This window comes from Entelurus aequoreus, linkage group LG17, assembly GCF_033978785.1.
Source record: "Entelurus aequoreus isolate RoL-2023_Sb linkage group LG17, RoL_Eaeq_v1.1, whole genome shotgun sequence".
NCBI lineage: Eukaryota > Metazoa > Chordata > Actinopteri > Syngnathiformes > Syngnathidae > Entelurus > Entelurus aequoreus.
The window spans coordinates 15,408,856-15,553,034 of NC_084747.1; the positions used below are offsets into that span (position 1 = coordinate 15,408,856).

The window sequence follows — 144,179 nt, forward strand, 5'->3', positions numbered from 1 at the left end:
AAAAATAGATAATTAATTACATAATAAAGACCTAATTGGACTAGTGCACTAGCTTGTTTCTCCAGGAAGTGAGCAGTGTCACCAGTCGGTGAGTTTTATCGAAATGCAATCATCAATCACAGTTTTGCGCGACATTTTCATTTGCATTATTTCGATCATCAATCACAGTTTTGCGCGACGTTTTCATTTGCAACGATTAATACTAACCACCCGGAGCGCCCTTCTTTAGGTAGTAAAGACGCTGGTGTGTTGTGTCTCCAGGTGAGGTCCCTGGCTAGATGAACACCAAGATACCTGAACCTGGAGAATAGAATAGAATAGAATAGAAAGTACTATATATATATATATATATATATATATATATATATATATATATATATATATATATATATATATATATATATATATATATATATATGTATGTATGTATGTATGTATGTATGTATGTATGTATGTATGTATGTATGTATGTATGTATGTATGTATGTATGTATGTATGTATGTATGTATATATATGTATATATGTATGTATATATATGTATATATGTATGTATATATATGTATATATATATGTATGTATATGTATATGTATATATATATATATGTATATGTATATATATATATATGTATATGTATATATATATATATGTATATATATATATATATATATATATATATATATGTATATATATATGTATATGTATATATATATGTATATGTATATATATATATATATGTATATATATATGTATATGTATATATATATGTATATGTATATATATATGTATATGTATATATATATATATATGTATATATATATGTATATATATATATATGTATATATATATATATATGTATATGTATATATATATATATATATATACATATATATATATATATATATATATATGTATATATATATATATATATATATATATGTATATATATATATATATATATGTATATATATATATGTATATATATATATATATATATATATATATATATATATATATATATATATATATATATATATATATATATATATATATATATATATATATATATATATATATATATATATGTATGTGTGGGATAAAAATCACAAGACTATTTCATCTCTACAGGCCTGTTTCAACAGAAACAGGCCTGTAGAGATGAAATAGTCTTGTGATTTTTATCCCACACATACATATTACGCTCTACCACGGTATCGAGCACTATTTTTTTGGATAATCTAATTAAAACATATATATATATATATATATATATATATATATATATATATATATATATATATATATATATATATATATATATAACAAAGTGCAAAGCCATAGGCTCACACAAGTTCAGTAAATAATTTACATTTTGAACACAGCATCATTGTTTTCACAGTTTTTTTTTGTTATTAGAGGTAGAGATCAATCATTCCAAGGTTTTACTATTTTTATTTTTATTTTATTTTTTTAAATTATTTATTTTATTTTTATTTTTACTTTATAGACCTTTATTTATAAACTGCAACATTTACAAACAACCGAGAAATAATAATATTCAAAATAAGTACAAAAACAGAACAAATCAGCGCCAGAAAAGTTAATCTGAGGTTGAGTTGACTTGAAACTGTTTAATGTTGCACTTTTTATATGTAGAAGAAAGGCAGTTTACTGTACTGTGCAATCTACTAATAAAAGTCTTAATCAATCAATCAATCAAAAAAAGCACTTTATATGCAGAAAAGTTTTGTTAAGAAACCATTCTGAGCCTTATCTTATTTAGTTTTTATTTGATCTATGTTGACCACATTAACCCTGGCAATGGACCCTGTGTGTATATGTATGTTATGCCATTGTTTACAAATTTGGTAAATAAATCACCAACAAATTTATATTTTGTTGTTTTCTTACTGTACCGAAAATGAACCGAACCGTGGCCTCTAAACCGAGGTACGTATCGAACCGAAATTTTTGTGTACCGTTACACCCCAATATATATATATATATATATATATATATATATATATATATATATATATATATATATATATATATATATATATATATATATATATATATATATATATATATGTATATATATATATATATATATATATATATATATATATATATATATATATATATATATATGTATATATATATATATATATATATATATATATATATATATATATATATATATGTATATATATATATATATATATATATATATATATATATATATGTATATATATATATATATATATATATATATATATATATATATATATGTATATATATATATATATGTATATATATATATATATATATATATATATATATATATATATATATATATATATATATATATATATATATATATATATATATATATATATAACAAAGTGCAAATTCATAGGTTCACACAAGTTCAGTAAATAATTTACATTTGGAACACAGCATCATCGTTTTCACAGCTTTTTGGTTATTAGAGGTAGAGATCAATCATTCAAATGTTTTATTATTATTATTTTTTCCCCCCGGTTTTTTAAAATGTATTATTTATTTATTCTGAATTTTATAAACCTTTATTTATAAACTGCAACATTTACAAACAATCGAGAAATAATAATAATCAAAATAAGTACAAAAACAGTACAAATCAGCGCCAGTGGGTTGTAAACTCAATAAAGTAACTAAAATAGAATGCAAAATATATGTATCTATTCAATCATTCAAATGTCTCAGGTCTTGGTTGAAAGAAATTACGTTGTCCACGCACATGCGCAGAGCCAATCGTGACGTGTTTCCGGTAACGAAGGCGGCAACCAAGATGGCGGACTGGGCAGCTGTGGCTTCCTGGACAAGATTCAAGCTTACGATTTAAAGGCAAATATAGCAACACATCCCTCGAAATAATCGTCCTTTTTTAAAGCCCACGAAACGGAAGTTGAGTTTGTAGCGATGGAGTTTTGTCTGACGTGAAGATTGAAGACGTGATAGAAGATGGACGACTACTGCTATGCTAAGATGGCGACGTCCGCTAAAAGAGAACATGAAAGAGAATCACCAACGGAGATAAACACGAAAGATGAAGGTGAGTGACTTGAAGTTGTGTTATTCGGAAGCTATTTAAAGCCCTGAATGGAGGGTTGATGAGAAATTAGCCGACTGTTGAAGAACGTAAAGAAAGAGCCGCCATGATTGTTAGCTTGAAGAAGGCAGTGGAGTTCACATCAGAGGAGATGAAAGAATGCAAAAGTCAAATGAAGAAACTGCCAGAACAAAACAAGCGCTTGTGTAAAGAAAATAGTGATTTGGGAAAGAGTAAGAGCTCTGCAGTGTGTAAAGAGCAGGAACATCCTGGAAATAACAGCAATAGAATACAAGAACAAAATATGGGTGAGGGCGGACCTACGTCACTTCCGCCTACCAATCCCCTAGCAACCGGGAATTCGTTGAAAACAAACCAGCTCACAGCGAACACAGCGTTGACAGAAAAAGCATTTAACGAGCGTTGTGGCTTGGAAGTCGGCGTTAAATTCTTCATTTACGCATTTTTACTTATTCGCATATCGTGTGAAAAAACGAAAATGTATTATTTGCGTCAGACTCGTCTCAGTGAACTTTAAAGCTTTTCAGGCTTAGCTTAGCTTGCTAGTTAGCTTAGCCTGCGCGCTACTAAGAAAGAGACGCGGAAGTTATCAACAACAAGATCAAGTGTTAGTGTATAAAATATTGAGAGATTTGAGGGCTACATGTATTGATTGGCAACATGAAAATTATAGGGTTTATTGGTTTTTAAAAACCCAACTGTTAAGTGCAAATTTAAACGAAACCGGTTTTCGAAAATAGCTAGCTAGGCTATAGACTATAGTATATTACTTACTTAACTTAATCCTCTTCTTCTCGGATGGGAAATAAGGCTTCGACGACTCGACGCCATTCATCTCGCTGCTGTGCTCGTCTCTGTGCCTCGCCCCATGTAAGCTTCATCTCTTTCAGCTCCCCTTCAACTGTTCTTCGCCAGGTGTTCTTTGGCCGCCCTGGCTTACGTTTTCCCGGTGGTGTCCATCTTAACGCTGCCTTTGGTATCCTCTCGTTGTCCGGTTTTCGAAAATAGCTAGCTAGGCTATAGACTATATAGTATATACCGCATGTTATTTTTGTACAACAACAACTTCAGCTGTCGAACGTTATAAGGTACAAATTCAACAAGTACAACATTAGCACGGACGTATAGCCAAGTTGTGGTTAAGAAGGTGGATTTTTGTTCCTTATATTTACCAGAAACGAAGTGATCCGAACACACGACCCGGACTCCAGTGAGAACCGTCCTCGTTTTCCTGGTGTAAAGCTGCGAGCCATTTGTCTGGTCTCTGTGGGCTTTTATCACGCTTTGGCAGAACAAAATACAACCTTTGTTTTCCCTGTTTCCAGTTGTGGTTAGCACAACCAAAAACAACACAGTTTTTCTGCATTTTGGAGGCAGAATGACGGGTTTAACCAGCGTAGGTCGACAGGTTAAAGAGTAATGGCAACGGTTTGTTTTCAACGCCAGTCTGGTTGCTATGGCTCAAAGAACCCGTATATAGCTCAGTTGCCCGGATGTCGGCCCTCACCCATTGACTATAAACCAAACATATTGATAATAAGGTAATTAATTAATGAGTATATTATTATTTGAATACGGGGCCGATACACCATGAATTGATTAACGTGGACCTCGACTTAACCCTTGTGTAACGTTCATATTGTTGTAATACTGAACAGATGTTTATTGGGATAAGGTAAACATCTGTTCAGTATTTTAACATAAAAGTGTTTGATTGTGAGGCATTAAAAGCCACAAAATGCAACGGGTCCATCAGACCCACAAACGCTGGCTGAGTAACAACAATATGAACGTAGCACGGAAAATTTCTCTGCCAGTTTCTGCATCTCACAGGGACTCTTCTTTTGTGTTTCTGCACCTGCGGTTCCCACACAAGGTTGCAACATTGTTTGTCAACACTGTCTGCTCTCATTTTCTCGCACATTTGACCCTCTGATGTTCTGTGTACCTACACTCTGTCCTCCTCCTGTCTAGGCCTGCTGTGTGTGTGTGTGTGTGTGTGTGTGTGTGTGTGTGTGTGTGTGTGTGTGTGTGTGTGTGTGTGTGTGTGTGTGTGTGTGTGTGTGTGTGTGTGTGTGTGTGTGTGTGTGTGTGTGTGGTACACAGAACATCAATTCCCACACTTCTATTAGCCCTGGGTCCAGTGGACCCGGACATATTATATGTAAAATAAATGTGTAGGGAGGGTGTATGGTGTGTGGTCATTAAATATGTATTCTGATATACTTTCTTCACAGAAAATGAGCCAAAGTCAGTGAGTCTCAGTTTGAAAAATTAATTAATTGTATCATATTTCTTTTAATAAAAAAATTAAATCAGGTCCCACAGACCCGAGCACCACACAAGGGTTAAACAAGTTGAAAAACTTATTTGGGTGTTACCATTTAGTGGTCAATTGTACGGAATATGTACTGTACTGTGCAATCTACTAATAAAAGTTTCAATCAATCAATCAAAAATCACTTGCTCGAACAATAAAAAAAACCCTCATCAGTCCACTTCCATAGCGAGATATAAGTTAGAACTTTACGCTACTTTATATTAGAAATGGCAACAGCAGAGGGTGAATGTCCCATAACAAGAAGATAGAGAAAAAGAAGAAGCTTATCGACTACAGCGTAGGCGCGCACATTTTCAGGACTTATGCAGATCTCAAATACACATCAGCAGGTACCAGAAGGTAAGAAAAGTTGGTTTTGCATAATATTGTGAAACAAAACATCAGATAATATATCTACTTATTGGTGTCCTTTTTTCCTTCTACACACACCATAGTAATACTTGTAATTTGTTTATGAACACAGGAGAACCGGAAGCAGCAAATAGAGATTTAATTTGCAGTCTTTGAAAAATAAAATGTGTCTGTGGACGGGGGCGGAACGGGGTGTGCCAGGACCGGCCTCGAAGACAGCGACAGGTGTAGATGGCCCAGGTGGGCCTTGTTATCTAATCACCTCTCGCCTTTATTGGCAGCAGCCGTGATGAGACGAGTAGTTGGAGTTGGAGGTGCTGCTGGGCAGACGCAGAAAAGACTTGTTGCTGGAAAGCAAAAGTCTCGCACCTTGGCGAGAACAAAATAAAACAGTGTTATACCCTGAAATCCTGGCTCTCCTGGCAGTGTGTGGTGGTCTGAAGAACCCACTACAGGGCAACATCTACATTTGGCGCCCGATGTGGGGCCACCACACACTGCCAGGAGAGCCAGGAATTCGGGGTATAACACTGTTTTATTCTGTTCTCACAAGGTGCGAGACTTTTGCTTTCCAGCGACAAGTCTTTTCTGCGTCTGCCCAGCAGCACCTCCAATTCCAACTACTCGTCTCATCACGGCTGCTGCTAATAAAGGCGACAGGTGATTAGATAACAAGGCCCACCTGGGCCATATAAACACCTGTCGCTGTCTTCGAGGCTGGTCCTGGCACACCCCGTTCCACTGCAGGCCCGCAGGCCACGCCCCCTCCACAGTGTCATCTTCACTGTCCCGGGTGCAAACGTATTACGATGTAGAACACGTTAAGTCCATACATTTTATGTTTCGCGGCGACAACGCCAGTGAGAAATTCGACTTCCTCATTTCACAAGGAAAAGCATCTGATTGGCTCTAGTTTGTAGCTAACTGCCGTCCCCACTCTCTTATGTACGCCATTAAAGAATTGTGATTGGATGTATTCTAGGGCTGCAACTAACGATTAATTTGATAATCGATTAATCTGTCGATTATTACTTCGATTAATCGATTAATAATCGGATAAAAGAGACATACTACATTTCTATCCTTTCCAGTATTTTATTGAAAAAAACCAGCATACTGGCACCATGTTGTGGACATTGGGGGTGCAGCATACACCAATAATAACACAGAAATGTAATTCATCAGAACTGAATCAGATATTGTACATGTTTCTGTTGTGAATAATAAAGGATTAATTTGAAGCTGCCTCTGAATAATAGCATGAAATATTCCAGCACCTTCATGACGTTTAGTTATACTAAAGCGTCACTCAAATCTAAATATATTTATATAGCTTTATCGGCCCGGCTACATTGATCCATTATGAAACCAACCTGAGATATTTCTGTCCGTTACGTTTATTTCCAAATTGGTAACCGTGCGTTTTCTCTCTCAAAACGGAGTCAAATGTGCCGGAGACACATTATCAGCCCCGCGTTGCAACAAAGGCATAACTTTAACGTTACTCACAAAAAAGCTGAACTCATAAATGCCTGTTGCCACAATGGACTTAAAAAGTTACGTACTGTGAGTTCCTCCCTTCATCCATGGCTCCAACATGTTTCCTTTTTCAGGTGCTCCTGAAGCAATGTTGTACTTCCGTGCCATTTTGCAGGAAACGGTCTTCTTTGAAGTCTTTAAAGTGAAGTGTTCCCACACTTTTGACGACTTAGGTCGTACACTTTTCTCCATTGAAGCAATAACCTCAAGATGTTTCTCCGCTAAACTATCGGTACTGTTTTCCTGCGCCATTTTTTGCACTGTTTTTGTACTTATTTTGATTATTGTTTCTCAGCTGTTTGTAAATGTTGCAGTTTATAAATAAAGGTTTATAAAACAAAAAAAACAACAACAGAAAAATAACCAAAAAAAAAAAAAAGCCTCCGCGCATGCGCATAGCATAGTTCCAACGAATCGATGACTAAATTAATCGCCAACTATTTTGGTAATCGATTTAATCGATTAGTTGTTGCAGCCCTAATGTATTCCTTTCCCACGCATCGACAAAATTAAATATGATTGGATTTCGTATCTGAAAACTTTTGTTGGGTTTTCATTTGTCGACACTGGTTTTACTGAGGGTGAGGGTGAGGATGACTGCCTGGTATTTACAGTCCGCAAAGTATTTGAAAATACCGTTTAAACATCACAAAATGCCACAATTTCAGTCAGCCATTTTGAATATTCCACTCCGAATTTCAGGGAGTGAAATCAGTGTAGTAACGGTTCTGCACTCTGACCATATTATCATATCAGTCAAATACGCAAAAAATGGAAAGAGATTTGCTGTTTATCATTCACTGTCCTTATGTCAGACAAGAACTATGCTTGGTTTTTGTATGCATTCGAAGTCATAAATAGCTAACAATTGAGTCAACAGATCGAGGGTCCTCTGTTGCACTCATTATACCCTCTCTGAAAACATCCAGAAACCTAAATTCCAAAATACCTGTGGCGGTAGGGGGCGTGGTTAGGGGGCGTGGTCAATATGCCGTCCTCACATGATTTGCTATGATGCATACACTACCGTTCAAAAGTTTGGGGTCACCCAAACAATTTTGTGGAATAGCCTTCATTTCTAAGAACAAGAATAGACTGTCGAGTTTCAGATGAAAGTTCTCTTTTTCTGGCCATTTTGAGCGTTTAAATGACCCCACAAATGTGATGCTCCAGAAACTCAATCTGCTCAAAGGAAGGTCACTTTTGTAGCCTCTGTAACGAGCTAAACTGTTTTCAGATTTGTGAACATGATTGCACAAGGGTTTTCTAATCATCAATTAGCCTTCTGAGCCAATGAGCAAACACATTGTACCATTAGAACACTGGAGTGATAGTTGCTGGAAATGGGCCCCTATACACCTATGTAGATATTGCACCAAAAACCAGACATTTGCAGCTAGAATAGTCATTTACCACATTAGCAATGTATTAAGTGTACTTCTTTAAAGTTAAGACTAGTTTAAAGTTATCTTCATTGAAAAATAAGGACATTTTAATGTGACCCCAAACTTTTGAATGGTAGTGTATATTCTTTAAAAAGGCACAAAAAGAGAGATATACATTCAAAACAAATCTGTTATTATTAAGTATAGTATTAACATATATATTTTCTTACATTATATCATGTTGTTCTATTCTTTATTGTACAAGGTACTTTGTTGAGAATTTTTATTTTTTTTTAGAGATTTTTCTCCAATCATTTTAGTCACTCTTTCTTTAATAAAAAGGACTGGCACCAAATCTATTTCTGGTGTTATGGCAGACTGTACTCGTGTTAGGAGACTCTGTTTGGATACTGTCGCTTCGTGGCGAAAAGTGAGCCGCAGAGAGCCTGACGTCACACTTGCTTCGCGTTGCTAGGAGCCTTCCTCTCATTAAAAGCCGCCAGTGTCATCTTAAATTGTGAATAACGCTGTCCACGGGTGTATCTCAAATTTATTAAAGAAAATCCACAGCGCAAACACGCTGCCTCCGCTCCAGACAACCTTGTGCGTATAGCTTACGTAATCACAACATCTGTTTCAAGAGCACTGTTCCGGTGATTAAAGTACGTCTTTTTCCAGCCAAATTTTCGGCGCATCATTAGTCACTAGTGCACAAATAATTAACTATATATAGCCATTCATCCTGTAACTACCTGCTGGTGTTAATGTGTATGTTACTGTGTTTCCCAAGGTCTGTGAACACACCGTGTCGGCGGAAAATGAAGCAGTGTTGTGTGTCTAGGGGTGAAGCACGAAGGAAGTGCTTGTTGGAATTGGGCCTGTTGTTATCGTAAAATTGGCAATAAAAGTTAAAAAAATACTTTGTTTTCTAATTTGTTTTGTTAGTTGTGGCGGCTAATATGAAGCGGTGGCGCACCGCCACAATCAAATACATTGAGGGAAAACCCAGAATGTAGTTAAACCGGATTTATAGCGTAGCGCTTTTATTTTGAAGCCGGAAAAGTGTGTGATTGGTTTGAGAAAGTGTCTTGACATGTTTTGATGTCGGATCGACTGTTTGCAATAAAAAAAAGTCTCCTTTCGACGTCCTTTCATTACTGTTGAGCTTTTGTCATCTGACTTACTAAATCAGTCACAGTAACAATCTAAATGTCACTGCACCTTAACCGTAATCTGAACACGGAAGTGCAGCGAGCGTTTTTTGCAGGGAAGTCGTGTCTTCTCAAGGCGAAAAATAGTATTTTCTTGTCGGGAGAACAACTTGCCATGGGTTTGAACCTGATATTTCCATAAGGTAGTTTTTAAGGCTGAAACGACGCGTCGACGTAGTGGACGTCATCGGTTACGTAAATACGTCGACGCCGTTTTTGTGCGTCGACGCGTCGCATATTTACGTCACACTACCGTCATGGCGAAGCGCAAAGCAGACGATCAAAGCAGGCGGTGCGAGCGAGGGAGACAAATCACGCCAAAAGTCGTCAAAAGTGTGGGAGTATTTCAATAAACGGCCTAATAATGTTGTTGTATGCACGCCGTGTCGAGCGGGAATGGCCTATCATAGCAGCACAACGGCTATGAACGAACATTTGAAAAGAAAACCATCAACTAGTCAATCGTCCGCGCGAGCATACGTTGTCATCATTACACAAAAACATGAATGTGTCATTTGTATCTGCTAGGGGTGTAACGGTACGTGTTTTGTATTGAACCGTTTCGGTACGGGGCTTCCGGTTCGGTACGGGGGTGTGCCGAACGAGTTTCTAAGCTAATGCTAAAGTCTTAACAAGCTGCTTTGCTCCTTCTGCTTCTGTCTCAGCATGCAGCATTGTCCCACCCACACAACCATCTGATTGGTACACACAAAGCATTATCAGCCAATCAGCAGTGCGTATTCAGAGCGCATGTAGTCAGCGCTTCAGCGTCGAGCAGATAGGTGTTTAGCGGGTGAGCATCAGGCAGTGGACTCTCCCCAAATGATAATAAACACCTCCCAGTCAACTACTAGTAACATCACTATGAGCCCGTTAACCTTATAGAAACTTAAACTGCAGCTCAGCTCACTCGCAGTCCTGGCTTGAGGTGAAGGCTAATTAGCTCTCAGTTCCAGCCACATCGACCCCTTCTGAGCGCCTATTTTCAGCTGCTGGGAATATTGTAAACATGAAAAGAACCAGAGCATGTAGACATGCTAACCTTTCTTCATTACAACTGTTAGACACTCACTGGAATGAGTAGAATTGGTTATTGTGTACTGTGTTGGACTGGATGTTTATTTTGCACATTTTAAAAGCAATACTTAATGTTTACAGTGCTCCAGAATATTTAGATTGGCACTTTTTTGTATTGGATGTTTATCTTTATTTTTGCACATTTTAGCAAATAAGCAATACTTTCACTTTTGTTGAAATGTTTACACTGTTGTTACAGAATATTTCGTTTTGCACTTTTTTGTAATGGATGTTTATCTTTATTTTTGCACATTTTAAAGCAAAATAAGCAATACTTTTACTTTTGAAATGCTTATACTATTGCAGAATATTAAGATTTGCACTGAATGTTGACTTTTATATTTGCACATTAAAAAGCAAATAAGCTACTTTTAATTTTGTTAAATGTTAAAAGTTTTAAATGTTTACATTGTTACAGAATATTTAGTCATGTTGTTGTCAATGTTGACTGAGTGGCCATACTTCTTTTTTTTTTGTAAATAAAAGCCATGCCTTTTGAAAAAACTGGCCTACATTTATTTTTTCATCTTCATTTTGAATAAAAAAATAATCGGTAAAAGGAAAAATAATATATAGATTAATCGGAAAAAAAAAAATCTATAGATTAACCGATTAATCGAAAAAAATAATCTATAGATTAATCGATATAAAAATAATCGTTAGCTGCAGCCTTAGTAGTTTTTCTTTTGTCCATTTCTGCTCGCTTGTGGCTCATTAGTAAAAAGTGAACTGAAGCCAAGTTCGACCTGCTATGGCACGGCCTCGAGGGTCAAAAAGGAGGAGTGTGCGTTTTATTTATATACATATATATATATATATATATGTATATATATATAATATATATATATATATATTATATATATATATATATATATATATATATATATATATATATATATATATATATATATATATATATATATATATATATATATATATATATATATAATCTCTGAACTAAAGTTTGTTTGTGTTGTTTGTGTCCTGCAGACGTCCAGCAGCTGATTGGTCTTCCAGAGGCACTTCCCCCTCAGAGACTCGGAAAAAGCTCCACTTTGAAGCAGGAGACTCCACAACCATCCCACATTAAAAAGGAAGAGGAGGAACTCTGGATCACTCACGAGGGAGAGTGTCTTCTAGGACCACAGGAAGATGATCTTACCAAGTTGCCAATGACTGTTGTCTCTGTGGACACTGAAGATGATGAAGAGAAACCACAAGTAGACAACCTCTTAGCTCCACTATCAGATAGTGAGGCTGAAGTCGAAGTTGAAGTAACATTGAGCAGCGATACAGACTGTGAAGGTGATATGAGGACTCACACTGACAAACAGTCTGGATGTTCTAAAAAGAAAAGCAGTAAAACCTGTTTAGGCAGCCCAGTTTGTGCTAAAAGCTTTACTAAAAAGAGCCATTTGACTCAACACATGAGAACACACACAAAAGAAAAAACATTTAATTGTTATGTTTGTGATAAAAGCTTTTCTCATAAGAGCATTTTGACTGAACACATTAGAACGCACACAGGAGAAAAACCATTTAATTGTTCATTTTGCGGTAAAAGCTTTTCCCAAAAGAGTAATTCAATTCGACACATGAGAACACACACAGGAGAAAAACCATTTAATTGTTCAATTTGTGGTAAAAGCTATTCCGATAAAAGCAATTTGAGTCAACACATAAGAACACACACAGCAGCTAAACCGTTTTATTGTTCAGCTTGTGGTAAAAGCTTTTCTCATGAGAGAAAATTGATTCAACACATGAGAACGCACACAAACGAGAAACCATTTAATTGTTCAGTTTGCTGTAAAGGCTTCCCTTATGAGAGAAATTTGATTCAACACATGAGAACACACACTGGGGAGAAGCCATTTAATTGTTCAGTTTGTGGCAAAAGGTATGTTTCAAGGCATGGGTTGAATGAACATATAATGAAACATACTACAGAAAACCCATTTAGTTGTTCAGGCTGGGTAAAATATTCCAGTCATGCAAATGCAGCAAGACACATAAGAACACACAATGGAAAATAACTGTTTGGTAGGTGGTATGTTGTTCATATGTGGCGACATCCATCCAAACCCAGGACCTCCTCACTGCTTCTCTCATTATTATCCTAGGTATTCGTATAAAATGGGACTATTTGGAGCATAATCTTATCTCCACATGACCTTATGTCTTCTGTTTATCTGAAACTTTCCTGAATAGTATGATAGATGATGCTTGTAGTGCTTGGTTACTCCTCCTTTAGGCGAGACAGACCTGATGAGTCTAGCTGGGGAGGAATTGTAGTCTTCTTCAGTGGTACTTTCACCGCCTCCAGAACGCCTGACTTTGAACGCCAACAACATGAATCGATTTGCCTGAAACTACACCTTCCAGGTCGCCTGGTGTTCATGTTTTGTGTCTACAGACCAACATCAGTTGGTGTACAAATAATCTCCCCATGTTGCAGCCCAAAACAAAACAACCATGGAATTCTGGCCCAGAAATGTTGTTATAAAATTGTGTTCTCTTAACACGTCAAAGACAAATGGCCCTGATGGGATCTCAGCAACTGTACTTAAAAACTGTGTGCTGGAGCTTGCCCCAGTACTTGCCAAGCACTTCCAGATTTCCCTGGACACAAAGACAGTTCCATCCTTCTGGAAATCTGCCCATATGATTGGTAGTGTACCTAAAAAGGGAAAAAAACTAACTTTATTGCACTACAAGCTAATATCCCTGCTACCTACTACATCCAAAGCATAATATGCGACCACATTCACAAACACCTCGACCAACATAAAATGTAATGTGATAACAAGTACGGACTCTGTGAGAATTGATCTACAATTGACATGTTTTCTTACATCACCCACTGGTGGAACAATGTTCTCAATTCGCAACAACACATTTGAGTTTATTGTCTTAGATATAAAGAGAAATTGTATAAACATATTTGTTTTCCCTTAATGGTGGACTATATTAGGATGTCCGAAGTAAATTTTACCAAAATCCCTATAGGAACCATTTCCACGGAGGAGAACACTGCATATTGGTGACATTTTTACTCTGTTTTAATTTGACTTCTTGCTAGGAATACGCTTGTCCGTCCACAATATGCTCGAGTCCTCAAGCAAGTGCACTAAAATCTTTAAACCCAGTTTAAAAAATATATAAAAACAAGACACACAATACACTTTCCTTGGCAGAATACAATGGGTTTGGAAAGTATTCAGCGCTCTTTAAATTGTTCACTCTTTGTTTTATTGCAGCCTTTTGCTAAAATCCAAAAAGTTAAGTTTATTTCTCATGAATGACAGAAAAATGTAGAATTCTTTGCAAATGTATTAAAATAGAAAATGGTCGTAAGTATTCAGACCCTTTGCCGTGACACTGATATTTAACTCACATGCTGTCCATTTCTTCTGATCCTCCTTGAGATGGTTCTGCTCCTTAATCGGAGTCCATTTGTGTTTAATTAAACTGATTGGACTTGATTAGGAAAGGCACACGCCTGTCTTTACAAGACCTTGAAGTCTCACTATGCATTTCAGAAACAAATGAGAATCATGAGGTCGAAGGAACTGCCCAAGGAGCTCAGAGACAGAATTGGGATATCATTTCTACAGCATTCAATGTTCCTAAGAGCACAGTGGCTCCCATGACCACAACTCTTCCTAGACCTGGCCGTCCAGTCAAAGTGAGCAATCGTGGGAGAATAGCCTAAAGGTAAAGAAGAACCCAAAGATCACAGCGAGATGGGAGAAAGTTCCACAAAGTCAACCATCACTGCAGCCTTCCACTAGTCTGGGCTTTATGGCAGAGTGGCCTGACGGAAGCCTCTTCTCAGTGCAAGACATATGAAAGCCTGCAAAAAAAAACACACGAATGACTCCCAGACTATGAGAAATAAGACTCTCTGGTCCAATGAGACCAAGATTGAACTTCTTTGGCGTTAATTGTAAGCAGGATGAAAAGAGCACAGCTCCTTTCCCCCATTCTCAGCACATTCTACAGAGGCACTATAGAGAGCCTACTGACCAACAGCATCTCTGTCTGGACTGGAGCCTGCAGTGCCTCAGACTGGAAGTCTCTGCAGAGAGTGGTGAGGACGGCGGAAAAGATCATCAGGACTCCTCTTCCTCCTATCCAGGAGATCGCAAAAAGCCGCTGCCTGACCAGGGCTCAGAAAATCTGCAGAGACTCCTCCCACCCCCACCAAGGACTGTTTTCACTGCTGGACTCTAGATAGAGGTTCCGCAGGCTCCGTAGCAGAACCTCCAGGTTCCGTAACGGCTTCTTCCCTCAGGCCATAAGACTCTTGAACACATTAAAATAATCGCCTCAATTCCCCCCAACAATGGATTAACTGGCTGGAATATAAAGACAATATAACATACATCCATAAACGTGGATGCATATGCAAAAGTGCAATATATTTATCTTGCAAATGCAACGAAATTTAGTTCTTATCTGTACTGTAAAGTTCAAATTTGAATGACAATAAAAGGAAGTCTAAGTCTAAGCAATATGTGTGAAGAAAATCAGGCACTGCTCATTACCTGTACAAGACAATCCCAACAGTGAAACATGGTGGTGGCAGCATCATGCTATGGGGGTGTTCTTCAGTTACAGGGACAGGACGCCGTGTTGCAATTGAAAGAAACCTCTTCCAGAGTGCTAAGGACCCGGGCCGAGGGTTCACCTTCCAACAAGGCGATGACCCTAAGCACACAGCTAAAATAACCAAGGAGTGGCTTCGAAACAACTCTGTGACCATTCTTGACTGGCACAGCCGGAGCTCCGAGCTGTCCCAGCTCAAAACGATGCTTCCACTCAAAGGGTCTGAATACTTATGACCATGTGATATTTCAGTTTGTTTGTTTTTTCAATAAATTTGCTAAAAATTCTGCATTTCTCTTTTTTTCTGTCAAAATGAGGTGCTGGGTGTACATTAATGAGAAATAAAATGAACTTTTTGGATTTTAGCAAATGGCTGCGATGAAACAAAGAGTGAACAATCTAGAGAGGTCTTAATACTTTTCATACCCACTCATTATTTATTGTTCTGGTTTCTTAAGAGCCATATTTGTGTTATTTGAATGTTTAAATATGTTTATTTTCTACCACTTTATGGAATTATTTTGGTTTATGTGACCTCACGTGGGTTCATTTCCTGTTGTATGTAAACACGTCCGTGTATGGATTTTCATATTTACCTTTACTGTATAGTAGTGATGTTTTAATATCTTGCTTTGTCTGAATATTAATATTATTTTTCTTATGACCATTTTTTTTAAAATATGATTTTTTATTTTTATGATCACGTTGTTGCCGTTTTGAAAGCTATTGTTGCTGTATGGTGTTTTGTGTCGCTTTGTTATTGAAATAAAGATAAATAATTAATGTATGCAGCAAGCTGTTGGAGATCTTTTTTCAGTCTGTCGTGGCCAGTGCCCTGTACTTTGCAGTGGATTTGTTGGGGGAGCAGAAGGGACTTAAACCGGATTGACAAACTGATCCGGAAAGCCGTCCAAACTATTGGCACGCATTTGGAGGTGTTTGTGTCAGTGAGGGATAGGAGGACACTGGAAAAACTGCTCGCCATCCTGGACAATCCTGCCCACCCACTCCACCAGACAATTGAGGGACAGTGAAGCTCATACTCCAACAGGCTCCTTCAGCTTCGTTCCCACAGTGTTCGATTTGAGGCTCATTTAATATAATAATATAATATATCAGTGTGGAGGTTGCCCTTTAGTGGGTTCTGCAGACCGCCACACACTGCCAGGAGAGCCCGGATCAGGGTTACAACACTGTTTTATTCTTATCCAAATGGTGCAAAGGTTCTGCTTTCCAGCAAACTGTCCTTTCTGCGTTCATGTCTCTCTCTGGCTCTCACTCCAGCTCCAACATCGTGTCTCATTCCGGCTGCTGCTAATAAAGGCGACAGGTAATTAGATAACAAGGCCCACCTGGGCCATTTACTCACCTGTCGCTGTCTTCGAGGCCGGTCCTGGCACACCCTGTTCTGCGGCAGGCCGGCACCCCACGCCCCCCTCCACAATCAGTATATATTATATACTGTATATATATTATGTAAATATTACATATATGTTATATTTTATATTGCTACTATGGTACATTTTTAGTCTACTTTACACATTTTGTTTTCGCCCTCTTTTTGTGCCCTTATGTGCATTATCCTTTCCATCCTTACCTTTTCCATCCTTTGTAACTGAGCTACTGTGTGGAACAATTTCCCTTGTGGATCATTAATGTTTGTTTAATGTCTTATTGGTTCGGAGAGAGCACTGCTTCTAGGCTCAATGTGCACAATTTAATATCTTAGTTGCTCAGACAGTAATGTGTGTATAAAAGTTTATAGAAAAAGATTGGGGTGGGTAGGATTTGTGTAAGACGTCACTGTGTCTTGTATTCATCTTCACATTTAAAATGGCTCGGATTAGCCCGGTAGTCGTTAGCTAGCGGTCAGTGCACTAGCTTTCTTCTCCAGGAAATTAGCAGTATCACCAATCCAGAGTGGTTATTGTTGCGTCTGACCAGTCTTCCTTTCAGGGAATTAAAGTCACTGGTCAATCCCAAGTTCTTTCAGATGACATATGTGTTGAGTAAGAAGGACCATCAAGACAGAATAGGAATATTATCAAGTTTTGTTAAAGCTTTAGGAGACCAGTCCTACAGTCCGTTAATAGCGGCATCTAGAAGCGGTCTGAAAGCCAAACGAAAAGAGACAACTTATTGAATACGAAAACAGCCCCCACCCTGCCCAGAAAGGAATACAGCCTCATTGTTCTAATACTGATAAGGTAAAAAAGGAAGTATGCTATACTCCCACATTCCAACCCCTTCAAGGTAAAGCACAGAGTTTACCTGCGGACATAAAATACAAGCGAAAAGAGTACACATGGGAAAATATTAGCTGATTTAAACATGACTATGAATATAGAAAGAACTCTTAAAAATATATGCATTCTCCGCATTATCCATCAGAGTTGTATGACAATTTTCATTTGAAAAGATAATACTCACCCCTGGGAGATCCCTAGTCCAGCACGCTGCATCTTAGACTTAGATCTAGACAAACTTTAATGATCCACAAGGGAAATTGTTCCACACAGTAGCTCAGTTACAAAGGATGGAAAGGGGAAATGTTGGAAAGGATCGTGCCAACAAGGGCACAAAAAGAGGGCGAAAACAAAAGGTATAAAGTAGACTAAAAATGTACCATAGTAGCAATATAAAACATTATGTGACCTATTTTTATGGGCTTGCCTCTTTGTGATGTTATACATATATGCCTTAAGCTCTTATTTTGAAGGCGCCAAGAACGGAAGTGGTGACATGTTATAATAGAGCGGAGGTTTTGAAAGGAAGGAAATAAAGTGGTCCTCGTGTAAAACTGGAGCCTCCGTGTTTGTTTTTTTTGTTTTAACTGCCTGTATTGTTTTTGCACTTATCCTGTTATTGTGTTGAAACGAGGACGTTTCTTTTTGTAGGAGGGGAGGTATGTAACCTATTTTTATGGGCTTGCCTCTTTGTGATGTTAAGTTCTTGTTATAAGCTGTTATACAGTATATGCCTTGAGCTCTTATTTTGAAGGTGGTAAGAGCGGAAGTGGAAACCGGAGCCTCCGTGTTTTTTTTAGTTTTTTTTTAGTTTTATACAGTATAGGCGACATATATAAACCCTCGGTTACAATAACATATATGCAATATTCACATATTGTATATACTGATATATTATATTATTATTATTTACTTCCTGAGGAAGTAAATACATACGCTGGTGTGCCTTTTTGAGCATCTCTGTTTTTTATTATAATTTTTTTTTAAACATACTCTATCAGTATATACGGATATTGTCTCTATTTTACGGTGTGTGTGTGTGTGTGGGTATTTATTTAAATAACAGTAAGGTATAAATAACCCGCGATACATACTCCGTTACTTTAGGTGGCCGTATGCATTTTCTAAGTTACGGCTGCTGTTTGCCAGAATAATAAAAGAAGAAGAATGTCGCTGCCCACGCACATGCGCAGAACACACCGTCTTTCCGGGTAGCGAAAAGCTAGGTGACGACGGAGGCTTCCCGGAGAAGTTTCATACTGACGATATGACAGCAAATATTGCGAGAAACACCTCAAATATACGCAATTTCCGAAGCCCACGAAACTGAAGTTGAGTTTGGAGCGATGAAGTGTTAGCTGAAGTGAAGATTGAAGACGTGATAGAAGATGGACGACTACTGCTATGCTAACATGGCGACGTCCGGTAAAAGAGAACATGAAAGAGAATCACCAAAGGAGAAAAAGACGAAAACCAAAGATGAAGGTGAGTGTGTTGATGTTTTGTCATTTGAAAGCTATTTCAAGCCCTGGAAAAGAGCGTCGATGAGAAATTAGCCGATTCTGTTGAAGAATGCAAACAAAGAGCCGCCATGATTGTTAGCTTGAAGAAGGCAGTGGAGTTCACATCAGAGGAGGTGAAAGAATGCAAAAGTCAAATGAAGAAAGTGGAAGAGCAAAACAAGCGCTTGTGTAAAGAAAATAATGATGTGAAAGAAGAGATTTTGGGGAAGAGTAAGAGATGTGCAGTGTGTGAAGAGAAGAACATCCCAGCAGGCACAAGACATTAAAACAACGTTGAGAACTTGTGGAATTAGGTCCTGACTAGAGATGTCCGATAATGGCTTTTTTTTGCCGATATCCGATATTGTCCAACTCTTAATTACAGATTCCGATATCAACCGATACCGATATATAGAGTCGTGGAATTAACACATTATTATGCCTGATTTTGTTGTGATGCCCCGCTGGATGCATTAAACAATGTAACAAGGTTTTCCAAAATAAGTCAACTCAAGTTATGGAAAAAAATGGCAACATGGCACTGCCATATTTATTATTGAAGTCACAAAGTGCATTACTTTTTTTTTAACATGCCTCAAAACAGCAGCTTGGAATTTGGGACATGCTCTCCCTGAGAGAGCATGAGGAGGATGAGGGGGGGCTGGTTTTAGGGGGTAGCGGGGGGTGTATATTGTAGCGTCCCGGAAGAGTTAGTGCTGCAAGGGGTTCTGGGTATTTGTTCTGTTGTGTTTATGTTGTGTTACGGTGCGGATGTTCTCCCGAAATGTGTTTGTCATTCTTGTTTGGTGTGGGTTCACAGTGTGGTGCATATTTGTAACAGTGTCAAAGTTGTTTATACGGTCACCCTCAGTGTGACCTGTATGGCTGTTGACCAAGTATGCATTGCATTCACTTGTGTGCGTGAAAAGCTGTAGATATTATGTGATTGGGCCGGCACGCAAAGGCAGTGCCTTTAAGGTTTATTGGCGCTCTGTACTTCTCCCTACGTCCGTGTACACAGCGGCGTTTTAAAAAGTCATACATTTTACTTTTTGAAACCGATACCGATAATTTCCGATATTACATTTTAAAGCATTTATCGGCCAATAATATAGGCAGTCCGATATTATCTCTCTAGTCCTGACGTTGAGCAACTAAAACTTAGCGTTGGAACAACATGCTTTTTGACAATGTTTAATCAATGTTGGGTTATGGCTAGGGATGATACTCGAAACCGGTTTTCCCGGTTGTTTGATAAGAAAAGAACCGAGTCCTCGGACTCGAATCCCTTTTTGAGAACCGGTACCCGTTATCGAGACCACTATAGTAAAGGAAAAGAGTTGATTTTTTATTCGAATCCCGTCCCGACCAGAAATGCTCCATGGGACATCACAAGAAATGGCGTCACGTAGCTCAGTCATTAGGCGCAGATAGCGAAAGCAGGAAAACAATGGACGGGTAAAAGCGCTCCAAGGTGTAATAAAGTTCAAAACAAAAGCTATAATCCATCGAATAACTTTGCTGAGAAATTTTAGCAGGGTAAAACACATGACGAACACTTTTACGACCAACCGGAAACATAGCAACCAGGCTAGCAACGCACCTCCTTTACGGCAGCTGTCGCAACGTTCTTAAAACAACCGCAGCACATACATATATATACAACATATTTCCCTTTTTTAACTTTTGTTTTTCTTTCCTTGTAAACAAAACAAAATCACACTGTAGATGTGTTGTCTGTCTAATTATAAATAATGCAGACAAGGCGTGTTGGCTGAGTTCTTGACGTTTACTTTCACAGCGTGGCAACATGCAACACTTTTCGGGGCTACCGCGCATGCTCGTAACTCCCGTTGCATGCTGGGTAGTGTAGTTGTTATATTCTCTAGCTCATAACATCTTTCCCCCTACAAAGAAATAATGTTAACTCAATAAAGTGTATTTCTTTTTTTAGCTTTAACTTTTCATTTTTTAGCATTGTAACCACATTCGCAAAGAACTTTTCTCTTCATAGAATTTTCTTTCAATAAAGAAATAAAGTGCAAAAATGTCAAAGCATCATAACAAACAGTTATGTCAAATAGCAGCAGAAGTGCACTTTTTGGAGAGCTGTATTATTTTCAGTTTAGTGCCCAAGGGACTGATTTTATTTAACACTATATTATTATTTATACACCTATAGTGATCACAGAGACAGGTTGTTTTTGTGTTACTGTATCTATTTGTTTCTCTGAAAAATCCCACTTAATATACTTTGGGTAACAACAGTCAATATTTATTTATTTTATTTTATTTTTTTAGGTGGGTAACAGTCAATATTTATTTATTTATTAGATTTTATTTTTTTTATTATATAATAAAAGTGAGCTTTTGTTAAACCAAATATTGTGTGTTTTTTTCCATATACAACAACCTATCTGGACTCGATAAGAGAATCGATAAGGAATCGGTTCGATAAGAGGATTCGACAATAGGCTCGAACTCGATAATTCCTTATCAAACATCATCCCTAGTTATGACGTTGCTTTGAAGATTGAATTTTGGTAATTTCCCCATCCAGTGGTGTGCCGTCAGGGCCAGGAAGGCCTTCTCTGCTGGCCTAACATAACCAGAAATCATGATCATAATTAAACATAAAATTACTTTTTTATTTACTTTCCCTAAATATCTAAAATAATTCATATTCTCTTAATGTCATATTATGCTCCTTCCAATGCTTTTGTTTTTGGGTTAGAGTTTGTATCCAATCAGAATTCAGCTAGCTTATGTTCAATCAATCAATGTTTACTTATATAGCCCTAAATCACGAGTGTCTCAAAGGGCTGCACAAGCCAAACGACATCCTCGGCTCAGATCCCACATCAGGGCAAGGAAAAACTCAACCCAATGGGACAATGAGAAACCTTGGAGGGGACCGCAGATGTGGGGACCCCCCCTGGGCGACCGGTGCAATGGACGTCGAGTGGATCTAGCATGATATTGTGAGAGTCCAGTCCATAGTGGATCTAACATAATAGTGAGAGTCCAGTCCATAGTGGATCTAACATAATAGTGAGAGTCCAGTCCATAGTGGATCTAACATAATAGTGAGAGTCCAGTCCATAGTGGATCTAACATAATAGTGAGAGTCCAGTCCATAGTGGGGCCAGCAGCAGACCATCCCGAGCGGAGACAGGTCAGCAGCGCAGAGACGTCCCCAACTGATGCACAGACGAGCGGTCCATCCCGGGTCCCGACTTTGGACTGCCAGCGCTTCATCCGAGGCTACCAAACCTGTGACCCCCCCCTCCACGAAGGAGAGGGGGGCAGAGCAGAAAATAAACGGCAGATCAACTGGTCTAAAAGGGGGTCAATTCAAAGGCTATAGTATACAAATTAGTTTTAAGATGGGACTTAAATGCTTCTACTGAGGTAGCATCTCTAACTGTTGTTGCCATACTATACGAAATCTGCCCGAGGCCTTCAGAATCAACAATGCGGGCGTCTGTGCACTGTAAGTGAACAGGCACATACAGTTGATAGACAATTGCGATAGCCAATCAGATCACAAGTTGTTGTCAGTAAGGCCTTTGAGCTGGACTAGCGCTGTGATTGGATACTCACTTGGGAGTCCCAAGTGAGTATCCAATCACAAGTTGTGAAAACAGGAAGTGCGGTGCGCGCTCCCGCGAAGGAAGTACATTTTTGGCAGGCAATCACATTTTGGCACAACACCGGCGGCGAAATGGTTTGCCCACCACTTTCACACGAATCAACCGACTACTACGACGGTACCACTGGCTTATACGGCGTCGGATGGGTTCTGCAAATTGTGAGTTCAAATATTTTATGTCTTTATTTTTTCATGTTTCATTTGTTTTATAAAATTATTTTCATTTTGACAGTACCACGTAAGATATGTTTGAATTGCTGAAGCGGGCTTATTGAATGTTAAATGAGCCGGGGATTCAACGTAGCGTGCAGGTGTGTTTCTGTATAGTATCTCCAGCCGTGTCCATGTGGTGACATAAATGACGGTATTTTGAGAGGTGAAGTCGGACTAAGTAGGACATCACTGAAGGCCTAGGTGAGAAACGCACGGCCCACCACCAATATTTTGCAACAAAAATACAACAAAGCATATTCAATGTCAGGTTGTGATGTTGATTTTGACCATTGAAATTTGGTAATTTCCCAGCCAACAACGTGGATCCATCGTTAGACATCAACGTTGTCTCAATTTACATATGCAACTATTTTGGACCGTTGTTTTTAAAGTCAGTTGTATGTATAATCAACGTTGTATCAATGTCTTGTGCCTGCTGGGATCCTGCTTGCTGGACCACATGTCTAAATCAACGTGCAGAGGATTGGAGGTCATAAAGAACAAGAATAATATGATTACTGTCAACTTTTGATTGGGAAGTTCTCCACAAGTGTCACAGCTCATAAAGTCAAATAAAGTACCTAAAGCTAATTTACAGCTATTAGTTTGCGTTTATTTTATATTATATCATATTTGGGAACTACTGGCTTTGAGATCGGAAATAACAGCCATCAAAATATTGTACTAACTATTACGTTTCTAGACTTAGACTTAGACAAACTTTAATGATCCACAAGGGAAATTGTTCCACACAGTAGCTCAGTCACAAAGGATGGAAAGGATAATGCACACAAGGGCACAAAAAGAGGGCAAAAACAAAAGGTATAAAGTAGACCAAAAATGTACCATTGTAGCAATATAAAATACAACATATATGTAATATTTACATATTATATACTATTACTAGTGGGCAGCACGGTGGCAGAGGGGTTAGTGCGTCTGCCTCACAATACGAAGGTCCTGAGTAGTCGTGAGTTCAATCCCGGCCTCGGGATCTTTCTGTGTGGAGTTTGCATGTTCTCCCCGTGACTGCGTGGGTTCCCTCCGGGTACTCCGGCTTCCTCCCACCTCCAAAGACATGCACCTGGGGATAGGTTGATTGGCAACACTAAATTGGCCCTGGTGTGTGAATGTGAGTGTGAATATTGTTTGTCTATGTGTGTTGGCCCTGTGATGAGGTGGCGACTTGTCCAGGGTGTACCCCGCCTCCCGCCCGATTGTAGCTGAGATAGGCTCCAGCGCCCCCCGCGACCCCGAAGGGAATAAGCGGTAGAAAATGGATGGATGGATACTATTAAAGTACTATTAAAACCAAAATTATTATTAATAAATATTATTGTCAGGTTGAAACACTGATGACATCTATTAAACAAGACAAGAAGCAAGGAATCACATTTGGCTCAATGAGGAGAAACGCGTTGACACTGTACCCTTGAACAGTGTCGTCCCATGCTCCTGCCGAAAGATTGTACGCCTCCTCTTTTATTTGGACTTTCCCTGATTACATGGCAACAGCTGTTTCTAAGAAACGAGGGTCGTAAACAGCCATCGCATTTGCTTACAAACAGTTCAAAGAAAAAGTCGTAAAACAGTTCAAAGAAAATGTCGCCTGGAGGGGAGTCTGGTCCTGCTTCCTCTCCGCTTTGTAGTTCTCGGGTCAAGACAAAATCTTTCTGTGGATTACAATACATCAAAGAAACAGAACACCTTCATGTTGCTTCCTATCCTACACAGTGGAGTTTTACAAGCCTTCTTCTTGGTAGGATCAAAGACAGCTTTTGTCTGCTCGCCGGGAACTCATGGCAACACAACATTTTGTGATAACTTAGATACAATTATTCTGACATTTATTAATGATTGTAATATTTATATTAGACAAAGATGAACTTTATTGATTCCCCCGGGGGGAAAATGTTACTCAAACTCAAAGTCATCCATGCATATTTATTCATTTTTATGCTGTGTTAATATCAATTGCAATGCACATAATTAGATCCCACAGAAATGTCCCAATCAACATTTTCGGCCCCTGATCCGATTTCGAGTCCCGATCCGATACTTTGACAATAGATCACAGAACTGAAAATGTTGTCATTACAATTGTAATTAGCTATTGTTGTTGTAATCGGATACTGAAGAGCAGGGGTGCCCACACTTTTTCTTTTCAATTGACCAAGTGGAGGGGATCTACCTCATTTATATAAATAATTTATATTTATTTATTTATGAAAGGGACGTTTTTGTTAACAAGTTAAAGGTGTTTAATGATAATACAAGCATGTTTAACACATATGGATTCCTTTCTTTCATGCAGACAAGAATATAAGTTGGTGTATTTCCTGATTCTGATGACTTGCATTGATTGGAATCAGACAGTAGTGATGATAACCCCCACATTTTCAAACGGAGGAGAACAAAAGTCCTCCTCATTATAGATGCATGGAAGCTGTTCTTGTCTGATATGATATAAGAGGTACTGACATGCACAAATACCTACTTGCATGTATAGCACTGTGAAAATGTGACCTCCTGGGTGGTGTGACTGCTGACAGTGGGACAGTATTGACAGTCAAAGCTACATCAGATGTGAGAGATGAAAGATGTGTAAGTGGGACAGTATTGACAGTCAAAGTTTCATCAGATGACAGATGTGTAAGTGAGACAGTATTGACAGTCAAAGTTGCATCATATGTGAGAGATGACAGATGTGTAAGTGGGACAGTATTGACAGTCGAAGTTGCATCAGATGCCAGATGTGTAAGTGGGACAGTATTGACAGTCAAAGCTGCATCAGATGTGAGAGATGAAAGATGTGTAAGTGGGACAGTATTGACAGTCAAAGTTTCATCAGATGACAGATGTGTAAGTGAGACAGTATTGACAGTCAAAGTTGCATCATATGTGAGAGATGACAGATGTGTAAGTGGGACAGTATTGACAGTCGAAGTTGCATCAGATGCCAGATGTGTAAGTGGGACAGTATTGACAGTCAAAGTTGCATCATATGTGAGAGATGACAGATGTGTAAGTGGGACAGTATTGACAGTCAAAGTTTCATCAGATGACAGATGTGTAAGTGAGACAGTATTGACAGTCAAAGTTGCATCATATGTGAGAGATGACAGATGTGTAAGTGGGACAGTATTGACAGTCAAAGTTGCATCAGATGCCAGATGTGTAAGTGGGACAGTATTGACAGTCAAAGTTGCATCATATGTGAGAGATGACAGATGTGTAAGTGGGACAGTATTGACAGTCAAAGCTGCATCAGATGTGAGAGATGACAGATGTGTAAGGGGGACAGTATTGACAGTCAAAGTTTCATCAGATGACAGATGTGTAAGTGAGACAGTATTGACAGTCAAAGTTGCATCAGATGTTAGAGATGACAGATGTGTAAGTGGGACAATATTGACCATCGAAGCTGCATCAGATGTCAGAGATGACACGTGTAAGTAGGACAATATTGACAGTCAAAGTTGCATCAGATGTGTAAGTGGGTCAGTATTGACAGTCAAAGTTACCCTGCGATGACATGGCGACTTCTCCAGAGTGTACAATGCCTTCCGCCCGAAAAGAACAAGCGGTAGAAAATGGATGGAGGGATGAATAATTTGGATTTTGAAAAATGGAGCGAGCATTCAACAATGACCGCTTGATGAGCCCACGTGGTGATATCCTTTACACACTGATGTCGCTTTTTGATGCAATACCGCCTGAGGGATCGAAGGTCACGGGCATTCAATGTTGATTTTCGGCCTTGCCGCTTACGTGCAGTGATTTCTCCACATTCTCTGAACCTTTTGATGATATTACGGAGCGTAGATGGTGAAATCCCTAAATTCCTTGCAATAGCTGGTTGAGAAATGTTGTTCATTAAACTGTTCAACAATGTGCTCACGCATTTGTTCACAAAGTGGTGACCCTCGCCCCATCCTTGTTTGTGAATGACTGAGCATTTCATGGAAGCTGCTTTTATACCCAATCATGGCACCCACCTGTTCCCAATTAGCCTGTTCACCTGTGGCATGTTCCAAATTAAATGTTTGATGGGCATTCCTCAACTTTCTCAGTCTTTTTTGCCACTCGTGCCAGCTTTTTTGAAATATGTTGCAGGCATCAAATTCCAAATGGGCAAATATTTGCAAAAAATAACAAAGTTTACCAGTTTGAATGCTAAGTATCTTGTCTTTGCAGTCTATTCAATTGAATACATGTTGAAAAGGATTTGAAAATCATTGTATTCTGTTTTTATTTACAATTTACACAACGTGCCAACTTCACTGGTTTTGAGGTTTGTATACCGGTATTAACGATTGTACTGGTATATCGCCCGGCCTTAGCTGCAAGTACCAGAAGTTATGGATAGTATAATTACGGCCTTTGGAATGCCTGTTTGTCATTAATACAGGTAAGCCATTTGTGCAATCTACAGGCTAGTTGAGATTTACAGTGGGAACAATATGGCCAAGATCCATAGCTTAGCCAATAGGAAGCTTCAAGTGTTTTTTTGGTCGGTAGAGATTAATGGCATTTGGAACCTGCAAGGGGAGTAGCAATGTGGAGCACTGTCAAGAGAGCGCTCCGCAGAAGAAGAGGAGACAGGGTGTGGCATGTAAACGGTCATGCAGGTGTGAGTGGCAAGGTGTGTAAAGCATGTTGTATGTTGGCTGCTAGCTGCTGCTCCCTAACTTGCTCCCGTCGTGCCGATAGGAGGGGCGATTCCAAAACAGTCACGACACCAACCCAACAACCGCAGGCTAATCTGAAAAACATGCTGCTCACCAGTTGTTGCTAGTGACTTGGAACTTGGCAAAGTGTCTTGTCCAAGGACACGACACTTTGCCCACATTGCCCGCTGCCGGGATGCTAACAACTGGAAATTTCACCGTTCGAGAAGCTGAACCAAAATGAGCCACATACAGTACCCTGGTGCTAAAAGATGGCTGCCCACTGCTACTCAATTGAGGAAGGATCAAATGAAAAGATAACATTTCACTCTACATACATAGTACTGTACATGTGACAATAAAGTTATTCTTTCTCTCTCTTGCTAATTCACTACACCAGGGGTCGGCAACCTTTACCACTCAAAGAGCCATTTTGACGAGTTTCACAAATTAAAGATAATAATGGGAGCCACAAAACTCTTTTGAAATGTAAAATGAAATAACACTGCATACAAAGCTTTTTTTTTTACTTTTGGGCTATGTTTAAACCAAGGGTCTCAGACACACGCTCCGGCCCGCACCTTATTAAGACAATTTAATGTTAGTACGGCCCGCGAGTTTTACTTTAACGGCGCTTGACAGCGTCATACTTGCCAACTCTCACAGTCTTTCCGGGAGACACCCGAAATGTAGCGCGTGTTGGTACTGTTTTTAGCGCCCTCTACAGTCTTTGCAAACAGCGTACCTGATCGACCACATGTTGAATGCAGCTTCTGCTTGCACACGTAAGTGACAGCAAGCCATACTTAGTCAACAGTCACACAGCTTACACTGACGGTCGCCGTATAAAACAACTTTAACACTGTTACGTTACAAGTATACGCCACACTGTGAACCCACACCAAAAAAGAATGACAAACACGTTTCTGGAGAACATCTGCACCGTAACACAACATAAACACAACACATCGAATACCCAGAATCCCATGCAGCCCTAACTCTTCCGGTCTACATTGTACACCCCCGCTACCACCAAACCCTGCCCACCTCAACCGACGCACGAAGGGGGGTGGGGAGGGGGGTTGATGTGTGGGGGGGTGGTGGTGGTAGCGGGGGTGTACAATGTAGACTGGAAGAGTTAGGGCTGCATGGGATTCTGGGTATTCGATGTGTTGTGTTTATGTTGTGTTACGGTGCAGATGTTCTCCAGAAATGTGTTTGTCATTCTTTTTTGGTGTGGGTTCACAGTGTGGCGCATATTTGTAACGTAACAGTGTTAAAGTTGTTTTATACGGTCACCGTCAGTGTAAGCTGTGTGGCTGTTGACCAAGTATGCCTTGCTGTCTCCTACGTGTGCAAGTAAAAGCTACATACACCATGTGGACGGGCTGGCACGGTGTTTGTACAGGCTATAGAGGATCAGAAAATGCAATGCTATATTGGCACGCCCTTGATTAAGTTGTTAAGGTGATAACCGGAGAATATTTAACCCGGGAGATTTCTAAAAGAGGCACTGAGATCATGTCTCAACTAAAATGTGTTTCTGTCCTGCAGACATCCAGCAGCTGATTGGTCATCCGGAAGAACTTCCCCCTCAATCGCCCGCAGGGAGCTCTACTTTTAAGCAGGAAATTCCACAGCCACCCCACATTAAAAAGGAAGAGGAGGAACTCTGGATCACTCAGGAGGGAGAGTGTCTTCTAGGACCACAGGAGGCTGATCTCACCAAGTTGCCACTGACTGTTGTCTCTGTGAAGACTGAAGATGATGAAGAGAAACCACAACTAGACAACCTCTTAGCTCCACTATCAGATAGTGAGGCTGAAGACGAGGTTGAAGTAACTTTGAGCAGCGATACAGACTGTGAAGGTGATATGAGGACTCACACTGACAACAAACACTCTGAATGCTCTGAAAAGAAAAGCGGTAAAACATGTATAGGCTGCTCAGTTTGTGCTAAAAGCTTTACTAAGAAGAGCCAATTGACTAAACACATGAGAACCCACACAGGAGAAAAACCCTTTAATTGTTCAGTTTGTGGTAGAAACTTTACTCAAAATGGCAGTTTGACTCAACACATGAGAACACACACAGGAGAAAAGCCGTTTCATTGTTCAGTTTGTAGGAAAAGCTTTTCTCACAAGAGCAATTTAATGGAACACATGAGAACACACACAGGAGACAAACCTTTTAATTGTTCGGTTTGCGGGAAAAGCTTTACTCAAAGTGGCAGTTTGACGCAACACATGAGAACGCACACTGGAGAAAAGCCATTTAGTTGTTCAGTTTGCGGTAAACGCTTGTCTCATAGTGGCCGTTTGATTCCGCACATGAGAACGCACACAGGAGAAAAACCATTTAATTGTTCTGTTTGTGGTCAAAGCTTTTCTCAAAACGGCAGTTTGACCCAACACATGAGAACGCACACCGGAGAAAAACCATTTAGTTGTTCAGTTTGCGGCAAAAACGTAACCAATAGTAGTCATTTGACTTCACACATGAGAACGCATACAGGAGAAAAACCATTTAATTGTTCAGTTTGCGGTAGAAGTTTCTCTCAAAAATGCAGTTTGACTCAACACATGAGGACACACGCTGTAGAAAAAACATTTAGTTGTTCAGTTTGCGGTAAAAGATTCCATCGCAATGCAGACGCAGTAAAACACTTAAGTACACACACGGGAGAACAACCAATCAGCTCTTAAATTTGTGGTGACATCCACCCAAGCCCGGGATCTCTTCAAAAATAAATTAACTTATACTTTCACGAATATGAAAGGTCTTCTCAATAAGTGGGATTATCTGGAGCATAATGTTGTCTTCTGTGAATCTGAAACTTTCCTGAACAGCAAGATAGATGATGCTTGTAGTACTTGGTTACTTCTTCAGACCAGACAGACCTGATGAGTCCAGCTGGGGAGGAATTGTAGTCTTCTTCAGTGATGCTTTCACCGCCTGACTTTGAACACCAACAACATGAATCGATATGCCTGAAACTACACCTTCCAGGTCGCCTGGTGTTTATGTTTTGGTCTACAGACCAACATCGGATGATGACTTCGGCCCTAATTTGCTAAAGATTTGCGTTTACAAAATCACGTGCAAACCGGATACCACACGCAAAGCTGATCCACTAAAAGTGGATTGTGTCTGTTAAGTGAGCAGAATAAGGCGTTTATGCGTCTTTGTCTCTGAATACAAAATATAGGCTGATCATCAAAACGGCCACAATACTGTGAGAAGATGCAAATATAATTATTTAACACGCACAATGAGATTTATCAACAATTAACACTATTTTGCAAGCACAATTTTTTTATTTTGCATGTGTCAGAAGCAGAGGTGGGTAGAGTAGCCAGAAATTGTACTCAAGTAAGAGTACTGTTACTTTAGAGATTCATTACTCAAGTAAAAGTAAGGAGTAGTCACCCAAATATTTACTTGAGTAAAAGTAAAAAGTATGTTGTGAAAAAACTACTCAAGTTTTGAGTAACTGATGAGTCCCCTGTTTGTTTAATGATGACGGCAACAAATAATGCACAAAAACATAAAAATAGCAATGAGCAAATTCAGAGCCAGGAATATCTCTTAAGCAACTAAAACAATAATATATATTAAATAATAATACATTAACCGCACTAAAACAACACCTCCAGGCAACTTCAACCCTTGACTAACACCCTCCCCCTTCCACATCCCACCTCCCCGGATTGTAAATAACCAAATGTAAATAATCAAATGTATTTCTAATGTATATACTTGTTCTTATGCTATCTGAACTCACTATGTTCTCTGCTCGCTGTACATATCCTACCAAGTCAGACCTACGCTGTTTCAATGCCCATTACTCTGATGATGCAATTGTTGATCACTGAAGTGCTGATATCAACCAAACCCTCCTCATCCCACACGGATTGTAAATAATTCAATGTATATACTCTGATGATTAACTTGTGTGATGACTGTATTATGATGATAGTATATATTTGTACCATGAATTGATTACGTGGACCCCGACTTAAACAAGTTGAAAAACGTATTCGGGTGTTACCATTTAGTGGTCAATTGTACGGAATATGCACTGTACTTTGCAATCTACTAATAAAAGTTTCAATCAATCAATCAACATAAAAAAATTAAGGCAAATTGAGCCACAATAACTTAACAGCACCATAGGCTCAGTAGGCAGATATTACAAAGGAAAATAACAAGTTACCCTTTATGCAAACCATAAACTGATAGGTGTGGGCTGCACCTGGGAACACACTGATTGTTGTTTCTATGCATGCGTGTGTGTGTGTGTGCGACTGTGCATGTGTGTGTGTGTGTCTATGAGGCTGCAGTGCGTTAATAAATGTCCCCACACGATGTACATTTGACAGTGATTCAGAGCAGGGAAGCTAACATCAGCCTAAGGTGACAGCCAACATATCTACTAACGTTACTTACCGCAATGTGCTTCCTCAAATTTGACGTTGAGTTCATGTGAGCTTAAGCTTGTTGTTTGCCGCTGAAACTTTATGTTCAGTTAATCATGTGACCGCCTGGCTCTGTTTGATTGGTGAAACGGAGTCAAACGTCACCAGTGACTGCATTTCCGCCAGTCTACCCCAGGGCAGCTGTGGCTACGAAAGTAGCTTACCACCACCAGGTGTGAATGAATGATGGGTTTTTAACATGTAAAGCGACTTTGGGTACTTAGAAAAGCGCTATATAAATCCCAGGTATTATTATTATTATTATTATTTGATTGGTGAAACGTCACCAGTGACTGTATTTGATTGGTGAAACGCAGGCATGCGATAGATCCTACTTTGAAGGTCTGTCTGACAAACCAAAACAAACAAAGCGTGCATTAACAGATCGATAAAAAATCAGTTGAGAGTAGCGAGCTGAATGTAGATAAATGGAGCGGAGTAAAAGTAGCGTTTCTTCTCTATAAATGTACTCAAGTAAAAGCAAAAGTATGTTGCATTAAAACTACTCTTAGAAGTACAATTTATCCCAAAAGTTACTCAAGTAGATGTAACGGAGTAAATGTAGCGCGTTACACCTACCTCTGGTCAGAAGCAGGTGCAAACTGTCAGTTCCACACACGACTGGAGGATCAGTGCTGACGATGGACGGTCAGAATCCTCCGTCCTTAGTGTGTGTGTCAACATTTAGGACAGTCAGAAATAAAAAACATTAGACACATTGTCCATTCAGCAACCTCCTTTTATAATTATATAGCTGACACAGGACTTAAGGGGCTGATTAAAACAAATTCAATTGATGTGTTACGGTGTCCTTTAGTATTTTTTAATGAAGTTCTTTATTTTACAAAGAATATATGTATGCATTTCTTTGCATCTTAAAGGCCTACTGAAAGCCACTACTACCGACCACGCAGTCTGATAGTTTATATATCAATGATGAAATCTTAACATTGCAACACATGCCAATACGGCCAGGTTAACTTATAAAGTGCAATTTTAAATTTCCAGCTAAACTTCCGGTTGAAAACGTCTATATATGATGACGTATGCGCGTGACGTCACTAGTTGAACGGAAGTATTGGTACCCCATTGAATCAAATACAAAAAAGCTCTGTTTTCATCTCAAAATTCCACAGTATTCTGGACATCTGTATTGGTGAATCTTTTGCAATTTGTTTAATGAACAATGAAGACTGCAAAGAAGAAAGTTGTAGGTGGGATCGGTGTATTAGCGGCTGGCTGTAGCAACACAACCAGGAGGACTTTGACTTGGATAGCAGACGCGCTAGCCGACGCTAGCTGCTGACCGCACGGATGATCGGGTGAAGTCCTTCGTCCTTCCGTCGATCGCTGGAACGCAGGTGAGCACGGGTGTTGATGAGCAGATGAGGGCTGGCGTAGGTGGAGCGCTAATGTTTTTATCATAGCTCGGTGAGGTCCCGTTGCTAAGTTAGCTTCAATGGCGTCGTTAGCAACAGCATTGTTAAGCTTCGCCAAGCTGGGAATTATTAACCGTGTAGTTACATGTCCATGGTTTAATAGTATTGTTGATCTTCTGTCTATCCTTCCAGTCAGGGATTTATTTATTTTGTTTCTATCTGCATTTGAGCCCGATGATATCACGTTAGCTCAGTAGCTAAAGAGCTTTGCCGATGTATTGTCGTGGAGATAAAAGTCACTGTGAATGTCCATTTCGCGTTCTCGACTCTCATTTTCAAGAAGATATAGTATCTGAGGTGGTTTAAAATACAAATCTGTGATCCACAATAGAAAAAGGAGAGAGTGTGGAATCCAATGAGCCAGCTTGTCCCTAAGTTACGGTCAGAGCGAAAAAAGATACGTCCTGCACTGCACTGTAGTCCTTCACTCTCACTTTCCTCATCCACAAATCTTTCATCCTCACTCAAATTAATGGGGTAATCGTCGCTTTTTCGGTCCGAATCTCTCTCGCTGCATTGTAAAGAATGGGAAAATGTGAGGAGTCCTTCCTCCGGTGACATCACGCTACTTGCGGTATAAGCAAGGCTTCTTTTTATCAGCGACCAAAAGTTGCGACCTTTATCGTCGTTGTTCTCTACTAAATCCTTTCAGCAAAAATATGGCAATATCGCGAAATGATCAAGTATGACACATAGAATGGATCTGCTATCCTCGTTTAAATAAAAAAAAAATGCATTTCAGTAGGCCTTTAAGCAGAGTAAGTGCAGCCTCTCTCCAATGAGCGCACCTTAAGCGGTAAAAGAAAAAAACCAATCTGGATGCACTGTAGGATTGCTTCTAAAATGCCCATAAACATTTTTAGATGTCTTTGCATGATAAAATGAATGTGAAGTGAAAGAGTGTCTCGGTGGTGATGCCCCGTATAGTACACGCAAAATCCTCATGTCACCACTGCACCACTTCTCTATTGCCCACGCAGTCTTAGTAAATTGCACAGAACACACCCACTAATAGTACTTGCTGTAATATAGATTGCACACGCTGTTTAGCGCCTCGTGGTGGGATCTTAGTAAGTCAGGCCCATGGAGTACAAAGCATCTCCCCAAGTTGCAGCAGAAAAGCAGCCAAGTTCTCTAAGATCTAAGATCTGCTGGATCTACTCTTTGTTTTATGCTGACCTTTTTTATTTTTGCTGCAGCTGTTACATATACTGTAATATTGTACATGGTAGTTAGGATTTGTTATATATTGTTTATATTATATACAAATATAATATAATATGAATGGATGGATGGATAATATATCAGTATATATTATATACTGTATATATAATATGTAAATATTACATATATGTTATATTTTATATTGCTAATATGGTACATTTTTAGTGTATTCTATACCTTTGTTTTCGCCCTCTTTTTGTGCCCTTGTGTGCACGATCCTTTCCAGCCTTTGTAACTGAGTTCCTGTGTGGAACAATTTTCCTTGTGGATCAATAAAGTTTGTCTAAGTCTAAACTATGAAATTCTGGCCCAAAAATGTTGTTATAAAATAGTGCTCTCTTGACACTTCAAAGACTAATGGCCCTGATAGGATCTCAGCGACCTTACCTTAAAACTGTGTGCAGTAACTGGCCCCAGTACTTGACCAAAACTCTCTCAGATTACCTTGGACACTAAGACAGTTCCAGATTGATCGCTGTACCTAAAAAGGTTAAAAAACCCAAGATCTGCTCATTATATCCAAAGCATAGTATGTGACCGCAAACAGCAAAGGTTTTGTGATAAGTAGCGATTCCATGAGAAGCAACCCTAACCCTAAATAAAAACAAACTCTCCTTGACAGAAGAACTGACCTGCATACAGAAGAGCCATATTTTTGTAATTCGAGTGCTTGAATATGTTTTTTTTCTTCCTTTTGATGTAACTATTTTGGTTTACGTGACGTCACGTCTGTGTATGCATCTTCATATTTACCTTCACTGTATAGTAGTTGTGTTTTAATATCTCGCTTTATTGTCTGAATAGTAATGATAGTCTGGCAACTCCTGAAGATATTTTTCTTATGACCACATTTTGAAAATGTATAGAACATGTGTTTTATTTTATTGATCACATTGCTGCCGTTTTAAAGACGGTGTTGTTGCTGTATGGTGTTTTGCATTGCTTTGTTACAAAAATAAAAATGAGGTAAAAAAAAAAAAAAAAAAAAAAGGGTTCATATTTATCACTGTGTTTGTAGTTTCAATGTGCACATTGAAATATCTTAGCTGCTCAGACTAAGGTTTCTGGGTGTTGTTGATAAATGGCTTTGGCTTTGCATAGTAGAGTTTTAACCTGCACTTACAGATGTAGCGAAGAACTGTAGTTACTAGGGCTGCGAATCTTTGGGTGTCCCACGATTCGATTCAATATCGATTCTTGGGGTCACGATTCGATTCAAAATCGATTTTTTTCAATTCAACACGATTCCCGATTCAAAAACGATTTTTTTCCCGATTCAAAAGGATTCTCTATTCATTCAATACATAGGATTTCAGCAGGATCTACCCCAGACTGCTGACATGCAAGCAGAGTAGTAGATTTTTGTAAAAAGCTTTTATAATTGTAAAGGACAATGTTTTATCAACTGATTGCAATAATGTACATTTGTTTTAACTATTAAATGAACCAAAAATATGACTTATTTTATCTTTGTGAAAATATTGGACACAGTGTGTTGTCAAGCTTATGAGATGCGATGCAAGTGTAAGCCACTGTGACACTATTGGTTTTTTTTTTTACATTTTTATAAATGTCTAATGATAATGTCAATGAGGGATTTTTAATCACTGCTATGTTGAAATTGTAACTAATATTGATACTGTTGTTGATAATATTCATTTTTGTTTCACTACTTTTGTTTTGTTCTGTGTCGTGTTTGTGTCTCCTCTCAATTGCTCTGTTTATTGCAGTTCTGAGTGTTGCTGGGTCGGGTTTGGTTTTGGAATTGGATTGCATTGTTATGGTATTGCTGTGTATTGTTTTGTTGTATTGATTAATTAAAAAATAAATAAATAAATACATATTACAAAAAAATCGATTTAAAAAAAATGAGAATCGATTCTGAATCGCACAACGTGAGAATCGCGATTCGAATTCGAATCGATTTTTTCCCACACCCCTAGTAGTTACTAACAGTGGTTTTCTGAAGTGTTCCTGAGTCTAAGTGGCGATATCCTTTACACAGTGATGCAGTACCGCCTGAGGGATTGAAGGTCAAGGGCCTTGCCGCTTACGTGCAGTGATTTCTCCAGATTCTCTGAACCCTTTGATGATATTACGGAGCGTAGATGGCGAAATCCCTAAATTCCTTGCAATAGCTCGTTGAGAAATGTTGTTCTTTAACTGTTCGACAGTTTGCTCACGCATTTGTTCGCAAAGTGGTGACCCTCGCCCGTCTGGAAAAACATCATCTATGCAACATTTTGACTAAAGAACCACCATTACATGTTATGTAGACCACAAGGAAGTGTTTTAAATGTATATTAAAAATAAATCACGATAAGAACCCTTTTAAGAGTTTGTGCTAGACATTCAATTGACAGCTTTGACGTTTAGCTCGATGCCTCTCATTCATTGTAAAGGTTAACTAAAATAACAAAATACATTTTAAAAAAAATGTTTAAATTTTTTTTATAGTAATCATTTCATTAATATTTTTTGTGATTTATGCCCTTTTTTTGTCTTGAGCACCAGCCCCCGAAAATGTATGTTCCCTTTGAATAGATGAAAGTTGTTACATTTTTAAAAGTGTAGTTGTTGATTATTTAAGGTTATCCGTAGATACTTTTATGAACCGTTGTTTTGAAACAGTAGTAATAAGGCTTTCTTTTTTTTAAATTTGTTTAAATTTTTTAATTTAATTTAATTTTATAAATTGTTTTTATTAATCAATCCAACAAAACCATACACAACAATACCATAATAATGCAATTCCAATTCCAAAACCAAACCCGACCCAGCAACATTCAAAATAGCAATAATAGAATAGAATAGAATAGAATAGAATAGAAAGTACTTTATTGATCCCTGGGGGAAATTCAGCACCACAGTTCGCGCACAATAGACAATAAACACTTTGGTATTTTTTACATGTGAATAATATAAATACAGTCTATTATACAGCATTATTCACATGTGAATAATATAAATACAGTCTATTATACAGCATTATTCACATGTGAATAACATAAATACAGTCTATTATACAGCATTATTCACATGTGAATAACATAAAAACAGTCTATTATACAGCATTATTCACATGTGAATAACATAAATACAGTCTATTGTACAGCATTATTCACATGTGAATAACATAAATACAGTCTATTATACAGCACTATTTACATGTGAATAATATAGATACAGTCTATTATACAGCATTATTCACATGTGAATAACATAAATACAGTCTATTATACAGCATTATTCACATGTGAATAACATAAATACAGTCTATTATACAGCATTATTCACATGTGAATAACATAAAAACAGTCTATTATACAGCATTATTCACATGTGAATAACATAAATACAGTCTATTGTACAGCATTATTCACATGTGAATAACATAAATACAGTCTATTATACAGCATTATTCACATGTGAATAACATAAATACAGTCTATTATACAGCACTATTTACATGTGAATAATATAGATACAGTCTATTATACAGCATTATTCACATGTGAATAACATAAATACAGTCTATTATACAGCATTATTCACATGTGAATAATATAAATACAGTCTATTATACAGCATTATTCACATGTGAATAATATGAATAGAGTCTATTATACAGAATTATTCACATGTGAATAATATGAATAGAGTCTATTATACCGCATTATTCACATGTGTATAACATAAATACAGTATATACAGCATTATTCACATGTGAATAACATAAATACAGTATATTATACAGCATTATTCACATGTGAATAACATAAATACAGTCTATTATACAGCATTATTCACATGTGAATAATATAAATAGTCTATTATACAGCATTATTCACATGTGAATAACATAAATACAGTCTATTATACAGCATTATTCACATGTGAATAATATAAATACAGTCTATTATACAGCATTATTCACATGTGAATAACATAAATACAGTCTATTATACAGCATTATTCACATGTGTATAACTAAATACAGTATATACAGCATTATTCACATGTGAATAACATAAATACAGTATATTATACAGCATTATTCACATGTGAATAATATAAATACAGTCTATTATACAGCATTATTCACATGTGAATAACATAAATACAGTATATTATACAGCATTATTCACATGTGAATAATATAAATACAGTCTATTATACAGCATTATTCATATGTGAATAACATAAATACAGTATATTATACAGCATTATTCACATGTGAATAACATAAATGCAGTATATTATACAGCATTATTCACATGTGAATAATATAAATACAGTCTATTATACAGCATTATTCACATGTGAATAACATAAATACAGTATATTATACAGCATTATTCACATGTGAATAATATAAATACAGTCTATCATACCTTTAAGTACAGTCAAAAAGGAAACCGAGCAATTGAGAGGACACACAAACATGACACAAAACAATCCAAAAGCAGTCAGACAAAAATTATTATCAACAACAGTATCAATATTAATAACAATTTCAACATAGCAGTGATTTAAAATCCCTCATTGACATTATCATTACAGACATTTATAAAAAAAAAAACATAAAAAAACCCCAAACAACAATAGTGTCACAGTGGCTTACACTTGCATCGCATCTCATAAGCTTGACAACACACGGTGTCCAATATTTCCCACAAAGATAAAATAAGTCATATTTTTGGTTCATTTTAAATGGCTTTATTTTGAAAAAAACTGCCGACAAGTAGGGAACGGGAAGTGCTGACTTCTGGCGCATGCGCAATCGGATCGAACGGTAACAAAGCGAACATACAAAGGTGGAGGACTGAATGGCTTCCCGGAGAGGTTTCACGTTTACGATCTTTATACCTTTACAGATTCAAATATAGCATCAAATACCTTACGATTTGTCTTTAACAAAGCCCACGAAACGGAAGTTGAGTTTGGAGCGATGGAGGGTTATCTGGAGTGAAGATTGAAGACGTGATAGAAGATGGACGACTACTGCTATGCTAAGATGGCGACGTCCGCTAAAAGAGAACATGAAAGAGAATCAGCGCCACCAACTTCCAGCAAATCACCAACGGAGATAAAGACGAAAGATGAAGGTGAGTGACTTGAAGTTTCGTAATTTCGGAGGCAATCGTAAGCCCCGAAAAGCGCCTCGATGAGAAATTAGCCGTCTTTGTTGAAGAATGTAAAGAAAGAGCCGCCATGATTGTTAGCTTGAAGAAGGCAGTGGAGTTCACATCAGAGGAGATGAAAGAATGCAAAAGTCAAATGAAGAAAGTGGAAGAGCAAAACAACCTCTTGTGTAAAGAAAATAATGATTTTGGGGAAGAGTAAGAGATGTGCAGTGTGTGAAGAGAAGACATGTCTACATCAAGGTGCAGAGGATTGGAGGTAATAAAGAACAAGAATAATATGATTACTGGCAACTTTTGATTGGAAAGTGTCGCAGCTCATAAAGTCAAAGAAAGTTACGAAAGCAAAATCAAATCATTTGAATTTTAGTTTATATAATCAAACCAAAATATATTTTGGATCGTAGAATGTTAGATACTTCACAATGTATTGTTTAAAAAACGCACTTTTGTTAAACTGTAAAAAGTCCAAATCTCATTGTATATTCCTACAAGAAACTAATTCTTCCGGTGTGGACAGTTATTTCTGAATAACTTAGGAGTTAGGACTTACTACAGTGTAGTACCTCGGTTTGTGTTCATCTGTTTTGTCGTGGAGAACAAGAGAGTTTGACATGTCTGGGAACGCAACCAACAGATAATCCTATAGAAAGTATAGGGATCAATTATATTACATAGTTAGATTGTTTTACCCAAATCTGACTTTAGCCGTAAAATCTAGACCCCTCGCGTACTCAGATAGCTTGCACACTGTTTGCTGCGTGGTAGACATATCGGTTTGGTTGACCACTACTTTGTTCACTGGATGTAAACAGGTCAGAAAAAGTCACGTCACTAAATACAAATATATGGGGACCCCCCCACACACTTGTAGTTTATAATATCCCAACTTTAGACAGAAAAAATCCCGACTTTTTGACAGAAAACATCTTGACATTTTGACAGAAAAAATCCCGACATTTTGACAAAAATAAACCAAATTTTTTGACAGAAAAAAATCCCGATTTTTTACAGAGAAACATCTAGATTTTTTGACAGAAAAAAATCCAGACTTTTTGACAGAAAAAAAATCCACATTTTTTGACAGAAAAAATCCCGACATTTTGACAGAAAAAATCCAGACATTTTGACAGGAAACAAATCTAATTTTAAAACAGAAAAAAATCCCGATTTTTTTACAGAGAAAAATCTCGATTTTTTGACGGAAAAAATCCTGACTTTTTGTCAGAAAAAAAATCGTTTTTTTTTGACAGAAAAAATCCTGACTTTTTGTCAGAAAAAAAATCCCGACTTTTTGACAGAAAACATCTTGACTTTTTGACAGAAAAAATCCCGACATTTTGACAGAAAAAAAATCTAATTTTTTAACAGAGAAAAATCCCAAATTTTTAACAGAGAAAAATCCCAAATTTTTAACAGAAAAAAAACTGACTTTTTGACAGAAAAAGTCCCGGCTTTTTAACAGAAAAATCCCGATTTTTTGACAGAAAAAATCCCGACATTTTGACAGAAAAAAAATCTAATTTTAAGACAGAAAAAATCCCGATTTTTTACAGAGAAAAATCTCGATTTTTTGACAGAAAAAATCCTGACTTTTTGTCAGAAAACAAATCTCGATTTTTTTGACAGAAAAAATCCTGACTTTTTGTCAGAAAAAAAATCCTGATTTTTTGACAGAAAAAAACCTGACTTTTTGACAGAAAAAATCCAGACATTTTAACAGAGAAAAATCCTGACTTTTTACAGAGAAAAATTCCGATTTTTTGACAGAAAAAATACTGACTTTTTGACAGAAAAAATCCAGACTTTTTGACAGAAAAAATCCCGACATTTTGGCAGAAAAAAATCCAAATTCTTTGACAGAAAAAATCCAGATTTTTTGACAGAAAAAAATTCAGATTTTTTGACAGAAAAAATCCGGATTTTTTGACAGACAAAATCCAGATTTTTTGACAGAAAAAAATCCAGATTTTTTGACAGAAAAAATCCAGATTTTTTGACAGAAAAAAAATACAGATTTTTTGACAGAAATAATCCTGATTTTTTTTCAGAAAAAAATCCCGATTTTGTGACAGAAAATGTCCATCGATGCAGATGTTTTCTGTGATACTAGCATACAAGTCCAAGACAAGTCATGTAAACATTGATCATCATTCTGGCAAGGCACTAAATGAATGACCATGAAACACTACACACACATACAGTACATAGAAGAAAGTGTGTAGCAAGTTCAAGGAGAAACATCTCATGGATCATGTCTGAGCTAAAGTATGTTTGTGTTGTTTGTGTCCTGCAGACATCCAACAGATGATTAGTCATCCAGAAGAACTTCCCCCTCAGTCGCCGGGGGGGATCTCCACTTTGAAGCAGGAGACTCCACAACCACCCTGCATTAAAAAGGAAGAGGAGGATCTCTGGATCACTCAGGAGGGAGATTTTCTTCTAGGACCACAGGAAGCTGATCTCACCAAGTTGCCACTGACTGTTGTCTCTGTGAAGATTGAAGATGATGAAGAGATACCACAACCAGACAACCTCTTAGCTCCACTATCAGATAGTGAGGCTGAAAACGAGGTTGAACTAACTTTAACCAGCGATACAGACTGTGAAGGTGATATGAGGACTCAAACTGACAACAAACACTCTGAATGCTCTAAAAAAAAGAGAGGTAAAAAACGTTTGACCTGCTCTGTTTGTGGTAAAAGCTTTTCTCAAAAGGGCCATTTGATTCGACACACAAGAACGCACACAGGAGAAAAACCATTTAATTGTTCGATTTGTGGTAAAAGCTTTACTCAAAAAAGCAATTTGATTCCACACATGACAACGCACACAGGAGAGAAGCCATTCAACTGTTCAGTTTGTGCTAAAAGCTTTACTCAAAAGAGTAGTTTGACTCAACACATGAAAACACATACAGGAGAAAAAACATGTAATTGTTCAGATTGTGGTAAAAGGTTTTCTCAAAGAAGTAATTTGATTCAACACATGAGAACACACACAGGAGAAAAGCCTTTTAATTGTTCAGTTTGTGATAAAAGCTTTCCGCATAAAACCAATTTGATTCACCACATGAAAACACACACCGGAGAAAAACCATTTAAATGTTCAGTTTGTGAGAGAAGCTTTTCTTATAAAGGCAATTTGATTCAACACATTAAATTACACACAGAAGGAAAAACATTTAAATGCTTAGTTTGTGGAAAAATATTTTCCAAAAAATGCAAATTGACTCAACACATGAGAACACACACAGGAATACAAATCATTTAAATGTTCAGTTTTTGGTAAAACCTTTTTTCACGCCATGGTTTGACTCAACACAACGAAAAAACAATTTGTTGTGCATTTTGCAGTTAAAGGTTTCATCATCGTGCAGACGCAGTAAGACCTAAGAACACACACGGGAGAGTAACCAAACAACTGTTTAGTTTGTGATATGTTTCTTATACAAGACGACATTCACCCGCACTCAGGACCTCCTCAAAACAAGTTCACTTCTTGTTTCACAAATATCAGAGGTATTGCTGACGTCACATCCGCTTTGCTTTGTCATGGTGTGATGCACATGGAGGGCAAACAAGCTTAAACCTAGCATAAAATATAGTCAAAGACGCGTTAGTAAAATGTCGTTTTGCCGTGCTCTTCTTGAAAGTTCCAAACGTCCAAACCGAGAGATGGGAAAGAGCTTTTATAGAGTTCAGATAGAAGTGGTTTCTTAAAGGTAATAAAGTCATGCAAACTACGAATGCGCGTCGAGAAATTGGCTGTCAAACATGTCACTTTCATCTTGTGAAGTAGTCTGTAGCGATCACTTTGTAAAATGTTTCAACATTTGATTTGTTTGAGAAACTTTCTGAAGTTCTTTACTATGTAGGCCACAGGGGTGTCAAACATACGGCAGGTTTTATCCGGCCGGCGAGATGATTTTGGTAAGTATAACAATTAGCTGACATTTTTGAATGAAATAAACTGCTATTCTAAATGTGTCCACTGGGTGTCGCAATAGCAATTCTTTGTATCCCCTGCCGCACTCCTGCGCATGACTTCAGAGGGGGCGGAGCTACGTGCCTGGTTAAGATAGAGCTGTGTTTTTCAACCACTGTGCTGCGGCACACTAGTGTGCCGTGAGATACAGTCTGGTGTGCCATGGGAGATTATCTAATTTCACCTATTTGGGTTAAAAATATTTTTTGCAATCCAGTAATTATAGTATGCAAATGATGTGTTGTTGTTGAGTGTCTGTGCTGTCTAGAGCTCGGCAGAGTAACCGTGTAATACTCTTCCATATCAGTAGGTGGCAGCAGGTAGCTAATTGCTTTGTAGATGTCGGAAACAGCGGGAGGCAGTGTGCAGGTAAAAAGGTGTCTAATACTTAAACCAAAAATAAACAAAAGGTGAGTGCCCCTAAGAAAAGGCATTGAAGCTTAGGGAAGGCTATGCAAAACAAAACTAAAACTGAACTAGCTACAAAGTAAACCAAAACAGTATGCTGGACGACAGCAAAGACTTACTGTGGAGCAAAGACGGCGTCCACAATGTGCATCCGAACGTGATATGACAATCAACAATGTCCCCACAAAGAAGGATAAAAACAACTGAAATATTCTTGATTGCTAAAACAAAGTAGATGCGGGAAATATCGCTCAAAGGAAGACATGAAACTGCTGCAGGAAAATACTAAAAAAAGAGGAAAAGCCACCAAAATAGGAGCACAAGACAAGAACTAAAACACTACACACAGGAAAACAGCAAAAAAGTCAAAATAAGTCTGGGTGTGATGTGACAGGTGGTGACAGTACACCTACTTTGAGACAAGAGCTATATTGATGCATGCTTGGTTATGCTTTAAAGTCATATCCAACAATTGCGACAACGACTTTTTACTGTCAACTGAGTTTTGTTTTTTAGTGAATTCTGCTGGTGCTGTGCCTCCGCATTTTTTCAACGTAGAAAATGTGCCTTGGCTCAAAAAAGGTTGAAAAACACTGAGAGAGAGGACTGGGGACACATTATCTGGGCGCACATAAATATGCTGAAATAACATGTATCCCCTTATAACTTCATGTGTCATTCATGAAATGAGTCCAAATTCACAAGTTTTGTTGTAAATGATGCTACAAATGTACAGAATAAACCACACGATGCTAGTACGTCAGTAGAAGAAAATTAGTAAATTACATTAATAACTTCCTGTAATTGGATTTTGATATTACTGTTTATTACATCTTCTGATAGATTACAATTTTACACCAATAAGAGCATTTTAAAACTCTGCCAGACTCACACCTATTTGACTGATGAACATTGTCACATCATTTATTCAGAAATTATAAATCACAACAAATAAAGATAGACTTCTATGAACAGCAGCATTAAAGTGTAAACAAACAACAACATTATGATTTGCATGTTTTCAGATTGCGCTTGTTCTATTTTTAAACAAAACGATCTGAAGTTGTCTTAATTTTTAAGTTATCATGCCAGGATTCCCACTTGGGAATATATTTTCCTCTATGTGGCCCCTGAGCCAAAATGAGTTTGACACCCCTGATATAGGTAGTGTTTGACAGCAGAACTAAAGGTTAACTTAGAACCAGATATCACATTAGTTTGTGGTGTGCTAAGTTATGTTATGGTTGTTGTGCCTGAATATGAATACAAAAACCTTTGATTGTGGAAATAAACCAACGTCATGTTAAGTCCGAGCAATAAATATTGTGATTGTTGGGCCAATCTACCAAATTGCCTGTAACTCGTTTGCATAATTGCACTTGTGTTGTCCATTTTGTAAGCACATTCATAAAAGGTTAGTCGTCGTGCTTTTTTTCCACTTGGATGACCAGGACTAGACTCCTGCAGCAGCCAGCGTCATCTCACAAGACCCTCGGATGTCGTGAATGTCAATCAAGTGACGAAAGTGACGTCTTGGTGAAGATTGATGATCGCTAATTTTTAGGTCTGTTTTTTAATTCCTGGCTGGCGATCGACTGACACACCCTCCGCCATCGACCGGTAGCTCGCGAGCAACGTAATGGGCACACCTGGTTTAGATGGTAATTTCTCACTCCGAGATTATGAAGCCAGTCGCTCGTGAAGAATTTGTGTGCCTCCATACTTTTGTGGTTATTGAATTGCTTACCGGTGTAGAAGGATGTGTGTCAATACATCTACCTCTTGTTATTTCGCGCGGATTATCACTTTCAGTTTTTGCTATTTTCTGACGGTATCTGGACTGAACATTTGGTTCTAAACTCTTGTAATATTTGCCCACGCGTCTCTTGGTCTGTTGATGACTTGAGCAAAATGTGTGCTTGTGAAGTTGTAACCTGTTCCAAATAAATTTGATTTGAATTTAATTGATTACTAGAACGGCCTTCTTTCATCTCCGTAATATCGCTAAAATTCGTTCCATCTTGTCCACCAGCGACGCTGAGATCATTATTCATGCGTTCGTTACGTCTCGTCTCGATTACTGTAACGTATTATTTTCGGGCCTCCCTATGTCTAGCATTAAAAGATTACAGTTGGTACAAAATGCGGCTGCAAGGCTTTTGACAAAAACAAGAAAGTTTGATCATATTACGCCTATACTGACTCACCTGCACTGGCTTCCTGTGCACTTAAGATGCGACTTTAAGGTTTTACTACTTACGTATAAAATACTACACGGTCAAGCTCCTGCCTATCTTGCCGATTGTATTGTACCATATGTCCCGGCAAGAAATCTGCGTTCAAAGAACTCCGGCTTATTAGTGATTCCCAGAGCCAAAAAAAGTCTGCGGGCTATAGAGCGTTTTCTATTCGGGCTCCAGTACTCTGGAATGCCCTCCCGGTAACAGTTAGAGATGCTACCTCAGTAGAAGCATTTAAGTCCCATCTTAAAACTCATTTGTATAATCTAGCCTTTAAATAGACCCCCCCTTTTTTAGACCAGTTGATCTGCCGTTTCTTTTCTTCTCTCCTCTTCTCCCCTGTCCCTTGCGAGGGGGAGTTGCATAGGTCCGGTGGCCATGGATGAAGTGCTGGCTGTCCAGAGCCGGGACCCCGGGTGGACCACTAGCCTGTGCATCGGTTGGGGACATCTCTGCGCTGCTGACCCGTCTCCGCTCGGGATGGTTTCCTGTTGGCCCCACTGTGGACTGGACTCCCGCTGATGTGTTGGATCCACTGTGGACTGGACTTTCACAATGTTATGTCAGACCCACTCGACATCCGTTGCTTTCGGTCTCCCCTAGAGGGGGGGGGTTACCCACATATGCGGTCCTCTCCAAGGTTTCTCATAGTCATTCACCGACGTCCCACTGGGGTGAGTTTTTCCTTGCCCGTATGTGGGCTCTGTACCGAGGATGTCGTTGTGGCTTGTGCAGCCCTTTGAGACACTTGTGATTTAGGGCTATATAAATAAACATTGATTGATTGATTGATTGATTGATTGACCCCATGTCTTCCACGTGTATGAAACTTTCCTGAATAGTATGATGGATGATGTTTGGAGTGCTCGATTACTTCTTCAGACGAGACAGACCTGATGAGTCCAGCTGAGGAGGAATTGTAGTCTTCTTCAGTGATGCTTTCACCGCCTCTAGAATGTCTGACTTTGAACGCCAACAACATGAATCGATCTGCCTGAAACTACACCTTCCAGGTCGCCTGGTGTTCATGTTTTGTGTCTACAGACCAACATCAGTTGGTGTATGTGGGCGGAGGTGTAGCCAGCGCTGTCTGAAGGAGTAAAAGTCACCACCGCTGTCCGTGGTGCTGACAGCGAGACACAGCTGGCAGGTGATTAGATTTCACAGGTGGTACGTGTTAATCTAATCATCTGTTGTCTTTATGAGTGAGTGGCCGGGTGCAGGAGGGAGAGGAAGTTTGGAGAGAGACTGGAAAGTCCTGGAAGAAAACATAGTATTTGATGGTTGTGTTGAAAAACATTAAAGGCCTACTGAAATTAAATTTTTGTATTTAAACGGGGATAGCAGATCCATTCTATGTGTCATACTTGATCATTTCGTGATATTGCCATATTTTTGCTGAAAGGATTTAGTAGAGAACAACGACGATAAAGGTTGCAACTTTTGGTCGCTGATAAAAAAAAAAGCCTTGCCTGTACCGGAAGTAGCGTGACGTCACCGGAGGAAGGACTCCTCACATTTTCCCATTGTTTACACCAGCAGCGAGAGCGATTCGGACCGAGAAAGCGACGATTACCCCATTAATTTGAGCGAGGATGAAAGATTTGTGGATGAGGAAAGTGAGAGTGAAGGATTAGAGTGCTGTGCAGGACGTATCTTTTTTCGCTCTGACCGTAACTTAGGTTCAAGCTGGCTCATTGGATTCCACACTCTCTCCTTTTTCTTTTGTGGATCACGGATTTGTATTTTAAACCACCTCGGATACTATATCCTCTTGAAAATGAGAGTCGAGAACGCGAAATGGACATTCACGGTGACTTTTATCTCCACGACAATACATCGGCAAAGCACTTTAGCTACGGAGCTAACGTGATAGCATCGTGCTTAAATGCAGATAGAAATAGAAGAAATAAGCCCCTGACTGGAAGGATAGACAGAAGATCAACAGTACTACCAAACCCTGGACCTGTAACCACACGGTTAATGCTGTCCAGCCTGGCGAAGCCTAGCAATGCTGTTGCTAACGACGCCATTGAAGATAACTTAGCAACGGGACCTCACAGAGCTATGATAAAAACATTAGCGCTCCACCTACGCCAGCCAGCCCTTATCTGCTCATCAACACCCGTGCTCACCTGCGTTCCAGCGATCGACGGAAGGACGAAGGACTTCACCCGATCATCCGTGTGGTCGGCGGCTAGCGTCGGCTAGCGCGTCTGCTATCCAAGTCAAAGTCCTCCTGGTTGTGTTGCTACAGCCAGCCGCTAATACACCGATCCCACCTACAACTTTCTTCTTTGCAGTCTTCATTGTTCATTAAACAAATTGCAAAAGATTCACCAACACAGATGTCCAGAATACTGTGGAATTTTGCGATGAAAACAGAGCTTTTTGTATTGGATTCAATGGTGTACCAATACTTCCGTTTCAACAATTGACGTCACGCGCATACGTCATCATACATAGACGTTTTCAACCGGAAGTTTAGCGGGAAATTTAAAATTGCACTTTATAAGTTAACCCGTATTGGCATGTGTTGCAATGTTAAGATTTCATAATTGATATATAAACTATCAGACTGCGTGGTCGGTAGTAGTGGCTTTCAGTAGGCCTTTAAACCTGTTGTCAAATCTGTACGCTTGTGTACATTGACGTGCATATCTGTGGAACCGCAAGACAGCGACTTCCACAGTGTACAAAGAATCTCCACAAATTGCAGCCCAAAAGCAAACAACCATGAAATTCTGGCCCAAAAATGTTATAAAATTGTGTTCTTCTGACATTTCAAAGACTAATTTTCCTGATGGGATCTCAGCAACTGTACTTAAAAACTGTGTGCTGGAGATTCCCCCAGTACTTGCCAAGCTCTTCCAGATTTCCATGGACATTAAAACAGTTCCATTCTTCTGGAAATGTGCCCATATGATTGATAGTGTACCTAAGAAGGAACATATCAAGATCTGTTGAACTATAAGCCAACATCCCTGCTGCCCGGTATATCCAAAGCATAATACGCGACCACATTCACAAACACTTCGACAAACATCAATTTTAATGTGATAACAAGTACGGACTCTGTGAGAATTGATCTACAATTGACATTATTTTATTACGTCACCCAGTGGTGGAACAATGATCTCGACATGCAACAAGAAATTGCAGTTCTTGTCTTAGATATAAAGAAACATTGTCCGGACAGGACTTGCAGGTAGGAACATATTTTAATCTTCTCAAGAAATCTTGGCAGGGCATGAGGTAAACAAACAGCATAAACTATAGCGTGGAACAAACACGAAACTGTGGCATGAAACAAACAGCATAAACTATGGCGTGGAACAAACACGAAACTGTGGCATGAAACAAACAGCATAAACTATGGCGTGGAACAAACGTGAAACTGTGGCATGAAACAAACAGCATAAACTATGGCGTGGAACAAACACGAAACTGTGGCATGAAACAAACACGACTTACTTGGCAAGGCATGAGGTAAACATATAGCATAAACTATGGCATTGCATGACACAAACAATGACGCCAGGCCGACTGACTGGCAAAGGCAGGCTTAAATAATGTAGAGCCAGGTGAACGCCCCGAACACAAGAGGCAGGTGAAACTAATACGCAACCATGGCAACCAAAACAAACAAGAGTGCACAAAAACAGGAACTATGGAGTCAAACTAACAGAACATAACGAAAACATGACCACGGATCATGACACAAAATCCCTATTGGAACATTTCCACAGGTGAGAACACTGCATGTATGCGACATGTTCACTCTGCTTTAGTTTGACTTCTTGCTAGGAATACACGTGTTAGTCCACAGTATGTTCGAGTCCTTAAACCCACACTGAAATCTTTAAACCAAGTTTTATTTAAGAAAAAAAAAAGATAATACAAGACACACAATATACTTTATTTTGCACAAGAAACATGAATTATTGTAGTTTGTGAAGAGCCATATTTTGTTAGTTGAGCTTTTAAATACGCTTATTTTCTTTCATTTTAAGGAATTATTTTGGTTTATGCGACATCACGTGGGTTCACTTCCTGTTGTATGTAGACACGTCATGTACGGATCTTCATATTTACCTTTACTGTATAGTAGTTGTGTTTGAATATCTTGCTTTATTGTCTGAATAGTAATGATAGTCTGGTGTGGAGGTTGCCCTCCTGTGGGTTCTTCTGACCACAAAGATGCTCTCGTGGGCCCGGCAGTCTGGGTAACAAGTATTTTATTTTCATGTAGCGGTATGGTTTTGCTTTCCAGCAAAATGTCTCTCAGTCTCAAGCGTCCGCTCACCAGCCACTCCAACCACGTGTCTCGTACCGGCTGCTGCTAATAAGGGCGACAGGTGATTAGATAACAAACCCCAGCTGGGCAATCTACTCACCTGCCGCTGGCTTCAAGGCCGGTCCTTACACAACCCGCTCTGCGGCAGGCCCGCAGACCACGCCCCCCTCCACGTCTGGAAACTACTAAAGACATTTTAAAAATGTATAGAATATTATTTGTTTATTTTATATGATTACATTGTGGCCGTTTTGAAAGATTATGTTTGCGTTTGTGTATGACGTTTTGTATCAGATTGTTTTTGGAATAAAGATGAAGTTGAACACTCAGGTCTAAGAGAGCACAGCCTGTAGGTTCAATGTGCACAATTAAATATCTTAGTTAAGTTAAGTTAAGTTACTAATGATTGTCACACACACACGCTAGGTTTGGTGAAATTTGTCCTCTGCATTTAACCCATCCCCTTGTTCACCCCCTGGGAGGTGAGGGGAGCAGTGAGCAGCAGGGGTGGCTGCGCCCGGGAATCATTTTTGGTGATTTAACCCCCAATTCCAACCCTTGATGCTGAGTGCCAAGCAGGGAGGTAATGGGTCCCATTTTTATAGTCTTTGGTATGACTCGGCCGGTGTTTGAACTCACAACCTACCCATCTCAGGGCGAACACTTTAACCACTAGGCCCCTGAGTAGTTGCTCATACATTAATGTGTTTGTACAAGTTTAGATTGGGATATGATGTTTGTAACGGGGAAATATGTTAATGTGTCTTGTACCGGTAGTTAGCAATTAGCACGGTAGCTGCTGGCTAGGGATTAGTGGCGTTACGGACATTAACAGCTAGCTAGATATCGGCACTGTCATCTGTCTTAGCTGACATTTGTCCCCACAAAGAAGGATAGCGTACGCACGACTTAAATAGTCTTGATTGCGAAAACAAAGCAGGTGCGGGCAATAGCACTCAAAGGAAGGCGTGAAGCTGCTACAGGAGAACACCAACAAAACAGGAAAAGTCACCAAAATAACAGCGCAAGACAGGAATTAAAGCACTCAACAAACTCAAAATAAGGCACAACAACCTGGTGGAGTTTCATTTTTTAACCTTTTCTGCTGGTGGTGTGCCTCCGTATCTTTTTTTTATGAAAAAAAAAAAAAGGTTAAAAACACTGCCCTAGGAACTATTGTTTGTGTTGCAACAGGGACATGATTCAGTGATGCACAGGAAGCGGAGTAGAGCTTGTGATGTACTGCTGTGAACAATAAATTACGGCCCAGTTTGGTCTAAATAATAAATTATGTAGTCCGTGTGAGATAGAGAACATAATTTAACAATAAGTACAGGTACATACTTTTGCGAACCGTTGTTTTAACAAAGCAAAATGCCTTTATTTTGAAAAAGACTGCTGTCAAGTGGGGAACGGAAGTTGCTGACTTCTCGCACATGCGCAATCTGATCGAGCATTGGCAAAGGCGGCAGACTGAGCGGATGTGACATTCCGGAGAAGTTTCACTTTTAGGATATTTATAGATCCATGTATATAGTATCAAATATCTCAGGGTTTGTCTTTTTTTGTGAAGCCCCACGAAACGGAAGTTGAGTTTTGAGCGATGTTATCTGAAGTGAAGATTGAAGACGCGATAGAAGATGGACGACTACTGCTATGCTAAGATGGCGACGTCCGGTAAAAGAGAACTTGAAAGAGAATCAGAAACTTCCAGCAAATCACCGACGGAGACAAAGACGAAAGATGAAGGTGAGTGAGTTGAAGTTTCATTATTTTAAAGCAATTTCAAGCCCTTGAAAGAAAAGCGTTGATGAGAAATTAGCAGACCTTGTTGAAGAATGTAAAGAAAGAGCCGCCATGATTGTTAGCTTGAAGAAGGCAGTGGAGTTCACATCAGAGGAGATGAAAGAATGCAAAAGTCAATTGAAGAAAGTGGAAGAGCAAAACAAGCGCTTGTGTAAAGAAAATAGTCTGCAGATCTGCAGTGTGTGAAGAGAAGAACATGCCTCAACGTGCAGAGGACTGGAAAGAACAATAATAATGTGATTACTGTCAACTTTTGATTGGGAAGTTGTCCACTGCTCATAAAGTAGAAGAAAGTCAACTGAAATAGTTTGACTTTATATGGGGAGTGGCCGTGCCAGCAACATGAGGGTTCCTTGTTCGATCCCCACCTTCTACCAACCCTGTCACGTCCGTTGTGCACTTGAGCATGACACTTCACCCTTGCTCCTGATGGGTCGTGGTTAGGGCCTTGCATGGCAGCTCCCGTACAACCCATTTACCATTTATATTATAATCGGGAAACCACAGTCTTAGTTGGCAACAGATATTCATAATATGTTAATTATTTTTAATTGTATTATTACCGTATTTTTCGGACTGTAAGGCGCACTTAAAATCCTTTCATTTTCTCAAAAATCCCAACGGAATTATTCTGGTTGTGCTTTCCGACCTCGAAGCAATTTAATTTGGTACATGGTGAAATGATAAGTGTGACCAGTGGATGGTAGTCACACGCAAGACATACATGTAGACTGCAATATGATGGCAATATGACTCAAGTAAACAACACCAACATTTTATATGTTCAATTGAAAATATAGAACATTACACACGGCGCTAAAAATCTATCAAAATGTTTTAGTACGACTTTGGTAAGCAATGAAGCCGCACCGCTTGATGGATTGTAACGTGCTTCAGCATACCAGTATTATTATGGTGTGTGTATAAGGTAAGACTTATTATGACGGCAGTAAACGACACCAAAACTTGAACTGTTCCATTGAAAATAAAGAACATTACACACGGCGCTCAAAGATCTGTCAAAATGTTTTAGTATGACTTTGAAGCCACACCGCTGGATGGATTGTAACATGCTTCAACATACCAGTATGCTTCAACATACCAGTATTATTATGGTGTGTGTATAAGGTAAGACATATTATGACGGCAGTAAACGACACCAAAACTTGAAATGTTCCATTAAAAATAAAGAACATTACACACGGCGCTCAAAGATCTGTCAAAATGTTTTAGTATGACTTTGAAGCCACACCGCTGGATGGATTGTCGGCCCATTACAGCTACCGTAGTCAGAGATACAAGTATTAGTATGGTGTGTGTATAAGGACCGCAAAATGGCACCCATTAGCGGACATGTTATCTGGCGTCTTGTTTCACAATATTATGCAAAACCAACTTTTCTTACCTTCTGGTACCTGCTGATGTGTATTTGGGATCTGCATAAGTCCTGAAAATTTGTGCACGTCCACCACTGTAGTCCGTGACGATGCCATAGTCGATAAGCTTCTCTATCTTCTTGTTATGGGACATTCATCCTCCGCTGTTGCCATTTCTAATATAAAGTAGCGTAAAGTTCTAACTTATACACTACCGTTCAAAAGTTTGGGGTCACCCAAACAATTTTGTGGAATAGCCTTCATTTCTAAGAACAAGAATAGACTGTCGAGTTTCAGATGAAAGTTCTCTTTTTCTGGCCATGTTGAGCGTTTAATTGACCCCACAAATGTGATGCTCCAGAAACTCAATCTGCTCAAAAGAAAGGTCAGTTTTGTAGCTTCTGTAACGAGCTAAACTGTTTTCAGATGTGTGAACATGATTGCACAAGGGTTTTCTCATCATCAATTAGCCTTCTGAGCCAATGAGCAAACACATTGTACCATTAGAACACTGGAGTGATAGTTGCTGGAAATGGGCCTCTATACACCTATGTAGATATTGCACCAAAAACCAGACATTTGCGGCTAGAATAGTCATTTACCACATTAGCAATGTAAAGAGTGTATTTCTTTAAAGGCCTACTGAAACCCACTACTACCGACCACGCAGTCTGATAGTTTATATATCAATGATGAAATCTTAACATTATAACACATGCCAATACGGCCGGGTTAACTTATAAAGTGACATTTTAAATTTGCCGCTAAACTTCCGGTTGGAAACGCCTCTGAGGATGACGTATGCGCGTGACGTAGCCCGGCGAACACGGGTATGCCTTCCACATTGAAGCCGATACGAAAAAGCTCTGTTTTCATTTCATAATTCCACAGTATTCTGGACATCTGTGTTCGTGAATCTGTTTCAATCATGTTCATTGCATTATGGAGAAGGAAGCCGAGCAAGCAAAGAAGAAAGTTGTCGGTGCGAAATGGACGTATTTTTCGAACGTAGTCAGCCACAACAGTACACAGCCGGCGCTTCTTTGTTTACATTCCCGAAAGATGCAGTCAAGATGGAAGAACTCGGATAACAGAGACTCTAACCAGGAGGACTTTTGATTTGGATACACAGACGCCTGTAGAGAACTGGGACAACACAGACTCTTACCAGGATTACTTTGATTTGGATGACAAAGACGCAGACGTGCTACTGTGAGTATGCAGCTTTGGCTTTTTTTTGCGTATGTACGTAACTTTTTTAAAATATATAAGCTTTATGAACCTTGGGTTAGGTGAACGGTCTTTTGGGCTGAGTGATTGTGTGTGTTGATCAGGTGTTTGAATTGTATTGGCGTGTTCTATGGAGCTAGGAGCTAGCAGAGGAGCTAGGAGCTAGCATAACACGTACCGTACCGTACGTGCGCGTCACGTACGTAACTTTTTAAAAATATATAAGCTTTATGAACCTTGGGTTAGGTAAACGGTCTTTTGGGCTGAGTGATTGTGTGTGTTGATCAGGTGTTTGAATTGTATTGGCGTGTTCTATGGAGCTAGGAGCTAGCAGAGGAGCTAGGAGCTAGCATAACAAACACGCAGGTGTTTTTATGCAGGATTAATTTGTGGCATATTAAATATAAGCCTGGTTGTGTTGTGGCTAATAGAGTAAATATATGTCTTGTGTTTATTTACTGTTGTAGTCATTCCCAGCTGAATATCAGGTACCGTGAGTATGCAGCCTTGGCTGCTAAACATTCGATAACTTGACCGTATGTGCGCGTCACGTACGTAACTTTTTAAAAATATATAAGCTTTATGAACCTTGGGTTAGGTAAACAGTCTTTTGGGCTGAGTGATTGTGTGTGTTGATCAGGTGTTTGAATTGTATTGGTGTGTTCTATGGAGCTAGGAGCTAGCAGAGGAGCTAGGAGCTAGCATAACAAACACGTAGGTGTTTTTATGCAGGATTAATTTGTGGCATATTAAATATAAGCCTGGTTGTGTTGTGGCTAATAGAGTATATATATGTCTTGTGTTTATTTACTGTTGTAGTCATTCCCAGCTGAATATCAGGTCACCCCCGGCTCTCACAGCATCTTCCCTATCTGAATAGCTTCAACTCTCCACTAGTCCTTCACTTGCACTTTACTCATCCACAAATCTTTCATCCTCGCTCAAATTAATGGGGAAATTGTCGCTTTCTCGGTCCGAATCTCTCTCACTTCATGCGGCCATCATTGTAAACAATAGGGAACTTTGCGTATATGTTCAACTGACTACGTCACGCTACTTCCGGTAGGTGCAAGCCTTTTTTTTATCAGATACCAAAAGTTGCAATCTTTATCGTCGTTGTTCTATACTAAATCCTTTCAGCAAAAATATGGCAATATCGCGAAATGATCAAGTATGACACATAGAATAGATCTGCTATCCCCGTTTAAATAAAAAAAATTCATTTCAGTAGGCCTTTAAAGTTAAGACTAGTTTAAAGTTATCTTCATTGAAAAGTACAGTGCTTTTCCTTCAAAAATAAGGACATTTCAATGTGACCCCAAACTTTTGAACGGTAGTGTATCTCGCTATGGAAGCGCTAAAAACATACCAGTGTAGTGAGTTTACATTATTCACCCACGGAACTTTAGTTATTAGAGAGTTCCGGTCGGACGTTTTTTTTACGGGACACATTTCCGGCGTTTTTGTAGCACTGTCCGAAAGCAACTTGAAGATGGTCTGTAAAACATTATCTATGCAACATTTTGTTCAAAAAAACACCATTACATGTTATAAAGACCACAAGGAAGTCTTTTACATTTAGAAAAAAAATCATAATATGACCCCTTTAATGCGCCTTATAATCCGGTGCGGCTTTTGTATGAAAATAGACCTGAATCGGCAGTGCGCCTTATAATCCGGTGCGCCCTATGGTCCAGAAAATACGGTACTATAAGACTAAGATGAACTTTATTAATCCCCCAGGGGAAAATGTTACTCAAACTCAAATGTTATTGTCATCAACTGTCATCCACACCTATTTATTCATTTTTAATTATCTATTTTATGCTGTGTTAATAATAATAAGTGCAATGCACATAATTACATCATAAAAGGATGTACCGATCAACATTTTTAACCGTAGATTCAATTTTGGCCTCTTGTTGGCTTGAGATACGATTTTGAGTTGTGGTCCGATACTTGGACAATACATCCTAGAAGTGAAAATGTTTTATAGCAAGTAACTTATGTATTTTTATTACAGATGTCCGATAATGGCTTTTTTGCAGATAGCCGATATTCCGATATTGTCCAACTCTTACTTACCGATTCCGATATCAACCGATACCGATACATACAGTCGTGGAATTAAACACATTATTATGCCTAATTTAGTTGTGATGCCCCGCTGGATGCATTAAACAATGTAACAAGGTTTTACGAAATAAATCAACTCAAGTTATGGAAAAAAAAAATGCCAGCATGGCACTGCCATATTTATTATTGAAGTCACAAAGTGCATTATTTTTTTTAACATGCCTCAAAACAGCAGCTTGGAATTTGGGACATGCTCTCCCTGAGAGAGCATGAGGAGGTTGAGGTGTGTGGGGGTAGCGGGGGGTGTATATTGTAGCGTCCCGGAAGAGTTAGTGCTGCAAGGGGTTCTGGGTATTTGTTCTGTTGTGTTTATGTTGTGTTACGGTGTGGATGTTCTCCCGAAATGTGTTTGTCATTCTTGTTTGGTGTGGGTTCACAGTGTGGCGCATATTTGTAACAGTGTTAAAGTTGTTTATACGGTCACCCTCAGTGTGACCTGTATGGCTGTTGACCAAGTATGCTTGTATTCACTTTTTTGTGTGAAAAGCCGTAGATATTATGTGACTGGGCCGGTACGCAAAAGGCAGTGCCTTTAAGGTTTATTGGCGCTCTGTACTTCTCCCTACGTCCGTGTACACAGCGGCGTTTTAAAAAGTCATACATTTTACTTTTTGAAACTGATACCAATAATTTATGATATCACATTTTAAAGCATTTATCGACATCTCTAATTTTTATAAAACCCATCTTATTACAATAATAATTTGCTAGTATTGTTGTAAATCAAATGATGTATACTTAACAAAAAAAGGTGAAATAACTGAAAACATGTTTTATATTCTAATTTCTTCAAAATAGCCACCCTTTGCTCTGATTACTTTTTCACACACTCTTGGCATTCTCTCCATGAGCTTCAAGAGGTACTCACCTGAAATGGTTTTCACTTCACAGGTGTGCTTGAAGCTCATGGAGAGAATGCCAAGAGTGTGCAAAGCAGTAATCGGACCAAAGGGTGCCTATTTTGAAGAAACTAGAATATAAAACATGTTTTCAGTTATTTCACCTTTTTTTTTGTTAAGTACATAACTCCACATGTGTTCATTCATAGTTGTGATGCCTTCAGTGACAATCTACAATGTAAATAGTCATGAAAATAAACAAAAACACATTGAATGAGAAGGTGTGTCCAAACTTTTGACCTGTACTGTATGTGTTTGTGGTGTGTATTATAGAACTAAAAAGAGTGCAAGTGTAATGCTCGATCGTCCAGTTTGTAGTCAAGAGACAGAAGAAACCGAAACACATTCAAGCAAGATGTCTTTTATTGACACGCAATGGAGTGACACCAGACATCAACCACAGACCTGTCAGTCACAGCGGATGCTATCTTGCTTCAAAGCAACTTCATGGAATATTATATTATACTTCCATTTTTCTTGTGTGAGTGAATTAATATTGGCCTGTGGATTAATGGATCGCGAGGAGTACGGTTGATAAAACCCGGTCGTGACTCGTCGTGAGTAAAGTGCGTTCACTACCCACTACCCACTTCTCTAAAGTGGGCTGGCTCAAGGTGGAGGACAGAGTTAAACAACTTGCACTGAGCCTAGTCTATAAAATCCGCTACACCTCCCTGATACCGAAGTACATGTCAAACTACTTCCTTAACGTAAATGACCGCCATAACCACAACACCAGGGGGAGCTCCACTAACCACGTTAAACCCAGATTCCGAAGTAACAAAGGTCTTAACTCATTCTCTTTCTATGCCACATCAATGTGGAATGCACTCCCAACAGGTATAAAAGAAAGGGCATCTCTATCCTCCTTCAAAACCGCAATAAAAGTTCACCTCCAGGCAGCTACAGCCCTAAACTAACACCCTCCCCGGATTGCTAATAATCAAATGTAAACAATCAAATGCAGATACTTTTTCTTATGCCTTCTGATCTCTCTCTCTCTCTCTCTCTCTCTCTCTCTCTCTCTCTCTCTCTCTCTCTCTCTCTCTCTCTCTCTCTCTCTCTCTCTCTCTCTCTCTCTCTCTCTCTGTCCACTACTTGCTGTCTATATACTACCCCCACCCCCTCCACACCCCTGATTGTAAATAATGTAAATAATTCAATGTGATTATCTTGTGTGATGACTGTATTATGATGATAGTATATATGATAGTATATATCTGTATCATAAATCAATTTAAGTGGACCCCGACTTAAACAAGTTGAAAAACGTATTGGGGTGTTACCATTTAGTGGTCAATTGTACGGAATATGTACTTCACTGTGCAACCTACTAATAAAAGTATCAATCAATCAATCAATCACTTCAAACTGGCACAGCGTGCATGACTGAAACTTTCGTGGAGGAAATATTGTTGGGTTTACAAACTTTTTTTGCGGTCCTGCATCAGTTTCAGCAGCTCCGCATAAAGTTAAAGTACCAATGATTGTCACACACACACTAGGTGTGGCGAAATTATTCTCTGCATTCGACCCATCACCTTTGATCACCCATTGGGAGGTGAGGGGAGCAGTGAGCAGCAGCGGTGGCCACGCCCGGGAATATTTTTTGGTGATTTAACCCCCCAATTCCAACCCTTGATGCTGAGTGCCAAGCAGGGGGGTAATGGCTCCCATTTTTATACCAATGAATTTTTACCATTCATTTTGAATGGGAGAAATGTCCCGGAAAACCAGGAATTCTGGAAAATCTGGGAATTTTTGGAATTTGTCAAGGGAAAGCCAGCGATTCCCAAATAGGCTGAACAGTTTGAAGTTGGATGAAAAATGCAGAAGGTAGAGCGCGCCGAAATCTGGAGAGGAAGAAGTTTAATAAATAATTTTGGTCTAGAAAACCATATCTGTGAATGCTTTGGAGCATTCACACAATTACATTGTAAAATATACCAGAAAGACAAGTATATTGCATTTGAAAGGGTACACTAGCATTATGTATTATCATTTCATCAGTGGATAACTTTGTCTCAAAATAACGTTGACAGTATCTGTCAGAATAATTGTATCTAAGTTATCACAAAACTTTGTGTTGCCATGAGTTCCCGGCGAGAAGACAAAAGCTGTCTTTGATCCTACCAAGAGGAAGGCTTGTAAAACTCCACTGTGTAGGATGGGAAGCAACATGAAGGTGTTGAGTTTCTTTGATGTATTGAAATCCACAGAAAGATTTTGTCTTGACCCGAGAACTACAAAGCGGAGAGAAAGCAGGACCTGCCCAAGCTCCAGGCACCTCTTCTTTGAACTGGTTTACGACCTTTTCTTTGAACCGACCTTTTCTTTTAACTGTTTTGTAAACAAAAGTGATGGCTGTTTACGACCCCCGTACCTTTAGAAACAGCCGTTGCCATGTAATCAGGGAAAGTCCAAATAAAAGAGGAGGCGTACAATCTTTCGTCAGAGCGTGGTGAGACTGTACAAGAGTACAGCCCAGACGTTTCTCCTCAATTGAGCCAAATTCAATTATGTCTCTGTTTGATTCCTTGCTTCTTGTCTTGTTTAATAGATGTCATCAGTGTTTGAACCTGACAGTATCGTTTATCATCAACAATCTGTGGGTCAATATATTTTCTAGAAAAAAAACGTTTTTGACCCAGGCCTAGATAGAGGTAACTATTATTATTCATTATCAATTCTAAAAACACCAACACCAATTTGCATCAAAATGCCAAATATGGGCAGCAATAATCTGTTGATCTTTACTTTCCACTGCTATTTAGTGTTGTTGGTAATGTTTTAATATGTTTAAATTAAACGTATTATGGTCGTCAGAGACATACAAAAAGATCGCTATTTTGGTGAACTGTTTGATTATTTATTATTAATACAAACTACATATCGTTTTTAATTGCTGGTTTACTTGTCAATAATGTTATCTAAATGGTTGTAGTTGTATTTCACCTATGTAGTATTGTTTGATTGGTGAAATAAAGTCAGGTGCTCATAGTGCTTATATGGCATTGGCAAAACAGAGACATATGACAATGTCTGCTGGAAGAAGTCTCTAACAATCGTTAAATCAATAGATTATAAATAATTATGATAGAAATATATGTAGCGATCGGAATGAACCTCAATGTAACGGAGTAAAATTAGCGCTCTGCTTCACGAAAATACAAAAAAAGAAAACTAAAAATTATTAAGAAAATGTAACAGAGTAAATGTAGCGTGTTACTACTCACTTCTGCTGCTAATTAAGTAATAAAAGTCAGGAGAACAAAAAGATGACGCCAAATGTCCTTTATTCATCAAACTAAATGAGCAATATGAGCCCACCAACACGGACAGATGCACAAGCAAGTATGCTGTGGTGGCATTGGCAACAAAAAACACAACAAAACTAATAATTTGACCCAGTTTTTCCCAAAAACTGCACTTCGACATGTTCAATAAAGTGCAATTTTTGCTAACAGATTGAGTCCATTTTGTTTTGTTTGCATACTTATTTACCATAGTAGAGTTATAAGTTATAGTTACGTTAAGTTATCGATCATGACTGAACTAAAGTTTGTTTGTGTTGTTTGTGTCTAGCAGATGTCCAGCAGCCGATTGGTCATCCAAAAGAACTTCCAGCCCAATTAGGTGGGAGCTCCACTTTGAAGCAAGAGACTCCACCCCACATTAAAGAGGAAAAGGAGGAACTCGGGATCACTCAGGAGGGAGAGTGTCTTCTCGGGTCGCAGGAAGCTGATTTCGACAAGTTGCCACTGACTGTTGTCTCTGTGAAGACTGAATATGATGAAGAGAAACCACAACTAGACAACCTCTTAGCTCCACTATCAGATAGTGAGACTGAAGATGAGGTTGAAGTAACTTTGAGCAGCGATACAGACTGTGAAGATGATATGAGGACTCATACCGACAAACACTCTGAATGCTCGAAAAGGAAGAGCGGTGAAAAATGTTTAAGCTGCTCAGTTTGTGGTAAAGACTTTACTAAGAAGAGCCATTTGACTCAACACATGAGAACACACACAGGGGAAAAACCATTTAATTGCTCAGTTTGCGATAAAAGCTTTGTTTCCAAATCAGGTTTGACTAAACACATAATGAAACACACTGGACATAAACAGTTTAGTTGTTCAGTATGTGGTAAAAGCTTTTATCAAAAGAGCATTCTGACTGACCACATGAGAACACATTCAGGAGAAAAACCTTTTAACTGTTCAGTTTGTAGCAAAAGATTTACTGAAAAGAGCCATTTGACTCAACACATGAGAACACATACTGGAGAGAAACCATTTAATTGTTCAGTTTGCGGTAAGCGCTTTTCTCAAAAGAGGAATATGATTGAACACATGAGAACGCACACAGGAGAAAAACCGTTTAATTGTTCAGATTGCGGCAAAAGCTTTACGGAAAAGAGCCATTTGACTCAGCACGTGAGAACGCACACAGGTGAGAAACCATTCAACTGTTCAGATTGTGGTAAAAGATTTTCTCAAAAGAGCAATTTGTCTCGACACGAGAGCACACACAGGAGAAAAAACATTTGATTGTTCAGTTTGCGGAAACAACTTTTCTCATGAGAGCATTTTGATTCAACATATGAGAACCAACACAGGAGAACAACATTTAATTGCCCAGTGTGTGGTAAATACTTTGTTCGAAATGTGATTAGACAAACCCAGGACTTCCTCAAAAATGTTTTGCTGTTTCTTTCATAAATATCCGATGTATTAGTGCAAAGTGGGACTATCTGGTGCATAATCTTATACCCTCATGACTTAACGTCTTTTGCATATCCAAATATTTTCTGTATTGCTGAGTTGTTTATGACTTCACATATGCTTTGCTTTATTGCAGGGTAATGCACATGGAGGGCAAACAAGCTTGAGCCTGGCAATCAATCAAGTGATTGAAGTGAAGAGTTTAACCTGAAAATGCCGCTTTGCTGTGCTGTGGCAAGCATAAAAAATGGCAAATAGGAAAGCGTTCTTACAGTGTCTCGGAAGAAATGGTTCATAAAGGGAATATAGTTGAGGATATTTATGAAAGCGTGCTAAGGGAAATGGTTCTCCAACTGTCACTTTCATCTTGTAGAGCAGTCGGAGCATGCTCGTGTCTGCACTTTGTTTGAACATTGGATTTGTTTGAGAAACTTTCTGTGATGCAAACATTTTTTTTTAACTATATAGTTGAATAAATAATTATAACTCACGTCTGTTTTTCTTCTCGGCGGTTTAATTCACGTGATGGTCAAGCAACTTGAGCGTAGCATTAAAACAAGTGAGTGTGAAGTTTGAGGAGAACATTTTGTATTGCTGTTCTGTTTTTGGGTGTTACCAGTCATTCAAATAAATGGATAGATAAGAACGTATCTATAGTCCCAAAATGAGTGGTTTATAATGTTAATAAAGTCAGGGATAAAAACAAAAGTGTCTCTTAAAAATATCACTTTCATTATCTGGTGTAATACAATCGGACCATGCTTGTGTCTGCAGCCATCACTTTGTAAAATATTTGTTTGAACATTTGATTTGTTTGAAAAACTCTGTGATGCAATTGAATTTATTCTCTACTATATTAGTAATGTTTGAGAGACACTAAACGTAAAGAAAGGACAAGAGATTGCATTAGTTTGTGTTGTTTTGTGGTTGCTATGTCTAAATATAACTACGAAGACCTGCTCGTACAAATAAACTAACGTCATGTTAAGTCCGCGTAATAAATATTGTGATTATTGGTCCAATCCACCGTATTGTCCTTGTCCATTTTCATAACAGAAACTAAAAGCTTAGTTGTGGTTGTGCAGGAAAGCCAAATGCTTTATTTGACATGGATGTCCACATTATAGCGTATTTGCTGATATTTGTTAGCATAAAAAAAACGCTTTAAAAGTATTGATTAACTGGATCAGGGGTCCCCAAACTTTTTGACCCGGAGGCCGCGTTGGGTTACAAAAAAATTGGCCAGGGGCAGGGCTATATATATATATATATATATATATATATATATATATATATATATATATATATATATATATATATATATATATATATATATATATATATATATATATATACACATATATATATATATGTATATATATATATATATATATATATATATATACACACACATATATATATATATATATATATATATATATATATATATATATATATATATATATATATATATATATATACATATACACATATGAATATACATATATATATATATGTATATATATATATATTTATATATATATATATATATATATATACAGTATATACATCATCATCGACGGTCACTCGAAGCGAGTATGACGATCCTCCTGGTAGGGGGATATCCCTTTATGGAGGATGCCTGTGTGTGACTTAGTTTAACGTGGGGAGACTGTTGCACAGACAGTCACCACACGATCCTTGACAGATCCGGGTCAGGGTCCAGTGGCATGGAGTCCAAGACAACTGGGGACCCTTTTCTGCTGCAGCCTTCCTCTGCCATCCCAGCCGTTGTGACGCTCCATAGGGTTAGCAGTCATCCTCCGCCTGTTCCACCGTTGAGGTCTAAATATATATATATATATATATATATATATATATATATATATATATATATATATATATATATATATATATATATATATATATATATATATATACATAGTTTATTTAACGCTGTTTTACTGTTGCTATTTAACAATTGTTTGCCACAGTTTTTACGGCCATTTTTTACAGTGTACTCCCGATGTGTCAAAGTCAAGTTATTGTAATATTTTCAGAATGTCTTTGTTCGATTTTTGGCCAAAGTAAGACAAACAAAACAATCTGAAATTGTCTTAATTTTTTAGTTTTAATGCCATGATTTTAATAGTCCGGCCCATGTGTGCACAGATTTTCCTCCATGCGGCCCCTGGGCTAAAATGAGTTTGACACCCCTGGTGTACTCTATGTTTGAATGTGTGCTCTGAAGTGGAAAAGGGGTAGCACTAAAAAAAATGTGCTTCATCCTACTCCTTTTTGGACATGTAAAGAGAAATGATTTGTAAATGATAGGATGTATCACATTGTAAATGTGTTCATGTTGGAACTCTACTCAAGGAAGGAAGAGGCAGGCAGACAATTTAAAGACATTTTTAGACAAATTCACTAGTTTTGTCTCAGTTAAAACAGTGATTAGTGAGATAAAAGGTATACATTGCACTCCAGTAAAGTACATTGTGTATATAATTGTTACTATTATCATTGTTTAAATTGTTGTATTAGAGTGGCGCTGCTTCTGTTTCACCTCTGTCAGAAAGCAAACAAAAAAAGTGTGTTCTGTGTTGTCAGCTTCATAGAGAATTTGTTAGTCGCTCTTGTTATTATTGTCAGGTTCAAACACTGATGACATCTATTAAACAAGACAAGAAGCAAAGAATTAAACAGACAGAATTCAATTTGGCTCAATTTGAGGAGAGACGCCTGGACACTGTACCCTTGCACAGTGTCTCAGCACGCTCTGGCGAAAGATTGTACGCCACCTCTTTTTATTTGGACTTTCCCTGATTACATGGCAACAGCTGTTTCTAAGGGACATGGGTCATAAACAGCGTTGCCTTTGGTTACAGAACAGTTTAAAAGAAAGGTAGTAAAACAGTTCACAGAAAAGGTCGCCTTGAGGGGAGTCAGGCCCTGCTTCCTCTTCGCTTTTGTAGTTCTTGGGTCAAGACAATATATTTCTGTTGATTACAATAGATGAAAGAAACAGAACACCTTCATGTTGCTTCCCATCCTACACAGTGGAGTTTTACAAGCCTTCTTCTTGGTAGGTTCAAAGACCGCTTTTGTCTTCTCGCCGGGAACTCATTTCAACACAAAGTATTGTGATAACTTAGATACAATTATTCTAACAATTATGCACAACATTGAGCTGTCTTACTAAATCATTAAAAAGCAGTTGTATGTTGGTAAACCTCCCTGACTCCTTAAAGGGGACTTATTTTGCAAAACCAAATTGTTTCACCTGTCGGTACGTGTTTTTGTGTATTTGGGACCTGCGTAAGGCCCGGAAATGTTAAGTCAAACCATGAAGGCATGGCAGAGATGTTTATAAAACAATATTGCCTTCCTTCATACTTTCTCCAAACGCGCTGTTTGAAATTGGTCGGGGGTTGGGGGTGTGGTTATTTACAGCTAGAATTCACCAACTCCAGTATTTCATATATATATATATGTATGAAATACTTGACTTTCAGTGAACTCTAGCTATATATATATATATATATATATATATATATATATATATATATATATATATATATATATATATATATATATATATATATATATATAAATATATATATATATATATATATATATATATATATATATATATATATATATATATATATATATATATATATATATATATATATATGTGTGTGTGTGTGGGAAAAAATCACAAGACTATTTCATCTCTGCAGGCCTGTTTCATGAGGGGTTTTCCTCAACCCTCAAAAAAAATAAAAAATAAAAAATAAAAAAAATCTTCTGAGGATTGTGATTTATTCCCACACATACATATTACGCTCTACCACGGTATCGAGCACTATTTTTTGGATAATCTAATTAAGACATATATATATATATATATATATATATATATATATATATATATATATATATATATATATATATATATATATATATATATATATATATATATATATATATATATATATATATATATATATTTTTTTTTTTTTTTTTTTTTTATTCACATAGAAAGAAAAAAAATACTTGAATTTCAGTGTTGCGGTGGCTATCCATTAGATGGCAGTATTGTCCTGTTTAACTTCTCCGTTCATTGGGCAGGCAAGCTGTTTATATTGTGGGAAAGCGGACGTGAGAACAGGCTGTCCCCACTCAGTCTCAGGTCCACATTGAGCTGGAGGGGGCATGGCCTCCAGCTCCGCTGAATACCGGGAGTTTGTTGGGAGAAAATCTCTGCCGGGAGGTTGTTGGGAGAAACGGGAGGGTTGGCAAGTATGGTCTAAGCCCTGGGCCTCTGGAGAGCGGGTCCAGACTCAGGCCAAGGAAATAAAATTTAAAAAAATAAATTAAAAAATTGTCCGTATTTCCATATATGGTAGACATGCCAGCCCGCCATTGTAGTCCGATGCTGTCGTCAATGAGCTCCTTCTTTTTCTCTATCCTCTTGTTGTGGGGCAGACTGGCCCGTACATGCACATGCATCCTGCGCTGTTGCCATTTCTAATGCAAAGTAGCGTACAGTTCCAACTTGTATCAGTCAGTGGGCACGCTAAGCGCTAGAAACGACAACATTGATAACGGGACCGAGGCGCGTACATTAGACCGCCCACATAATGAACTGTCTATACCGCTCTCATTCAGAGGACTCAGTTTCCAGTCCGTGCAGGGCAGGATGCAGCAGGTGCTCGACCAATCGAGTGTTGTCTGTTTTTGCCTGTTATTCATTGATTACCTCCACCAAGAGGTTATGATTAAATGTGGTTTCCATATCTGTTAGTTAGCGAATATATAGATAAAAAGTCACGAGCAGATTTCGATTTGACTTTCAGGAAATGTCATTAGTCAGGTTAGGAAGTAGATTTTGGGGTGATCTGAGGGTTTTTGTAAAAGATTTTTTACTGTAGGGAGATTTGGGCTTTGCTTCGCTGGGCCTGAGCTCATCTAAGATGGACTGATACAAAGTGGAAAAGTGTTCTGTGGTCTGACGAGTCCACATTTCAAATTGTTTTTGGAAACTGTGGACGTCGTGTCCTCCGGACCAAAGAGGAAAAGAACCATTTTGTTATAGGCGCAAAGTTGAAAAGCCAGCATGTGTGATGGTATGGTGGGTATTAGTGGCCAAGACATGGGTAACTTACACATCTGTGAAGGCATCATTAATGCTGAAAGGTACATACAGGTTTTGGAGCAACATATGTTGCCTTCCAAGCAACGTTACCATGGACGCCCCTGCTTATTTCAGCAAGACAATGCCAAGCCACGTGTTACATCAACGTAGCTTCATAGTAAAAGAGTGCAGGTACTAGACTGGCCTGCCTGTAGTCCAGACATGTCTCCCATTGAAAATGTGTGGTGCATTATGAAGCCTAAAATACCACAACGGAGACCCCCGGACTGTTGAACAACTTAAGCTGTACATCAAGCAAGAATGGGAAAGAATTCCACCTGAGAAGCTTCAAAAATGTGTCTCCTCAGATCCCAAACGTTTACTGAGTGTTGTTAAAAGGAAAGGCCATGTAACACAGTGGTGAACATGCCCTTTCCCAACTACTTTGGCGCGTGTTGCAGCCATGAAATTCTAAGTTAATTATTATTTGCAAAAAAAAAATAAAGTTTATGAGTTTGAACATCAAATATGTTGTCTTTGTAGTGCATTCAATTGAATATGGGTTGAAAAGGATTTGCAAATCATTGCATTCCGTTTATTTTTACATCTAACACAATTTCCCAACTCATATTGAAACGGGGTTTGTACATTGTATTTGTATTGCACTTTAAATGTGAACAACAAATATCGAAGTGCTACAGAGTAAAAACATCATAAAAAGCATTAAAACAAGACAGTAAAAAAACAATAATACAAATTAGAATTACAATTTTTTTATTTTTTTTAAAGGTAGGTTTTTACTTGTGGATGGATCAATCAATCAATCAAGCCACTTTATTTGTATAGCACATTTAAGCAACATAAATGTTTCCAAAGTGCTGCACAACAATATTAAAAACAATATTCAAATAGTATCCTTAGCTCCACCAATGACTGAATAAAAACAAAAAATAAATAAATATAAAACTAATATAAATACAATAAATAGAAATAACAAATTAAAAAACACAGAGGACCACAGAGGACCACACAACTCACGTAGTGTTAAAAGCCAAAGAATAAAAGTGGGTCTGAAGACGAGACTTAAAATGGAGGTCAGAGTGTTTCAGAGTGTTCCATAGCTTAGGCCGACCACAGAGAAGGCCATGTCTCCCCTGGTTTTAAGTCTCGTCTTGGGCACCACGAGCTGGAGCTGGCTCTCGCACCTCACAGCGATAAAAGGTTTTCTATTTTTTTTAATCTAAAATGTTCAGTAGATACTTTTGCCAACCGTTGCCTTTATTTTGAAAAGTCTGCTGTCAGGTAGGGAACGGAAGTTGCTGACTTCTGGCGCATGCGCAATCTGATCAAGCAGCGGCAAAAGCGAAAAGACCAAGATGGCGGACTGGGTGACTGTCGTTTTTCGGAGAAGTTTCACATTTACGATCTTTATACATCTATAGATTTAAATATAGCATCAAATACGCCAGGATTTGTCTTTTCCAAAGCCCACGAAACCGAATTTGAGTTCGGAGCGATGGAGTGTTACCTGAAGTGATAGAACGTGGACGACTACTGCTATGCTAAGATGGCGACGTGCGGTAAAAGAGAACATGAAAGAGAATCACCAACGGAGAAAAAGACGAAAACTGCAGATGAAGGTGAGTGAGTCAAAGTTTCCAACAACGTCATTTTGGAGGCAATCGTGAGCCATGAAATTAGCCGACTTTGTTGAAGAATGTAAAGAAAGAGCCGCCATGATTGTTAGCTTGAAGAAGGCAGTGGAGTTCACATCAGAGGAGATGAAAGAATGCAAAAGTCAAATGAAGAAAGTGGAAGAGCAAAACAAGCGCTTGTGTAAAGAAAATAATGATGTGAAAGAAGAGATGTTGGGGAAGAGTAAGAGATGTGCAGTGTGTGAAGAGAAGACTGGACCACATGTCTACATCAACGTGCAGAGGATTGGAGGTCATAAAGAACAAAAATAATATGATTACTGTCAACTTTTGATTGGGAAGTTCTCCAAAAGTTTAAGTACCAATTATTGTCACACACACACTAGGTGTGGGGAAATGTGTCCTCTGCATTTGACCCATCCCCTTGTTCACCCCCTGGGAGGTGAGGGGAGCAGTGAGCAGCAGCGGTGGCTGCGCCCGGGAATCATTTTTGGTGATTTAACCCCCAATTCCAACCCTTGATGCTGAGTGCCAAGCAGGGAGGTAATGGGTCCCATTTTTATAGTCTTTGGTATGACTCGGCCGGGGGTTTGAACTCACAACCTACCCATCTCAGGGTGGATACTCTAACCCAGGGGTGGGCAATTAATTTTTACCGGGGGCCGCATGAGCAACCCGAGCACTGCTGGAGGGCCATACCGACAATATTTCAATGAAATTTTGCTCAAATTATTTTTTATATATATCGTAACCTAACTTATCTTTATACAAAAGCAGATGGCTTTTGATGGTTTTATTTTTAACACTTTCTTACACAACATTTCCTGATGTATAATACAATGCAAAAATTTCAATTTCTGTCACTTTATCCTGCATCCTCTTTGTTGTGAACGTAGCACGCCTGTAAGGTGATTGGCAAAGAAGGAGGAAGCGTTGCTGTTGTGGAAATGAGGAGTGAAGATAGACGTGCGTGTGGAAAGAACGAGATAAGTTGAGCTGTGTTAGTATAAGTTGCTCAATAAAAGTTTAAAAAGAGCATAGGGCTGGGCCATAAAACAATAACAATATATATCGCGATAGACATGTGATCAATATCAATAGAAAATGGGGTCGATAAAACGTTCGATAATTTCACTGAGTTCTGTTAGAAAAAAAATAGGAAGAAAGGCAGAGCCGGAACCGCACGGCATTCTGGGGGGTGTAGGCAGAGGAAGTGCTTTGGCCTCTCCACCTATCACGGCCGAGCCTGAACCGCAAGGCATTCTGGGAAATGCTAACAGGAAGAAAAAAAAAGCAACAACGGCTAGCTGACGACGAGGAGTGAAACGAAACGGGAATATGAGTGCGGCAGCACGAGAGGAAATTGTAAATAAAAAAGGAAACGTCACGTCACCCGTTTGGCAGTATTTTGGATTTTTTAAAATCCGATACGAATCAGAGTAACACTGTCTGCACACTTTGCAAGGTCGTCGTCCCGACCAAGTCTGGGAACATGACAAACTTATTTTAGCACCTGAAGCGCTCTCACCCGCTGGAGTACAGCAGTATCAAACAGCCACAACCATCTACATCAGCCGGTGCAAGTGGAACAGCACCGAAGCGGCAACACTCGATGGTGGTCTGTTGTTGCCGCAGACAGTATTACTCGGCAGCAATGCCATACGACAAAAATTCAAAACGTTATAAAGAAATAACGGATGCAGTGGTGTATCAATTAGCGAAGGACATGCTAGCGCTCAGCATAGTTGAGAAGTCTGGGTACAAGAATGTCATACACGTGCTCGACCCCCGTTATGTTCTACCTGGCCGAAAGCACTTTTCCAAGACAGCTATTCCTAAGCTTTACACAATGTGCAGGGAATCCGTGGAAAAGGAGATACTGAAGTTGGTTTGATTTTTCCATAAATGACTGAAGAGGGTAACAGGTTTGTTTTGTCACAGATGTTCAGACGCAAATTCATTCCGATGTTTACAATATTCTGTAAGACATGTTTGTTTCTGCTTGCTTAATGTGACTGTTATTTATTTGCATATATTGTTACCAATATGGCTTTAAAGCCTGAGTTGTACACTACTCATTTCTTAATTACAATACTTTGCACATTTTGTTGGATTAAGCATTTATTTAATGTCAATATTTGCACATCGACCAGTATTTTCATTTATCTGACTGTTTTTCATAATGCTGACCTCGTTCTAAAGGTTAAAGGTTATATTTAAAATAAAAGTATTTAAATTCAGCCTTTTTTCTCCTGGTCTTTATTTAGAATAGTTTTTTTTTTTTTTTATCAATAATTATCGATATCGACTGATATGAAACACTTATATCGTGATACATTTTTTAGTCATATCGCCCAGCCCTAAAAGAGCATCAGACTTGGTGTGCACTTCTTCTGGACGCTACAATTGGTGTCAGAAGTGGGATGAAATGCCTCCCAGTTCGCCTTGCCATCAAACCTGGGAGTCTCATTGAGGGCGGAATTCCCCCATGCCAAGCAGCGTGCGCTGCACCTGTCGATGCTGCCTCTCTCCTTCCTCCCTCTCTCTCTCTCTCCCTCTTTCTCTCTCCTGTGACGCTGCCTCTCTCCTTCCTCCCTCTCTTTCTCTCTCTTTGCGGCGAGCTCCTCACGTCCGGGATTCACACGGACATCTGCAGTGCTGCTGGCACCTTAAGTCCCCACTCAATGTCCTTTCCCTCCCGTTCCATCTTGACAAAGTCGCCAGGAAACATCGTAGCACGTACCTCCCGATGACGGAGCAGGCTGAGCACACAAGCAGCACAGTATGCACACACAAGCAGCGCCAGTATGCGCAAAGTTTTACTTCTGACACCAATTGTAGGGTCCAGAAGAAGTGCACACCAAGTCTGACGCTCTTTTTATACTTTTATTGAGCAACCTATACTAACACAGCTCAACTTATCTCGTTCCTTCAACACGCACGTCTATCCTCACTCCTCATTTCCGCAACTCAAGAACACAACATCAACTTCAGCAGGTCGTTACACTATATTCTTTAAACACAGCAACATGTGTACCACAAATTAAGCACACAGCTTTACCTTTAATTTCTGTAAAGAAATACTTGGCAGTCCATGTCTTGTTGAAAACACGGCGTTCGTCATCCACTTTTCTCTTTTTAGCGTCTCGGGGATAACCGGGCATCACTTGTCGCTGTGCACCTTCACTCACAGGTTACACACGGACATACGCCCTTTAATAACACTTTTCAAAATAAAAGCAGCACAGTTGTATTGCACGCACGACATAGATGTTTTTTTTAATTTATTTTGTAATTTGTGATTGCCGCTGCGCGCACACGCATACGTCCACACGGAAGTAATACAAATAACGCTTTTCAAAACAAAAGCAGCACCATTGTATTGCACACTCGAGATAGATACTTTTTAAAATTTATTTTGTAATTTATGATTGGACTCACGCGGGCCGGACAGGGACGTACAAAGGGCCGGATGTGGCCCGCGGGCCGCAGACTGCCCAGGTCTGCTCTAACCACTAGGCCACTGAGTACTCTACTGTTCTTGAATACTCACTGCAAAAGTGCTAAAGTGCTCTGCCATTTCCATGGCCACAAGGCTTAAAGGGGAAATTGAAGATAGATACGACAGTCGGGATCGCCATGCTATTTTAGGAGGGTATTGCGGTAGGTCGTGAGTTCAAACCCCGGCCGAGTCATACCAAAGACTATAAAAATGGGACCCATTACCTCCCTGCTTTGCACTCAGCATCAAGGGTTGGAATTGGGGGTTAAATCACCAAAAATGATTCCCGGGCGTGGCCACCGCTGCTGCTCACTGCTCCCCTCACCTCCCAGGGGGTGAACAAGGGGATGGATCAAATGCAGAGGACAAATTATACCACACCTAGTGTGTGTGTGACAATCATTGGTACTTTAACTTGTGGAGAACAAAAGTTGACAGTAATCATATTATTCTTGTTCTTTATTACCTCCAATCCTCTGCACGTTGATGTAGACATGTCAGTGTTTCCCACACATTCATTTATTTGTGGCGGCCCGCCACGAAATAACTACGTCCGCCACAAATAAAAAATACAAAAATTAAAAAATAATAATAATTTTTTAAAATGTTTTCTTGTCCTGTCCAGCTTCTCAGGCAAATCATATAGTTGATGTAGATGCCCATATAGGCTGTTCAGATTTACTTTACAAAAGAGAAGTGTAGGATACTTCTCTTGTTGCCTTATTTGTATTTGACCACTACTGTTTTCTGTTTATTTGTTACTGACTGTGGCAGGACACCTCTGCCTCTGTTTCACTTTATGTTGCTGGTAAATAATATGGTTGTAGTAGTAGGCTAAAGTTAAATTATTTAGTATGCACTAATTAAAGGGGCAGAGCTTTAAGAGACATTTTAACTTTTATATTTTATAAGATATATTTTTTGTAAGAACCACAATTAATAAATATATTTCAGTGAATAACTTATTGTTCAAATCTGTATATAAATATGTACATAAAGTGTTGTAATTATATTGTAAAATGGATGGATGGATGGATGGACGTTTAAAACAAAACTGTTATTATTAATTAGTAAGTATACATTTTTTGAGCCTTTTTAGAGAAAATCATATCATTGTAGTAAATTATGCAAATTGCTCGATTATGTCATGTTGGCCACGCCCATAGCCACGCCCATAGCCACGCCCCCACCGCCACAGGTATCTTGGCAGTTTATGGGAAACACTGCATGTGGTCCAGTTTTCTCTTCACACACTGCACATCTCTTACTCTTCCTCAACATCTCTTCATTCTAATCAAAGAATGTTACGGACAAAATTTAAATGATTTGCAATTTTCTTTCTTTTGGTGTTACAAAGTTAAATACATTTTGATAGGTGAATGTTCGGCACTTAAAGTGAAAGTTAAAGTCCCAACAATAGTCACACACACACTAGGTGTGGTGAAATTATCCTCTGCATTTGACCCATCCCCATGTTCACCCACTGGGAGGTGAGGTGAGGGGAGCAGTGAGCAGCAGCGGTGGCCTGCGCTCGGGAATCATTTGGTGATTTAACCCCCCATTCCAACCCTGGATGCTGAGTGCCAATGGCTCCCATTTTTTGCTGTCTTTGGTATGACTTGGCCGGGGTTTGAACTCACAACCTCCCAGTCTCAGGGCGGACACTCTAATCACTAGGCCACTGTCCCTAACGTCCTTTTTCAGTCCGCGCCAGACGAATTTTGCAGCTACCAGCCGCTGGGAAGGTGTCCTCCCAGGGTGGGAGAGGCCGTGGATCGAGTCGAACACCCGCCGCCTCCAAATGGAGGGCACAAGGGGGCCGTGGCCGACCTGTGGCGATGTCACAAAGGAGCGTAACCCCTGCGTCCTCAAATGGGACCTCAGACCACCGTAGCCCTGTTGGCTGCAGCCTTCAGAGCTTCGGCTTGGTCAACTGCCATTCGTCGGCAATAAAATTTGGCGACAAAGTCTTGACGTCATCACTCGTGTTTCCCCGAACTGCACCGCCCACTCGCATCAACGTCGTAGGTAAATACCTGTACAGTTTTGGAATATTTCCTACTATTTTTGCTAAAAAATATGAATACCTCGCTCATTTTGCAAAGCGGATCTTGTTTTTAATGACACTACACCTGTGGTACTGGTACGGGAGCATTCAAAGCAGAGGAATGTCGTACATCTGGAGGATGTGACCTCAACTCTGTAAGAATGTTGGCTTGTGTCAGACGAAGTTACATACGGGTGTAGTTGTGTCATTACGTGCTAAAAGCTGTATATAATACATGATATTTAAAATACTCTGGAAAGTTAGCGACCTCTAGGCATGTGCGTAAATGTTGCAAACAGCCTCTTTTTGTGGGGTCCACTGAATTTTTCAAGGACTCAAATCATCACCTGTGGGTTCGAGGGACTCACAACATTCTGGCATGTGTATAAGTAGCATTATGATGAGTGATGTAATTGCATGTGATATGCTGTGATGTCAGCAATGTTATGCAACTGATATCACGTGTAGCTCAGTACACGGCATGACGTAGTATTACTTGACTATAAAAGCGGTGGGACAGAGATGTTAAATTGAAGTTGCATTAGGCCTTATGATAGCACTGTGTTTGTTTGCGTTTTTTTACAATCACAATATTTATCAAATATCGGCATCATATCTCATCATGTATTCATGAAGTGCCTCATAGTGATGTAGTGAAGAGATTTCCTCACACCAAACAAAACATTGAAGGAGTGAAACAGTGGAGAAACTAGTGAAATGCACAACAGTGGATGTTTTACATTTTGGAATGGCGAGTTTTGATATGTTGAAGATATTTTCTCAACAAAAACAATCAACTATTGATGATGTGATACAGTCATGGAAAAAGAGGCGTGGCTCTCAGTTCATAGCATCTAATAGATAGAACTCATTGGTAAGTGAGTCAGCATGTTTTAAGACGGCCACAATCATTCCAGTGCCAAAAAAACCCACAATCTCCTCCCTCAATGGTTACCGCCCCGTTGCACTCACCCCCATCATAATGAAGTGCTTCGAGAGGCTGGTAAAGGAATATATTGTCTCCAGACTTCCCCCCACATTCGACCCATACCAGTTTGCTTATCGCCCTAACCGCTCCACAGAGGATGCCATCTCCTCTGCACTCCACCTGAGCTTAGAACAACTGGAAGGAAAGGACACACAGGTGCGGATGTTGTTCCTGGACTTCAGCTCAGCATTCAACACCATCATCCCGCAGCACTTGGTGAGCAAACTGGCCCCCCTTGGATTCAGTACCCCCCTTTGCAACTGGCTGCTTGACTTCCTCACAGACCAGACCCCAGTCTGTGAGAGTGGGCAACAACACCTCCAGTGCCATCTCCCTGAGCACCGGCTCCCCCCAGGGCTGCGTCCTGAGTCCACTGCTGTTCACGTTGATGACCCATGACTGCTGCGTCAGGTCCACTACTAACCACATTGTGAAGTACACGACAGTAGTGGGCCTCATCCGTGACAACAATGACATGGACTACAGGGAGGAGGTGAAGCATCTGGTTGACTGGTGCAGAACCAACAACCTGGTCCTGAATGTCAACAAGACCAAGGAGATCATCGTTGACTTCAGGAGGCACCAGTCCAGCCACGCTCCACTCTACATCAATGGCACAGCAGTGGAGATAGTAAGCAGCACCAAGTTCCTGGGGGTGCAGATGACTGACAATATAACCTGGTCCCTACACACCGGAGCTCTTGTAAAAAGAGCTCAGCAGCGCATGCACTTTTTGCGTCGGATGAAAAGAGCACAGCTCCCTCCCCCCATTCTCACCACATTCTACAGAGGCACTATAGAGAGCCTGCTGACCAACTGCATCTCTGTCTGGACTGGAGCCTGCAGTGCCTCAGACTGGAAGTCTCTCCAGAGAGTGGTGAGGACGCCGGAAAAGATCATCAGGACTCCTCTTCCTCCTATCCAGGTGATCGCAAAAAGCCGCTGCCTGACCAGGGCTCAGAAAATCTGCAAAGACTCCTCCCACCCCCACCAAGGACTATTTTCACTGCTGGACTCTAGAAAGAGGTTCCGCAGCCTCCGAAGCAGAACCTCCAGGTTCTGTAACAGCTTCTTCCCCCAAGCCGTAAGACTCTTGAACGCATCATAATTAAATTATCCCCCTCAACTCCCCCCCAAAATGGATTAACTCGCTGGAATAAAAAAGACAATATAACATACATCCATAAACGTGGACGCATGTGAAAAAGTGCAATATATTTATCTGTACAGTAATCTATTTATTTATTTATATATCTTTGTATATATTTATTTATTTTATATATATATATATATATTTATTTATTTATATATGCACCTTATTGCTTTTTTATCCTGCACTACCATGAGCTTATGTAACGAAATGTTGTTGTTTTCTGTGCTGTAAAGTTAAAATTTGAATGACAATAAAAAGGAAGTCTAAGTCTAAGTGTTGTTGGATATTTACATATTTTCGATGTAGGAAATGCCTTTCCAAGCATCTTAAAAATGGTAACATCTCTTGAAATTCAAAAGCCCCAAAAGGGCCCTGTTGACCTAACTGGGATCCCTGAGCTTTTTTCCAAAATGGAAAAAAACAAAATGTTGTCCTCAAAATTCTACAAACGTTACGCCCTAATGACAATGTGAATTTTTTTGTTTTCATTTTGCAAATTTATTAAAAATAATATTAAAAAAAAAAAATCACATGTACATAAGTATTCACAGCCTTTGCTCAATACTTTGTTGATGCACCTTTGGCATAAATTCCAGCCTCAAGTCTTTTTGAATACAAAGCCACAAGCTTGGCACTCCTATTTTTGGGCAGTTTCACACATTCCTCTTCGCAACACCTCTCAAGCTCCATCAGTTTGGATGGGAAGCGTTGGATTTTATCCAGGATGGCTAGGCAACAGTAGGTCAAAAAAGGTTTGATGGTTGTCCAGGTTTGGGCACCATATGAGAGAATAGGTATGATACACCGGTCAAATACCCGCCTCTTCAAGGAAATGGGGAGATTAGAGTCTCGGAAGATGTACCTTAGAGACCCAAACTTTACCCAACCCATCTGGATCCTTCTCTTAATTTCCTCGCTGGTCTCATTGTTGAAAGTGATTTTCTTCCCTAGATATATGTAATGATCTACTGTTTTTGTCCTTTTCCTTGTGCGGCTACTTTGGAGTTTGGGTTGTTGTTGCTCATCAGGACTTTAGTTTTCTTTATGTTCATGTTGAGGCCTGTCTTGCTACTCTCCTCTGCAAGACCATGAATCATTTCCTGTAGTTCCTCGGCAGTGTGGCCTTGGATAAGAATATCGTCGGCGAATCTGAGATGGCTGATATATCCAGCATTGACTTAGATTCCTTTGTTGCTCCGGTCAATATTCTTGAATGCTTCCTCCAAACTGCAGTGAATAGCTTAGGTGACCGAAGATCTCCCCGTCTAACTCCTCTCAGGACTTTAATCGAGTCATTGACAATATCAATCAATCAAAGTTTTATAAGAATTTTTGGTGTGAGCTCCCTGTATAATACTTTGAACATTTTGATATACTTCTCATCGATATTTGGCTTTTCCAAGGCAGCCGGAAGGGACTGGTGGTCAAGTCTGTCGAAAGCTTTTTCATAATCCACGAAGCCTAAACACAAGTCGAACTGATATTCTTTTGACTTTTCAACCGTCTGGCTTAGTACATGCAGATGGTCGGATGTTATAAATCTTGGTCTGAAGCCTGCTTGCTCTCTTGGTTGGTTGTTCTCCTGCTGCCTTTCTATGCGGGCAAGAATTACTCTGGTAAAACTCTTGTAGGGTTGAGGTAGTAGGGATTTTTTTTTGGTCTCTTTTCTTGAATATGAGAGAGACTTTGGACTCGTTCCACTGAGATGGTATTTCTTCTTCATGTAACATCTTGCTGAATAGAGCAGTTAGTTACTGTAATGAACTCTTCGTCCCCAAGGCTCAGAATGTCTACGTTTGATTGGTCCTCACCAGGGGCCTTCTTTAGGGCTTGTTTAACTTTCTCCGGTAGATTAGGTGGCGCATCCTTTGATCTACTTGAGCAATCTTCTCAAGTTCTCCAATTTGGTTGATCACCACAGTTTAGAGAGCTATAAAAATCTCTAACTATTTCGCAGATTTTATGTTTGTTGACACTTGTTTCTGTTCCGTTGATGTCGGTTATGCTGGACATGAGTTGCCTTCCGCGTTGCATTTTTCTATTTATGATTTTTGGGCTTTTGTGTTTTTCCAGGACCTCCAGTACGATCTTTGTTTGGTGCTTTCTCTTCCGCTCGCGTTTTCTCTTGCGTATTCTCTTGTTGAGTTGTGTGTACTCTACTTGATTTAGAGGTGAATCTTGCCTGTGTGGTTTCAGTCATTTCCTCTTGTCATTCAACTATCTGATTTCATTCTTCTCTTGGTTTTCTACTGTTGTCTGTGTTGGTAAACTCTGCTGGTTTCTCTGCTATCTCCAGTGTTCCCTTAACCACTTGGTCATATGTGTCATTCGCTGATTGGTCCATCACTAGATCCAGTAGTGGGACAAACCGGTTCTTTAGTTCTAAACTGAATTCCTGCTGGTGATATGACATTCTTCTCTTCCTAGATTTTTTTCACAATCTTTTGCCTTTCAATTTTCTTTTCAAACCTCACTTTGGCTCTTACTAATCGATGGATCACTTTTAACGTAATCTTTGGGAACTGTTGCAAGATCCATTAGTACATCCCTTCTATCACTTATGTTGTAATCAACAAGGTTATCTGTTGTTGCATTGGGGCTCTCACACGTCCAATACCTACTCTTACATTTCTTGAGTGTATTTCCAATGACAAGGTGCCTGTTTGCGACAAAGTCTAGAAAGCCTTTCTCCCCTATTGTTACGTTCCCAATTCCAAATGGGCCTAGCCTTTTCTCTTCCCTGTCTTGTCCCACTCCCACTTTTTCCGTTGTAATAATAATAAGCGTGTATGTTGTTTTATCATCTACTAAAGCTTGGTCAATATCTTTGTAGAAAGTCTGTAGAGTTTCGTCGTCATGGCTTGTGGTTGGTGGATATACTTGGATTAAACTCAGTGTTTGTTTCTTGATCGAACTATAATTAAAAGAATCATGACAACAGGAAGTGAACTCGCGTGACGTCACATAAACTGGAAGTGAAGCACCCAAAACATTTTTTTCTTTATCCTAAAAAAACACCACTTAAAACTTTACAAATTAAAATGGAAGAAGATAACCTTATTTCAACGCTCAAATGAAAATATGACTTTTAAGAAGCCAAACAATATGTAATGTTCCGAATCAGAAGTACTTTATTAATCCCCGAGGGAAAATTAAGATTTTCAGCACAATCCCATTCAAGATCAGACAAACATTACAGGGAGACAGAAATAGCATCGCTCACGGGTCTGCCAACTCCCGACGCCCCTTACAAAAAAAAGGTGAGAAGCAGGTAAACGCTGGGGAGGGGGTGGGGGAAGGGTTAAAAAATATTCAGTCAAAGGCTAGACTCCAGGGATGGGGTCCAGACTGAGGCCAAGGAAAAATCCTCATTAGATTAGATCAGTTTATTTCAAAGAAGACAATGCAATTTTAATAAAACACCATGATTACACATGGTTAAAAAAGCCAGAATTAGCCAAAAGGCTAGTTTTCATCTGTAGTCCCATAGCCATGATGTAAAAAAGGCAGTAAAATCACAATTTAAAAGAAAAAGAAAAAAAAACACAAAATACATATAGCCATAGCACACATAAACATGTTACAACCCCCGATTCCATATGAGTTGGGAAATTGTGTTAGATGTAAATATAAACGGAATACAATGATTTGCAAATCATTTTCAACCCATATTCAGTTGAATATGCTACAAAGACAACATATTTGATGTTCAAACTGATAAACATTTTTTTGTTGCAAATAATCATTAACTTTAGAATTTGATGGCAGCAACATGTGACAAAGAAGTTGGGAAAGGTGGCAATAAATACTGATAAAGTTGAGGAATGCTCATCAAACACTTATTTGGAACATCTCACAGGTGAACAGGCAAATTGGGAACAGGTGGGTGCCATGATTGGGTATAAAAGTAGATTCCATGAAATGCTCAGTCATTCACAGACAAGGATGGGGCGAGGGTCACCACTTTGTCAACAAATGCGTGAGCAAATTGTTGAACAGTTTAAGAAAAACCTTTCTCAACAAGCTATTGCAAGGAATTTAGGGATTTCACCATCTACGCTCCGTAATATCATCAAAGGGTTCAGAGAATCTGGAGAAATCACTGCACGTAAACAGCTAATCCCGTGACCTTCAATCCCTCAGGCTGTAGTGCATCAACAAGCGACATCAGTGTGTAAAGGATATCACCACATGGGCTCAGGAACACTTCAGAAACCCACTGTCAGTAACTACAGTTGGTCGCTACATCTGTAAGTGCAAGTTAAAACTCTCCTATGCAAGGCGAAAACCGTTTATCAACAACACCCAGAAACGCTGTCGGCTTCGCTGGGCCTGAGCTCATCTAATATGGACTGATACAAAGTGGAAAAGTTTTTCTGTGGTCTGACGAGTCGACATTTCAAATTGTTTTTGGAAACTGTGGACATCGTGTCCTCTGGACCAAAGAGGAAAAGAACCATCCGGATTGTTCTAGGCGCAAAGTTGAAAAGCCAGCATGTGTGATGGTATGGGGGTGTATTAGTGCCCAAGACATGGGTAACTTACACATCTGTGAAGGCGCCATTAATGCTGAAAGGTACATACAGGTTTTGGAGCAACATATGTTGCCATCCAAGCAACGTTACCATGGACGCCCCTGCTTATTGCAGCAAGACAATGCCAAGCCACGTGTTACATCAACGTGGCTTCATAATAAAAGAGTGCGGGTACTAGACTGGCCTGCCTGTAGTCCAGACATGTCTCCCATTGAAAATGTGTGGCACATTATGAAGCTTAAAGTACCACAACGGAGAACCCCGGACTGTTGAACAACTTAAGCTGTACATCAAGCAAGAATGGGAAAGAATTCCACCTGAGAAGCTTCAAAAATGTGTCTCCTCAGTTCCCAAACGTTTACTGAGTGTTGTTAAAAGGAAAAGCCATGTAACACAGTGGTGAACATGCCCTTTCCCAACTACTTTGGCACATGTTGCAGCCATGAAATTCTAAGTTAATTATTATTTGCAAAAAAAAAAAAAAGTTTATGAGTTTGAACATCAAATATGTTGTCTTTGTAGTGCATGCAATTGAATATGGGTTGAAAAGGATTTGCAAATCATTGTATTCCGTTTATATTTACATCTAACACAATTTCCCAACTCGTATGGAAACGGGGTTTGTACATAGAATCAACAAAACTTGCAATAAAAATATTGTGTTTTTATTTCCATCTATCCATCCATCCATGTTCTACCGCTTGTCCCTTTTGGGTCGCAGGGAGTGCTGCAGACTATGGCAGCTGTTTCAGTGTGTGTAAAAGTACTTTCTGAGCACATTTTACAATACCATGATAATAATGATAACCCTAATAATTTTGGTCATAATAATTATGATCTGAAATGTTCATTACGTTACATTTCTAATATATTGTAAAAAAAAAATCACGATATATCGCCATATTGATTTTTTCCCTAGTTTGTAGTATCCTAATGTCCATTGAAACAGATTTTATATTTTCTGAGTCCAAGCCAAGTCATGTCAACATTGATCCATCATTCTGGCAAGGCACTAAATGGATGGCCATGAAACACTACACACACATACAGTACATAGAAGAAAGTGTGTAGCGAGTTCAAGGAGAAACATCTCATGGATCATGTCTGAGTTAAAGTATGTTTGTGTTGTTTGTGTCCTGCAGACGTCCAGCAGCTGATTGGTCATCCAGAAGAATTTCCTCCTCAGTCAGGCAGGAGCTCCACTTTGAAGCAGGAGACTCCACAACCACCCCGCATTGAAAAGGAAGAGGAGGAACTCTGGATCACTCAGGAGGGAGAGTGTCTTCTAGGACCACAGGAAGCTGATCTCACCAAGTTGCCACTGACTGTTGTCTCTGTGAAGACTGATGATGATGAAGAGAAACCACAACCAAACACCCTCTTAGCTCCACTATCAGATAGTGAGGCTGAAGACGAGGTTGAAGTAACTTTGAGCAGCGATACAGACTGTGAAGGTGATATGAGGACTCACACTGACATCAAACACTCTGAATGCTCTAAAAAGAAGAGAGATAAAAAACCTTTGAGCTGCTCGGTTTGCGCTAAAAGTTTTAATAAAAAGTACAATTTCACTCAACACATGAGAACACACACAGGAGAAAAACCGTATAAGTGTTCAGTTTGTGGTAAAAGCTTTGTTTCCAGATCAGGTTTGACTAAACACATAATGAAACACTCTGGACAAAAAACATTTATTTGTTCAGAATGTGGTAAAAGCTTCCTTCATAAGAGCATTTTGATTCAACACATGAGTACACACACCACGGATAAACCATTTAAGTGTTCAGTTTGTGGCAAATGCTTTTCTCTGAAATGCAGTTTGACTCGACACAAAAGAACCCACACAAGAGGAAAAAAATGTTTTTGCTCAGCTTGTGGTAAACGTTTTCCTCACAGGAGCAATTTGAGTGAACACATGAGAACGCACACCGCAGAAAGACCATTTAAATGTTCAGTTTGTGGTAAAAAATTTCCTCATAACAGCAATTTGATTAAACACATGAGAACACACACAGGGGAAAAACCATTTAAATGTTCAGTTTGTGGTAAATGCTTCTCTCAAAAATGCAGTTTAACTCGACACATAAGTACCCATAAAGGAGGTAAAACATTTTTTTGTTAAACTTGTGGTAAAAGATTCCATTGTAATGCAGACGCTGTAACACATATGACAACACAAACAGGAGAATAATCAATCAGCTGTTTAAAATGTGGCTCATATGCAGGGGCGGGCCGTGCGTTTCTCACCTAGGCCTCCTTTGTTCGACTTCACCTCTCAAAATACTGTGATTTATGTCACCACATGGACACGGCTGGAGATACCATACAGAAACCCACTTGCACACTACAGGGCATTGAACCCCTCAACAGTTAAGTTAAAGTTAAAGTACCCATGATTGTCATACACACTACCAAAGACTATAAAAATGGGACCCATTACCTCCCTGCTTGGCACTCAGCATCAAGGGTTGAATTAGGGGGTTAAATCACCAAAAATGATTCCCGGGCGCGGCCACAGCTGCTGCTCACTGCTCCCCTCGCCTCCCAAGGGGTGATCAAGGGTGATGGAGTACAAAACAGTCTATTTTTCGGCACATTTAACATTCAATAAACCCGTTTCAGCAATTAAAACCTACTTTAAACGTATGTGGTAATGTCAAAATTTAAATAATTGTTTAAAACAAATGAAACATTAAAAAAATTAAGAAATAAAATATTTGAACTCACAATTTGTCGCACCCATTTGACGCCACATAAGCTAGTGGTACCGCTTGTAGTCGTTTGATTCGCGTGAAAGTGGCGGGCAAACCATTTCACCGCCGGGATAGCTTCCGGTGTCGGCCGACCTCGCCTCACAAGATGTAGTTTCTCTTAAGAATCCTTCTTGAAAATTGCTTGGCAAATATATATCTGCACCCCTAATCAACATTTTGCTCTCCTTCTTGTTTTCTATGGCTCCGGTGCCACTTCCTGTTTTCGCAACTTGTGATCGGATACTCACTTGGGACTCCCAAGTGAGTATCCAATCCCAGGACGCGTAAATGTCACGTTCAACGTAAGGCCAGCAAGAAGGCCTTACTGACAACAATTTGTGATCTGATTGGCTATCGCAATTGTCTATCAACTGTATGTGCCCGTTCACTTACAGTGCATAGACGCCCGCATTGTTGATTCTGAAGGCTGATTTGGTACAGCATGGCAACATAACCTAGCTGAATTCTGATTGGATAAAAACTCTAACCTAAACACAACAGCACTGGAAAGAGCACAATATGACATGAAGAGAATATGAATTACTTTTATCTTTAATTATGATCAGAGAAGGCCTTGCTGGCCCTGACGGCCCGCCACTGAATTGTACTCTTCTTCAGTGATGCTTTCACCACCGTCAATGTGATTGATAGTGTACCTAGGAAGGAAAATAGCAATTTTATCCAAAGCATAATATGCGACCACATTTACGAACACTTCGACAAACATCAAATTTTATGTGATAACAAGTACGGACTCTGTGAGAGGCGATCTTCAATTGACATGTTTTCTTACGTCCCCCAGTGGTGGAACAATAATCTCGACACGCAACAAGAAATTTGAGTTCTTGTCTTAGATATAAAGACACTTTCGTTAAAAAAATATTGTTTTCCCTTTTATGGTGGACTTTATTAGGAAGTCTGAAATAACTTTTACCAAAATCCATATTGGAACATTTCCACAGGCGACATTTTCACTCTGCTTTAATTTGACTTCTTGCTAGGAATACGCTTGTTTGTCCACAATATACCCGAGTCCTCAAATTTAAACCAAGTTTCTCTTAAAAAACAAAACAAGATCATTATAAAACAGACATATAATATACTTTTGGGAGGAAATAATTAAATATTGTTTTGGCTTCTGAAGAGCCATATTTGTGTTAGCGTGTCTGAATATGTTTAAATTCTTCCATTTTAAGGAATTATTTGGGTTTTTATGACGTGACGTGGGTTCACTTCCTGTTGTATGAAGACACGTCAGTGTACAGATTTTAATATTTAATTTTGCTGTATAGTAGTTGTGTCTTAATATCTGGATTTATTGCCTGAATAGTTGTGATAGTCTGAATATATTTGTCTAATGAACACATTTTGTTTTATAATCATATTGTTGCCATTTTGTAAGACGTATTGTTGTTTATATCACTTATGGAAATAAAGATTACATTTTAAAAAGGTTCATATTTACCACTCTGTTCTAAGGCTGTTGTTATGTTTGGGGGGGGTAGACGGCACAGACCATAAGGGGGCGTAGTATAGTTCTATGATTTATTATGTATATATATATATATATATATATATATATATATATATATATATATATATATATATATATATATATATATATATATATATATATATATATATATATATATATATATATATATATACATATATATATATATATATATATATATACATATATATATATATATATATATATATATATATATATATATATATATGTACATAATATTAATAAACTCGAGAATGGAGTGTGGCAAAAATCCAAGAGTGTGTAGGTGTGTGACTATGTGTAGGAATGAACTGCGGAGTGTTACCAGAGTGTTGAGCGAGAGGCAAGTCTTAAGGGGCAGGGCAGGCTTAAAGATCAGTGGCGCTGTTGCCGTTATCTCATAATGAGCAGTACCATAGGGGTTAGTTTTCCTGAAAACTTCATTTTAGCACCAATGATATGGCACAAAATTCAGTACCATGGGAACAATAGAATATGGAATGAGACTTTATTGACATTGCAGATACAAAGCACACAAAATTACTTGGACTCGACTAAAAGGTTTCACCAGGCACTCCGTGTCAGGTTCAAACACTGATGACATCTATTAAACAAGACAAGAAGCAAGGAATTAAACCGAGACAGAATCCAATTTGGCTCAATTGAGGAGAGACGTCTGGGCTGTGCTCTTGTACAGTCTCCATCACGCTCTGGCGAAAGATTGTACGCCTCCTCTTTTATTTGGACTTTCCCTGATTACATGGCAACAGCTGTTTCAAAGGGAGGGGGGTCGTAAACAGCCATCGCCTTTGGTTACAGAACATTTCAAAGAAGAGGTGCCTGGAACTTGGGCAGATCCTGCTTTCTCTCCGCTTTGTAGTTCTCGGGTCAAAACAATATCTTTCTGTTGATGACAATACATGAAAGAAACAGAACACCTTCATGTTGCTTCCCATCCTACACAGTGGAGTTTTACAAGCCTTCCTTCTTGGTAGGTTCAAAGACAGCTTTTGTCTTCTCGCCGGGAACTCATTGAAACACAAAGTTTTGTGATAACTTAGATACAATTAGTCTAACACTCCGCTTCTCCCAAAAGTCCATTGTCCGTCAGGACAGGCAGGTTCATTTGAACCCGAGCTTCTCGCCGATAAGATCTTGTCAATTTCGTTGAAAGGGCAGCTGATCCATTCCATTGTTTAGATTTTAGAGAGCAGTGCAAAAAGAGGCTCCAACAAGGTTAAGGAGGGATTAGGGTGAGGGGAGGAAAAGTGTCCGCCTTCGATGAGAGCTAGAGAGATGTCCTATAGATATACATCATCAATTCAATAGAATTGGATATAAATTGCACACGTTAATAGGAATATATTGCAATAGAATAAATATTTAAAAAATAGAATGTAAAAACAATGATCGGGAGTTTATGAGGAATTGTATTTATTTTTTTGTCCTGTCTAGCTACCGGCAAATCATATTGTTGATGTAGACGCCCATATTTGCTGTACACATTTATTTTACAAAAGATACATGTGGGATACTTCTGCCTTATTTGTATTTGACTTTATTAAAACCTCTAAAGGCTTAGTGGCCACATGCGTGGACAGCACCTTTTAGCTCTTATTTCCAATATTGTGTACACCACTGAATTGGGGTCTTATGGCCGCTTATGTGGACACTTATACTGCCATCTGGTGGTGTCAGAAGAGTATAACATACCATGGAATTTGGGGGAAAAAAGTAAAAATAAAAATTAGCATGTCACTACATATCAAGTACACATATGTGTACTTATGGACTAAAAGTACATCATGTCAAAAGATGATTTTTAGTTTTTATTCTAATTAGGGTCCAATAAATAGCAAAGAGAAATAAAAAAAAAGCATGTAAACAAACAGCTTTGATTGATTGATTGAAACTTGTATTAGTAGATTGCACAGTACAGTACATATTCCGTACAATTGACCACTAAATGGTAACACCCCAATAAGTTTTTCAACTTGTTTAAGTCCTTGGGCCTTAAGAGGTTAAATGGATTTGTATTATTATTTGGCGCAGCCGGAGCAGGAGGGGATGGAAATAGAAAAAAAGTAATACAGAGGGGGGAAATTGCGGGGAAAAGAGTGGCATAAGGCAGAGAGACAAAAACAACAACAAACACAACAACAACAGATAACAATTACCATGAATTGATTAACGTGGACCCCGACTTAAACAAGTTGAAAAACTTATTGGGGTGTTACCATTTAGTGGTCAATTGTACAGAATATGTACTGTACTGTGCAATCTACTAATAAAAGTTTCAATCAATCAATCAAAACAACCACAACAACAACATCAGCAAATATGATAGTAAAAGTGACAGCAAAGAAGCAGTTAATGAAGTAAATATTAACAAAGAAATGACAATGAACATTATTACACTAAAAATGGAGCAATACTAATACCAACAGAAATAGCACTATTGATAATGAATCCATCCATCCATTTCCTACCGCTTGTCCCTTTTTGTAATTATTGTTATTATTCATTGATAATGAATAATAACAACAATTACCTCTATTATCAACACTACAATTGTTTCAAATGCAACAATACATGTATGTAATGATAACTTGAAATAGAGAAGAAAGCAGATAAATGGAGGGGAAGAAAGAGAAGGCATGCGCATGCGCAGTCTGATCGAGCAGCGGCAAAAGCGAAAAGACCCAAGATGGCGGACTGAGTGGCTTTTCCCGAGAAGATTCACATTTACGATCTGTAGAGATTGAAATATAGCATCACAATTGGTCTATTCCAAAGCCCATTAAGCATAATTTCAGTTTGGAGCGATGGAGTGTTAGCTGAAGTGAAGATTGAAGACGTGATAGAAGATGGACGACTACTGCTATGCTAAGATGGCGACGTCCGCTAAAAGAGAACATGAAAGAGAATCAGCGCCACCAACTTCCAGCAAATCACCAACGGAGATAAAGACACAATCTGCAGATGAAGGTGAGTGACTTGACGTTTCCAACGACGTCATTGTGGAGGCGATCGTAAAGCCCCGAGAACGCGTGTTGGTGAGAAATTAGCCGACGAGGATGTAAAGAAAGAGCCGCCATGATTGCTAGCTTGAAGAAGGCAGTGGAGTTCACATCAGAGGAGATGAAAGAATGCAAAAGTCCAATCACTGCCAAATCCAGGATGGACCAGAGTGAAAGGACGTTTTACGCAAAGCTTACAAAAAGTTGAAAAAAGCAGCTTACTGCCGAGATGTGACCATCCATCCATCCAACCATCTTCCTCCGCTTATCCGAGGTCAGGTCGCGGGGGCAGCAGCCTAAGCAGGGAAGCCCAGACTTCCCTCTCCCCAGCCACTTCGTCCAGCTCCTCCCGAGGCGTTCCCAGGCCAGCCGGGAGACATAGTCTTCGCAACGTGTCCTGGGTCTTCCCCGTGGCCTCCTACCGGTCGGACGTGCCTGAAACACCTCCCTAGGGAGGCGTTCGGGTGGCATCCTGACCAGATGCCCGAACCACCTCATTTGGTTCCTCTCCATGTGGAGGAGCAGCGGCTTTACTTTGAGTTCCTCCCGGATGGCAGAGCTTCACACCCTATCTCTAAGGGAGAGACCCGCCACCCGGCGGAGGAAACTCATTTCGGCCGCTTGTACCCGTGATCTTGTTCTTTCGGTCATAACCCAAAGCTCATGACCATAGGTGAGGATGGGAACGTAGATCGACCGGTAAATTGAGAGCTTTGCCTTCCGGCTCAGCTCCTTCTTCACCACAACGGATCGATACAGCGTCCGCATTACTGAAGACGCCGCACCGATCCGCCTGTCGATCTCACGATCCACTCTTCCCTCACTCGTGAACAAGACTCCGAGGTACTTGAACTCCTCCACTTGGGGCAGGGTCTCCTCCCCAACCCGGAGATGGCACTCCACCCTTTTCCGGGCAAGAACCATGGACTCGGACTTGGAGGTGCTGATTCTCATCCCAGTCGCTTCACACTCGGTTGCGAACCGATCCAGTGAGAGCTGAAGATCCTGGCCAGATGAAGCCATCAGGACCACATCATCTGCAAAAAGCAGAGACCTAATCCTGCAGCCAGAGATGTGACAGAGGAACTGATTTCCAACTTGGATACTGGACTGAGCTCTTTAATGCCAGATGTGTGTAACGTAGGCCTTTGATGCCATGTGGGTGTCAAAATAAAAGCATACACTCCGGGTTGGGGAGGAGACCCTGCCCCAAGTGGAGGAGTTCAAGTACCTCAATCAATCAATCAATCAATGTTTATTTATATAGCCCTAAATCACAAGTGTCTCAAAGGGCTGTACAAGCCACAACGACATCCTCGGTACAGAGCCCACATACCTCGGAGTCTTGTTCACGAGTGAGGGAAGAGTGGATCGTGAGATCGACAGGCGGATCGGTGCGGCGTCTTCAGTAATGCGGACGCTAGAGATGCGCGGTTTGCGGACACAACCGCGGATAATCCACGGGTCGGGCTGATGCATGACGAAAAAAATAGATTTTAAATAGATTCGGGCGGGTGGCGGTTGAACCAATTCAGAAAAAAAAATACATAGTTAAATGTTGTTACCCACATACGAAAAAGGAGCAGCACTCTTTGAAACAGGCAATTATTCATCAGGCACTGCTGCAGCTGTCACGCCAAATTTCTTCCCCCCTACAAAAGCATCCCCCCCCCCCCATTTACTTCCGGGGCGGCGTCCAATAAAGTCACAAAGTTGCCGGGGGTCCTTAACCCGCACGCGACTGTCCTGTTTCGCGCCTGTACAAAAAAAAACAATAATCGATTTCTTCAGATTCCAGCAGCTGTCAAAGATGAAGTATCCTACCAGCGACGGGCAGTCAAAGCCGAAGTGCTATCAATCGCTGTCAATGACGTAAGAGAAAACATGACCACGGAAGTAAATGGGGGGGGGGGGGTTGTAGGGGGGAGAATTTTGGCGTGACACAGCACAACACAACAGGAGAAGAAGAAAAAAATAAAAAGATAGCAACGCCGGCAGCAAACGTGGTACACGACAAACTAAAAAAGGGAATACTAAAGACTGGGGAAAAAAATAACAATAATAGTCAACACTTTCTTAATGGAAATGACAATAATATTATAATAATGATAAATAATATTATCACGCATTAATATCTCTTAGCCTCTAATGCGTGGCCAAGAGATATTAATACGTGGCACGCATTGAATGTCTCTGCTGCATTGGATCAGTCTCCTTTCTTTAACAGGAATGCCTTACATCGTCTATATTAGATATATAACAACGGGCGGGTGGCGGGGGGTTGTGGTTTTGATAAAATGTTAGTTCGGGTGGATGGTGGGTGGATGACGACTTTTGTGATGCGGTGGCGGATGAAATAATTGCCTATCCGCGCATCTCTAGCGGACGCTGTATCGATCCGTTGTGGTGAAGAAGAAGCTGAGCCGGAAGGCAAAGCTCTCAATTTACCGCTCGATCTACGTTCCCATCCTCACCTATGGTCATGAGCTTTGGGTTATGACCGAAAGGACAAGATCACGGGTACAAGCGGCCGAAATGAGTTTCCTCCGCCGGGTGGCGGGGCTCTCCCTTAGAGATAGGGTGAGAAGCTCTGCCATCCGGGAGGAGCTCAAAGTAAAGCCACTGCTCCTCCACATGGAGAGGAGCCAGATGAGGTGGTTCGGGCATCGGCTCAGGATGCCACCCTAGGGAGGTGTTTCGGGCACGTCAGACCGGTAGGAGGCCACGGGGAAGACTCAGGACATGTTGGGAAGACTATGTCTCCCGGCTGGCCTGGGAACGCCTCGGGATCCCCCGGGAGGAGCTGGACGAAGTGGCTGGGGAGAGGGAAGTCTAGGCTTCCCTGCTTAGGCTGCTGCCCCCGCAACCCGACCTCAGATAACATTTGATTGGGAAGTTCTCCACAAGTGTCACAGATCATAAAGTCAAAGAAAGTAACGGGCGCCTTGCGTGTTGATGCCGTCGGGTTGCTTTCATATGTTTTGGGTGCTTCCGTTGGCATCCGGGAACACTCAGGAGTGAAACACCGCGAGACTGTGCGCTACGAAATGTGAAAACACAAATGTCAGCAGCCTTGCTAAGTTTTGGCTAGAAAACGTGTTCTAAACATCTTTGCGTTTTGAGGTACTTGTGTGTTTAAGTTAAAAGTTAAAGTACCAATGATGGTCTCACACACAAACTAGCTGTGGTGAAATGATTCTCTGCATTTGACCCATCCCCTTGTTCACCCCCCTGGGAGGTGAGGGGAGCAGTGAGTAGCAGCGGTGGCCGTGCCGGGGAATCACATGTTCATATGGATAGTGTAGTGTAGTGTAGGATTGGTCAATATTGTGTCGGGATTTGGTTTTGAAATAACACATACGTGTTTCCTGTGTGCACACCAACGGGAGAACTCCAGGGTTTCGGGGAACGAGCGGGTGGGTGCTTAAAAGAACGGCGAGGTGTGCAGGCGGGTTCCGAGGGTATAACGTGTGCCTGTTGGCGCCCCGTGTGTCACTCTGTGGAAGGGCACCGATGTGCCAATGCATTTATTTTTCTTCCTATTTTCCAGAGCTACTGTTGATACGCTGAACTAATGTTATGTTATTACATGTAATCAAAAGTTTCATGTTATAATTCAACAAAAAAACTGTGAATGCAATATTTCATCAATGACTTCACTAAGTGACTCACTACTCAACAAAGTATTTGAGTTTTTACAATTGCAATATTTGCTATCAAATATATATCTCATGTATTTATGAAGGGCCTTATGAAGATGTTTTAAAACCAAACCAAACAGTGAATTAATCAAATGAACTGTGGATGTTGTACATTTTGGAATGGCTTGTATTGTTATGGTAAATATTAGAGATTTCCGATAAATGCTTCAAAATGTAATATCGGAAATTATCGGCATGGTTTTTTTATTATCGGTATCGTTTTTTGTTTGTTTGTTTTTTTGTTAATTTTTTTTTAATTTTTTTAAATCAACATAAAAAACACAAGATACACTTACAATTAGTGCACCAACCCAAAAAACCTCCCTCCCCGATTCACACTCATTCACACAAAAGGGTTGTTTCTTTCTGTTATTAATATTCTGGTTCCTACATTATATATCAATATATATCAATACAGTCTGCAAGGGATACAGTCCGTAAGCACACATGATTGTGCGTGCTGCTGGTCCACTAATAGTACTAACTTTTAACAGTTCATTTTACTCATTTTCATTAATTACCAGTTTCTGTGTAACTGTTTTTATATTGTTTTACTTTCTTTTTTTATTCAAGAAAATGTTTTTAATTTATTTATCTTATTTTATTTTAGAATTTTTTTTAAAACGGACCTTATCTTCACCATACCTGGTTGTCCAAATTAGGCATACTAATGTGTTAATTCCACGACTGTATATATCGGTATCGGTTGATATTGGTATTGGTAATTAAGAGTTGGACAATATCGGAATATCGGATATCTGCAAAAAAAAGCCATTATCGGACATCCCTAGTAAATATATTTTCTCAACAAAAACAATCAACTATTAATGACGTGGTACAGTCATGAAAGAAAGGCCTGGCTTTCAGTTTATAGCGTCTTAATAGCTAGAAATCATTGGTAAGTTTTCTTGCATTTTTACAGAATTTTAATGTAGCAAATGCCTTCCGAAGCATCTTAAAAATGGTAAAATCTCTTTGAATACATAACCTCCCAAAAGGTTCCCCTTGATTGTAGTTTAACTGTTTCTTATTACAAATGCACGGTTTTTAAAAGTTTCAAGTTATAAACGCTGACTTAGTGAAAGGAAAATAAATATACCTACAAGCTGTGCTCTTGTCGCAAAAAGTGATCAACCTATAATTAAAGGAATATTTTTTTTATTTTTTATAAACCTTTATTTATAAATGGCAACATTTACAAACAATTGAGAAATAATAATAATCAAAATAAGTACAAAAACAGTATCAGCCCTTTGAGACTTTTGTGATTTAGGGCTATATAAATAAACATTGATTGATTGATTGATTGAAAACAGCGCCAGGGGGTTGTAAACTCAATAAAGTAACAAAAATAGAATGCAAAAAAAAAAAAAAAACATATATATATATATATATATATATATATATATATATATATATATATATATATATATATATATATATATATATATATACATATACATATATATATATATATATATATATATATATATATATATATATATATATATATATATATATATATATATATATATATATACATATACATATATATATATATATATATATACATATATATATATACATATATATATACATATATATACATATACATATATATATATATATATACATATATATATATATATATATACAGTATATGTATATATATATATATATATATATATATATATATATATATATATATATATATATATATATATATATAAAACAAAGTGCAAAGCCAACGGCTCACACAAGTTCAGTAAATAATTTACATTTGGAACACAGCATCATCGTTTTCACAGCTTTTTGGTTGTTAGAGGTAGAGAGTGTTTTAACGTAGAGTTCTATAATTAAAGGAATAATGACAACAGGAAGTGAACTTGCGTGATGTCACAGAAAAACAGGACGTGACGCGGCCAAAACACCATTTTTTTTCATTATCATGAAAAAAAAACCACTTAAAACCTTACAAATTAAAACGGAAGAAGATAACCTAATTAAAAGCTCAAATGAAAATACTACCACTCTTAAGAAGCCAGAACAATATTTAGAGGGGAACTGCACTTTTTTGGAATTTTGCCTATCGCTCACAATCATTATGAAAGACATATTTTTTGTTTGTTTATTCGGATTTTAAAAATGAGAAAAAAACACTTGGAGGATGCGGCTAATGGGAGTCACCGTTGTAGCCTTCAAAGCCCTGGAAAACAACTTGAAAACCCTCCATCAACGTTTTATATACACACTGCAAGTATATATATATATATATATATATATATATATATATATATATATATATATATATATATATATATATATATATATATAGGGTTAGGGTTAGTCGATCACTACCTGTTCCACGGATATCACGTCACAGGAGCCAGGCGTGCCGTTTTAACAGAGTTTTATTTTTCCATGCATATTCAAGCACAATCTTTCATGTAGCTTTTCTCTCCAGTCTCTCTCAACTCTCCTTCCTTCGCTGGCCGCTCACTGTTAAAGACAACAGATGATTAAATTAACGCGTACCACCTGTAAAATATAATCACCTGCCAGCTGTGTCTCGCCGTCCCGCACAAGGCTAGCCGATGGTGCTCCGCCCTCGACACCATTGCCAGAGGCGGTGACCTTTGCTCCTGTAGGCGCGCTATTCCTCCACAATATATATATATATATATATATATATATATATATATATATATATATATATATATATATATATATATATATATATATATATATATATATTATGTAGTTACAGACACGTTCCACTTCTGGCAACAAAAGTGTGTTCCTGCCTCCGGACACAAAATGTTTGTGTGTGTTCTAATCATGGTAGACTTGGTAACAAACAACGGAGACTACTATTTTTGGACAAATGTGGATTCACTACCTTATTTTTTTGAAGCCAAGGATACGAATGGAGAAATAACTGCTGCTTCTAGAAGCGAGCACGCGAAAGAGGGTGAAACGTTGGAGCAGACGGAAGCCGATAGAGCAGAGGTGGGGAAATATTTTGACTCGGGGGGGGGGGGGGCACATTGAGAGAGAAAAATGTGTCTGAGGGGCCAAGGTGTATGTGTGCATAACTTAAATATACACATTTAGCTGTAAAAACCGGCTGTACAGTATAGTGTTTGTGTCCCTTTTTTTCAAGAACACTAATACCAAAAGTCACAATGTCCGATTATAATAATACCGGGGATTTATATAGCGCTTTTCTAAGTACCCAAAGTCGCTTTACATGTTTTTCTGAACCCATCAATCATTCACACCTGGTGGTGGTAAGCTAGTTTCGTAGCCACAGCTGCCCTGGGATAGACTGACGGAAGCGTGGCTGCAATTTGCGCTTATGACATGTCCGTTATGACAGACCGCCTCAAAAAAACTGACTGGAATTTTACAGTTTTTTACTGAATGTGACACCCAAATTGTCCATGAAAATAAAGAAAGTGGAATTTACAATATTAACTATGAACAATAAAACACTGAATATTAACAACATATGATTGGCAACACTAAAGGCCTACTGAAAGCCACTACTACCGACCACGCAGTCTGATAGTTTATATATTAATGATGACATCTTAACATTGCAACACATGCCAATACGGCCGGGTTAACTTATTAACGTAATCGTCGCTTTCTCGGTCCGAATCGCTCTCGCTGCTGGTGTAAACAATGGGGAAATGTGAGGAGCCTTTCAACCTGTGACGTCACGCTACTTCCGGTACAGGCAAGGCTTTTTTTATCAGCGACCAAAAGTTGCGAACTTTATCGTCGATGTTCTCTACTAAATCCTTTCAGCAAAAATATGGCAATATCGCGAAATGATCAAGTATGACACATAGAATGGATCTGCTATCCCCGTTTAAATAAAAACATTTCATTTCAGTAGGCCTTTAACACGAAATTGGCCCTAGTGTGTGAATATGAGTGTGAATGTTGTCTGTCTATCTGTGTTGGCCCTGCGATGAGGTGGCGACTTGTCCAGGGTGTACCCCGCCTTCCGCCCGAATGCAGCTGAGATAGGCTCCAGCAACCCCCGCGACCCCAAAAAGGGACAAGCGGTAGAAAATGGATGGATGGATGGATGAACGTCGCTCCTGTTTTACTTCTCAGACCACAAGCTCCTTGATAGTGTGTCTTTTACAATCAAGCAAAACACAATAAATAAATAAAACGGCAACTTATGAATGCAAAGTGTAATAAACACCCACAATATGATATATTATCACGTAAAAATGTGCTTCCGCATCCGTTTCTGACACACGCGTTTCGGGCTGGCTGCTCTGAAAACAAACCCCGCCCACTCTGCTTTGTTCCTCGTCTGAGCTGCTGTGACGTAGATTACCGTAATACCTCAAAAGCGCATATTTCGACCATTGAAATATTTTCTATAGTTCAAGACTTGTGGTCATTTAACAACAGCACTGCACATCATAATGGCGGCGACAGTTTTGATGTTAAAGGTCTAAAAAAATTGATGTAGAACGTCCGGCGGGCCAGATTGAAAATCTCGACGGGCCGCATGTGGCCCGCGGGCCGTATTTCGCCCAGGCCTGCGATAGAGTGAGGTGAAATCGACTCGAAGCTGCAAATGTGGAATTTGGAGACGAGCTATTTCGACATAAATGGAATGCTTACCCAAATAAACCAGAAAAAAACGTCCCTACCCAGCTGGACGAAGGAGACAACTGTCCATCGAGTGAGTCACACTGGCTAGCTGTGTACAAACAAAACATGAACACTTTATAGATACTGTAATATGATTGTTCATGTTTTTCAGTGAGTACAGATTGGTGTCTTATCGCAGTGTTGTGCATTACAAACTCAAACACGTTTCGTGCTGACGTAGAAGCCAGCTTATCTTTTGCCGTAGCTAGCTTTTACGGCTAATACCGAAGCAATGTGTTACTACGCTAGAAAAATAGTTTCTCCGTGTTCGCTATTACAATAACAATGTCGCTACAGCTTGGTGTATATACAGATTACAGGTAAATGAAGTATTGGTGGTGGTTTTTGAATGCATTTCAAAGTGATTTAGTGGTAGAATTGAATGCTCCCATTAACTGCATTGCTTGCCACCTAGAACGAGTCAATTTTTACATGTTAGAATGCAAAAAAAACAACTTTTGCCTTCTTAACTCTAATTATTGTGAACAATTGGCAAAATTCCCCAAAAAGTGCAGTTCCTCTTTAATGTTTCTTCTGCCAGTGCACTGTCTATTTTTGTTTTTTATAAAACCTGCTATACATATTTCTGTCAGGTTCAAACACTGATGACACCTATTAAACGAGACAAGAAGCAAGGAATTAAACAGAGACAGCATTTAATTTGGCTCAATTTGAGGAGAAACGTCTGGGCTGTACTCTTGCACAGTCTCCAGCACGCTCTGGCGAAAGATTGTACGCTACCTCTTTTGTTTGGACTTTCCCTGATTACATGGCAACAGCTGTTTCTAAGGGAGGGGGTCGTAAACAGCCATCACCTTCGGTTACAGAACAGTTTGAAAGAAAAGGTCGTAAACAGTTCACAGAAAAGGTCGTAAAACAGGGCAAAGAAGAGGTCGCCTTGAGGGGAGTCAGGCCCTGCTTCCTCCCCGCTTTGTAGTTCTTGGGTCAAGACAATATATTTCTGTTGATTACAATACATCAAAGAAAGAGAACACCTTCATGTTGCTTCCCATCCTACACAGTGGAGTTTTACAAGCCTTCTGCTTGGTAGGATTAAAGACAACTTTTGTCTGCTCGCCGGGAACTCATTTCAACACAAAGTTTTGTGATAACTTAGATACAATTATTCTAACAATTTCAGTGTGTGTATAAGTACTTTCTGAGCACTTTATACAATACCGTGATATTGTTGATAACCGTAATAATTTTGGTCACAATAACCATGGTATTACATTTTCAATATGTTACATCCTTAATATATTATTATAAAAAGTATTGTGATATATTGCCATATGGATTTTTCCCCCGGTGTAATATCCTAATGTCCATTGAAACGGATGTTATATTTTCTGTGATTCGAGCGCCACTTGTCAGAGTCCAAGCCAAGTCATGTAAACATTGATCCATCATTCTGGCAAGGCACTAAATGAATGGCCATGAAACACTACACACACATACAGTACATAGAAGAAAGTGTGTAGCGAGTTCAAAGAGAAACATCTCATGGATCATGTCTGAGTTAAAGTGTGTTTGTGTCCTGCAGACGTCCAGCAGCTGATTGATCAGTCAGAAGAACTTCCTCCTCAGTCACCAGGAGGGAGCTCCACTTTGAAGCAGGCGACTCCACAACCACCCCACATTAAAAAGGAAGAGGGGGGACTCTGGATCACTCAGGAGGGAGAGTATCTTCTAGAACCACAGAAGGCTGATCTCACCAAGATGCCACTGACTGTTGTCTCTGTGAAGATTGAAGATGATGAAGAGAAACCACAAGCAGACAACTTCTTAGCTCCACTATCAGAAGACGAGGTTAAAGTAGCTTTGAGCAGTGAAACAGACTGTGAAGGTGATATGAGGACTCTCACTGACAACAATCACTCTGAATGCTCTACAAAGAACAATGATAAAAAACTGTTGAGATGCTCATTTTGCGCTAAAAACTTTAATAAAAAGTACAATTTGACTCAACACATGAGAACACACACGGGAGAAAAACCGTTTGATTGTTCAGTTTGCGGTAAAAGCTTTGTTTCCAGATCAGGTTTGACTAAACACATAATGAAACACACTGGAAGAAAACCATTTACCTGTTCAGTATGTGGTAAAAGCTTTCTTCATAAGAGCATTCTGATTCAACACACGAGTACACACACCATAGATAAACCATTTCATTGTTCAGTTTGTGGTAAAAGTTTTCCTCATGAAAGCAATTTGATTCAACACATTAGAACACACACTTCGGGTAAACAATTTAATTGTTCAGTTTGCAGTAAAACGTTTCCTCATAACAGCAATCTGATTAAACACATGAGAACACACACAGGAGAAAAACCATTTAATTGTTCATTGTGCGGTAAATGCTTTTCTCAGAAATGCAGTTTGACTCGACACACAAGGACCCACACAGAGGAAAAGCATTTTTTTTGTTCAGTGTGTGGTAAAACATTCCATCGTAATGCAGACGCAGCAAGACACATAAGAACACACACGGGAGAATAACCCACCAGCTGTTTAATATGTGGCTCATGTGTCACCAAAACCAGGACTTATGCTTCTTACACAAATATGTGAAGTCTTTGTACAAAGTTGGATTATCTGGTGCATAGTCTTATCTCCTCATGACCCCATGTCTTCTGTGTATATTTAACTTTTCTTGATAGTATAATAAAGTAGTGTACCCCAGTACTTGTCAAGCTCTTCCAGAACTCCCCGGACACAAAGACAGTTCCATCCTTCTGGAAATGTGTCAACGGGATTGATAGCCGTACCTCAGAAAGAAAAAAGGCAAGATCTGTTGGAACTATGGCTTGGATTCACATGACGTCATGCCTGGCTCTTTAACCTCTTAAGGCCCAAGCTGTTTGTTTACATGTTTTTTTTTATTTCTCTTTGCTATTTGGGCTTATTGGACCTTATTAGAAAAAAAACTAAAATTCATCTTTTGATATGCTGTACTTAGTCCATAAGTACACAACCATGTACTTCATGTTTAGCATACTTGCCAACCTTGAGACCTCCGATTCCGGGAGGTGGGGGGTTGGGTGGGACGTGGTCGGGGGTGGGGCGGGGGTTGTGGTTGGGGCCGGGGGGCGTGGTTAAGAGGGGAGGAGTATATTTACAGCTAGAATTCACCAACTCGAGTATTTCATGTATATTTCATATATATATATATATATATATATATATATATATATATATATATATATATATATATATATATATATATATATATATATATATATATATATATATGTATGTATAAGTATGAAATAATTGACTTTCAGTAGATTCTAGCTATATAGATATATATATATATATATATATATATATATATATATATATATATATATATATATATATATATATATATATATATATATATATATATATATATATATATATATATATATATATATATAGTGTTCTGGAGGCTATCCAGTAGATGGCAGTATTGTCCTGTTTAAGAGTGTCACAACATTGCTGTTTATGGCAGACGAACTGCTTTACGATAGACGAAAACGTGACTGCTGTTGTTGTGTGTTGTTACCGCGCTGGGAGGACGTTAATGAAACTGACTAACAATAAACCCACATAAGAAACCAAGAACTCGCCCTCAATCATTCTACAGTTATAACGTGATTGGGCAGGCACGCTGTTTATATCGTGGGAAAGCGGAAGTGAAAACAGACTGTCGCTGCTGTCCCCACTCAGGTCCGCATGGAGCTGGAGGGGGCGTGGCATCCAGCTCCGGCTGAATTCCATGAGATTTTTGGGAGAAAATTTCTTCCGGGAGGTTTTCGGGAGAGGCGCTGAATTCCGGGAGTCTCCCGGAAAATCCGAGAGGGTTGGCAAGTATGTGTTTAGTGACTTGCTAATTCTTATTTTTACACTTTCTTTTCCAAATTCCATTGTATGTTATACTCTTCTGACACCACCAGATGGCAGTATAAGTGTCCGCATGAGCGGCCATAAGACCCCAATTCAGTAGTGTACACAATTTTGGAAATAAGAGCTAAAAGGTGCTGTCCACGCATGTGGCCACTAAGCCTTTAGAGGCTAAATATGCATGGTGGTCAAGTCAGCGTATGTTCTCAATGGGTTCTAGTCGCTATTTAGCCTTTCTGGAAGAAAAAGGACTAATGCTTGCCTTGTTTTGGGCTGTTGGACCCGTTCAAATCGCGAAATGGATACAAGTTTTTTGTCAGAGTCCTTCGAGAAGTCATCAAAAAGGGCGGAAGTGTGAAAGATTTTATCAAACGACAGATGAGAAAAGTAGCACAGTTGAAGAGCGCACAAGTTTGCATTAATCACCTTGTTAAAGGTTGTGTTTGATATACATTTAACATTTATCTATCCAGCCACCTTCTTCCAATTATCGGAAGTCGGGTCGCGGGGTAATCAGCCTAAACAGAGAAGGCCAGACTTCCCTCTCCCCAGGTACTTCGTCCAGCGATTCCCAGAGTATCTCGTACCATTCCCAGACTAGCTGGGAGACATGGTCTCTCTACCGTGTCCTTGGTCTTCCCCGTGGTCTCCTACCTCTTGGACACCTGGGCATTCTGACCAGATTCTTGAACCACCTCATGTGGCTCCTCTCGATGTGGAGGAGCAGCAGCCTTACTCTGAACTCCTCCCGAATGACAGAGCTTCTCACCCTATCTGTAAGGGAGAGCCCCGCCACCCGGCGGAGGAAACTAATTTCGGCCGCTTGTACCCGTGATCTTGTCCTTTCAGTCATAACCCAAAGCTCATGACCAGAAGTGAGGATAGGGTCGTAGATCGATCGGTAAATTGAGAGCTTTGCCTTCCGGCTTAGCTCCTTTTTCACCACTGATCTGCCTGTTGATCTCATGATCCACTCTTCGCTCGCTCAAAAACGGAAGCCATCCAAACTGGTTCTCCTCAACAACTCTGCTCTTCCCACATAACCTCAGATTCATCTTTCAGCCACAAATGTCCCCCCTATCCCTCCATTACTAACCTTGGGGCCAAGTTTGACCCCCCCACCTCTCCTTCGACAACCATGTCACCCACCTCTGCAAAACCTCTTTCTGTCACGTCCATAACATCTCAAAACTCTGTTCCTTCCTCTTCCTTCCATTCCTTCCTTTGTCTCCTCCCGGTTGGGACGGAGCTTTTGAAGCAACCGCTTCAGTCTGTGTAACACATCTTCCTGACCACCTCAGGACCCCACAGACGGTGGATGCTTTTAAAAAAGGGTTTAAAACCTCCCTTTTTAAAAAGGCATGCAGCTAATTTTTAACATAGTTTTTTTACAGTCTTGTTTTAATGCTTTTATGATGTTTTTACTTTATAGCGAGGTGAATTATACCGTGTACCATTGTCTTATATGATTGTGAGCTAGCATGTGTTTGTGTTTGGTCACAGAACCCTTTAGAGGATTATTATACTAAGGAAATATGCCTTTAGATAGTTTCAAAAGTGCACACGTCCATCACAAGCTCTTCAGAGAGTGGTGGCTCTTGTTCCCAGGAAATTGGAATCCTACAGGAATGCAGGTTTGGATTTTAAGAGTGAAAATAAAAACATTAGCAACATCTCATAGGAAGCCCCCACAGGTAGGAGTAGAGGATAGAGGTTGGCGGTCACCCGACTCAAACTGATCAAAGGAATAATGCCCATCGAAAGATTGACAGGCCGGCTCCAAGGCTAGAGTTACAAAGAGTGGGGGTCTTCGAAAGGGGTATTTAGTCACGGTGGTCCGAGAGGACATCAGAAGAGTAATCAGGCCCATACTTATTCTCCTGGAAACTGCAGCTCCAGTCTGAGGCTTGCTGAAACAAATAAAGCTTTTTGTTCGACAATTCCTCGTTGGCGTCTTCTTGACTCATCACCCGTCACACAGTCACTCCTGTCCTGGGAGAGTGGCACGACCAACCGTACAAGAGTAGCACTTAGATATTTGTTGTTTAAATTATTGTTATAATCTCAAAGAAACGACCTTGCCAGGGAAAACAATGCAGATCAGAAAGTTTGTTTGAGCAAGAGGAAAACAATTCATTTCACTTAAGTCTATTTTTGGTCCTTAGTGTCTTCATACTTCTCCATGCCTTTTTTTCTAGATCATAAATCATGCGTCTCACCTGGACAGAAGGAGTCTGAGTCCGACAATTTGGCACCCTTTGACAGCCATTTAGCACCCCAAAATGGCAAGGACGACACAAAAAGAGCTTGGTCTCCCCCCCTGGACTCCCTTTTCTTCGCAAGGATTATGAGACTATATGAGAATATATGAACATCCTATCAGTCGGCATCCTAATGACAGCAGACTATGTACAGTAGGTGATGTTTTATTATGTTTGTTGGTTCCCATGAAGTCTGCAGTGAGTAATAATCAGTTGTGATGCTTTTTTTAAATTAATGTGCCGCCTTTGCTTAAAATGATCAAAATATGTAAATATTAAATGTTATTATAAATGTGCCTGTTACTACATTGCATATATATTTACATCATGTATATAAAACCTCAATGGAGATGTTTGGATTATTTTAAGGGCTTTATAGGTGGAATTGTGCGGCTCCGATAGGCTCTATTGTAAGCAAACTTTTGATCGCATGTATTTACTATTTAGAATGAAAAAAATAACATCCGTCATGATTGTGAGCGATGGGCAAAATTCCAAAAAAGTGTAGTTCCCCTTTAAAATGGTCAAACTAATCAGGAGTTTTACCGCCGTTATAATTGTTGTTTATTGTAAGACCCTAAAAACACACTTTAAACGTATTTTAGGAAAAATGGTAGAAATCATCAACATTGGAAATTGCACTAAAAAAATGTGTATACCGTGCAAAAGTTCCTTCATGTCAGCAATTCAACTTCAAATGTGAAACTAATATGTGACGTACACACACGACGTGCAAAGTGAGATATGTCAAGCCTGTATTGGTTATCATTTTGATGATTGCGGCTTACTTTTTTTTTTTTAAACCCACATTTTCTAAAATACACAGAATATTTGTATATAAACTGCAAGCCATAATCATCACATTTACATCAAAAGAGGGCTTGACATATCTTGCATGTTATGATCCTTTGTCATAATGTTAGTTTCACCTTGTAAATATATTTGCTGAAATAAACCAATATTTGCACAATATTAAAATATTAAAACCTTTGTCATATGTTAGTTTTACCTTGTAAATATATTTACTGAAATAAACCAATATTTGCACAATATTAAAATGGAGTTTTACCTGTACAAACAAGGATGTAAAAACTAGATGAGGCAATTCCTGAAGGAATTGTGTGTGAATGCTCCACTGCTGAAGTAGAACTTCAAAATGACTAATTGTTGAAGTACAGGCTGAATATTTTGAAGTTGGAACGGTTTGAATCGGATAAAAAATGTGGGAGTTGTGGGACTTTGAAAAATGTCCCATTCTTTTCAATGGGAATTTTATGGAAATGTGGGAGTTTCGGGAAAAGCGGGAATTTTTTTTGAAAACGCTAAATATTTTTGAGCATTGTGAACGAGTTGGTGTTGGAATTTTTCAAATCGGTTGAGAAATGATGAAGTAGTAACATTTTTAATTGAGAAATAGTAGTACGGAATTCCTGGAATGTCGGGAAAACTGGGAATTTTTCTAGTTAAAAAAAACCAACTATGTTTTTTGTCCTGATTAAGAGGAATGATTTGATGGTGGAACGGTTGAAGTGGGTTGAAAAATGTGGAAGGAGTAGTCGACAGAAAAAAGGGTGAAAAAGGGGTTTGAAAAAACAGGAATTCCTGGAATTTTTACCTAAGACTATAAAAATGGGACCCATTACCTCCCTGCTTGGCATTCAGCATCAAGGGTTGGAATTGGGGGTTAAATCACCAAAAATTATTCCCGGGCGCGGCCACCGCTGCTGCCCACTGCTCCCCTCACCTCCCAGGGGCCGAACAAGGAGCTGGGTCAAATGCAGAGGACAAATTTCACCACACCTAGTGTGTGTGTGACAATCATTGGTATTTTAACTTAACTTCTCTGCTGGCCTAACATAACCAGAAATCATGATCATAATTAAAGATCTAATTATTTTTTTATTCACTTTCCCTAAATATCTAAAAGTATTCATATTCTCTTCATGTCATATTATGCTCCTTCCAGTGCTGTTGTTTTTAGTTTGAGTTTGTATCCAATCAGAATTCAGCTAGCTTATGTTGCCATGCTGTACCAAATCTGCCCGAGGCCTTCAGAATCAAAAATGCGGGCGTCCGTGCACTGTAAGTGAACAGGGACATACAGTTGATAGACAATTGCCAATCAGATCACGAGTTGTTGTCAGTAAGCCTCACGTTGAACGTGACATTTACGCGTCCTGTGATTGGATACTCACCGGGACCGTTAGCGGATGAATTTGAGAACACATACAGTTGATAGACAGTTGCGATAGCCAATCAGATCACAAGTTGTTGACAGTAGCCTATCAAGGTAGCCTGATGTTAACGAGACTGTGATTGGATACTCACTTCTCATTCCAAAGTGAGTATCCAATCACAAGTTGCAATTTAGCAGGAAGCAGGAAGAGTAGCCAAACCGGGATAGCAGAGGAGAACAACAAAACGTTGATATATATTTGTAAGGCCATTTTCAAGAAGGATATTTAAAGAGAAACTACATCTTGTGAGACAATGAAACGGGGAAATGCTCGCCATTTCCACTCGAATCAGCCGGCGACGAGCGACATCACTGGCTTATACGGCGTCGAATGGGTTCTACAAATTGTGAGTTCAAATATTTTATTTTTTTCACTTTTAATATATTTTTGGCAATTTAAATTTTGACAGTACCACATAAGATATGTTTTAATTGCTGTTGCGTTTTAATTGGTTTTTAAATGTGTCATGATTGGGTCGCATCTTACTGCGAGGTTCGTTCCACCGGGATGCAGACGGACCACTCCGGACAGGACGTGCAGGTAGGAACATGATTTATTTGTCGAAATCAAACAAGTACCAAAAACGGAAAACAAGTCAGAGGAAAAAACATGCCGATCGCACTGGACGCTAAAGCTAACACTTAGCATAGACTAGGGATAAGGAATACTCACGTAACTGTGGCAAGAAGCAAACAATGAAGCCAGGCCGACTGACCGGCAAAGGCAGGATTAAATAGTCCCTCTGATTAGTGCTCGGGAAACAGGTGAGCGTCCCGAGCACCAATCAGAGACAACAATAAGCACCCATGGTAACTAAAAACAAACAAAGGTGCACAAAAACAGGAACTAAGGGAGTTCAAAACTAACAGAATATAACAACAAATGATCCGGACCACGGATCATGACAAAATGCGCCAGAAAGTAGCCCGTTTTGGACACTGTTGACGTGATTCAACGCTCAGTAGGGCGTAAATATGTTTCTGTATAGTATTTCTCCAGCAATGGTCATGTGGTGACATAAATGATGGTATTTTGAGAGGTAATCATTGAAGTCGGACATCACTGAAGGCCTAGGTGGGGAAAGCACTGTCCGCCACTGGGGGTTAGGTGCGGTAGTGACTCCGGACGGGCGCCGCACCCTTACTGCACGCCGGACCCCTCCTTAGCTACGGTGCCTGCCAACACCCCCGGCTGCGGCGCGCCACAACAATATTAGATCAAAAGATACTGGTATGGCGGTATTGTCTCAAATATATATACATCTTTCTAAAACATACCGGGATTAACTGTAATAGCGGTATACCGCCCAGCCCTAACATGTGCTGTGCTCACCTGTGTAACAGGGGTTTTAGTAAAAGTTAGATTCTAATGTAAAGACAAAACATTGTTTCCATCCATCCATTTCATACCGCTTGTCCCTTTCAGGGTCACAGGGGGTGCTGGAGCCTATCTCAGCTGCATTCGGGCGGAAGGCGGGGTACACCCTGGACAAGCCGCCACCTCATCGCGGGGCCATTGTTTACCCAAACAAAAAAAAATAAGTACCGGTACATAAATCAACAACAATTTTCGATTTAATTCGATCCCGATTCTTTGGAGGACAAATCCTTCAAATGATCCTTCAGCTTCTTTTGAACTGTGGCACTCGTCATTAAACCAGGTTTTGTCAGAGTACCTTGGAACTTGGAGCAATTTCTTTCTTTCCCAATCTTCATCTGATGTTGGTCTGTGGACACAAAACATGAACACCAGGCGACCTAAAAGATGTAATTTCAGGCAGATCGATTCATATTGTTGGTGTTCAAAGTTAAACACTCTGGAGGCGGTAAAATCATCACTGAAGAAGACTACAATTCCTCCCCAGCTGGAATCGTCAGGTCTATTTTGGCTAAGGGAGTAACCAGGCAATACAATCATAATCTAGTTTATTATTCAGGAACATTTCAGATACACAGAAGGCATGGGGTCTTGAGGACACATGATTATGTTCCAGATAATCCCAATTTGTATGACGACTTCTTTTTTGTGAAAAAAGCAGTGAATTTATTTTGAGGAGGTCCTTGGGTTCTTTGTCCCCACGCATTAACATACCGCAAACTAAACAGCTGAGTGACTAATTTCCTGTGTGTGTTCTTATGTGTTTTACAGCCTCTGCATTATAGTGAAATTTTTTACCGCAAACTGAACAACTGAATGGTTTCTCTCCAGTGTGTTTCATTACGTGTTGATTCAAGCCCTGTCTTGAAAAATAGCTTTTACCACAAACTGAACAGGAAAATGTTTTTTCTCCTGTGTGTGTTCTCATGTGTTGAGTCTGATTGCTCTTTAGGGAAAATGTTTTGCCACAAATTGAGCAACTAAATGGTCTATGTCCAGTGTGTGTCATTACGTGTTGACTCAAAACTGCTCTGGAAACAAAGCTTTTACCACAAACTGAACAATTGAAGATTTTAACACCAGTGTGTCTTTTCACGTGTTCAGTCAGACCGCTCTTTTTGGAAAAGCTTTTACCACAAACTGTGCAATTAAATGGTTTTTCTCCTGTGTGTGTCCTAATGTGATCAGTCAAATTGTTCTTTTGAGAAAAGCTTTTACCGCACACTGAACAAATGAATGCTTTTTCTCCTGTGTGTGTTCTCATGTGTCGCGTCATTAGGCTCTTTCGAGAAATGCCTTTACCACAAAGTGAACAATTAAATGGCTTCTCTCTCGTATGTGTTATCGTGTGGTCGGTCAATTGTGTTTTTTGAGTAAAGCTTTTGCCGCAGATGGAACAACTGAAGGGTTTTTCTCCAGTGTGTGTTCCCATGTGTTGAGTCAAGTTGCTCTTTAAAGAAAAACTTTTCCCACAAACTGAACAACTAAATGGTTTCTCTCCTGAATGTATTCTCATGTGATCAGTCAAAATGCTATTTTGATAAAAGCTTTTACCACATACTGAGCAACTAAATTGTTTATGTCCAGTGTGTTTCAATGTGTGTTTAGTCAAGCCTGATCTGGAACGGAAGTTTTTACCGCATACTGAGCAACAATATGGTTTGTCTCTTGAGTGTGTTCTCATATGATCAGTCAAATTGCTCTTTTGAGAAAAGCTTTTGTCACAAATTGAACAATTAAATGGCTTTTCTCCTGTGTGTATTATCGCGTGTTTAGTCAAAATGCTCTTCAGATAAAAGCTTTTATCACAAACTGAACAACTAAATTGTTTTTGTCCAGTGTGTTTCATAATGTGTTTGGTCAGACCTGACCCGGAAACAAAGCTTTTACCACAAACTAAACATTTAAATGGTTTTTCTCCTGTATGTGTTCTCATGTGTTGAGTCAAATTGTTCTTTTTAGTAAAGCTTTTAGCACAAACTGAGCAGCTCAAACATGTTTTAACTGTCTCCTTTACAGAGCATTCAGAGTGTTTGTTGTCAGTGTGAGTCCTCATATCACCTTCACAGTCTTTATCGCTGCTCAAAGTCACTTCAACCTCGTCTTCAGCCTCACTATCTGATAGTGGAGCTAAGAGGTTGTCTGGTTGTGGTTTCTCTTCATCTTCTTCAATCTTCACAGAGACAACAATCAGAGGCAACTTGGTGAGATCAGCCTCCTGCGGTCCTAGAAGACACTCTCCCTCCTGAGTGATGCAGAGTTCCTCCTCCTCCTTTTTAATGCAGGGTGGTTGTGGAGTCTCCTGCTTCAAAGTGGAGCTCCTGCCTGACTGAGAGGGAAGTTCTTGTGGATGACCAATCAGCTGCTGGACGTCTGCAGGACACAAACACACTTGAACTCAGACGTTAACCATGAGATGTTTCTCCTTGAACTCGCTATGCACACTTGTTTCTATGTACTGTATGTGTGTGTAGTGTTTCATGGCAATTCATTTAGTGCCTTGCCAGAATGATGGATCAATGTTTAAATGACTTGGCTTAGACTCGGTCAAGTGAGGCTGTAATCCCAGAAAATTACTGTTTCAATGGACATTAAGATACTACAAACCAGCAGTTGGAAAGTATATTTATATGGAAATATACCACGATAGTTTAACTTCAAACATACAACATCGATTTTCTATTTTTTTTTCTATTTTTTTCTATTATCGATGGTGTTTTAAGATTTAAAGGCCTACTGAAATTATTTTTTTTTATTTAAACGGGGATAGCAGATCCATTCTATGTGTCATACTTGATCATTTCGCGATATTGCCATATTTTTGCTGAAAGGATTTAGTAGAGAACATCAACGATAAAGTTCGCAACTTTTGGTCGCTGATAAAAAAAGCCTTGCCTGTACCGGAAGTAGCGTGACGACACTAGTTGAAGGGCTTCTCACATTTCCCCATTGTTTACACCAGCAGCGAGAGCGATTCGGACCGAGAAAGCGACGATTACCCCATTAATTTGAGCCAGGATGAAAGATTTGTGGATGAGGAACGTGAGAGTGAAGGACTAGAGTGCAGTGCAGGACGCTCATCTGGCTCATTGGATTCCACACTCTCTCCTTTTTCTATTGTGGATCACGGATTTGTATTTTAAACCACCTCGGATACTATATCCTCTTGAAAATGAGAGTCGAGAACGCGAAATGGACATTCACTGTGACTTTTATCTCCACGACAATACATCGGCGAAGCACTTTAGCTACGTAGCTAACGTGATAGCATCGGGCTTTACTGCAGATAGAAACAAAATAAATAAACCCCTGACTGGAAGGATAGACAGAAGATCAACAATACTATTAAACCATGGACATGTAAATACACGGTTAATGCTTTCCAGCCTGGCGAAGCTTAACAATGCTGTTGCTAACGACGCCATTGAAGCTAACTTAGCAACGGGACCTCACAGAGCTATGCTAAAAACATTAGCTATCCACCTACGCCAGCCAGCCCTCATCTGCTCATCAACACCCGTGCTCACCTGCGTTCCAGCGATCGACGGAGCGACGAAGGACTTCACCCAATCATCGATGCGGTCGGCGGCTAGCGTCGGATAGCGCGTCTGCTATCCAAGTCAAAGTCCTCCTGGTTGTGTTGCTGCAGCCAGCCGCTAATACACCGATCCCACCTACAGCTTTCTTCTTTGCAGTCTTCATTGTTCATTAAACAAATTGCAAAAGATTCACCAACACAGATGTCCAGAATACTGTGGAATTTTGCTATGAAAACAGAGCTTTTTGTATTGGATACAATGTGTCCGAATACTTCCGTTTCAACCATTGACGTCACGCGCATACGTCACCATACATAGACGTTTTCAACCGGAAGTTTCGCGAGAAATTTAAAATTGCACTTTATAAGTTAACCCGGCCGTATTGGCATGTGTTGCAATGTTAAGATTTCATCATTGATATATAAGCTATCAGACTGCGTGGTCGGTAGTAGTGGCTTTCAGTAGGCCTTTAATAACCATTAAACGGATTAGTAACGTCAAACATCTACATTCCTATTGGAGTGTAAACAACAGAGGAGAATAAAGCCAAGATATTTGCTGTTCGGTCTCTCGGCCTCGCTCTCTAATCGGAGTGTCTGTGTCTAATCTACATTCTTAGAGATGTCCGATAATGGCTTTTTTGCCGATATCCGATATTTCGATATTGTCCAACTCTTAATTACCGATTCCGATATCAACCGATGCCGATATATACAGTCGTGGAATTAACACATTATTATGCCTAATTTTGTTGTGATGCCCCGCTGGATGCATTAAACAATGTAACAAGGTTTTCCAAAATAAATCAACTCAAGTTATGGAAAAATATGCCAACATGGCACTGCCATATTTATTATTGAAGTCACAAAGTGCATTATTTTTTTTAACATGCCTCAAAACAGCAGCTTGGAATTTGGGACATGCTCTCTCTGAGAGAGCATGAGGAGGTTGAGGTGGGCGGGGTTGAGGTGGACGGGGGTAGGGGGTACCGGGGGGTGTATATTGTAGCGTCCCAGAAGAGTTAGTGCTGCAAGGGGTTCTGGGTATTTGTTCTGTTGTGTTTATGTTGTGTTACGGTGCGGATGTTCTCCCGAAATGTGTTTGTCATTCTTGTGGCGCATATTTGTAACAGTGTTAAAGTTGTTTATACGGTCACCCTCAGTGTGACCTGTATGGCTGTTGACCAAGTATGAATTGCATTCTCTTGTGTGTGTGAAAAGCCGTAGATATTAAGTGATTGGGCCGGTACACAAAGGCAGTGCCTTTAAGGTTTATTGGCGCTCTGTACTTCTCCCTACGTCCGTGTACACAGCGGCGTTTTAAAAAGTCATACATTTTACTTTTTGAAACCGATACCGATCATTTTGAAACCGATACCAATTATTTCCGACATTACATTTTAAAGCATTTATCGGCCGATAATATCGGCAGTCCGATATTATCGGACATCCCTATACATTCTACAGTTGTAAATCTCCATAATACGAACACTAAGCTAAAATATTGACGAAAAGCTTGCGAAGGTTAGTATTAGCGCAATAAATTAAAATGATCGAAAAACTCTGATTGATAACTGCACTTTGATTAAAAACAATATGAAGACCAACTAGCGTTAGCTTGCTAGGTAGCTTAAATGCTAACATGTAAACAAGATACATTAAGGTACTGTCCCATTCTGAAACGTCATACCCCAATCTAAACATGTCTAAACACATCACTGTTTCAACAACTAAGCAGCTCTCGGGGTGCATGCGGCTCTTTGGTGCCACCCTAGTGGCTCCCTGGAGCATTTGATTTAGTATGTTTTTTGTTTAAGGACAAACATGACACAAACCTTCCCAATTGTTAGAAAGCCCACTGTTTAATATGTTTGTGTGTATAGTATTTGGTGAACATCGGTTTGTCCTACTAATTTCGGCAGTTCTTGAACTCACCATAGTGTGGAGTATGACGCAACAGTTTGTTTACATGTAAAAATCTTCCACTCATTCTTTGTCTCATTTTGTCCACCAAAAGTTTCATGCTGTGCGTGAATGCACAACGGTGAGCTTTGTGGGTGTTATTGACTTGTTGGGAGTGCTAATCAGGCATATTTGGTCAGTGCATGACTGCAAGCTGATCAATGCTACCATGCTATTTAGGCTAGCTGCATGTACATATTGCATCATTATGCCTCATTTGTAGGTATATTTAAGCTAATTTAATATCCTTTATTTGTATCCTCTTTGTATATAATGTAGTTTTGCATGTCTCATAACACATTATCTGTATGTAATATTGGCTGCATTTCAGATAGGTGTTTGTGTGCCATGTTGTTGACATCACATGGACAAAGATAAGACCTTCTGGAGGAAAGTTCTGTGGTCAGATGAAACAAAAATGGAGCTGTTTGGCCACAATACCCAGCAATATGTTTGGAGGAGAAAAGGTGAGGCCATTAATCCCAGGAACACCCTTCCTACTGTCAAGCATGGTGGTGGTAGTATTATGCTCTGGGCCTGTTTTGCTGCCAATGGAACTGGTGCTTCACAGAGAGTAAATGGGACAATGAAAAAGGAGGATTACCTCCAAATTCTTCAGGACAACCTAAAACCATCAGCCCCAACGTTGGGTTTTGGGCGTAGTTGGGTGTTCCAACAGGACAATGACCCAAAACACACGTCAAAAGTGGTAAATAAATGGCTAAATCAGGCTAGAATTAAGGTTTTAGAATGGCCTTCCCAAAGTGTAGACAATGCTGAAGAAACAAGTCCATATCAGAAAACTAACACATTTAGCTGAACTGCACCAATTTGGTCAAGAGGAATGGTCAAAAATTCAAGCAGAAGCTTGCCAGAAGCTTGTGGATGGCTACCAAAAGCGCCTTATTGCAGTGAAACTTGCCAAGGGACATGTAAGCAAATATTAAAGGCCTACTGAAATGCGATGTTCTTATTCAAACGGGGATAGCAGGTCCATTCTATGTGTCATACTTGATCATTTCGCGATATTGCCATAATTTTGCTGAAAAGATTTAGTATAGAGAACATCGACGATAAAGTTCGCAACTTTTGGTCGCTAAAAAAAAAAAGCCTTGCCTGTACCGGAAGTAGCAGACGATATGCGCGTGACGTCACCGGTTGTGGAGCTCCTCACATCTGCACATTGTTTACAATCATGGCCACCAGCAGCGAGAGCGATTCGGACCCAGAAAGCGACGATTTCCCCATTAATTTGAGCGAGGATGAAAGATTTGTGGATGAGGAAAGTGAGAGTGAAGGACTAGAGGGCAGTGGAAGCGATTCAGATAGGGAAGATGCTGTGAGAGGCGGGTGGGACCTGATATTCAGCTGGGAATGACTAAAACAGTAAATAAACACAAGACATATATATACTCTATTAGCCACAACACAACCAGGCTTATATTTAATATGCCACAAATTAATCCCGCATAACAAACACCTCCCCCCTCCCGTCCATATAACCCGCCAATACAACTCAAACACCCGCACAACACACTCAATCCCACAGCCCAAAGTACCGTTCACCTCCCCAAAGTTCATACATCACATATATTTCCCCAAAGTCCCCAAAGTTACGTACGTGACATGCACATAGCGGCACGCACGTACGGGCAAGCGATCAAATGTTTGGAAGGCGCAGCTGCGTACTCACGGTACCGCGTCTGCGTATCCAACTCAAAGTCCTCCTGGTAAGAGTCTCTGTTGTCCCAGTTCTCCACAGGCCAATGGTAAAGCTTGACTGTCATCTTTCGGGAATGTAAACAATGAAACACCGGCTGTGTTTGTGTTGCTGCAGCAGGCCGCTAATACACCGCTTCCCACCTACAGCTTTCTTCTTTGCTGTCTCCATTGTTCATTGAACATATTGCAAAAGATTCACCAACACAGATGTCCAGAATACTGTGGAATTTTGCGATGAAAACAGACGACTTAATAGCTGGCCACAATGCTGTCCCAAAAAGTATTCTACAATCCATGACGTCACGCGCAAACGTCATCATACCGACACGTTTTCAGCAGGATATCCCGCGCGAAATTTAAAATTGCACTTTAGTAAGCTAACCCGGCCGTATTGGCATGTGTTGCTATGTTAAGATTTCATCATTGATATATAAACTATCAGACTGCGTGGTTGGTAGTAGTGGCTTTCAGTAGGCCTTTAACATTGCTGTATGTATACTTTTAACCTAGCAGATTTGCTCACATTTTCAGTAGACCCATAATAAATTCCTAAAAGAACCAAACTTCATGAATGTTTTTTGTGACCAACAAGTATGTGCTCCAATCACTCTATCACAAAAAAATTAAGAGTTGTAGAAATGACTGGAAATTCAAGACAGCCATGACATTATGTTCTTTACAAGTGTATGTAAACTTTTGACCACGACTGTATATTACTGTATATATGTATAATATGCACACACACCCACACATTTTATATATATATATATACATATATATATATATGTATATATATATATATACACACACACACATGTATGTATGTATATATATATTTGCACAAATATATATATATATATATATATACACTACCGTTCAAAAGTTTGGGGTCACATTAAAATGTCCTTATTTTTCAATGAAGATAACTTTAAACTAGTCTTAACTTTAAAGAAGTACACTCTATACATTGCTAATGTGGTAAATGACTATTCTAGCTGCAAATGTCTGGTTTTTGGTGCAATATCTACATAGGTGTATAGAGGCCCATTTCCAGCAACTATCACTCCAGTGTTCTAATGGTACAATGTGTTTGCTCATTGGCTCAGAAGGCTAATTGATGATTAGAAAACCCTTGTGCAATCATGTTCACACATCTGAAGAACAGTTTAGCTCGTTACAGACGCTACAAAACTGACCTTCCTTTGAACAGATTGAGTTTCTGGAGCATCACATTTGTGGGGTCAATTAAACGCTCAAAATGGCCAGAAAAAGAGAACTTTCATCTGAAACGCGACAGTCTATTCTTGTTCTTACAAATGAAGGCTATTCCACAAAATTGTTTGGGTGACCCCAAACTTTTGAACGGTAGTGTATATATATATATATATTTACACACACACACACACACACACACACACATATATATATATATTAGGGCTGGGCGATATATCGATATACTCGATATATCGCGGGTTTGTCTCTGTGGGATGGTAAATGGGTTATACTTGTATAGCGCTTTGCTACCTTTTTTAAGGAACTCAAAGCGCTTTGACACTATTTCCACATTCACCCATTCACATACACACATTCACACACTGATGGCGGGAGCTGCCATGCACGGCGCTAACCAGGCCCATCAGGAGCAAGGGTGAAGTGTCTTACTCAAGGACACAATGGACGTGACTAGGATGGTAGAAGGTGGGGATTGAACCAGCAACCCTCAGATTGCTGGCACGGCCACTCTCCCAACTTCCCCACGCCGATATAGAAAAATGACTATATCGTGACATTCGAGTATACGTTCTCACGCAGTTGCTTTTAGCCGCGGGGCATTACACTGCATGTGTTTCTCACTCTTTCTTGTCTCTCCTTCTCACAGAGACTAAAACAAGCACACCTTCTTACATACGTCACATACTGTCACGTGAGCAACGTTACACGCTCCCAGACAGGTAGCGACATGGTAACGTTAGCTGTGATGCTAACAGCTAACGGTGTGGTTTGAGTGGTAATACGAGAGAAAGAAGGTGTGAAACTGGTAACAAATGAAGGAATAATTAATTCTCAAGAAAAACAGCACGGGGTCCATCGTCTGACGGTGGTTTGGCTTCAAGCGGGAATATGTCTTTACATGTCAACATCTCCGTTCAGTGCCACACCAACTAAATGCCGAAGCAACTATTTCCACATCAACACGGTAGGACATATACTATTTGATATGCAGCTCATTTTTATGTGACACTTATTGAAATATCCTGTGTGACATCATGCACAAAAGTGCACTAATAGCTTGTTTTAAAATGTCTCTGACAATCTTGCACTTTCTGTTTTGGAAATGACATGAATGTTTGTGCCACTGCTTAATAACTGTTTAATAAATACACTTTTGGTCAATTGACTTAGTTGTGATTTCCCTCTCTGCATGAAAGTTTAAAATGAGCATACATTAATGCAGTATGAAGAAGAATGTTTTAATGTAGACACATAGAATCATCATACTGCTGTGATTATATGCATCAAGTGTTCATTCAAGGCTAAGGCAAAATATCCAGGTATTTATCGTGTATCGCGATATGGCCTGAAAATATCGAGATATTAAAAAAAGGCCAAATCGCCCAGCCCTAATATACATATATACATATGTATGTAAGTGTATAATTTTAAGAAAAAAATACTATATTGTGATATGCATTGTTACCCAGATGTTAAACGACCTATTTCGGGATTCAGATTTTTTTCCATATTCCACATCACTAATTAGATTTACATTATATTTTTGGGAGAAATTGTTTCAGTTGTTGTACAATTCAGTAAAAACTGAGGTTCTACTGTAATCAAGGCATTGAGAAAAAAATGAAATTTCGACTTTTTGCAATAAAAATATATTTTTTGAACTACATATTATGCAATGTATGTAGTATGTAAGGCACAGTACTGTGTAGATTATATTATAGGCTATATGAAAATGCAAAATCTTTAAATTAGCTTTGGTATCTTCCTTCTTCTTGATGAGCTGTGACACTTCCCAATCAAAAGTTGACATTAATCGTATTATTCTTGTTCTTTATTACCTCCAATCCTCTGCAGGTTGATGTAGACATGTGGTCCAGTCTTCTCTTCACACACTGCACATCTCTTACTCTTCCCCAACATCTCTTCTTTCACATCATTATTTTCTGTACACAATCGCTTGTTTTGCTCTTCCACTTTCTTCATTTGACTTTTGCATTCTTTCATCTCCTCTGATGTGAACTCCACTGCCTTCTTCAAGCTAACAATCATGGCGGCTCTTTCTTTACATTCTTCAACAAGGTCAGCAAATTTCTACTCGACGCTCTTTTCCAGGCCTGAAATAGCTTTGGCAGAATTAAACTTCCACTCACTCACCTTTATCTGCAGTTTCTGTCTTTTTGCTGGAAGTTTCTGATTCTCTTTCATGTTCTCTTTTAGCGGACGTCGCCATCTTAGCATAGCAGTAGTCGTCCATCTTATATCACGTCTTCAATCTTCACTTCAGGTAACACTCTATCGCTCCAAACTCAACTTCCAGTTCATGGTATTTGGAAAAGACGAATATTTCAGATATTTGATGCTATATTTGAATCTCTATGGCTATAAGATCGTAAACGTGAAACCCCTCCGGGAAAAAGCAGCCGTTCAGTCCGCCATCTTGGTTGTTTCGCTTTGCAATGGCCACTGCTTGATCAGTTTGCGCATGCGCCAAAAAATCCGTTGCCTAAAAAAACTATTATTATAATTGAGATTTTTTATCTAATGTATAAAAAAACATGAATATATTTTCAACATGGTGTATATATATATATATATATATATATATATATATATATATATATATATATATATATATATATATATATATATATATATATATATATAAATAAATAAATATATATATATATATATATATATATATATATATATATATATATATATATATATATATATATATATATATATATATATATATATATATATATATATATATATATGTTTTAATTAACAAAATCCTTTACAAAATATGATCATATTGAGTGTATAGCTCTCCGACAGGACCCATCTACCTAAAGTTAAAAAAAAAATCATTTTACAAAAATCCTCAGTTCAGATGGTGATCCAGGTAACCACCCAAATGTAATCACTTTTTCTTAATCTGATTTTTTCAAACGTTTTGATCTATCTTGCTAACTAACAATACATACACATCACGTTGTATTCACAACCCCCTGGTAATCAACGAATTACAGCCAAAAACAGACGATGCAAGTACAAAACCCAAAACCAGTGAAGTTGGCACGTTAAATGGTATATAAAAACAGAATACAAGGATTTGCAAATCCTTTTCAACTTATATTCAATTGAATAGACTGCAAAGACAATACATTTAATGTTCGAACTGAGAAACTTAATTTTTCTTTGCAAATAATCAATTACTTAGAATTTAATGGCAGCGACACATTGCAAAAAAGTTGTCACAGGGGCATTTTTACCACTGTGTTACATGGCCTTTCCTTTTAACAACACTCAGTAATCCTTTGAGAACTGAGGAGACCAATTTTTGAAGCTTTTCAGGTGGAATTCTTTCCCATTCTTGCTTGATGTACAGCTTAAGTTGTTCAACAGTCCGGGGGTCTCCGTTGTGGTATTTTAGGCTTCATAATGCACCACACATATTTAGTACCCACACTCTGGTACTATGAAGCCACGCTGTTGTAACACGTGGCTTGGCATTGTCTTGCTGAAATAAGCAGGAGCGTCCACGATAACGTTGCTTGGATGGCAACATATGTTGCTCCAAAACCTGTATGTACCTTTCAGCATTAATGGTGCCTTCACAGATGTGTAAGTTACCCATGTCTTGGGCACTAATACACCCCCATACCATCACAGATGCTGGCTTTTCAACTTTGCGCCTAAAACAATACGGATGGTTATTTTCCTCTTTGGTCCGGAGGACACGACGTCCTCAGTTTCCAAAAACAATTTGAAATGTGGACTCGTCAGACCACAGAACACTTTTACACTTTGCATCAGTCCATCTTAGATGAGCTCGTGCCCAGCGAAGCCGGCTGCGTTTCTGGGTGTTGTTGATGAATGGTTTTGGCTTTGCATAGTAGAGTTTTAACTTGCACTTACAGATGTAGCGACAAACTGTAGTTACTGACAGTGGGTTTCTGAAGTGTTCCTGAGCCCATGTGGTGATATCCTTTACACACTGATGTCGCTCTTTGATGCAGTGCCGCCTGAGGGATCAAAGATCCGTAATATCATCGCTTACGTGCAGTGATTTCTCCAGATTCTCTGAACCGTTTGATATTACGGACCGTAGATGGTGAAATCCCTAAATTCCTTGCAAAAGCTCGTTGAGAAACTGTTCGACAATTTGCTCACGCATTTGTTGACAAAGTGGTGACCTTCGCCCCATCCTAGTTTGTGAATGACTGAGCATTTCATGGAAGCTGCTTTTTATACTCAATCATGGCACCCACCTGTTCCCAATTAGCCCGTTCACCTGTGGGATGTTCCAAATAAGTGTTTGATGAGCATTCCTCAACTTGCTCAGTCTTTTTTGCCGCTTGTGCCAGCTTTTTTTAAAACATGTTGCAGGCATCAAATTCCAAATGAGCTAATATTTGCAAAAAATAACACATTTTTCTAGTTCGAACGTTAAGTATCTTGTCTTTGCAGTCTATTCAATTGACTATAAGTTGAAACGGATTTGCAAATCATTGTATTCTGTTTTTATTTATCATTTACACAACGTGACGACTTCACTGGTTTTGGGGTTTGCATGCCATTGTTCTTGTGGTACTAAATTTCATGTCGTCTCATGTGTGCTGGTAGGACAGCAAAGTTATCAAGTTCAAAGTTAATATCGTTCCTCATAAAAATGATCACAAAACCGTGATTGATAACTACATTTTGATGAACTGATGCTCATTTACTGGAGAAGCAAGCTAATACGCTAGTGGCTAGCCAGCAGCAATAGCTTATAGTGCTGCTAATCACTGTCTAGCATCTAATGCCCATAATGCCACATATCGCTATCTTAATTGCAAACATGAATACAAGACACATGAACATCGTTTCCCATTACAGCCATAACCCAATTTGAACTTAAATAAACACATTACTGTCTGAGCAACAAAGATATTCTCTTCGGACAGAGTGATTTTGTTTTACTTCATTTTTATTTAAATAACAAAGCGATACAAAACAACATACAGCAACAACATCAACTTTTAAAACGTCAACAATGTAATCATAAAAATCAATCACAATTGATTTTGATTGCCAAAAGCACAACATACCCTGATCTGATCTGAAAAAATAAGAAATATATTCTACGAATGTTTTGAAATGTGGTCATAGGAAAAAATATGTTCAGTAGTTGCCAGAGTGTCATTACTATTCAAACAATCAAGCAATAATATTAAAATACAGCCACTATACAGTAAAGATAAGTATGAAGAACCATACGTGTCTACATACTATACAACGGGACATCACATAAACCAAAATAATTCCTTAAAATGAATTAAGATAAACATATTCAACACTAAAAAACAAAAATATGGCTCTTCAGGAGCCAGAACAATGTTTTGTTTCTTCAGCAAAGGGAATGAATGACATTGTGGCTTTTTATTCATGTATCTTTTTTTAATTTTTCCAATAAACCTTGGTTTAAAGATTTCAGTAAAGGCTTGAGGACTCGAGCAGATTTTGGGCAAACAAGCCTATTCCTAGCAAGAAGTCAAATTAAAGGTGAGTGAAAATGTCGCTTGCATGCACTGTTCTTGCCAGTGGGAATGGTTCCAATAGGGATTTTTGGTAAAAGTTATTTCAGAGTTTGTAAGATAGTTCATAATAAAGGGAAAAAAGGATAAAACAAACAAAAACTAAGGATGTGAAACTGCAAAAACTCACGATCCAATCCACTTCAGATTCTTGTCATTAAACCAGGGTTTGCCAGAGTACCTGTACTTGTTTTAGAGAGAATGAAGAGGTCCATGGCATCCTTAATGCCGTCACTAATATACTGTAGGCCCATGCTGTATTGGCTCCTTGTTCTTTTGAGAGAGTTCTGCTTAATATCTGCCAAGTGTGAACACATTCCATCACAATCTGATTTGCCATTGTTCCAAACTGTACGCTTGCCAGAGTTGTTTATTGCTGAAAGATAGTTAGCCACAGTAGATGCGACACAGTGGTCAGAGCCAAGAGGAGCACTGAGAGTGACAACATGATTGTCTGGTGAAGTAGTAAAGAAGAGATCCAGTTTGGAGCAATTTCCATCCTCCCCAATCCTTGTAAGACCATCAATTAGTTGGTAGGGCTGGACAATTAATCTGATTTTAATCTCGATTTGCATTTCGGGATCTTATGGTACCGTATAAATCGCTCCGGAGTATAAATCGCACCGGCCGAAAATGCACAATAAAGAAGGAAAAAAACATATATAAGTCGCACTGGAGTATAAGTCGCATTTTTTGGGTAAATGTATTTGATAAAAGCCAACACCAAGAATAGACATTTGAAAGGCAATTTAAAATAAATAAAGAATAGTGAACAGGCTGAATAAGTGTACGTTATATGAGGCATAAATAACCAACTGAGAACGTGCCTGGTATGTTAACGTAACATATTATGGTAAGAGTCATTCAAATAACTATAACATATAGAACATGCTATACGTTTACCAAACCATCTGTCACTCCTAATCGCTAAATCCCATGAAATCTTATACGTCTAGTCTCTTACGTGAATGAGCTAAATAATATTATTTGATATTTTACGCTAATGTGTTAATAATTTCACACATAAGTCGCTCCTGAGTATAAGTCGCAACCCCGGCCAAACTATGAAAAAAACTGCGACTTATAGTCCGAAAAATACGGTACTTTATAACAATATAAGCATGGGAGAAAACGATTAATAGACTGCGTAACATGGACGGAAATTCCTGAGCTTGTGACTGTGGAACAGATGAGTGAGCATATTAGTAAATAAAAGAGACGTTTGGGATCTTAACATCGTTGATACTTCTTGACACAGCGCTAGTATGCCTAATCAACTATCACTAAACTCAACAAAAAAGTAAGGCCATGTGATTTCCGCGTTCACGTAACCGCAGATGGGATCATAGTCTGCTGTTAAACACAGAATATCACGGGAATTGCAACAAATTTAAGTGTAACACTGTCATTATGAGGAAAAGGAACATTTGTTTGGGTAAATAATGTGTTTAGTTAATCCTCGAAACACGTCCTGAACTAAACAACGCCACCAAAATGATGACGCTAAAGCGAGCAAGAACAATCCACACACCCACAAGACATCTCATCTGCTTGTGTGGTTGTGAACGACATCATCGATGTAAGATCAATGTACAAACAGGACAGCAGTCGCAACTTGAGAGGCTTTCTCTCCTTTTTTTTTTTTAAATTTAAATGTAGCCTCAAGTCATCTCCATATGTCAAGCTCAGAACAACAGCATTAGAGTGTCCGCCCTGAGATCGGTAGGTTGTGAGTTCAAACCCCGGCCGAGTCATACCAAAGACTATAAAAATGGGACCCATTACCTCCCTGCTTGGCACTCATCACCAAGGGTTTGAATTGGGGGTTAAATCACCAAAAATAATTCCTGGGCGCGGCCACCGCTGCTGCTCACTGCTCCCCTCACCTCCCAGGGGGTGATCAAGGGTGATGGGTCAAATGCACAGAATAATTTCGCCACACCTCATGTGTGTGTGTGTGACAATCATTGGTACTTTAACTTTAACTTAACATTTTCCCCCTTCACAGTAACAGCGCTGTGTGCAACATCCGGTCTGACTGCGCTAACAAAATAAAGGTTTGAGAAAATAATGTGCTTAACCTCTTAAGGCCCAAGCTGTTTGTTTACATGCTTTTTTTATTTCTCTTTGGTATTTGGGCTTATTGGACCCTAATTAGAATAAAAACTAAGAATCATATTTTAGTCCATAAGCACACAAACGTGTACTTCATGTTTAGTGACATGCTAATTCTTATTTTTACACTTTTTTTTTTCCAAATTTCATTGTATGTTATACTCTTCTGACACCACCAGATGGCAGTATAAGTGTCCACATAAGCGGCCATAAGACCCCAATTCAGTAGTGTACACAATTTTGGAAATAAGAGCTAAAAGGTGCTGTCCACGCATGTGGCCAATAAGCCTTTATGTACTTACTGTTACATTTACTAAATGACTATGCTTTGACTTATAATAATGGTCAAAGATGTATTGCACCAATAAAAGTAAGGATTTTTTTATTAAATTGACAAACATTTTATTAAATTTTATTTTTGACACTAAAAGCACAAACTCTATGGTGGTAAAACAAGTTTTAAAAAAAAGAAAAAAAGAATACTAATATAAAAAAATCTAATAAAATAAAGACAGAATTACACAGTTTTTTGTCTGAAAATTTGAATTTTATTTTTTCATATTGGTTTGATATTTGAATTTATTGTGGTAACTAATAACGTTGTTTATTTGTTGGTAATTTATGCCCTCTTGTTCTTGTAAATTATATTTAAAGTTGAGTTTTGGTGGTACAATAAATACTTATGTTTTTAAATTATGGAATAATGGTGTTATGGTATGTGATTTTAAAATCAATCGAGATTATTATTTTTTGCCATAATTGTCCAGCCCTGCTAGTTAGTGGAGGCTGTTAAGTAGAGGCAGCTCATGAGCACATTACATTCCCCAGGAGCGTCAGTCTTTGTACTTCCCAGTCAGTCTTAATGATGGCCATTGAGATCCCCAAGAACAATCATTTCAGACTTTGGATGGAGTTCTTGGATATGTCAATATGCTGAAATATTACATTGTAAACTTAGTCATCTGATGTTGGTCTGTAGACTCAAAACAAACCTGAAAGGTAGATGTATCCATGTTATTAGTGTTCAAAGTCAGACATCCTGGAGGTCAGGACAACATCACTAAAGAAGACTACAATCTCTCTCCAGCTACACCCATTAGGTCCGTCTCGTCTGAAAAAGGGGTAACCAAGAACTACAAGCATTATATTGCGTAAAATTCAGTAAAGTCTCAGAAACACAAAAGACATGGGGTCATGAGGGTGTAAAATGATGCTCGAGATCATTCCAATTTGTATGAAGACCTCGATTATTTGTGTAAGAAGCAGTGAAATTATTTTGAGGAGGCCCTGAGTTTGGCTGGGTGTCGCCACATATGGACAACGTACCACAAACTAAACAGCTGATTGTTTATTCTCCCGTGTGTGTTGTTATATGTTTTAGTGCGTCTGCATTACGATGGAATCTTTGATCACAAACGGAACAAGTAAATGGTTTTTCTCCAGTGTGCTTCATCGTGTGTTGAATAAAACCTAATCTAGACACCAAGGTTTTACCACAAACTGTACAATCAAATTTTTGTTGTCCGGTGTGCCTTTTCATGTGTTCAGTCAAGTGGCACTTTTGAGAAAAGCGTTTACCACAAACTGAACAATTAAAAGGTTTTTGTCCCGTATGTGTCATCATGTGTTGGGTCAAACTTTGCTTGGAAAAAAAACTTTTACCACACAATCTACAGTCAAATTTTTTTTGGCCTGTGTGTCTATTCATGTGTTCAGTCAGGTGGGTGCTTTGAGAAAAGCTTTTACCACAAACTGAGCAACTATAGGGTTTTTCTCCGGTATGTGTTTTAATGTGTTCAGTCAAATTACTCTTTTGACCAAAGCTTTTACCACAGACTGAACAACGAAACGGTTTATGTCCAGTGTGTATTTGTACATGTTTAGTCAAATAGCACTTTTTGGTAAAGTTTTTAGCACAAGCTGAGCAATTAAATGGTTTTTCTCCTGTATGTATTCTCATGTGTTGCGTCAAATTGCTATTTCTGGTAAAGATTTTTGCACAAATTGAGCAGCTCAAATGTTTTTTCTCTCTGTTCTTTTTAGAGCCTTCTGAGCGTTTGTTGTCAGTGCGAGTCCTCACATCACCTTCGCAGTCTGTTTCGCTGCTCAAAGGTACTTCAACCTCGTCTTCGACCTCACTATCTGATAGTGGAGCTAAGAGGTTGTCTAGATGTGGTTTCTCTTCATCTTCTTCAATCTTCACAGAGACAACGGTCAGTGGGAACTCAGTGAGATCAGCCTCCTGTGGTCCTAGAAGACACTCTCCCTCCTGAGTGATCCAGAGTTCCTCCTCTTCCTTTTTAATGTAGGGTGGCTGTGGTGTCGCCTGCTTCAAAGTGAAGCTCCCCGCATGCCACTGAGGAGCAAGTTCTTCTCGATGACAAATCAGCTGCTGGATGTCTGCAGGACACAAACAACACAAACACTCTAACTTAGACATGATTCATGAGATGTTTACCCACTTCCTTCTATGTACTTTTTTGAAACTTTTATTTTTTTGATTGAAACTTTTATTAGTAGATTGCACAGTTCAGATAGATAGATAGATAGATAGATAGATAGATAGTACTTTATTGATTCCTTCAGGAGAGTTCCCTCAGGAAAATTAAAATTCCAGCAGCAGTGTACAGAATTGAGTTCAGTACATATTCCGTACAATTGACCACTAAATGGTAACACCCGAATAAGTTTTTCAACTTGTTTAAGTCGGGTAATCATGGTACAAATATATACTATCATCATAATACAGTCATCACACAAGTTAATCATCAGAGTATATACATTGAATTATTTACATTATTTACAATCCGGGGGGTGGGATGAGGAGGGTTTGGTTGATAACAGCACTTCAGTCATCAACAATTGCATCATCAGAGAAACTGTATGTGTGAGTAGTGTTTCATGGCCATTCATTTACTGCCCTACCAGAGTGATGGATCAATTCTTACAACAGGATTTTGCTTCGACTGGGGAAAGTGAAACCAGAATCACAGGAAGTAGAAAACTTACCACAAACAAGCAATGTAAAAAAAAAGGATGGATGTAGCATTGTATCGCAATACTTTTACGAACCTTTCAGACACTGTGGTGCCGTCTTCTTTGTTCTATGCCGCGGTTTGCTAGGGTGGGTGCAACACGGTCAGAGACAGGAACAGACCTAATAATTGGATTAAGAGAGCTGACTCCGTCCTAGGCTGCCCACTCGACACAATTGAGGAGGTGGCTGACAGAAGAATGCTGACCAGGTTGCAGTGATGGGCAGTAACAAGCTACATGTAGCTAAGCTACGTAGCTAAACTACATTTTCCAGTAGCTTAGCTTGTGTTTTAACAAGTAGCTTTTCCTGTAGCTTAGCTACATTTACACACATGTAGCTAGGTAGCTTACATCAAAGCTACGAAGAGAGAAAATGGACTGCAAATCCAGTCCCCAAAAATATGGAGAAAAAACAATGACTGGGATGAATGACAACATCCATCCATACGGAGAAAATCCATGATGATTGGTTGGAGTTCGTATGATTTTTGACTTAGATTTTTATTAAGGATCCCCATTAGCTCTTTGCCACAACAACCCACTAGTCTTCCTGGGGTCCAGAAATTCAATACAATTACAAGTAAAAGCATATAATTATAACTACACAATACAGAAACAAATAAAAATCATCAACAAGCAAACAAATTACAGTCTCAGAATATTAATTACCATATAAATATAACTACACAATACAGAAACAAATAAAAATCATCAACAAGCAAACAATTTACAGTCTCAGAATATTAATTACCATATAAATATAACTACACAATACAAAACCAAACAAAAAATCATCAACACGCAAACTAATTTACAGACTCAGATAAAATATTAGTTTCCTTTTAAAAACCTGTTTACTTTCAATGACGGTGAGAATTCGAGGCAGGTTATTCCAGAGCGATACAGATCTATAAATAAAAGATTTCCCCAATTCATTCTTCCTCGGACGAGGGAGTACAAAATGACCCTCACTAGACGCCCTGGTAATATGATTATGCATAGTGCTACTGAAAACTATTTGGGCCATGAGAAAAGCAGGAGTTTTACTACTGGTTGCTGATTTGAACAATATTAGAGTATTAGCTGACAACCTGTTCTGCACTGTTAGCCAGGAAAGAGACGCATGCATTTGGTTAACATTGGTTCTTAGTGAACAACCAAGAACCAGCCGTGCTGCCCTATTCTGGACAATCTGGAGCTTACAGATCAAATGTATGATGAGTCACAATTGGCTAAGGTTAGGGCAAAACATTACGGACTGGCCAATCAGAGGCAAGATAAGGCGGGTCATGGAAACTAGTAAGCAAAATCATAACAGACACGCACTCATGTCACATGACGACGAGGGAGACAGAGGGACTTGAAAAATGGCAGAGGAATTGATCTGAAGTACATCCCAGGTCCGAAGAATGTTGTGTCTGATGCCCTTAGTCGTAGCCCCTTCACATCTCCTGTCAGCCCTTGAGGAGTCTTACAGTCATTTTGTACAGGAGGCGAACAGTGAAGGGGAAGCAGCCTTTGTGTGCCACAATGATTGGGGGAGGAACGTGGGACTCAGACCGACTCACCATGTTCAGTAATTACTACCTCCAAAGGACAAGATTCTCTGCCATCCTTTACCTTGCACAAATTGGAAGACCGCCTACTTCAGGATATCATCATTTTTGGCCTTTTTGCCGTTCTTGATTAGCAAGAAACGTTCTTCCAGACGAGAGCGGTTCGATATTGTTGACCTTGTTGAAGCATTGGAATATGCTTCAAGGGGGAATTGCACTTTTTTTAAAATTTCGCCTATCAAAAACAATCCCTATAGAAGACAAGAACACATACCGTATTTCCTTGAATAGCCGCAGGGGCGCTAATTAATTTAAAACCTCCTGTCACTCCGGCGTTTACCGGAGGCCTGCGGGATGGCCGTGCATGCGGTAATTATTTTAAAACCTCTTCTCACTCCGGCGTTTACCAAAAGGAATGCGGTAAATTTAGGCGTGCGCTTTGAGTGTGATGTAAGCATACCATCATGAAAAGCACATTTAATTAAAAAAACGTTATTATGGTCTTACCTGTACTTATAAATGGAGTCCATTTGCAGCTCCTTCTGACCAAAAGCATAGATAACTTGTTTATAGAAGTCTTCCTTATTTTCTTTCTTCAGTTTTAAAAGTCTCTCTGTCTCGATGGAGATATTCCTTTAATTATTACCTCCTGCTTCGATTGAAAGTCCAGTTTAGAAAACTGTTTTATTTTAGATACCGGTATGTAATCCTCCATGTTAAAAGTTCAGGCGAGAGGAAAAAAAAAAAAAATCTGTTGCTGCGTGTTGTCACTTCTTCTGCAGTACCGGAAGTCGCAAGAAGGATCACTAGCGCCCTCTACCACCACGAGGCGGGAGTCATTTAATGACTCATACAGTATTTGACACACGCAGATACGGTATATTAATAAAACATAGCTGCTTACTGTTCTTTTTAGCATACCGTACCGGTATTCAATAGCTTAGACCTTAAATCCTACTGAATAGCTCTTTATCTTTTTTCCTTTGTGCGATTGCAAACTACTGAAAGCAGCTTCCTCCATTTTGAAAATGAGGACAGGTAAATCGTCACTCGTGACGTAACTAATTTGACCCGGTGGAAGTTCTAGACATATGCTAAATATTTTGCGAAACGAGTTTGACCCGGCGAAAATTATAGACATGCGATAATAAATTAATATTTTGCGAAACGAATTTGATCCGGCGTTAATAATGAACCGGCGATAAGGTCAAGCATGCGTTAATTATTTTGAGAAACGAGTTTGACCCGGCAGTAATTCTAGACGTGCGAATACTATATTCCCTGCGCCAATTCAAGGAAATACGGTATGTTTTTCTTTTTTTCTATGCATTTTATTTTGTAATGTATGGCAAGTACATTACAAATTGGATTACATTACTGTTGGAGATCTTTTTTCAGACTGTTGTGGCCAGTGCCCTGTACTTTGCAGTGGTTTGTTGGGGGAGCAGCACCAGCAAAAGGGACTTAAACTGGATTGACAAACTGATCCGGAAAGCCGGCCAAACTATTGGTACGCAGTTGGAGGCGTCTGTGTCAGTGAGGGACAGGAGGACACTGGACACACTGCTGGCCATCATGGACAATCCTGCTCACCCACTCCACCAGACAATTGAGGGACAGCGGAGCTCATACTCCAACCGGTTCAGGTTCGCTCCCACAGTGTTCGATTCAAGAACTCCTTCATTCCGCACTCCATTCAGCTGTATAATCACTCGCCATACAGCAATAGATGATATCTGTCTATTACCTGACTAGGGATGATACTCAAAACCGGTTTTCCCGGTTGTTCGATAAGAAAAGAACCGAGTCCTCGGACTCGAATCCCTTTTTGAGAACCGGTACCCGTTATCGAGACCACTATAGTAAAGAAAAAGAGTTGGTTCTTTATTCGAATCCCTTGGAACGAATCCCGTCCCGACCAGAAATGCCCCGTGTGACATCACAAGAAATGGCGTCACGTAGCTCAGTCATTAGGCGCAGATAGGGAAAGCAGGAAAAAAATGGACGGGAAAAAGCGCTGCAAGGTGTAATAAAGTTCAAAACAAAAGGTATAATCCAATGAATAACTTTACTGAGAGATTTTAGCAGGGTACAAACACATGACCAACACTTTTACGACCAACCGCAAACATAGCAACCAGGCTAGCAACGCACCTCCTTTACGGCAGCTGTGGCAATGTTCTTAAAGCAATCGCAGCACATACATATATATACAACATATATGACATGATCACCCTTTTTTAACTTTTGTTTTACTTTCCTTGTAAACAAAACAAAATCACACTGTAGATGTGTTGTCTGTCTAATTATAAATAATGCAGACGAGGCGTGTTGGCTGAGTTCTTGACGTTTACTTTCACAGCGTGCTCATAACCTAACCGTGTGACGACATGCAACAACAACTTTTCGGGGCTACCGCGCATGCTCGTCAGTCCCGTTGCATGCTGGGTAGTGTAGTTGTTATATTCCCTGGCAGCTCATAACATTTTTCCCCCTAAAAAGAATGTTAACGCAATAAAGTGTTGTTTTTTTTTTAGCTTTAACTTTTCATTTTTAGCATTGTAACCACATTTGCAAACAACTTTTCTCTTCATAGAATTTTCTTTCAATAAAGAAATAAAGTGCAAAAATGTCCAAGCATTATAACAAACAGTTATGTCAAATAGCAGCAGAAGTGCACTTTTTGGAGAGCTGTATTATTTTCAGTTTTGTGCCCAAGGGACTGATTTTATTTAACACTATATTATTATTTATACACCTATAGTGATCACAGAGACAGGTTGTTTTTGTGTTACTGTATCTATTTGTTTTTCTGAAAAATCACACTTAATATACTTTGGGTAACAACAGTCAATATGTATTTATTTTATATTATTTTTTTAGGGGTTTAACAGTCAATATGTATTTATTTATTAGATTAAATTGTTTTCTTATATAATAAAAGTGAGCTTTTGTTAAACCAAATATTGTGTGTTTTTTCCATACACCACAACCTATCTGGACTCGATAAGAGAATCGATAAGGAATCGGTTTGATAAGAGGATTCGATAATAGGCTCGAACTCGATAATTTCTTACCAAACATCATCCCTATACCTGACTGCTTCTATGTTAGCTAAGGGACGGCGTGGCGAAGTTGGTAGAGTGGCCGTGCCAGCAATCGGAGGGTTGCTGGTTACTGGGGTTCAATCCCCACCTTCTACCAGCCTAGTCACGTACGTTGTGTCCTTGGGCAAGACACTTCACCCTTGCTCCTGATGGGTGCTGGTTAGCGCCTTGCATGGCAGCTCCCTCCATCACTGTGTGAATGTGTGTGTGAATGGGTGAATGTGGAAATAGTGTCAAAGCGCTTCGAGTACCTTGAAGGTAGAAAAGCGCTATACAAGTATAACCCATTTATTATGATTTATAGCTACCTCTCTTTGTTTATAATGTTTATTCTGCTGGATCTACTCTCTATTTTATGCTGCCCTTTTTTTTGCTGTATACTGTAATATTGTACATGGTAATTGGGATTTGCTACACCAATTCTGAATCGAATCGAATATTTGCTAAAACAAATCATTATACCCCTACGACTTTGTTACGGCGGGGGGGTCGCAGCTTACTGCGGGGCTCGTTCCCCCGGGATGCAAACAGACCACTCCGGACAGGACTTGCAGGTAGGAACATGATTTATTTTTGAAAATCAAAGAAGTACAAAAACAGAAAACAAGCCGAAGGGACAACGTGCCGATCGCACTCGAAGCTAAGGCTACCACTTAGCATAGACTAAAGACAGGCAATACTCACGTAACACGTGCATGAAGCAAACAATGAAGCCAGGCCGACTGGCCGGCAAAGGCAGGCTTAAATAATGCCTCTGATTAGTGCTCGGGAAACAGGTGAGCGACCCGAACACCAATCAGAGGCAGGTGAAAATAATGAGTAACCATGGTAACTAAAATAAACTCAAGGGTGCACAAAACACGAACTCAGGGGGTCCAAAACTAACAGAAAATAACCGGGCCACGGATCATGACAGACTAATGATGATTTTTGCTCTTTTCCGACTTATTAATGTTGTTTCAATGTTGGATACGTGTGTTAAAAAATGCCAACGCGTCAAATTATAAGGGCGTGTTGGGTTTTGCAGTTTTTGTTTAAAGCAGTGGGCCATTTCTTACATCTCAGATTGACAGACGTACATTTTTGGTTATTCCCATACATGCTGTGTCGGCTAGCCTCCTCCACCTCTGCTAAGCAGACACAGCCGACCGAGACTTTCAATCAATCAGTCAATCAATGTTTATTTATATAGCCCTAAATCACAAGTGTCTCAAAGGGCTGTTTCATGTCATTTGTTCTCGTTTCATGCCCTACCGCCTGTTCTGATGTCAATAAAATAAATACTGGTTTGAACATTACTGGTATGAAAAAACAAAAGATAAGTTCGGATAAAGTTTTATTTTCAATTCAATCCAGGCGTGCGCACAATAACACCGCCGTGCGACATAAAGTGAAACAAATGGTGCTAAAAGCAGCTTTTTTATGCAGCTCTGTGTCGATCAGAGTGTGCAGGTGTACCTAATGATGTGACCGGTGACTATGTACTGTTTACGAAGATTAAGAAGGAAAAAAAAAACAGCGGTTATGTTCAACATATATATTTAAGAATAGAGATGTCCGATAATATCGGACTGCTGATATTATCGGCCGATAAATGCTTTAAAATGTGATATTGGAAATTATCGGTATCGGTTTCAAAAAGTAAAATGTATGACTTTTTAAAACGCCGCTGTGTACACGGACGTAGGGAGAAGTACAGAGCGCCAATAAACCTTAAAGGCACTGCCTTTGCGTGCTGGCCCAATCACATAATATCTACGGCTTTTCCCACACACAAGTGAATGCAATGCATACTTGGTCAACAGCCATACAGGTCACACTGAGGGTTGGCTGTATAAACAACTTTAACACTGTTACAAATATGTGCCACACTGTGAACCCACACCAAACAAGAACGACAAACACATTTCGGGAGAACATCCGCACCGTAACACAACATAAACACAACAGAACAAATATCCAGAACCCCTTGCAGCACTAACTCTTCCGGGACGCTACAATATACACCCCCCGCTACCCCTTTCCCCAAAACCCCGCCCCCCCCCAACCCCGCCCACCTCAACCTCCTCATGCTCTCTCAGGGAGAGCATGTCCCAAATTCCAAGCTGCTGTTTTGAGGCATGTTAAAAAAAATAATGCACTTTGTGACTTCAATAATAAATATGGCAGTGCCATGTTGGCATTTTTTTTCCATAACTTGAGTTGATCTATTTTGGAAAACCTTGTTACATTGTTTAATGCATCCAGCGGGGCATCACAACAAAATTAGGCATAATAATGTGTTATTTCCACGACTGTATATATCGGTATCGGTTGATATCGGTATCTGTAATTAAGAGTTGGACAATATCGGAATATCGGATATCGGCAAAAAAACGTTATCGGGCATCTCTATTTAAGAAGATACATTCTGGTACTTTTGGAAAAGAGGGCTTGAAGAGTTTTAAAGGCAATCTAAAGGGAAACCCTCCACAAACGAACCCTATGCAAATAGACTCAAAAAAGGGTTAGAAATGTGAATGTAGAGCAAAATTTACCCAAAATTTAAACCTAAGCATGTTCAATACATATTATCCAGAACCCAAGAAAGTCTTTAATGTATATTAGAATCTTCATAGGTCCCTTTTAAGAATGTATAAGTCCGCTCCATCACATTTAACTATTTTTGTTGATATCTTGCTTGTATTTTCACCACTAAACCTTTGAAATATGTTCACATCTGCACTGCCAAAAGGTAAATAATAGGGTGGCCTGGCTCATGTGGTAGAGTGGACATCCAAAAACTTGCGGGTTCCTGGTACAAATTCAGCTTGTGCCATCTTAGTCACAGCCCTTGTGTACTTTGGTAAGACACTTCACCCACCATCCGTGGCTATAAATCAGGGGTGTCAAACGTACGGCCCGGGGGCCGGATCAGGCCCCCGAACAGGTTTTATCCGGCCCGCGGGATAAGTTTGCTAAATATAAAAATGAGCCGAAATTTTTGAATGAAAGAAACCGCCGTTCTAAATGTGTCCACTAGATGTCGCAATAGCAATTCTTTGTATCATTGGGGATGATGCTACATATATAAAAAAAAAACGAAGTAACCACATGATGTGAGTGCACCAGTCCAGGAAAATGATCAAAATACATGAATAACATGATTTTGATATTATTTTTTTTATCTTGATAGATTGAAAATCAACACCAATGATTTGACTGATGAATATTATCACATAATTTATTCAGAAAGTATAAATAATGACAAATAAAGATAGAATACTGTTAACCACAACATGTAAGTGTAAAAAAAAACCCAACAACATTATGATTTGTACATTTTCAGAATGTGCTTGTTCTATTTAAAAAAAAAAGAAAACAATCTGAAGTTGTCTTTATTTTTAAGTTATCGTGCCGTGATTTTACCAGTCCGGCCCACTAGGGAGTAGATTTTCCTCCATGTGGCCCCCGATCTAAAATGAGTTTGACACCCCTGCTATAAATGTAGCTTACCACCATCACGGTGTGAATAAATGAAGTTCTCAGTGCTTTCGGTGTCTAGAAAAGCATTATATAAATCTAATTCATTATTATTATTATTAATAATGATCATTATTAATAATATTAATATTAATAATAATAATAAAAAGCAGCCATATTGACACAAAATGTTACTCATGTGGGCTGTAATAAACGTATTGTCATCAACTGTCACCAATACCTATTCATTCATGTTTATTAACCTATTTTATGCAGTGTTAATAACTAGAACGCACATAATTAGATCCCATGGTATAGTGCTGTTATTCTGCAAGCTCCTGATGCTATGTTGGTGTTTTACACTTGCTATATGAACTTTAAATGCCTATAGTGTATTCAACATAGACAGAACGAAGCAAGGCTCCTTAAAAAGGGGTAGAAAAGCGCTATACAAGTACAACCATTTACCATTTAAAAGGTGGCTGTTGTTTGTTTACACTAATCTGACTCAAGGCCAAGCTACTAATAGTAAGTGACACGTTTATATTTAACTCCCTACTAGGGATGTAAAGATAAACAGTATTAATAATAACCACGGTAAAATTCCCAATGGTTAGTATTACAGTTTTAAATACAAAGTATCTAAAAACCGCGATTGATAACCGCACTTTGATAACCTCACAGACTGACTGCCGCTAGCTTACTAGCTTAAATGCTAACATGAATACAAGAGATATTAATGTCTTTCCACATCACAAACATCAGATACTCAAACATAACTCTTAAACCAAACATGCAATATGTCTAATAATGCCTGAAATAATGTATTTTTGTGAGTTTTACTAGAAACGTGCTTTTGTAAGGTTTGCAAAGACAAAAATTTGTTTTTTACTCAACATGCTCACCCTTTTTTCTTACACTTTATGAACCATTCAGGGCTTTCTGCTTCGCCGCTCCCAGTCTGTGGAACGCTCTCCCTGACCACCTGAGGCAGGCCCGGCCCTAACCAATCTGGCGCCCTGGGCAAGCTTTTAGGTGGCGCCCCCCCACATCGGCAGTGAAGTGTATATACTCACAAGAAACCGAATAGCTTTGTCTTTGACCTTTTTTTTTACTTAAAGAAAGCAAATTAACAATCAGAATAGTTAACAAGATAAAAAAAAATATGGATAAATAAATTAATACAAACAATAAAAAATGAATATATGAAATACAATATTTTTTACATAAATAAACACAAAATAAAACGTTTCAACAAGTTGCATAAAATAAATTAAAAATACAATATAAATAAGGCACTGCACAAAACAAGATATCAAACCAGTATGACTTTAACAACTATATTACAAAAAAAGGGGATCCTACAGAGTTCTCTATTTGTGCTTTTTAATATTGCATTAACTAGAATGACTTACAAATTACTGTACACCAGGAAGAACTGTAATTACCTAACGTTACATTATTATTTTCCATAACAATTTAGCCCCCTCCACAATATTAACCCGACGTTAAAACAGAACTAGCTATTTATTGATTAGCAATTGCCGAATCATGTAACATTAGCTTAATGCTAAAAAGCCAGGTTACTATCACATTCTGTAACAGACAAATAATTTCATGTAGGCTAACGTTACCTACCTGCTACCTCTGTCTTTTTCTCGTTTCTCCTCCTCTTCTTTTCTCTTTTTTCTTTCCTAGGCACCTGACAGTTTTGGCCGTTTTGACATCTTGTGTTGATTTTTTGATGTGGTGACGTCCAAAAAGAGTCATGATACGGGAAGGGAGGGGGCGCACCGTGCCGGGGGAGGGGGGGTGGGGCGTAATGTTGTAACAAATAATATTTCTATTAAATAGGCTTTACTTTGCATTTTAATTAACGTGGGATTATTTTATGTATTTAGAAATAATAGTACCAACTTTTTTTTTTCTTTTTTCCTCCAACATTTGTGGCACTGGCGTGGCGCCCCCTGATGGACGGCGCCCTTAGCATTTGCCTATACGGCCTATGCCACGGGCCGGCCCTGACCTGAGGGCACCACAGACTGTGGATGCTTTAAAAAAAAAAAAAAAAGGCTTAAAAACCCTTCTTTAAATAAATACATTTTAAAAAAGCCTTTTTTTTTTTAGATATATGTGTGTCAGTTCTAGCTATTAAGCTGTTCTAGTTTTTATTTGTTTGTACTATTTATTTTACTTGTTGGGGGCAGCTATTTGTGGTTCTAGCGTTGTTGTTTTTTTAAATGCACTGTAGCACTTTGAGGTTGTTTGTTCAATGTAAAGTGTTTTTACAAATAAAATCTATTGTTATTATTATTAACATTTCTTACATATTCATGATTTTAAAATCTTAAGTGTTTAATGCAGTGGTTCTTAACCTTGTTGGAGGTCCCGAACTCCACCAGTTTCATATGCGCATTCACCGAACCCTTCTTTAGTGAAAAATTAAATGTTTTGTTTTTCAAATTCAAGACAAAGTTATATGTTTTTGGTAACATTTTAGTATGGGGAACATATTCTAAGTAACAAAGAATTAATTTACAGTTATTTGGACACTAGGGGAACATATTCTAAGTAACAAAGACTTAATTTAGAGTTATTTGGTTAGGGTTAGAGGGTTAGGGTTATAATAAGGCCATGCCGAATAAGTACTTAATAATGACTAGTTAAGAGCCAATATGTTACTAATTTGCATGTTAATAAGCAACTTAATAATGGTGAATATGTTCCCCATACTAAAGTGTTACCATGTTTTATTACTGGTGCACAAAATGAACCGTGCATGAACATCACCTTGTTCAAACAACAAAACCAACACAGTGCATAAACTCACAACAAGTTACACACCTGCAAATCAGTGTGACTTCTGCTGTTGCCGTATCCGTAATACGCCGATAGGGAGAAGTTTTTATTTACATGATGAGTCGGGTGTGTTTTGACCTCCGCCGAACCCCTGAGCCCGACTCACCGAACCCCTAGGGTTCCATTGAACCCAGGTTAAGAACCACTGGTTTAATGTAATTCCAAGTTATAACAACTGGACAGCAGCTTTCATAATCAGCTCTTTTTAAAATGTTGCAATGAAAAATTAGATTTTATTGGATTTTTGTCCCCATAATGGAATGAGGTCCCCACTTCGTGACTGTGTATGCAACTTTTTGTCCACACAATGTGATGAATACAAACCAACGCACACACAAGCACACACGCAGATGAATAGTAGTGGTAGCGGGGGTGTATATTGCAGCCCGGAAGAGTTAGGGCTGCATGGGATTCTGGGTATTTGTTCTGTTGTGTTTATGTTGTGTTACGGTGCGGATGTTCTCCCGAAATGTGTTTGTCATTCTTGTTTGGTGTGGATTCACAGTGTGGCATATATTTCTAACAGTGTTAAAGTTGTTTATACGGTCACCCTCAGTGTAACCTGTATCTGTGTTGATTAAGTATGTGTTGCATTCACGTGTGTGTGGACAAAAGTCTTTGCAACTGCTACGTAAAAGAAAAGGGGTAGGATTAAATAAGCTCTGCTTCTTCCTACTCCTTTTCGAACAAATTGTACCGCATCATATTGTAAGCATGCATGTTCCAAATAAATCCATCCTTCCATCTTCTTCCGCTTATCCGAGGTCGGGTCGCGGGGGCAGCAGCCTAAGCAGGAAAGCCCAGACTTCCCTCTCCCCAGCCACTTGGTCCAGCTCCTCCCGGGTGATCCCGAGGCGTTCCCAGGCCAGCCGGGAGACATAGTCTTCCCAACGTGTCCTGGGTCTTCCCCGTGGCCTCCTACCGGTCGGACGTGCCCGAAACACCTCCCTTGAAAGGCGTTCGGGTGGCATCCTGTCTGGGTGGAAACCGGGAGAAAGGTTGCCCCGGGAGATTTTCGGGAGGGGCACTGAAATTCGTGAGTCTCCCGGGAAAATCGGGAGGGTTGGCAAGTATGGGCTGGGGAGAACAATGTCTGGGCTTCCCTGCTTAGGTTGCTGCCCCCGCGACCCAACCTCGGATAAGTGGAAGAAGATGGATGGATGGATGGATGGATGGTCAGGGGAGGGGCGGGGCCAGCAACGAGACGAAGCGAGAGTGGACGTGCGAATGTCCGAAACCCACGCTTAGGTTTTGACAGACAACACCCCGACAAGCAGGACAAAAGCATGCATGTCGACTAGAAAGGAACCAGCGATCGAGTGCGAGTTTCCTCGCCTGCTTCAGACAAGCCTTTAGTACAAAAGCACTCGGGAGGCCTTCGCTCTAAAAAAGGGGAAAATCGGAACATTCCCGAACACAACCATGGCGCGGCTCTTTGTTTACATTGTTCAACAGTCAGCTAATGTCCTCATCAACGCTCGTGTCAGGGCTTGAAAAAGCCTCAGACTCGCTCACCTTCATCTGCAGTTTTCGTCTTTTTCTCCGTTGGTGATTCTCTTTCATGTTCTCTTTTACCGGACGTCGCCATCTTAGCATAGCATAGCATAGTCGTCCACCGTGTCTTTAATCTTCACTTCAGGTAATACTCCATCGCTCCAAACTCAACTTCCGTTTCGCGGGCTTTAGAAAAAAACGAACCTTTGAGGTGTCGATTGCCGTATTTGCAGTTATATCGCAAGTTGTTTTTTTTTAGGTCACAGCAGCTCAGTCCGCCATCTTGCCTTTCTCCACAAGGGTTTCTCTGTGTTGCTTGTAGTCCGTCACGTGACTTCTTCCCGGAAGTAAAACACGGTGGTGGCAGACCGTACCAAGATGGCTGTTGTGTTATGTGATGTTGTGCAGCAAAATAGGCTTAAATATTCCTGCAAAAAGCAGATACAGGCAAAAATGCACACTATGCATATATATCCCTATACTTTATCAAAAACAGATTTTTTTTGAGTGATGTCAAGAAATGCAACGAAATGTTGTTCTTATCTGTACTGCAAAGTTCAAATTTGAATGACAATAAAAGGAAGTCTAAGTCTAAATATACATCGGTCGCTTTCCCAGACTTATGGAACTACTGTGCAAGTTAACATTTTTTTTACTGAATGGGACACCCAAAATGTACATTAAAATAAGTAAAGTGGGATTTACAATATTAGATATGAACAATAAAACACTGAATATTAACAACATATGAACGTCGCTCCTCTTTTACTTCTCGGACCAGCTCCTTGATAGGCGTCTTTTACAATCAAGCAAAACAAAACAAAAATGTAACAAACAGCAATATATGAACGCAAAGGGTAACAAACACCTACAATATGATATATTATCATTTTTATGCAGAAATGTGTTGTAAAAATGTGCTTCCGTATCTGTTCCTGATACATGCGTTTCGGGCTAGCTGCTCTGAAAACAAACCCCGCACACTCTGCTTTGTTCCTGGTCTGAGCTGCTGTGACCTAGATTACCGTAGTAACTCGTACAACACTCAAAAGCGCAGATTTCAACCATTTAAGTACTTTGTATCGTTCAAGATTTACGGTCATTTAAAAACAATTGAAAATCTTAATGGGCCGCATGTGGCCCGCGGGCCGTATTTTGCCCAGGTCTATTCTACAGGACAGAGAACAGGGGCTCTTCATTAGTAGATTTATATGCAACACTACGGTAAAGTTAGAAAGATATTGGCACATTCGGAGATGATGGTTGGCTCAATAGCTCAAAAACAAAATGTCTTTAAAGCACAAATAATTCCTGTTTCTAATCACTGTAATGAAACACCTTTTCTAATAATTGTAAACTTTGTCAGGAAAATGGGTAAAACCAAGGAGTTCTTATTTACCTCACAAACTGCCATGGATTTGAACCTGTGTCCTTTACACATAAGGTAGCCTACTGTCCCTAGTTCTTAACCATTGTAACTTCACAAACAAGGTTTGTCCATAAAAGCCTGAAAGGAAACATTTTTGTACGTGACACCTGAAACACAGAGAGAGATTTAATTGGACTTAAATTAAATCGCTGTTGAAACAAAATAATCCCATGATGTAAGGTTTACAAGCTATTCAATTCTTCTAATTTTGAAACGTATGAAGTGCATTTTGATGTTCTTAAATGTCAGTAATATGCATTTTAATGCATAGATATGTACACTACATCATTTTAACCAGGCCAACCCAATCTATACACTGCAAAAACTGAAATCTAAGTAAGATTAAATATCTCAAATAAGGGTGATATTTGCTTATTTTCTGTCTGATTAGATCATTCTTCTCACTAAACAGATTTTATGTTAGAGTGTTTTACTTGTTTTAAGTGTTTTGGTCCTAAATGATCTCAGTAAGATATTACAGCTTGTTGCTGAGATTTGATGACCTATATTGAGTAAAACATGCTTGAAACTAGAATATCAAGTGTTGCAAAGCTGTGTCATAAAACTACTTTTTTAAAGTAATAATTTCTTACTTCAAGCATGAAAAAAAAATCATGATGCGAGCGCAAGATAATGGCACTAGCATTTACTTGATTTAAGAATATTTTTCAACATATTGAGCAAAAAGGTCTCTTTTTTTCCTACCAAGAAAAGTGCACTTGTTATTAGTGAGAATATACTTTTTTGAAGGTATTTTTGGGTTCATTGAGGTTAGCTAATTTTACTTGTTTTAAGAAAGTCTTGACAAGCCGAATTTTCTCGTTCTATTGGCAGATCATTTTGCTTAGTTAAAAAAAAATACCCCTATTTTTTTATTTATTTTTCTTGTTTTTGAACACTGACTTTTTATAGTGTAGTTATTTCTGATATTTTTTAAATAATTTATTTGATAATTTTTCATTTATTTTTTATTTTTATTTTATATATATATATATATATATATATATATATATATATATATATATATATATATATATATATATATATATATATATATATATATATATATATATATATATATATACATATATATATATATATATATATTTTTTTTTTATTTTTATTTTTTTTTTTCTTTCTTTTTTTCTAATATACAGTAATGCACTGTAAAAACAATGGGTGCATATTTTATGGTAAAAAACAACAACAATCTGCCAGCTCAGTTACCAGAATTTTACCATAATAAAGGTACAGTTTTTCCTTTTACAGTAAGTAATGCACTGTAAAAAAAAACAACGGCCAGAGATTTTATGATATAATGGCAGCTCTGTCACCAGAAATTTACCATCCAAGGGGACCTTGTCACGGCGGGGTTTACGCAGCTTACTGCGGGGTCGTTCTCCCAGGAATGCAGACGGATTACTCTGGACAAGGCGTGCAGGTAAAAACATGATTAAATTCTCAAAACTCAAAGTAGTACAAAAAACGGAACACAAGGCGAAGGCACAACGTGCTGATCGCACTTGGAGCTAACACGTAGCATAGACTATGGACAAGGAACTTACGTTGACAGGTTGCATGTAGCAAACACTTAGCATAAACTTGAAACAAAACATGAACCTACGTTACTGTTGCATACAGCAAACAATGACGCCCGACTGAGCGTGGCGAGCAAGGTGAATAAATAGCTCTCTGATTAGTGGTTGACAGCAGCTGAGCGTGGGACCACTAACCAGAGGCAGGTGAACCCAATTAATCCCCATGGTGATCAAAATAAACCCAGGAGTGCACACAACAGGAACTAAGGGAGTCCAAAACTAACAGAACATAACTAACCAAAACATGATCCGGACCACGGATCATGACAGACCTATATTGCAAAACCAACGTTTCTTACCTATTACATTGTTTTTGTGTATTTGGGATCTGCATATAGTCCTGAACATTTGACATCAAACCATGGAGGCATGGCGGAGATATTTATAAAACAATCTTGCCTTCCTTGATACTTCCGTCAAATGAGCCGTTTGGAATTTGCCCAATTTGTGATGTTTTTCCAATTGATGGCGTCAGCCAATATCTCCACAAACCTGAAAAGCGTTGCACGCCATTTAAGTCCGACTATGTAGTCCATAGGCTCTTTCATTTTTGCTTTCCTTTTGTTGTGGGGCAGACTGGTTCGTACATGCACATGCATCCTTAGCTGTTGCCATTTCTAATACCATTATAATAGCTTAGTCGCCAGAATTTTACTGTAAAAATACCGGTGGTACCGTTTGTCCATTCACAGTTACAGTGAGGGTCTGCCAGAACAGAAATTGTCATTTTTAATGAAGAAAAAGACAGGCAGAGAATCTAAAGACACTTTTACTGTTTTATACAAGATCAGTTGTTTTGTTTCAGTTAAACGGATGATTATTGGGATTACACTCTGGTGAGGTACATTGTGTATATTATTCATATTATCATTTTTATGTTATTTGTGCCACGCTGCTTCTGTTTCATCCCTGTCAGAAGACAAACGTGTACAGTGTTGTCAGCTTCATAGAGAATGTGTCAGTCACTCTTGTCATGCACAACAGTGAGTTATCTATTTTGCTAAATTATTAAAAAGTAGATATAATGTCTGTGCAAGAGTACGTTGGTAATCCCCCCTGACGCCTTAAGAGTTTGTGCTAGACATTGAATTTACAGCTTTGGCTTTTAGCTCCATGCCGAGCGTTCTTGAAGTGAATTAACTCATATTATGTTCTACATATGGTGAATGTTTATATTCAACTTTGAGAAAGCAAACCCATCCATCCATCCATTTTGACATTCGCAGGTGGATTTGATCACTTCTCATAGGAAATAAGCCCTAATTGGGACTTCTGAATGCAAAAGTGATAACCCTATTCTTGAGAAGAGACTACATGTCTAGCTCGACGTCAACATTTAAGTTATGACTGAAAGCAGTTGTTTTCCTGACACTTACACACGAACATCTCCTTTTATGGTCAGGGGGTGCTGTCCTGACTGAGCACACACCCAGTGACAGAAAGGAGGAATATAAAAACTGATGGTTTGGCTTCTCCAAGTTAGGAGTGCCTCATTTTGTTGACTTGACCTCCTCCAGGTACTGCAGTCCTGTATAATGACGTTCGCTGGTAATAAAGCAACTTTTTGTTCAGCAAAGCGTCTCCGACGTCTCTTTTGATCCAGCCGCACTGCCGCCTCGCCCTTCTGCCCGACCAGAAATACACATCATTCTCATTCAGGATGCAGCAGATGCTGGACCAATCAGGTCTACTTACTTGTTTTGTTACCTCCGCCAGGAGATTATAAATTTACTGTG

The 144,179-nt window shown here is 39.2% G+C and overlaps 7 protein-coding genes across 11 annotated transcripts; 5 read left to right on the forward strand and 2 right to left on the reverse strand.

The window, feature by feature from the left end:
- Positions 1-2,805: 2,805 nt before the first annotated feature.
- LOC133632531 (zinc finger protein 501-like) lies at positions 2,806-16,490 on the forward strand. Its single transcript, XM_062024999.1, has 2 exons — positions 2,806-3,096; positions 12,009-16,490. Exons 1-2 carry the CDS (start codon positions 3,006-3,008, stop codon positions 13,052-13,054), a joined length of 1,137 nt encoding a protein of 378 aa, XP_061880983.1. The 5' UTR covers positions 2,806-3,005; the 3' UTR covers positions 13,055-16,490.
- Positions 16,491-19,073: 2,583 nt separating this feature from the next.
- LOC133632520 (oocyte zinc finger protein XlCOF6.1-like) lies at positions 19,074-32,492 on the forward strand. The gene is made up of 2 exons (XM_062024988.1): positions 19,074-19,360; positions 29,467-32,492. Exons 1-2 carry the CDS (start codon positions 19,264-19,266, stop codon positions 30,615-30,617), a joined length of 1,248 nt encoding a protein of 415 aa, XP_061880972.1. The 5' UTR covers positions 19,074-19,263; the 3' UTR covers positions 30,618-32,492.
- Positions 32,493-39,824: 7,332 nt separating this feature from the next.
- Positions 39,825-44,396, forward strand: LOC133632533 (gastrula zinc finger protein XlCGF8.2DB-like). Of its 2 annotated transcripts, none has more exons than XM_062025000.1 (2): positions 39,825-40,161; positions 42,494-44,381. In XM_062025000.1, the coding sequence occupies exons 1-2, from the start codon at positions 40,047-40,049 to the stop codon at positions 43,468-43,470; spliced, it is 1,092 nt and encodes a 363-aa protein (XP_061880984.1). In that variant the 5' UTR covers positions 39,825-40,046; the 3' UTR covers positions 43,471-44,381. The 2 variants fall into 2 exon arrangements, with proteins under 2 accessions (XP_061880984.1, XP_061880985.1); XM_062025001.1 differs by lacking the exon at positions 39,825-40,161 and adding an exon at positions 40,288-40,456 and having other exon boundaries at positions 42,494-44,396.
- An 8,052-nt stretch (positions 44,397-52,448) lies between these two features.
- LOC133632537 (gastrula zinc finger protein XlCGF17.1-like) lies at positions 52,449-64,171 on the forward strand. Of its 2 annotated transcripts, none has more exons than XM_062025007.1 (2): positions 52,449-52,878; positions 62,162-64,171. In XM_062025007.1, the coding sequence occupies exons 1-2, from the start codon at positions 52,770-52,772 to the stop codon at positions 63,124-63,126; spliced, it is 1,074 nt and encodes a 357-aa protein (XP_061880991.1). In that variant the 5' UTR covers positions 52,449-52,769; the 3' UTR covers positions 63,127-64,171. The 2 variants fall into 2 exon arrangements, with proteins under 2 accessions (XP_061880991.1, XP_061880992.1); XM_062025008.1 differs by having other exon boundaries at positions 62,165-64,171.
- A 5,591-nt stretch (positions 64,172-69,762) lies between these two features.
- LOC133632512 (gastrula zinc finger protein XlCGF17.1-like) lies at positions 69,763-100,672 on the forward strand. 2 transcript variants are annotated; one of them, XM_062024976.1, is made up of 3 exons: positions 69,763-70,080; positions 83,463-83,774; positions 99,534-100,672. In XM_062024976.1, the coding sequence occupies exons 1-3, from the start codon at positions 70,008-70,010 to the stop codon at positions 100,487-100,489; spliced, it is 1,341 nt and encodes a 446-aa protein (XP_061880960.1). In that variant the 5' UTR covers positions 69,763-70,007; the 3' UTR covers positions 100,490-100,672. The 2 variants fall into 2 exon arrangements, with proteins under 2 accessions (XP_061880960.1, XP_061880961.1); XM_062024977.1 differs by lacking the exons at positions 69,763-70,080; positions 83,463-83,774 and adding an exon at positions 89,246-89,574.
- A 7,577-nt stretch (positions 100,673-108,249) lies between these two features.
- LOC133632457 (gastrula zinc finger protein XlCGF57.1-like) lies at positions 108,250-118,674 on the reverse strand. Of its 2 annotated transcripts, none has more exons than XM_062024874.1 (2): positions 118,044-118,341; positions 108,250-110,123 (listed from the first exon to the last, which is right to left on the reverse strand). In XM_062024874.1, exons 1-2 carry the CDS (start codon positions 118,252-118,254, stop codon positions 108,487-108,489), a joined length of 1,848 nt encoding a protein of 615 aa, XP_061880858.1. In that variant the 5' UTR covers positions 118,255-118,341; the 3' UTR covers positions 108,250-108,486. The 2 variants fall into 2 exon arrangements, with proteins under 2 accessions (XP_061880858.1, XP_061880859.1); XM_062024875.1 differs by lacking the exon at positions 118,044-118,341 and adding an exon at positions 118,360-118,674 and having other exon boundaries at positions 108,256-110,123.
- A 2,546-nt stretch (positions 118,675-121,220) lies between these two features.
- LOC133632458 (gastrula zinc finger protein XlCGF8.2DB-like) lies at positions 121,221-139,768 on the reverse strand. The gene is made up of 2 exons (XM_062024876.1): positions 139,438-139,768; positions 121,221-126,302 (listed from the first exon to the last, which is right to left on the reverse strand). The coding sequence occupies exons 1-2, from the start codon at positions 139,526-139,528 to the stop codon at positions 125,251-125,253; spliced, it is 1,143 nt and encodes a 380-aa protein (XP_061880860.1). The 5' UTR covers positions 139,529-139,768; the 3' UTR covers positions 121,221-125,250.
- Between the last annotated feature and the right edge of the window lie 4,411 nt (positions 139,769-144,179).

Coding starts and splice junctions, on each gene's coding strand:
- LOC133632458 (XM_062024876.1), bottom strand. CDS start 139,528: ATGCTATGCTATGCTAAGATGGCGACGTCCGGTAAAAGAGAACATGAA. Junction 126,303..139,437: donor GACGAAAACTGCAGATGAAG/GTGAGCGAGTCT, acceptor TGTGTCCTGCAG/ACATCCAGCAGCTGATTTGT.
- LOC133632457 (XM_062024874.1), bottom strand. CDS start 118,254: ATGATTGTTAGCTTGAAGAAGGCAGTGGAGTTCACATCAGAGGAGATG. Junction 110,124..118,043: donor CAACCTGCAGAGGATTGGAG/GTAATAAAGAAC, acceptor TGTGTCCTGCAG/ACGTCCAGCAGCTGATTGGT.
- LOC133632520 (XM_062024988.1), top strand. CDS start 19,264: ATGGACGACTACTGCTATGCTAACATGGCGACGTCCGGTAAAAGAGAA. Junction 19,361..29,466: donor GACGAAAACCAAAGATGAAG/GTGAGTGTGTTG, acceptor TCTGTCCTGCAG/ACATCCAGCAGCTGATTGGT.
- LOC133632537 (XM_062025007.1), top strand. CDS start 52,770: ATGGACGACTACTGCTATGCTAAGATGGCGACGTCCGGTAAAAGAGAA. Junction 52,879..62,161: donor GACAAAGACGAAAGATGAAG/GTGAGTGAGTTG, acceptor GTTTGTGTCTAG/CAGATGTCCAGCAGCCGATT.
- LOC133632531 (XM_062024999.1), top strand. CDS start 3,006: ATGGACGACTACTGCTATGCTAAGATGGCGACGTCCGCTAAAAGAGAA. Junction 3,097..12,008: donor GATAAACACGAAAGATGAAG/GTGAGTGACTTG, acceptor TGTGTCCTGCAG/ACGTCCAGCAGCTGATTGGT.
- LOC133632533 (XM_062025000.1), top strand. CDS start 40,047: ATGGACGACTACTGCTATGCTAAGATGGCGACGTCCGCTAAAAGAGAA. Junction 40,162..42,493: donor GATAAAGACGAAAGATGAAG/GTGAGTGACTTG, acceptor TGTGTCCTGCAG/ACATCCAACAGATGATTAGT.
- LOC133632512 (XM_062024976.1), top strand. CDS start 70,008: ATGGCGACGTGCGGTAAAAGAGAACATGAAAGAGAATCACCAACGGAG. Junction 70,081..83,462: donor GACGAAAACTGCAGATGAAG/GTGAGTGAGTCA, acceptor TGTGTCCTGCAG/ACGTCCAGCAGCTGATTGGT. Junction 83,775..99,533: donor CAGCGATACAGACTGTGAAG/GTGATATGAGGA, acceptor TGTGTCCTGCAG/ACGTCCAGCAGCTGATTGAT.